Consider the following 141,032-nt stretch of genomic DNA (forward strand, 5'->3'; position numbering starts at 1 on the left):
ACCCTTCTTTCTTCCCCATGGTGGAAAACATTTATGGAAACTGTGGACTGCATCTGCAGCGGTGTTGTGGCAGCTCGTTATGAAAAACATTTGGATTTTGGACTGCTGCGGCAGAGAGTAGAAGAAAAGTGGAGACACATGGTAAGCAGAGCAAGTTAACTGTGTTAAATCTGAGCAACTTCACGGCATGGAAGAAGTCCGTAATGAGCTAGCTTGTGGAAAAAGAGAACCGAAAATGACAAAGAAGGCTGTCGAAGAAAAGATTTCCTGATTAATTCAATCAAAAAAAGCTAAATTGGGTCATCTAACTGGCCAGGCTAATGTGATCTAACGGCTAATGGAAGAAGATGCTAACGTAAACACAGTGAAGCAGAAGTTACACTGAGAGTGTGTCTCAAACCGCACACTTACATGAGTGCACTGGAAGGTAGTGTGTAGTTCGTACTAAGCAGGGTGCGAACCACAGGGGAGCTGGGGGAGCTATAGCTCCCCTTAATGAAACATGAGCTCCCCTAGAAACAGGATTTATGAAATGTTGGGGGAGCTATATAATACTGACAATAAAATGTATGCTGATTGCTCACAAATTCACTGTAGCCTAAAGTATGACTATGGATGCTATAATTATTGTGACCACTGAAGCGTGGCGGTGCTCCAAGTTAAACTTCCTGTAGATCTACATTAAATACAAAATAAAAGAAGTAAATGTGTAAAAGGTAAGGTAAGACCTGCTTTAACTATTTACAATATGGGAAACTATCATTGCTCATTATATTGTGTATGGCAAGCATCGCTGTGTAGGTGTGTGATATGTGGGGAATATTAACTATGTAAGTTGATCTTCGCAAAAAGAGTGGTAAAATTTTTTTTTGCAAGGGACATTTGCACCTGTTGTGTATTATTGTTGCACAAGAGTTGTTAACCATTATGTATTGGTACGCCTATGTTCTGTGGGGCAAGCTGTAATATCAGCTGGCATCATGTTCTTACTTGCCGAAAAAAGATAGGAAATGCAAAAAAGCGACTCCCCCTAAGCCCACGGTATGGTTCGCACTCTGATACTAAGCTCTACCTTCTGTAGTGACACAGAATGAATTTCCAACTCTTGATTTTACTTTGTTTACTCCTTACTTAACCGCACCTGTAAACTTTGTCGCATCCAACGCAGGATCCTCCTCGGGCTGAACATGAATTAGAACGTATGCTTATTTATTTTAAGGTCTATGACCCTCCTACATGCTGCCTAATAGCAGCGCCGCTCCGTTAATATACTTTTTTTTAGGACAATCCGTCCAAGTTCTTCCAAAATCCAAAATCACGTTAACATACGTGTTTGCATGTCATCTTTTATGCTATTAAATGTCTTTTAAAAGGCCTCATTAGTGAAACAAAGAACCATGGCCTCCAATGTATTAATCTATCTCAGTAGATAACAATAGAAACCATCAGCACACGTTCATGTGTCTTTGCATGTCTCCCCCATACCTGTTAGTATAAAGTGCAATTTAAAACACTAATAAAACAGCTTTTAAATAAGCAAAATATCTTCACTGAATTAAAGTATGTCACATTATACATGTGTTTTATTGGTGTTTACACTGATACGTTCACGTCTGCAACAGGAAACTGATTATACTAGAAACCATCATTTAAAATATGAAATGCAGTAATGAAGACGCTAAAACAGGGATGCAGAAAACATTTTATTTAAAATTTTTATTAAAACATTTCTCTCTTGCCGCCTCTTCTTCTCCACAGCAGCGTCCTGGCCCGCTGGTGGTAAATGCTTTAGTGCCACTGCTGGCTCGGTGGTTTGATGCCACAGCGACCTACGGTGAACACACAATGGCAGTTTATATAAAAGCAAACATTAATATATATATATGTACTTTATGGGTACTTTGCAGACGCTTATCTAAAGTGATGTACAGTCAGCTACGGCTTAGTCAGCGGTACCATGGAAACGAGCCGGTTCTCTAACCAGCGGTGTTTCCTAATCAGTTTTCAGATCAAGGACCATTTCGTTTACGCCAGAGACCAGCTGAACACACAGCTCCAACTACCACAACACTGGCCTGTCTCTTCTGTAAAGGCGAGAATATCTTAGAGACTAGTAACAAACTTAAAAGTAAATCACACAAAAAGAAACTGGAGTTCTTGAGGAGCAAGGGACTTTTAAAGTGAACTGTGAGGTGTGTACTTTAACACATCCTACACTTCTGCACATTAAGATAAAGGGCTTAGTTGCAGATGCAGAAACATGGGCAGAGAACAGTGATGGTCAATGTGATGGTTTTGAGCGCGTTTGTTTGTGCTCAGTCTGACGAGCATGAGCTGACTGGGGCCGGGGAGGCAGACTGCATGCTTGCCATAGTTCCGGTCCAAGTCAAATCCAACAAGGGAAGTGTGATAGTGCAGACACATGCCTTTCTTGACCCAGGCAGCTCTGCTACATTTTGTACAGAGGCACTAATGAATGAGTTGAAGGTTAATGGACGAAAGACTGAAATGATGCTGAGAACCATGAATGAAGAGAAACCTGTCAATACTTATGTGGTGTCTGGCCTGGAGATCAGCAGTCTGTCAGGTGATGAGTTTATTGATCTCCCAGATGCCTTCATTCATAAGACAATACCTATAGGAAAAGAAAATATACTACAACAGAAGGATCTTCAAAGGTGGCCTTACCTTAAAAACATAAAACTGCCTCAGATTGAAGCTAACATCGGACTGCTCATTGGAGCAAAGGTGCCAAAGGCCATGGAGCCATGGGAGGTTGTGAGCAGTGTCGGTAATGGACCATACGCTGTCAGAACCAAGCTCGGCTGGACAGTAAATGGGCCTTTGAGGGAAATATCCAGCTGCAGCAACAAGAGCAAACTTGTTAAGACCATGGTGAACCGTATTTCAGCTGTTAGTCTGGAGGATTTGTGGCTTCAACAGTTTAGGGTGGATTTCCCAAACATGATGAGGTGGGAATGTCAAAAGAAGACCACCAGTTCATGGACATGATCATAGAATCTGCTAAACTGGTTGAAGGTCACTACGTTGTATGTTTGCCTGTGAAGAACCGAATGGTCAGCATGCCAAATAATGGAACAATGGCTGAGCAGAGAGCACAGAATTTGAAACGGTGGTTCATCAGGATTGGCTTCTTTTGTAAGGAATACAAGGACTTCATGGACAATATTCTTCAGAAAGGTAATGCAGTGCAGTTGTCCATTGACGAGCTGACACACAAGGAAGGTAAAGTGTGGTACATACCACGTAGTCCTGTATATCATCCGGTGAAACAGAAACTGAGAGTTGTGTTTGATTGTGCAGCTTCCTTTCAGGAAACATCGTTAAAGGATCAGCTCTCGCAAGGCCCTGATTTAACTAGCAGTCTTCTTGGTGTTGTCATTAGATCCAGAGAAGAACATGTGGCGGACGTGGAAGCAATGTTCCACCAGGTTAAAGTTCCTGACGATGACTCCAACCTACGGAGGTTTCTGTGTAGGGCTGCACAATTAATCGGATTTTTATCGTGATCACGATTTTGGTGGCTTACTGTCAGATATTAATGTTTATCAATAAAGAGTGTGGACATAAGCATTTAAAAAAGTTAAAAGTATTTTGACATGTTGCAGACTCCTAATTAAAAAAACATTAACTTAATAAAATTAAACTTAAAAAACAAAGAAAATATTGACTGAAGGTTTTTTTTTGCTTTTCAAAACATTTTTAGGTTGTCTTTTCTTCAGTTTTTGCCTTTCTCACAACATCCCTCTCCACTGTAGCATCCATTACAACTATGCTAGTGATGGGATGTTCGGCTCTTTTCAGAGAGCCGGCTCTTTTGGCTCCCAAACGGCTCTTGATTTAGCATCTTTTGTAGCCCCATAATTTAGATTAACTTCTCAAAAATGAATGGTAAATGTATTTGTTGCATTATTTATCATCTATTCTAATTTAAAGTTTAATTTTTCACAAAAAATTGTTGCCACATAGTTTGTTTATAATTGGTGCAATAAAAATACATGTTTTTCCAAACACGGTGAATAATCATGATTAATAATCGTGATTACAATATTGATCAAAATAATCGTGATCATTATTTTGGTCATAATCATGCAGCCCTATTTCTGTGGTGGCCAGGTGGAGATTCCACTCAACCACTGGTGGAACACAAGATGACTGTGTATCTGTTTGGAGCCACATCCTCACCCAGCTGTGTCAGCTTTGCCCTGAGAAAGTGTGCTGAAGATCAGAGTAAACAAAACAGAACTGAGGTTGTAAAGAGTCCTACAGAATTTTTATGTGGACGACTGCCTTAAGTCTGTGGCCACGGAAGAGGAGGCCACATCGATGTGCCATGATTTTATGAAAATATGTGGCTACACTCTAAAAGATAATACACTGACTTAACTTTAAAAAATTGAGGTAACAATTTGCATGCACCTTACTTGCAACTTTTTAAGTATATATACAGAGACTTTCATAGTTCTACTAACTCAATTTGATTAGCATGGACAACATGATTTGAACTGGTCTCAAAAAAGCTTAATTGTGCTGATTTAAATTAATTTTCCTTCTAAAATTTAGGTGATTTTGAGTTATCAAATCACTTATTTAAGTTATTGTCACTGCAAATTGTTACCTCGGTTTTCTTTAGTACTATGAACTTATTTAAAACAAGTTTATTCTTTTGCTCACTTCATTATAAAGTCACAGTGACAATTAATTTAAACTGTTTTACCCCATGTGCACAAACAAAGAAAATATCAAAACACAAAAACAAAAAGAAAACATTTTGAATATAATCACAAAAGAAATCTTACTGTGCTGAGGAGCTCCAAAAGATAAGAATCCAGGTAAATCCTCTTAACATACAGTATTCAAATGAATTATCTGGATATTGGTGGGACAGTTGTCTGCACTAAATCCAGTCCTCTCAGAAATAAATTTAAAAAAATAGCGCATGTGAACACAAATACATAAAAACTTTTGCTGAAATGCCCAAAAACATTTGGCATTTCCTCCCTGAAGAACATGGAGTAAATTTTTCAGATACTGAGTAGAGATCTGGTTCAACTTCCTGATAAACCTTTAAACAGTATGAAACATAAGACTAATTTTAACAACATTCAAACTGGAAATATAACCGCATGAACAATAAAACCTGTAAAGTTTCCTGCTGAATCTGATCTTCTACATTTTATTGCAGCAGTTTGTTTTTTAGAAAATTGACCTTTGGGCTAGCTTTCAGACCATCCAGCCCAAGGAATACCGTCTGAAACACTTCAAAGGTACAGACGTACCATTACTCTTTAAAGCTAATGTAATTGGATTGCATTCACATAGGTCTGTCATCATCTCTGAGATCATCAAATCATGCACTTCACAATTATGCTTCTTAAAGCATGACTGTAAGATCTCCTTAAAGATTGAAATTGAAGCTGATGAGGAAATGAAGTGTAGTTCTTCTACCAACTCATCAATACACCTTTGTGGTACATTGAATTTGCTTTCCAATTTTAGTAGCAAATGGGACAGATTTTTCTAAATGAAGTTAGGCAGTTCTGCAACTGTTTCATGCTCCACATCATCATTCACTGCTCCCTGAGTATGTTCTTCAAATTCAGGACTGTCACCTGCCAGGAAATGTTTGACAGACCTCTGCAGAAACTCAGACTTGAAGTCATCCAGTGAGTGAGGAGTGTGCTTCCATGAGTGTTTGTTTTGAAAGCACAGTTTTCAAAAACACAACAAACAGTTTCTTGTTTTCTTAAATGACATCCAACATGCTCAAAGTATTTTCTTTCTGTGGATAAGAGCAGCATGGACATTTAAAAGACAAGACTCCTGTGTGTGTCATTGATGTACGGGTTGAATGGTTTGCAGGCTGCTCCATGTTTTGAATGAGCAGGAACACTCCCAATGAAGACGTGGGAGATATTCTCCACCATGGCCATGTTTGAGGCTGTAATGTTTGAAAAGATCAGTCTTTCGTGGCGTTTCAAATTTGCAAATTTTACAGGTCCAATTCATTTTTAAAAGGAGGCAATGATTTGTTTAGACTTGGTAAAGTTAATTACCTAAATGGTTAATATTTTAATATTAACATAAAAAAACAAGAAAGCTATGCACTGTATCAGATTTTGGTTTTGTTTTATTTACTTTTTTATAAGGGCAAGGTATGCTTAAACAAAAGATCAAAAACTAATATTTTTAAAAGTTTTTATCTCTGTTATTAAGTAACAGCTCTCAATAATAAAAAACAAACAAACAAAAAAAAAAAGAAACTAGCCTCTTCAAGTGGTATTTCAATGTGATGGCTTCCCAAGCTGCTTTCACTGACTTCAACACGTAGTTCTTTTTCAGAGATGAAATGAAACACTTTTCATATTTTCCAAAACACGGGGGTATCACCCAGTGTCGACTCACAACGTCCAGATATGTTTAGTGAGCTATATCTAACCAACGCGCTGCAAGTTTTAATTCAAATCTTTTTAACGTTCCTACAGATTTGTCTCGATAATCCGCTCCGAAACAGGTCGAAGCTGACAATGGGGAATATTGAACATGTTCAATATTTCAGAGCTGATTTCTGAGGAACACTCGTACATTCTGACTCCGTGGATGGTGACGTGGTACAGAATGTAGCCAATCAGAGAGCGAGCTGGCTGGGGAACAAGGAAGTAAATAAAGTCTGTGTTTAAGCCGTCTCCAGTCTGTTTTTTTTTTTTCAGTTCTGGCATTTTCTGTTAACAACAGTCCCAAGACCTCCATCATTCTCTCGTCCTTCATATCCCCTTCCATGCTGAGTGTTTTCCGATTGTTACTATGTTTCTTCTTCTTTTGCCGGTTGCTGCTATGGTTCTTCTTCTTTTGCCGGTTGTTGCTATGTTTCTTCTTCTTTTGCCAGTTGTTGCTATGGTTCTTCTTCTTTTGCCGGTTGTTGCTATGGTTCTTCTTCTTTTGCCGGTTGCTGCTATGGTTCTTCTTCTTTTGCTGGTTGTTGCTATGGTTCTTCTTCTTTTGCTGGTTTTTGCTATGGTTCTTCTTCTTTTGCCGGTTGTTGCTATGGTTCTTCTTCTACGTTTAGATTGTAGATGAGTTGCGGGACAGCATTATCATGTGTGTGTTGTTCTGTGATTAGATTATAGGCACACACCACACACATGATCAAAACTGTTTAATGCCAGATTTTGTATCTTTACATGTGAGGTCTCGAACAGATAAAAAAAAAAACCATAAGATTAAAATAATCGTTATGTGTGTACCAGGCTTAACTATCTGACCTCATGCTTCTCTCTCGTTTTGGTGGCATAATGTTATTCATTACACACACTCCTGGAGCTGTCTTGTCCTGCAGTGTCCCAAGGCCTAGAAGCTGCACTTAACTATATATTTAAGTGCATTTTGCTTTATGACACTGTGTTAAACACCAGCAAATGGATATCAACACATTAGTTGTTTTTGGATGTGCATCATGGCTGATTCAGAAAAGAAAGCAAGATGGAATTATTGGAAGGAAAGAAAGAAAGAAAGAAAGAAAGAAAGAAAGAAAGAAAGAAAGAAAGAAAGAAAGAAAGAAAGAAAGAAAGAAAGAAAGAAAAAGAAAGAAAAAGGAAGACACGTGTGAACAGGCTTTCAGGACAGAGCTCAGAGAAGAGACAGGATGCAAGACGGATCACAGATTAGCCTTCGTTAGCAGGAGCAAAGTGGGAAAATCTCCCAAAGTTCACTGGTGTTGCTTTAACTCCCATCTCTGAAAGAGAAATCCAGCGAACAAAAGATACATAAGCTAGATGTCATGCTGTATTTTACTGTCATGTCGGCAACCAGCAGGCATGAAATTACAATGTAAATAGTTGACTTTCTTTTTTTCCTGTGACTGAATGAGAATGTGTCCACCTCTTTTCTCTGTACAAACCATTCATGAAATGAGTTTTCTGGCTTTCTAATTTACTGCTATAAAGCCTTAAGGAGGTTTATTCTACATCTCATACAGATCCTATACAGTAGTTATCCACTGCGCTTTTGTTGATGGCTTCTTAGTTGTTCTTTCTAACCACAAGAATTTCTACAATGTATTTGCCCATAACAGTTACATCAGTTGGCAAAGTAACAAAATACATAATATCAAAGCTGTAATTTAGTTCTGTGCCAGTTTTGACAATATTGATCTTAGCTTTTTCCTTCGACTATCAGAATACAAAAAAAAAGCTTTTTTTTTATTACTGTAGGTCATGTTTGGAAATTTCTTCTTTATCATGTTTTATTTCTTCATCAGAACAGAATGCTTTCACAAACTGCATGGCATTAAAAATGCACACAACTCAACAGAAGCAAGCCCATGTGAAGATTAATCAATGCAAACTTCACTTAAATTTCCAAAAAGATTTCTTTGTCTCTGGGATAGAAGAGAAATTCTAAATGTCTGGTCAGACTTTTAGGAGATCAACTCTCTGTACAAATCCTGAAATTAAATGTTCACAAGTCACTATGAGAGTGAGACTTGTGCAGTTTATGGAGATAAAAAAACAAGATGTTACATTCTGTAAATAACCAGGTTCGTCATTTAAAAGCAGACAAATTTTTACAAGAAGAGTCTGAGCCAGAATTTTAGCGCCCACATTTGAATTCACTATCCATCATGTGCATATGAACAATAATCTAAAATCTAAAATATTATTTTCATGTGTCTGTATACAGATGTGAGGATAGTGGACCCTCTAGGCAGAGGCCTACACAGAGAGGGCGTGGGAGGAGCAGTCAAGCGAGGTCCAGATCTCCACAGCCACACCATCGCTTGGAGCCCTGGAGAACTGGACAGCACCCTGACGCTGCCCCAGAAATCAGCAGATTCATGCCGCAGAGACCACCAGGAGCCCAGGTGGACAGCCATGCAGTCTTTTCACCGCTGGACCTATTTCAGCTAATTTTTCCCCCCACCACTATGCACACACTGTGTGCTAACACAAACAAAAAAGCAGCACACAGTAAAGAGATGGGGAAAAAATATAGATGGGCTGATGTCGACAATGAGGAGCTCTATAAGTTCCCCGGGCCTCCTCATCTACACATCCCTGGTGTCACTGCCCAGCATCAGGGATTACTGGAAACAGGATGCTATCACATCTGTGCCGTTTCCAGCCACCATAATGGCGAGGGACCACTTCAGGGCTCTGCTGTCAAACAGCTACCCCAGTGACCCGGAAGAGGATAAAAAAAATGATGACAGGAAGGGAACCTGGAGCCTGTGGTACATGGACAACAGGAGAGGGTGCCCAGGAAAGAGAGACAATGCTCTCTCAAAAACATCAGAGAGGTTAAGTACGGTGGATCAGGGAGGGCTCCCTGGTTTTTGTAAAGTGGATGGACACAAGGGAGGTGTCAGTGTGCTCCACAATTCATCCAGCATTTTCTTGGGAGACGGTCAAGAGGACGGTGAAGGGCAAGGATGGACGCTGGACAGAAAAACAGATCTCCAGCCCTACCCCAATCATCGCTTACAACAAGCACATGGGTGGTGTTGACCTGTCCGACCAGCTGCTGCAGTACTATTCCACCCACCGCAAATCTGCACGCTGGTACCGCACCCTCTTCTTACACCTCGTGGACATTGCCACCACCAATGCCTACCTTCTCCACTGTGACATCAAAACTGCAAACCAGGAGAAGCCCATGTCACACAAGGACTTCCAAACTGAGCTGGTGGCCCAGCTGTGTGAGGTGGACAGGAGCGGCAGACCAGCCAAGAGAAGCGCAGACCACATTCCTGTTCCCATTGCTGTGGTAACAGACACCAGCCAAAAAACCACACAAGGACGTAGGAGTTGCCAACGCTGCCACCAAGTGGACAAAAAGAGAAACCTAATCCCTTGGAAATGCAAAGCTTGTGATGTGGCTCTCTGTGTTATTGTGGATAGAAATAGCTTTGCAGAGTGGCATGTGTAAATAAAAAAAAAACTACAGCCCATTGTATGTAGTGTAAAATATGTGTATATAGTTTGATTACATCTCAATTGTTTCTCAGTGTTACATTTGCACTATTACTTTACAGTTGACTGCACTATTATTTTACAATTTGTTTGTTTTTTGAAGAGTTGCAGCTGAAGTTTGTCTGTTTGTTTTGAAGAGTTTCAGCTAAAAACGCCTATGAATATACATGTTTTTCTTGTAAATATTTGTATATAGTATTACTTTATTTCAATTTTACTCTTAGATATTCATATTAGAAACCTATATTTAGTTTTTCCAAGTTCCAAAACAGTTGAGTGAGCAAGTTTGTGGTTTTTATTGTAATAAATACCACTTTTTTTCAATTAGAATTTAATGATTTTTGTGTATTTTTTGGTCCAATATGTTGATGAAGTAGGTTGTAGTGAAATAATAACTATCTCTTTATATAGATGAAGTTGTGCTGAAAAAAAAGATACCAAGCATGGGCATGTGAAACATTTTTTATGTGGTATATAGAGACAAAATCAAAAGTATTAAAAAACAGCCAAAATAGGCTCAGGATTCAAAGGGTTAAAGAAGTGAGACACTAAAGGACATGACAAGAATCCTTACTTGTTGCTTTTACTCTTTTAATCTTCAGATATCGGTGTTGTTCTGAACATCCTGTCAGTCCTTATAGTGCTGGCCGATATGTTGGATCATATTAAAGTTGTCAATCTCAACTCCCATGCCTCCTGACTAACTCGGCCTCTTTAAATTATTAACCTGCTGAGAATTTGTGTATGGTGCTGTTACCCCCAGCAGAGAAGAAGTTACTTAGGAAACCCTTGGTTGTCCACTGTATCTTAGTCAGGCTTCTTTTGTTCTCATTTTTTTTTTCTCAATCTGGTCAAACACTGGTGATGGAGCTTTTTGGTCTGTGTATGCAGACATTCCTTTCCTGTCTGAAGACAAGCTTTGTTTGAGGTTTGAATGACAAGACAGAGGATGGGAGGGAGACAAAGGCTCTGCATGTGTAGGTTTGAAGCACAGTGAGGCTCTCACATTGGCTTCGACTCTTAAGACCAGAACTGGTTGCAGCATTTTTTCACTAATTCTGTTCAGATACTGAACTGAAGACCCTAAATTTGGATGATATAATTTCAGATTTCAGGAGATTTTAAAAGGGGTTCAGACCGTGAGGACATCAGATCCAGATTATTATCATGGATGCTTTGAGAAACAACAAGACCCTGTGGAGGCTTTATGAAAAGGAGGTGCCGCACAGCAGGTTTTTGTGAGTTTTATTACAAAATTAACAGTTTCTCTCTCTATGTTTCTTAAAGCTCAGCAGACATGTAAGGGCAGTAATTCAAAGACAATTTTTAAATGATTATCATTATTAGTTTAGAGTTGATGCTGAGTGGATGTGTGGTATCATCTTATCTCAAATTTTCTTCCATCAGTTCCCATTAAGTAAAAAAAAAAGTTCATTCTGTCTATCTATTCCTATATCTAAAAAAGGTATTCAGAAACCTCTAGAAGTCTTCCAAGTCAAAGAGAATTAAACTACATTTATCGTATAATTAACATTACATGCATCATGAAGTGTACATCAGCATTTTTTGATTAACCTTTCAAATGTACATATTATCTCCATTTAAAAACTTTCTCCTTTACCTCACACAAACTTTTTCAGATGCAACCACCTCTTAAAATTCCCTATTGAGCAAACTAATTTCCATTTATCACTTAATTACTTTATGGCTCCTCTGGCTGATTGTGAGAAATGATGTAAAGGACTTCTCATGCATGTCCTGAAAGACCAGGGAAAACGAACTCATCACTGCCGAGACATGTGACTTATTGTTCATGTCTGTAGTTTCCCTGAGCAACAGGCCCACACAGAGACCGCTGTTGCTGGTGGCGAGAAACAACACTTTCATTTTCCTCAGCACATCCCCCAATCCTGTCTTAATCCTTCATTACTAATTCCTTTCATTGACAAAAAAAAAAAAAAAAATCATACTTTTGTCATTTAGGTCAGAAGTGTATTGTGGCTGTGCTGCCACAAGGGAGTGCTACATTCATTCAACAGTCTTTTAACACACATCAGATACTTGGAGGCCTTAATGAATAAAAGAATAAAACTAAAACAGGTGATGCTTAAACAATAAAGTGTCACTAATTATGATGACATATGTTGGCAAACTATTCCATTTATGCTATTACATTTTCTTTTAAATACTGCGCTGCTGTCAGTGATCCAGCTTATGGTGCCAGTCCTGCTGAGAAACTCACCCCAGAGCACCTGCATCTCCTTAGAAAAGCATTCATCTGCCAAAAAGCCGGAAAAATGGCCCAGACAAACAAGAAAGGAAGAAATGAAGAGATTGGAATAAAGTTTGAAGAATTTCGAGAAGTACTAAGGACTGTTATCAGTCCAAGTATTGATGACTCATGGGTCGAGAGATTCTTCAGTGAGGTAAAGAGAAATGGAGCTTCGTCTTTAAAAGTGTCAAACAAGCAACTTAAATGACATATAATACATAGATAATAATACAGATTCCTATTAGTTTAATGGTGTGAAAATAATGGCATGAAAATAAGATGAAGTGTTTCTATGACTATTTTCTTACACAGGTAGATATTGGCTGCACAGGACAAGTAAAGTGGCAACAGCTGTGTTCCTACTTGCTTCTGGAGTACACTGAAAGACAGCGTGCCTCCGTTCCCACCGCTGCTCTGCTGGACAGTCATCCTCAGTTCAGACACTGCTCACACAACAAGGTAAATATTATTTAGTAAAACTTACTATCGTTGTGGTGCTTAAAAAATTTCACAGAATTTTTACCCTATTGTGGGTCTAAATTGGGGCCAAATAATACAAACTAAATGTAACTAAATGTAAGAGGCAAAGAAGAAGAAATTATTATAAAATCTTAGATAAAAATGTAATCTTTTAAACAAAATTAGGTCTAGATTTAAGGATATTAAAAAACTGATTATTGGAGCTAAAGTAGTCATCTGATGTAAAAGGTAAAACCAAATCTGTAAAGCACACAGCCAGTGATATACACATTTGTTTAAATCAACAATTGCTTATTTAGGATGACCCTTCTCTGTATGGGTTGAATCAGTGTTGAACTAACAAAACTTCATTGACAAAACTTGCTTTGAGTTAAATAACAAGCTCATTAGTGTTTTTCAGCATTATTTGCTATTTAACTTTGCACAGTTGTCACATTTGGTTATTTTATTACTTTTATATCCCTTTCATAAAATATAACCGAATTGAACAGACAAATATCAAGCACGTAGGCAGTTTGTGTGATGATTTTGCTGCATTAGGATCAAGATCATGGTAGTATTGATGTGGAACAGAGATACACTACATTCATTTTCACTTGGATATGGAGGTTCAGGTAAAGGTCAGTTTAGACTGAATATTTGTTAGAATTTGATTGTCTTTTCTTGGGGTGACACCTGGGGGGTTAGTCAGATTTTAGGGGTGATCTGTGCCTCCCACAGACCTCACTCTTGTGACCCTAATTAAGTTATCCGGTGAATAAAATCCTACATTAGCAAGTAAAAAATAACATAGATCTCAAACTCTGATAAAGACCACCAAAGCTAAGAAATTAACATGAATGTTGGATTAACATTTGATATTTTACCTGCCATGAAGTTATATGATTAAATCATCATATAACTTGTTTGTTAAAGGGATTTATTCATGTTAGCCAGGTCAGTAGCTTTTAGCATGTTAGCTTAGCTTAAAGAATTCCTCTGTGGTTGTTAACAAGAAGTTATCTTTTGATTGTGTGTGGTCATTATGACAAATCAAACATTCTGATTGGTTATAGAAAAGATAAAACTAAAACTAATAGCATTGATGATGTAAGGGCCCAGTAATTCATTATCAAACAACTCAGCTGTCCATTGCTCTTAGTCTGAAAGGCCATGTGGGTGCACTGGTTTAGGGGCAATAGAAAGGGCTTGTTTGAGAATCTGTGGCCCTAGGACTTGTCATTTTTTCACAGATTCCACATGGGCTTATCATTACATGTTTGATAGAAGAAACTCAGCGCTAAGAAAAGCGAACACATCTCTGATGCTATATTAAAGAAAGATGAATCATCTTTGCTCTAATTACCTCAAAGACTGCAAAATCCTGAGGGGAGTAACACAAATACATAAATTATTTTCTTTAAAAAAAACTTTTTAAAAGAAATAATCTTGTATTTGTTGGTCTGCAGCGGGAGCCAACAGTTCGTGTGGTCGCTGTTTTCCATCCTCCTCCACTCCGTTATATTAGTGTCAGTAAGGGTGGTCAGATCACTGTGTGGAGTAGCAACCTACACATCCTCAAAACTTTAATGGTGAGTAGCATCATGTTGCTATTTTTACATTCGCAAAAGCATCCCAACACACTCACACTTTTCTGTTTAAATCAGCTTGCTGGAGACCCAACGGACGAAGTTGCCAACACCAGGAGGTTCAGAGGCTGGACCACTGATGCTGTGTATATGAGCAACGTCCACAGGGTTGCAATTGCAACTGACTGCAGAGATTTACACTTTGTCAACATCTCTCTGAGCAACATATCTGAGGATGTCCATCTCTTTGGTAGTTTGCTAATAATCCTTAATTAAAAGCAGCATGTTCACAAATGATAGTGTCACAATAAAAATGTACTTTATGCTTTGTTCAGGATTTCGTAATATCCCAACTGCTCTTTGTTACTGGCATGATGTACAGGTAGGACTATTACTTGTGAAATTTTAAACTGGTTTAGTTTGATAAGCAAACAATTCAGTCTAAGTGTTTTTCCCTTGAAGTGTCCAGATCGACCTCCACTGCTGCTCCTGGGAGATGATAAAGGAGGAGTCCACCTGTTGTGGTTTCTGAACACGTCAAAGGGGCTTTTTAAGAATCCACCCAAAAATAAAAATGGCCCACAAAGGATCTTTTTCCCAGTAGGCTTTACCTCCAGTATTCACCAAACCCAGTTATTGGTTGTTGTGTGGGTGGATGTATTTTGTGAGTCATTGTATAAGGAATAATGGAAGAATATTTGGGATGCAGCTTCTGATTACGCTAATGGAACACGTATCCAACACATTAATTTATCTTTTCATCTGTGCTTTTGAAAGGACCTTGATGAACATGGCAATATGGTCTCTTACCATTACATTCCCAAAATCCACCAGGGACCAATCAACAGAGTGATGTTTGATCCTGGTACTAACGTCATCATGACTTCATCAGAGAGCGACACCACATCTGTGGTCTTCATCAATGTGTCACTAAAACAGGAACCTCATGTGTGGAAATTTAAGCAGGTAACTTCCACTTTATTGTAACTAACAGACCCATAGCTTATCTTTTGGGTAACTTTTGTCTTTTGTTTTGGTGGTTGTAAATGTTGCATTTTTAGAAACACATAAAACCTGAAAACCTTGACATGGCACACCTTCTTTTTGACACTTTGTTGTCTAAAAATCTCAGCTTTTATCAGAGTGCACTGAACTGAATTCTGGTCACACGGAGGTGAATGCGGTCTGGGTGACACTGACCTAAAAAGGGCACGCAAAGTTACACAATTTAAATCTGTTGTTGTAGAAAATTATTTATATGGCCTTGAATTGGCTTGCGTGTTAATACTATTTTATACAACACATCCAGTTTATCAATAAGAATAATTGGTATGAAGTTAATTATTTATAGTTTTAATGGTTTTCAGTTTGCAGTGGCAGCTAGAGTCACTGTTGAGAAGTGATTAAAGCTGATCCACAAGACATTATTAAAGTGGGTGGGCAGCCTAAATAATCCCAACACAGTTTATTTTCCAGTTTACTGTCTGAACATTTTAACACTGTAGCCACTCATAAAAATTCCCTCACTGAAAACTTGTAAGACTGGTTAAGTTGACTGGTACTGTAAAAGACCAGACCTATTAAACACAATTTTGTGCACAACTATCAACACAAAGCATCATCTTCTCTATTTTGGTCTTTTTGTCTCATTTCAGGGAGCTAAGTGTTTTGATTACAGTCCATCTTTACAGTTGTTAGTCACAGGAGGCTGTGACCAGACAGTCAGACTGTGGACACGGTATGTGACCTCAAGTCCTGTAGCTACACTGCTAGGTCACCATGCCACTGTGTTAGATGTTGCAATCTACCAACCTGTCAGGCAGATCTTCAGCTACTCCAGAGATTCTGTGAGTCTTTACATTTGTAAGAAAAAGCTGGCACAACTGTCAGGCTAAAACAAGCCTTGGACTTATATGGTAGCTAATCTATCTGTTGTGCATTTTCTTATCAGGAGCTGCGAATTTGGGACATTTCTACACATCTCTGCTTGAAAACTGTCCACTTACAGTTTCCCTGCTTGCAGCCAGGTCGCATCCCAGAGCATGGCAACTTCCCATTCCTGTTGCTGAGCTCGTCTCTTCCTGAGGAGACACAGCCTCATTTATTGGTGGGCTGCAAAGACTACCTGGCATACCTCAATCTGGCTGAAACAAGAAGAGGAGGAGAAGGTGGTTGGTTAACAGATGAAAGAAGGGAATTAGAAATTCAGTGCATCCCATCAGTCTCCTGTGCTCTGTTCAATCCCACCCTGCAACAGGTGGTGACTGGACATGTTGACTCATCTGTGTCTCTGTGGGACGTGGAGACAGGAAAGAAAAATCTCCATATTTTAAATGCACATGGAGAGGAGGCACTCACCTGCATGGAGCTGGACTCCTCTCACAGACGGCTGATCACTGGGGCTCGTAATGGCACTATTAAGGTTTAAATACATCTACAGGAATATTGTGTATTGTTACATCAGTTGGGGCAGCAAAATATTTGCTTCACATGTGTGAAATGGATCAAATCTGTATTAAATATGTTCGTAATTTGTGTTGACTGCTTTCAAGCAGGTATGGAATTTACTGAATGGCCTAAATTTGCACAAGTTGGAACCTGTCACCAACTCGGAGGTTACTGGGTTGGCCTGTCTCCATGACAACCAGCTTCTTGCTGTAGGGTGGAGCCAACAGGTCATTCAGTACAACATTGCAGAAGCCAAGGTATTTAAAGGATGTTTTGAAAAATAAACCCTGCTCTTTCACATAGATTTTTCTTTTTAAATAAAAGCATAATGGAACAGAGATGGCTGAAAGATATGTCTGCTTAACCTCGAGTCATTATCCTGAGAAAATTAACTTTGTTATGCAAGTTAAACGTGAAGTGGTAAAAACGTTTTAATTATGAAGGTACTTGCGTTTTTTTCATACATCAGTGACAGCCTCTTGTTTGGAAAATGAAAAGACTACTGTTTCAATTTAAAAAAAGAGCAAATGAAAGTTTTATTGTTGAGCAATTGAATAAAGTTTGCTGTCCAGAAAATTAGAATTAAGTCCAGTGGTTAGACTTTGATGCTTAACATAGTCTGGAAGGAGAATGACGGCAGAAGAGAAATTAAAGATTAGCTGAGAAACAGGACGATCATTAAACCAGAGCTGCAGAGTCATAGAAAGAAGTGGCAGGGAAACCTCAAGTAACAGGAAAGAAAATGAGAGAGGACCATAAGACCTGCATTTGCTTAAACTTAAACAAAGAAGGAGCCTAAATGCTTTACTGAGGGTCACAAAGGAATTCCCATTGACCAAAACCGATTGTACAGCTTAAAATACACTACAGAAGCTTTTTAATGATTGATGGATTATTGGACAGAAATTTATATCAATGCCATATTTTCTTAATACCACAATTATTGTCAGTACTGGTATAACACTATACTCTTAGTCAAGAGGTTAAAATAACTCTCCAACCAAAAGTCTACACATATTTACTATTTTAAAAGTTCCACACAAACAGCTGCCCCCACAGTGACAAATCCAGAACAGACTTGAAACAGTGTTTTCTAAAGAATGCTAACAACAATTTAAACCTATAAAAAGATTCACACTTTTTTAGTATTTCCATTTACTCTTAAAACACCCGTCTTCTCAGTGCATGGGCAGAAACATGTTACTGTATTTTTACTGGCACATCATAAAATATAAAAGTCAGGAAGTGCTGTCTACATTTTCACAGCTCAGATTATTGTGTTTCCTTGTTTTAACACTTAAACTGTAACAACAATCTGCTCTGTGGTTGTATTCATTCCTCGAAGAGGACAGTAGAAACATTCAGTATTTCATGCTTCTCCACCACAGTCATAGTGTGGTTCTTTTTTCCTTTTAAAAAAATCTAGAGGAATGACTTCACATCAGCAAATGGTATAAATTAAAGATTTTATACGTGTACCTGGTGAGATCAAAGACATGTGCAACAGTATTTTTAATGTCCACCTGCTGAGCTTCCAGATGGTCCATCATAAAGAGCTCACCACAGCATGGGAGCCCAGAGGTGTAAACAAAATCAGCACTCTGGGGGAGGAAACAGAGCTGCTTTCCACAAGGCAACACAAACAATTCCTTTTTATTTCAGAACCACACGCGTTTCATAACACAAGTTTATGCTAGCACTAAACTGCTACAACTGATGACACCTAAATACAAAGTTTTGTTTTTGTTTTGCATTAATTTTTTATCTAAATTAATTAATCTGTGTGCATGCTGTGCCCCTAGGACTTGAAAGTGAGAGCAGACATGTCTTGGAAATCCAGTGGTGTTCACAAATCAGACATCTTGGCCTTGCGTCAGTGCTCCTCTTTGGGAGTTGTCGCCACAGCAAGTTATGATGGAGAGGTCATTATCTGGAGACTGGAGACAAAGGGAACATTTCTGCACCTTCGGAAGGAGATACAGGAACAGTAAGAAGATGCCATCAGGTTTAAATACATCGTTTCTTTATAAAACAACAGTAAAATTGTATCTTCACATCCGGTTTTTCTTTAATCATAGATAACAAAGACCAGATTTGATGAACTCAGTATATCTCATAAGAATTTGCATGATTATACTGGCATGTATCAATAACTTGCATGTGATTAACTCATCCTGTGTGATTCTGACACCTCTGATTAGATTTGGTTGAACAGAGGAACATCTTAGTAAAACATCATGTCACAAACTATTTCTGTATGCACTGCACTTTACTAGTGTTGGCTGATCATGGCAATAAAGTGAAAGCATTACTTTATCTTATTCCAGTGATCAGTACAAAGTACAAAAGCTTATCATACAGTATTACTGCATCCTACTCACTGCATTCATGCCTTCAAGACATTTTAAAGATACCACAAATTAGACTTTATTTTAGCATTGATGATATTCATGTCAGGTTTTTTTTAGTTATTAATTATAATGAAACTAAAAATGAAAATTCTAATAATTTCTAAAAGTTTCCAGCAAAAAGTTATAATAAGACAAAAAAAAAAAAAACGAACATGCTTGAGCACCTGCAAGAAATTCAAATTCATTTTAATAAAGGTGATAATCAGTGAGAGAAGGTTTGCTCTGCTTATTCCACATTGGAGAATGCACGTTTTCATAACTGTGTGTGTGTGTGTGTGTGTGTGTGTGTGTGTGTGTGTGTGTGTGTGTGTGTGTTTCAGTGAGATTATGCAAAACTATCAATCACAATTCAAAGAACTGCAGTGTAGTGGTAAGGTTTGGAGAGAAAAAGCTGTGCACATCTGAAGAACCATCATTAAAAACTGTGAAAAAGGTATACGAGCCTTGGTGGAGGATGTTGTTTAAAAAAACATACTGGACCTCAAGCAATCAGACAAACAATGCAAACAAAGCCAACATAGAAAATATGATTAGCAGGTGTCAAGCAAAGCATCAGTTTTTGTGAGGTGTGAAACTAAGCACCATTTTCTGTAGAGTTGCTCTTTTTCTGGCATCACAGAACCTAAAAGTTAGATAACCATTTTTTATTTAATTTTCCAATTCTAGCAGAAATTTGGTGGTTACCTATTTTGTCAGGACTAAATCTTTAGTGGGTAGACACCCATTCATACTTTTTCCTTCTCTTTCTGCTTGTGTGAATCTAGGGTGGCACTCCCTGTGGACAGCCTCCTGTTCCTTCAGTATCGAGCTGGAAACAAAAAGTTAAGAAACAGGGGTGTCCTGGTGTCATCACAGGCTGGCTGTCTGTGCTTTTGGAGCATCACTGGAAACAAACATAACTATGGTGAGTTGGACACTAAGGACAAGGAGCTTTATGTAAATTAGTTAAAAAGAATAGTTGCAGCAGGGAAATCGATTTGGAATAATATTCGTACTGTGAAACCAGTTGACAAGCAGCTGTCCGCTTTAATGATCCTTCTCCTATAAGATGGATTATCATACAGCACAAGCACAAGCAGCTAGGCTGAACTGTTGTCTTGGCCTCCTGCCGGTACCATTCCTGGCAGGCCACAACTATGTCTCTTTCCAGATCACATCTGTGTTTAGTGGTGTGGGATTTGAGCACTGTGACCGCTGCATATGTGTACGAGCTTGCATGGGTGTGTTTGTGCATGTGTATGTGAACCACTGCAACAATGTGTGTCTATATAGGTCTGTATAGTTGTTCAGCAGATAGGAATTCCAGATCCTGATTGAACAAGAAGACAGGTGATATAACAAAAAGTGGTAAAGTCTGGAAGTTTAGTTTCATATCTGTAATTTCAGGATTCTTGAAATAGTCACAAAAACTGAGCAGACTTGCTTTCGTGCAACTTAAAGTAAACAAGTTACTGTTTGTACAAATATACTAGTCCTTCACAACCGAACTTCTTCTAGATTGTACTTTAGAGAAAATCTTAAAGCAATCACATGAGTACAGTTTGGTTTCTGTGCCCGTTTTCCAGGTCAGTTCTATGCCCCAGACCAGCCAGGAGAATGTGTGCTTACCATGAACTCAGATCAGACTAAAAACAACATCCTGGTTTCAGGGGACACAACAGGCTGCCTTCAGATCTGGGACATTTCTTCCTATGCAGTGGACATCCAACATGAAGTAAGCTGGAAAATAAAACTATACTGTATATTCTACCACATCCCCAAATACTTCATGTGTTCTGTTTCCATCAGTCAACTTGTGAACGGCCTCCCCTGCTGCAGTGTTGGAGAGCTCATAAAAGGCCGCTGGTATGTGTAGAAGTCCTGGAGGTATCTGGCAGACTTTTCATCCTCGCAGCATCAGCTGATGGTTCTACTGGACTGTGGTCAAAGAATGGCAGTCCCGTGGGTTTTTTTGGACAGGAGGTGATGTGGAACATTACTGATCCAGCTACTTTCTGCAGGTGAGGGAAATTGGCCGGTTTCCTTCATAGGACATCTTAGCAGTTTACTTCAAAGGGTAGGAAAAGGGAATAAAAGGTCATTGTGGATGGAGCTTAGAATTAGCCATCTAACATGCATTCATAACATAATAATGGTTGAATTCATGAGGCAGAATTTTTTTTGGGGGGGGGGATAAGACTACAAAATAAGTAGTAGATTATACCATCCATGCATGCATTTTCTATTCCCCCTTGATTAAATCCAACCTGGATGGATAAAATTATACCTGGTACTATAAGCAATGGTGTTATAAAACTATAGACTACTAATTCTTAAAAAAGAATAATAGATTACAGAATCTAGATCTTTCTTCAAGACAAGACAGAAAGAGAAAGGGGGAAGGGAGCGAAATATCTCATTTTCCCACTAACTTTGCAGTCTGGATAGAAATTCGTACATTTTTGCTTTGCCCAAATCATTATTGTATACTTAATAGTTATCTGTTGCACGATGAACCATAAAGAGGAAATCTGTCAGGAATAGTTTTTAAGGAGGTGAAAAATGCATTTTAAATAAAAGGAAACTCACTGGGTAGCAAAAATTTAACCTTCCAAAGTAGGCTTTTGTGGTCTGTAAATTAGGGGCATACTAAAAGATTTATCCAATTAAAATTCATGTGATTGCTCATGGACAGTGTAACCTTGAAGTCTGAATGCTTTAAGAAAAGGCTGGCAACTAAATACATGCAGATTTGTTTCCTTTCTGTCAGTTAAATAGCTCCCCAGTCTACCATCACTGCCTGTGTGATTTCTAATTGAAGCAAAAACATGCCAACTTTTCCTAGCTCTGCACTTTGCTTTTGTCCCTGCTGTATCTCTTAGTAAAGTAAACTTACTGGCTGCCTCAAAATGCTGTTAACATGTTTGTGTCTGTCTGTCTGGCTAGTCTATGCAATGCCCACTTTTTAAGCAAGTCATAAATATTGTCCGCCATAAATTTTTATAATGCAGAAGCAAACATCCCAAATTTATATAAGAGTTCAATATAAACCCAACTGCTATAGCAGAGATTAAGCCAAACATTCTCTTTTAAGCTTTCATTTTACCCCCCAATCTCTTAAAATAGTCAACATGTCAACAGCTTGTCTGTCTTGAAATCCTCTACAGGCTTTTATGAAATTTTTATGTGACTGTCTCATGTTGAAACAATCATGGCTGGTTGAATTTAATCGCTAAAACTCCCCTGTGTGTACTAATAATACCTACAAACACAAATAGCACACACATTTTTAAACAGAGCAAGTTACACCACAACGATGCAATAAACAGTTCTGCTGGGATAAAAAAAAACATGCAACAGTTTAGTTTCAGAGATTTAACATAAGCAAAGTTTGGGAAACTTGTTTTCTTAAAAGTATAGCTTTGTGCTTGCTTGAAAAGATTACGATCATTTGGTCTGATGCCCTCAGGAAGGAGCAGAACAGCCTCAGAAAGGCCACAGTGGAGAGGGCTGTATGTGACAAACTGGATTCCTTTGATGCCAAAAGTCAAGTATCTGACCCCACCAGCCAGGGTCAGACTTCACTGCAGGAATGCTGTTCTGAAGGTAACCATTCAATGCAAACAATTGTTTTTATGTGCTGAAGACTCTGAAGAAAATATAGTCACTATGACCCATTCCTGTGCACATCACATGGATGTTCAATGGGAATGTCCCTTCCAATAACTACCACTTTCATCAGAACCTCCCTGCATTCAGATATGGGTGTGTAGCTGCTGCTGAGAAAATTCATTTAAAGGAGGGTTAAATGCTGCAGGTCAAAATTGCCTTCCAAGGTAATCAAACCTGATACTCTCATTCAATCATGACCAATTTCACCACTTTATGAAGAGAGCAGTCAGGGCATTCCTCACATTCTTCTTTTCTGAAGTTTGAAGCTCGGCTCTGGAACATTTGGGCATCGTTCTGCCCTAGAGGCGCAGCTCAAATTTTTTAAAGTGCATAAACACTGAAGGTTTATGTGTGAGTGTATATGCAAGACATTTCCTACACTTTCCTCCTACTGTCTGCCTGTTAATCAGAATATGCCAAGCTAAACAATTAGCTGTGCTTTCCTGCAACCACACCTCGGCAGACACAGACATACGTACATTTATTCACTTGTTTTTGTCTCCTTTTATCCACTTCAGCTTCATCCTCCAGCTCTGTAGAAAATGTTAATGAGCAACCACAGCAACCCATGGTAACCTGCAAAACACACAGTCAACATTTGTTGAATGTTAGAGCTGTGATTTGTTGTTTTCACCTCTGTACATCCATCTTTGTGTATCAGTATCTGTGCGAGGATGTTTGCGAGACAGCAGTCATGCATCATGAGAAGAGACGCCTTTTCAACGTGAACCACGGCGATCTATGTTGATTGACTGTTTTCAACTCATCAGTGTCTCCTACTGGTAAATTTCTTATTGATTACGGGTACTCTTTCATTTCCACCTGGCATTATGAATACATGATTTGTATTGTCATATATATATATATATATATATATATATATATATATATATATATATATAGTTCTTTTGTTGCCTTGGACTGGGCAGCTTGCTCCTATTGATCATTTTAAAATGTTGAAGGCAGTGTTAGGCCAGCTTTTTGAAAGCTGAAACTTAACAGAGAATGGACCTTTCAACAGGATGATGATGATCAGCACACTAACAAATCCACTGAAGAATGGCTCAGAAGGGGGAAATAGAGGGCTGGAATGGCCAAGCCAAGGCACACATCCTGTTTAAATCTCTGGTGGTGGGGGATTGAAATCGTGTGGACATCCAGGAAAAGTGCCTCAACGTGGTGGGTAACTCAGGCTAACTTTGAATAGAAATTATTTTGTATCTGACATTTGTATGTTAGTAGTTTTCTCTACTAGTATAATGCATTTTTTTGACCACTTCTATGTCAGCATATCATTATCCTGTTATTGTGAAGTGGATGCCGATCTGGTTTTTGCTGCACTAGTTTTTGTTCCTCCCTCTGATTTTCAAATAAACACTTTTTTTTCTCTTCCTGGTAAACTGACTACTTAATCTAGATTTGTGCACATCCAATAGTAGCTAGCATAGAAATACTGGCAAGCAAATACTGGACCAAATAAAGCTCAATCAATCCTGTAGGAATGCAACAGAGCAGTTTCACTTCGTCAGTTCCAGAGCTGTGGCTGCAGCACTATACAGTTGGACCAAAGTTATCCAGAAAATATGATTGATGGGAAGGGATAATGAGAGAGAGATGAACAGGGAAAGAAACAAATCTTTATTTATTTAAGAAACATCTGATGAGAAAGTGTGCAGAGGGTGCTGTTTTTGGAATCAACCTTTCCTGTAGCTGTGAGTCCATATGGACTGACCACTTGGAGGATAAATTGACATTGACTGATTCACTGGCAAAAGTCTGTTTCTTTTTCATGTTTCTTCCTTTAAGTAAATGAGTTCATTCTCCAAAAGGATTTATCCAGAATCCACTGGGTGTTGTTATCAGAATATGACTGGCAGCATGAAGCTCAGCACATAGCATTTGGAAGGAAAAGTGAGTTTCCACTTGGATATAAACGAAGATTCTCACATGAACTTGTCACAAAATTGTAAATTGAAAATGTCTGTTTGTGTATGAGATATTGATATCGTGCTGAGTTCATTTTTACTTCACATGAGAATGTAATACATTGTCACAGCATGTATTGTAAATATATTTTTTTCCTGCTTTCAGCCTCTTTTTTTTTCATAACAAAACTGAAAAGGTGGATTTGTGGGTAGCCTAGTTTCGTAAAAAAAAAAAACAACAAAAAAAAAACATACATTTTAAATATGACACCATGTGGCTTTGCACATGTGAAATACAAACGAAACATATGTAGAACACATGTGAAACATGTATTTTGCACTTGCATATGTAAATTCCCATGTGAAACCTGTATAATGACAGATGAAACTCGTGTAAATTTTAATGTGAAACCCACATGTGAAATCTGTGGGATTACACATGAAATGGTCACATTTTAACATGTAAACTCAACTATACAAAATCACATTGGTTCCACATGTAAATCAGGAGATTCAGCAAAGTTCTCTGGATCTCATGCTGACAAAATGCAGTCTCTGTACAGCTCTGCCACTGAGTAAAATAGTTCCAAAAATAAAAAACAAGAAAGTAAAAATGGTATTTTCAGTACTTCACCCCATGTGTGTTGTTGTTTCATGCAGACTGTAAGTGTGACAACTCTGTGGATCTATTACTCTAAAAGAAAAACACATTATATTGTTACCTGTCATCTTATTAACTCACATGTATCCCAGTTAGTGGTTTTATGAAACATTCATGTAGATTCATGCACCAGCAATGCCAACACTGGAGGGAAAGAGGGTGCAGTGTCACAATGACAGATTTACTGAGGGAGTGAGATTCGAACCACCTACTGCTGCCCCAGTAGTGCCACATTTGTGAAGAAAATGCATTTGTGAAAAGAGCACCAGACAAAATCTGTCAAGTTTTTCATCTAGCAACTCTGCTGCTCATCCCACAAATGCATTTTCTTTACAAATGTGGCACCATTTAAAAGGTAAACAGGTTTTCCTACAGAATAAGATTTATTTCTGAGTGGCATTGTTACAACAAAGAAATCATCAAAAAGACTTTTTTACCCCTTTGCACCCCTTGGTTTGTTGGCCACTATGCTTATTTTCAAAAATGTCTTTTTCAAACTGAAATAAAAGAAACTGATCTGTTAAAGTTTGTTTGTTAGAGTATGACTTGACTTTTCCTGTCAACACAGCCATTCTTACCTGTCTAAGCAAAAATCAGTCTGTACTTATTGTGGTACTAAACTCCACAGACTGTTGATGCAGGACTCAGTGCCCTACTTTTATATGTTGTCTTTAGATATTTGATTTTTGAAACTCTTTTTTCTCATGTGCTTTCTCATCCTTAAAAAACTGGGTTATTCTCTAAGTGCTGATTTGGATGTTTAAGTGGGGGAGGAAGCAGACACCGAGCTTTTTCTCTTTGGTTTGTTTCTCAGGAATAAATGCAAACGGACAGAGCTGAAACAAACAGAGTTAATCATCCAGGCAGCTTCTTGGCCCCTCAAGGATCATCAAGTCAACAGTACATTACTAAATTCCATCAAATATATTTTTTGTCAGGCTTATCTTGTGAAAAAAGTATGTTTTTTGTAGATTAAATACAAAATAAAGGCTCATATAACACCTTTAGCTCTGTACTTTTTTTTTTTTTTTTTTTGTAAGGAGCCATAACCAGTAGAAACTTAAAATGGGAAACTGATCTGGATGTTATTGTTTTTATAGTTGTAGTTTAAAGAGAATTAAAAAATAAATAGATGGCAGTCAACCACTTCGCCTGTGGACATGTAGACAAGCCAGAGGCTCTGATAATGCTGAATAAATGAGAGGTTAAAGCTCCCGTTCACTAATTTCCATCATCAGCGATGTCTTCTCTGAGCCTGTTTTCTCATCAGAGATGGTAAAACAACCCTCAGCTACTCCCATTGACACGTAATTCTGCCAGAGCTCCAAACACACACACTCACGCATACCCAAGGAGACGACAGATGTTCCAAAACACCACAATAACAACAGATGCAGGCTATGAAATACTCTGTGAGGATTTTATTGCTTCGCTATAGAGCTGCGAGAGAAGACATGGACAATAATTACCATGTGTTTTTGCAGGTATCAGGTAGGGACATACTTAAGAAAAAGTGGTCTGTAAAACTATGTGAAATGCTATTTTTGGCTGTTTCCCCATCCGAAGTTGTGCAAGAACTATGTTTTTTTTGTTCCGCCACAGCCTTTCCTCAATTTGTGCTTCTCTGTATATCAGCGTGACAGGGAGAAAAGCGAGGGATTCATGTGTGGGAAATGCAGCAGGAAGGAAAGTGCAGCTGGGAATTTTTTGCCTGGAGCAAGACAGACTGGTGATCTGTGGAAAAAGTAAGTGAGTCAACAGAGAAAGAGAGGGGTAGAAAAGATGGGAATAGAGCAAAGAGGATGAAAGTTTCATGCAGGGATGATAAGAAGCATGCGATGGCAGCACAGGAAAAGAAGATTTGATGAAGTCGAAGGAGAAGTGAAAGTGGACTAAAGAAGGAGAAGCAGGGAGGAGGCAAGAAGATGACACAAGGAAGAGAATCCTGGGGGAAACAGTAGGAACATCAAGGCAATTTATGCACTCTTGCCAGTTTAAGAAGTTTCTACAAAAACCTGTAAATCTGCATATGCATACTTGCAATCTTTCTGCTAGAGAAAACAAGAGGAAGGCAGCCAACCTCTGCACATGATAATGAAACTGGGCTTGATCACACACACATTGCATCAGAGTGGACTCACTAACGGACAAAGTTTCATTCAGATTTGCTGTGATAAGAAGAGCATTGTGTTCACCTCTTCCTCCTGCTTTTAAGGGCTTTGTTACCTCTCTGTGAGTGGTCTCTTCACCCTGATTGCACTCACTGTCTCAATCTGCTAACCTGTGTACACACACATTGTGGGTGTGTACATACTTTGATGTACACACCCACAATGTACACTAGATAAATACACACTCGCTCCTCCTCAGTGAAGCAGGTCCCTGAAAGCAGCCAAACTGTCAGTGACTGCTGCTAACACATGTTCACTCTCAGCTCAGCTCGTTCTTTAGTTGCAGCTAGAGGAAGAGGAGGAGGAGGAGGAGGAGGAGGAGAAAAATTGAGGCTGGAAGGAACAGACTAAAACAGAGAGAATAAAAAAATTGAGAGACTTGGACAAACCTGTTATTGCTTGGATCTGCCTAGCTGGCTGAGAGGATACCTACAAGTGATGCCTCACATTCTGGAGCAGCACATAGTTTAACTTTTCTCATCTTCTTGTTTTTTTTCCTTTCCTTTTCTGTAAGCCTTTTCTGATTCAATGATGAGACGAGACCGTTTCCTCTTAGTTGCAACTCTTACAGCAATCTTCTCTGCTGACCTCTACTTTATCCTCCTGCCAAAACTGCGGAGCTTGAGACAAACATCAGGACAAACTTGCACATGTGCTTCCAGCAACCTCAGCTTGCCCATTCTGGAAGGCATCGCAACACCGCAGCTCTCCAACTGGACTTATGCCTCGCTGCAGGATGGCACTACTATATCTGGAAATGTTGATATAGGCTCAAAGCTGGAGAAGCTGTTTGCTCACCCTCTGTACAACATCCAGACACCAGCACTTGGGCCAGAGGAGAAGCTGCTGCAGGTGGAGCAGCTGATCGAGTATTATAAGAAGAAGGTGTCACGCTGGGAAAGGTCAGCATCTGTTTCTTTTATCTTTTTCCTTTTTTTCATTTTGCATTTTCTTTGCAGCATCTGTTTATTTGAGAGCATGCTCACAGTGACTGAAAGCTCCCACTCTGAGAGCACGTGCTGAGGCTTGCTGTGGTCAAGAGGCAGGGTCAGTGACACAATGGTCAAACCCCTCCAAGGCGAACAAGAAACACATGAACATAACTGCACTTTGTCCATGGTTAGAGATATACACCCACAGGCAGACAGGGATGTGTAGAAGAGTGTGTCCATCATAAAACTGAAATGTCAAATGAGCTGGGGCGGAAAAACCCTCCCAAACATGTCTTTCTGACAGCTTGCATCTGGAACTCTCTTTTAGGTGAACAAGGGCTTAAAACTCCTAAAGCCCATCTTAATCTTTGGGAGCTGTTGCTGTTTTGGCTTGCGAGGCTGTCTGTCTGTCCCAACACTCCCTCAGAGATACGCAGAGATTTTGGGATCTTTCTGTGGAAAATAAGAATATAAGTAATTGATCTTCCTTCTCTGCTGCCTTCATAATTTGCACAAAAATAATTGCTAGCTCAAAGGCCTATTGTTGCAAAATATTGCAGCATTCAACAGTGCAATAAACACACCTTTTGACAGAGGCTGCAGAAACAAACAGTTAAAGTCACGTTTTGTTTTTTAAATATATCCTGCCACTGCTTGTATTGTATTTTTGCTCCACAGTATCTGTTTGTTTTCAAGCCTGCTGTGATAGAGTTTGCTTCACTGTCCCTCTCAGTCAGCTTGGTCAGCAGGGACCATGTGCTGCCCCTCTTGGTCCAGGCTTTTGCCTGGTATCAGATCACTCTTGTCTCGTGTCAAATTTATTAAAGTTGCATTAAAAGAAAAACAAAAACCCCAATTTAAAAGTGGGTGACAAAACGAGTTGTAAATCACTGAATAAAAATCACATTCAATAAAAGTTTATATGCTATCCCTAAAATATGCTAAGTGGAAAACCAAGGGATTTGGGGCGTTTTGTTGTTTTTTTTTAAGTAGGGTTGTGTTGTCAGTTTCTTTTTATACAGCGGCCAGATGCTATTAGTTTGTAGTATCATGCTGGGATCATGAAGAATGGCTAAGCTTACAGCTGGGGTACAGATAGTTTCACTTTGTAAACTAGCTCAAACCTCACTGTCTGATTTTTGCATCAGTTCTCTCTCTTTTGTTCTTGTTTTTTTTTTCAGTTGAAAAACATTTGTGTTGCTCTTAGCCTTCCATGTTGTTTGCAATTAATCCTCCACAACTCACAGTTCTACTGGTCCAAATCCAGTTTGAATTGTTTAAGATGGGAAAAATTAATTCTTCTCTGGGTTCCTTCTGATTAGCTGTTAGCTTAGCTCCCCCATCAAGATTTCCCATAAATTCCCCAAACTAACAGCATGGACAGCCGATTTCTAAAGGTATCACATATTACACATATTGATGAACAAAAAAGAAATCATCATTAACTTGCTGCTGTTCCACTTTGTAATGCACATGTGCTAAAAAGAGGAAGCTCTGCTCCCCATCACAGCAGTGTTGCAGAATCATCTGAGTGATGATGACATCAACACTGGTAAGAGTGGCGAGTTTGATGTTCAAACGCTCATGAGACAGGCCTGTTTGCCTCTGCTACTACCTATCTTTTCAGATCAGAGGTCTATCAGCAGCAAATCATCTTTGACCCCCCCTTCCACCTCTGAAATATAAAATGAGGGTTTAGTCAGGATCAGGACAAAAAGGAAAGTTTGTGGTTTTGGAAATTTAAATCAGGAAATTTAACATGACCAGCAGGAAAATCACTTCTCAGAAGACTGTTGTGAGATAAAATGATTCTTTTATTAAAGTATGGTTTCATAATTGAAGTGGTTTTCTTCTTACATCATCGTTGAGATGAAAATTAACTGTTTAATAAGTTGGCTTCTAAATTAATTATAGTTGGATGGTATAACAGACACAAGACCCTGAATAGGATTAAAGCATGTATAGAATATGGATGTATGGGTGGGTGGATGGCATTACAGGAAAACACAGTACTTAAATGTGTCAACTTCTTTCTTATAGTTCTGATGTTGAAATGGAAAGATAATTTTGAATCCTTGCATTCAGCTCGACTTCTGCTCTTCATCTTACTCCTCAGACATATGAAACTCTACAATGAAGCAGCAGCTTTGGCCAATGTTACTGTGAAAGAGCAAGAAATTATCTATGACCCTGACGCCAGCTGGCTAAAGTTCCATTTGGGAATAAACCGCTATGCTCTGTACTCCCGGGATGACCCAGCCATCCTCCAGCTCCTGAAGGAGATGCAGAACATGACAGTTGTCAGTGCAGGTGATGGGATTACAAGCTAATCACTTAAGAAAAGCTTTGCATTTTGATAAATAAGTGCTAAATTATGAGTTTATTCTCTTACAGATTACACCCAGGATGAGAAAGCCCTAAAAGGAGCATGTGATTGCACTCAAGGTTTGATGAACTCCCATTTAATTATCATGTAACACTTTCAGGGAGTTTCAGCTTTTATCTCATGTTATGCAGTTTTTCATACATGTTGTAGTATCCAGAGTTTGATTTCTGACAAGCCTCGTTGTTTCTCTCTTTGTCTCCCTTCCCCTCCCCCTTTGCTGCTTGGCAGTACCATCAGAGACAAACACACTACAGCCTTTGTGATAGTTCAGATTTTGTTTTTCATTTGGCACAGGAATCCTGATTTGTTTTATTGTGTAAGACACTTGCTCTGGGGGCATAAATGCCAGGCAGAGCTCTTAATTAAACGCTTGATATCTGCTTGCTCCAAGGGAAGCTTTCACACACCATCCACCACCTACGCTGTCATCTCCTACTTTGACTCCAAGCAGCACACAAGCTAAAGATGCAAATGTACACACAAAAAAAACATTTTAATTAAGCTGCTGGATGGAGTTTTGTTGCAGTACATGTTACAATGCATGTGAAGGCTGCAATGTGCTGTTTGGCTTAACTTATGATAATTAAAAAAGGAAAATAGCTTCCTTTTTTGTATGTTTTGTGTTTGTTGACCTGTATGTGCCTCACCAGCATCGCTGCACAGTGTAGTGGGTGACCACATAAACATGACTCACTGCCAAGAGGAAACAAGCACCAAAACAACCTGTTTATATTTAACCTTAGAAGACTTTCTTATTATTCCAGTTTCAAACAGCAACACTATTCACAACAAATGTTTGTAGCAGCACAGTTTCCTTTGATATGTTTTACTGTAAACCATATATGATTGTTAACTATTAATACACTGAAGTTTCAGGGGACACAGCAGGGGCAGGCTAGCTTGTGGTTAGCTTGACTTACAGCTGACATAATTTACAACCAAACAGATGCTGAGAGAACACAAGCTGTGCAACCAACACCCAGTTACTTTATCGCAGGGATCAGGCAGACCAAGAGTGCATATTTTAAATAAACCTCAAAACACTCAAGCAAAAAGCTGAATTACTGACTAAGCAACCTGTTAATTCTTTTACTTTTGCATTTTTTAAAACTATATCAACAGTGGCGTATCCAGGAACATTGTAATAGGGTGGTCAACATAAGACAGAAGTGAGTGTGTGGGGGCCAGTAGATATTTCTAATTAAAGTCCAGAGGGATCGTTGTTAACTTGGGTTAGAATCTGAATCTGAATCAGGGATTAAAACAGCTTTAAGCTCTTTTCAGTGTAAACTCTGTTTACATATTTTAAATAATGTTATACAAGATGTGAACTTTAAAAAGAACTGATGTGTATTACAAGCACAAAAAGTCCTTTATCTTGCAGAGGAAAATGGCTTTAAACATTACTCATATGACAGAGTAAACACACAAATAGACCAAAGATCAACCAAATGTTCAGCTGCTTTTGTAACTGCAAAAATCTTCCAGCTAAGGTCTGTTTTAAGGGTTAACATAGAAAAACCAACCAAAGCCTTGAATCCCACTCATACTGTCTGCCCATATTTCAAACACTGGGTCAGCCACATACATAACTTTGACTCTACCGAGCAAATATATCTATAAAATTTGTTGTGACCTCTTGTCAATAATTTAAAAAACACAATTATATTGTATGTGTTTCTTATATATAATATATGTAGCACTTTATCAAATGTCTTAGAGCAACCCAAAGTGCTGTACAAATCACAAAAGAACATGAAAAGACACAATGATTAAACAACTGCAATAAAACAATTAAAAATAAAAATGTGAAAAATTTATACTTATAAGAGTAAGTTGCAAATAACAAAAAAAAATAATATAGATGTCATAAAAGCAAAGGATAGGCATTTACCATGGTTTTGATGTTAATGAACTTGACATGCTAACAATTAAAACTGGGGTGGCCAGAGAGCTGGTCCTGGCCACCCCACCCTCTAAAATTGCCATTGAATCTCACATCTTCTGTCCGTCTCTCCTGCAGTGGTAAAACCTAGTGGCCATCACTTGAAGCTGGCTCTGAAGCTGCGCAACTTTGCAAAAGTCATGTTTAAACCAATGAGGTGAGAAGTGAATCGTCATTTGATGAGTGATTTCCCACATTGAGTTGGTGCCCATAATTTCCAGCTTAAAATGACACTCAGGTTACCATTAGCAACTTATTAAATTGAAGACTGAATTTCATGTCAAACTCCATTGTGATATGTCTGATTAATGGTAATATGTTTGAATAAGGTGTGAAAATTACAGAAAATGTGGAAGGCATTGCAGCCTCACAGCAAGAAGGTCACTGGTTCGAGCCTCAGCTGGGGGAGAGGTTTGAACAGTGGCCTTTCTGCGTGGAGTTTGCTTGTTCTCCCCGTGTATGTCTAGTTGATCATAAGGTACATATAAGAATAAGTGACATTTTTCATCAGTGTGTGTGTATGTGTGTCTCAGGCAGCAGAGAGACGAGGAGACTCCAGAAGACTTCTTCTATTTTGTTGACTTCCAGAGACATAATGCAGAGATCGCTGCTTTTCACCTGGACAGGTACTGCTCATCTTCCCTTCACTGCTTCTGCTGACTGACGAGTGTCTTAATGTCTGTTTAGTGGAGTGGTATGATGCTGGTTCTTGAGGGTTAAATTACACCTGTTATTTAATTATTGACACTTATGTTTAGAGGTGTACTCATGTATATGGAGCTTCTAAAAAAGTTTTGATGTTGAGGGGTAACTGTGTCCAGCCGCATACTACTAGCCAGCACCTTTTTCCCACTATAATTTAATGCTCTGAGCTCATTCTTTACCTTTCCTTCATCTTTCCTCCAAGTTTCATGACATCCAGCCTGGTAGTTTTTGGTTGATTTTGCTACCAGCAACCCTGCCAGCTCTTAAAATTCTCCACTTCATGGGAGGGATCAGCATCATAAGCATGTCAGCCTGCTGATGTTTGCTATTAAGCACCGCTGAGACTAAGCACTGCCTCAACATGCTGTTTCTTTGGCAGCTGAGTAAGACTGCAGGAGTGTTTGGCCCCATTTTAGGCCCCAGTTCTCTGATGAATTGAAAAACCTGTGTTGACTGCATTCTTCCAAATTGTGTTCTCATCATTTAGTTTATTATTGCTCCATGTAGAATAGTGTCACAAAGGTAACAGCAAGTTGCTCTTCAACAGCCTCCGATCTGTTCAAGTCTGCTTCCTTATCAGATCACATGATGTGGTGGATTCTTTCTTGACTGCTCTTTGTAATGTTTTTTTTTATTATTTCTAATCTTGCTGTGTGCACATGAAATTAGAGAGAGGATTATATAATAAATTTTATCATGCTTATCAAAACTCAAATCAGATCAAAACTTCTATAGTCACATGTGCACAAATGGAAAGAAAAAAGCCATCAAAATCAAAATCCTAGAAATCCCAACTGGTGTTTAGAATATAGGTTAGAAAAAAGCAAATCCTCCTTCTGGCAATAAAAGTTTCAGCTTTCAGAAAGGTTGCAACATTTTTGCACAGCCCAGGATTTCCCAACACCCCAATCAGTACAAACCACAGTGTTTGGACACAAGCTTGACACACACACATCTTTATGCAACTTCACTATAAGCCGAGGTGAGGTGATTCATTCTGAAATACAATCATCTGAGTTAGACAGTATCATTAAAAAGCCACACACAATGATAAGTCATCACTTCACCACGCAGACAGACAGCAAACAACAGGGGTGTCTTGTCATAAATGGTAACAATTGCAAGAAGTGTCCCAGATCTGCTCCAATATAGATCTTTTAGCCTTTTAGATATAATGCTTTCCAGCTTCTGTTTTCCCTTCTGTTTTAATTGTCATGTTTTCCACTTGAAGCAGTGTGTCATCTCTCTCTGCTGCATCTGACTTAGCTACCAGAAGCCTTTATCATGATTGTTTGCAATCAGCAGTTGGGAATGCCAGCAATTTTAGAAACGGCAATTCAGCATCTTACATTGATTGTTTGATTACTGTTTGTGAGACACGACTGAAATATGGTCCTTGGGGACGTATAAGCTCTTGATAGTGCATCTGAGCACAGCTAGCTGTGTTACAGTGTGGACGCTGTCATAAGGCTGCATTTATGTGTCAAACTAAAGCTTAGAGGAAAGCTAGTAAAGAGGTAAAAATGTGAGGTTCATGCTGGTATGAAGTTTAAAAATTTTTCTTATTCTGGAATAAAACAATATTTTCTCGTAGGAGTTTTTTTCTAAATCTAATCATCCTTTTCGTTAGGATCCTTGACTTCCGGAGGGTTCCACCAGTGGCAGGGAGGCGAGTGAATGCCGCAGGAGAAGTTCTCCAAGTAACCCACAATGAAGACCTACGAGCTGTGTTCTTCACCTCACCAGGTACCATCAAGGACCTTTAAATAACCCATACATATCTTTGTTGTGGTGGTATACAAAAAAGAAAACAAAATGTTTTGCATGCTTTAAATGAGAGGAAAATTCTGTATGTGTATATCACTCCCATGCACCCACTGCTGCAACATCTCTTGCCACTTTCTCCCAAAAAGCTTGTCCAGCTCTAGTTTGGTAGCTGGTGATTAAAACATGTAGGATATCATAATGTTAAGACAGAAAAGTGGACTCAAAAACATGATTCAGGAGCAGTGCTTTCTCTGTAGGAAAGAATAAAGCCTGCCTACTCTCAGAACAATGAGAACCAGAATTTAGCTCCATACTGTCTACTTTTTACTAAATCTCTAAATACAAGCCAAATCCTGCTTTCTTATTTGGGACATTAGCAAAGCCCCAGTTGGAATTTAAAAAAATCAGAAGTCCAGGAGGAAAATTATGGCTGCTGCTTTTTCAGCGGACCTAATGCAGACCTCTGCTCGGCATACGAGGCTCATTTCAGGATGAGATTCGTCACACAGGTGGACCACCGCTTCTCCTGATGAACAGAACCACTTAATGTTCCTCATTTATGATGCATGAGCTTTTTCTTCACCCCAAGTTCAGGTGACAGAGTGAGATAAAAAATTCAGTCAAATAGAGAACCTGATATTCGTTTAGATTTATCTTCTAACTTGATTATATTTCAGTATACACACATGATTACACGCTAAATTCCCTGATTTGTATGTTTCACTTCTTGAAAGTGGCCTATAGAAACATTAGAAAGTTCATAGAGGCGAGATATGAGTCTTTCTAGTTAGAGTGGAGAAGCAAATCACAATGTTCATGCATAGTGTGCAACACTTTGCAATGTCATCAAGCTTTATTCAGATGATGTGTGAATATACCAAGACAAAGAGGTCAAAGTCACAGATATATTTGCAGGTCACAACCCATTCATTGAGCACAAAACCAACTTTGCATCCTTATGGTTGTGCAATCGTTTGTAAAGTGAAGCTGCAAAGCTATGCACATCAACACTTTTTGTAATGAATGTGTGTAATTGCTGTGGGCGGAAGCCTGAGTGATGCTTTGAACTATCTGGATAAATGCAGACACACAGACGTGTTGAGCAGACTTGATGTCTGCTGCATGTTCATGCAAGAGGCTCTCTCCTCAGGAGGTTTGATGCAGGCCATGGGTGACTGTGATTATGATGGTGGAGAAGAAGTCACATTCATTGTTGCAAAGGATAGCGCAGATACAGTTATCCACGGATGATGTTGCTGTGAGTGAGAGACAAGAGGAGAGCCTACAGAGTACGCCAAGCATAAAATCACTAGCCCTCACCAGAGTTTCTTGTGCTTGATCAACATCAACATGTTGCTGACATCAAGGTTGCAGAACTGACCCAAGTTGGAGCTTGGCTGTTGATGAGCTGATGGCTTTCATTTCTGTTTTGTTTACCAGAGCAGCAACATCCAAAGTGAGAGTGGTGAGTGATGCTTGGTCGGAGCACTTCCTTGTGCCAGCCATAAATGAAACAGTGCTTTGAAACAGATTTAAAGCAGTCATGAAACAAAGACACCCGTGAGGAGAGTGAAAAAGGACAAGTTTGCTGCTATCTGACATCTGGCAATGTTTCATCAGAAACTGCGTGTTGTCTTACAACCCAGGACGACACATTACCGTCGATGAGCAGCTTTTCCCAACAAAGCTACGCTGTCCTTTTATCCAATACATTGCATCCAAGCCTGAGAAATTTGGAATCAAATTTTGGATTGCAGCAGATTTGGGGACCAAATTTATGTGCAATACCATTGCAAAGTTAGGAAAAGACCCCTCTCGTCCCACAGGAGAGCGACTGTCAGAGAACGTGGTCATGAAACTAATGGAGCCATTTATGAATGTGGGCAGGACATTTTTTTTTTACATCGCTGTCACTGTCTAACAGGCTCCTGCAAAGAAACGAAATCTTTCTTGGCACCATGATCAAGATAAGACGGGAAGTTCCACCCCCAGCTAAGGATGCTTCACGATGCAAGGAATTCCCCACGCAGGTGTTCACATCTGACAGTGCTTTGCTGATGGTGTTTGCACCCAATAAGAAAAAATCTGTCTGTATTCTCAGCACCATGCACCAGAAAGTGGAGATTGAAGAAACATGCAAAAAAAAAAAAACAGTGTGGTGTGATGTGAAGTGTGGTGTTGACGTTGGACCAGAAAGCACGGGCAGGAACATGCACGATCTGGCAGCAATGAACGCGCATGTGTTGTACCTACAAAGCATGAACAGTGTCCACTGAATAAAAAGGCAACTTTTTCTTGGTTCACCTTGCAGAGGAATTATGAAAGAGGTTTTTGCAAGAGAAGGCCCTGAAGTTGAAAAAAGTTGCAGCTTCAACAAACCCCAGGACATTTCCTCAGAAAAAAGCAGAGTCAGGTGCTGAAGAAAACAACCGGAACCACAGTGTTGAAAAGTGTTCACAATGTGGTAAATACACATGCAGCAAATGTAGGAAAGATAAACGTGGGTTTGTGTAGACTGCTGAAGTGGACCATTTTAACTGAGTAGATGAACGTGGCAGTGCTGTAGGGAATGTCTTTTTTATTCTGCCTGCTACTGATTCCAACGTTTTATTCAGATATATTTCAGTGCATTGAGCTGAAAAAAATATATATATATATATATATATATATATATATATATATATATATACATATATATAAATTAAAATGGCAAAGTAACTTCTATGCATCTTTACAGTTATTGTAAAAGTGGCATTAAAACAGATATAGGTAGATAGATATATACTTTATTAATCCAGAGGGAAATTTAAGTGTGCAGCAGCTACATAAATACAAAAACTAAAAAGCATGTTAGAATAAAAACCTCACAAAAACAAGTCATAATGGCACAAACCTGCATGGTATAGTGCAGTAAAAAAAAAAAAAAAGATCTAATATAAACAGAAAAAATTCTATCATCTCTACGGATCTAAACTGAAGGGAAAGTTAGGTGCATCTTGCACTTGTTATCTAGGTGGGGGAACAACATGCAGACTACCTAATTTGAAAATAGAGGGAGGAGGGACTGCAGGAGAAACTGAAAATCCTGGTAATTTTAGTGAAGCACATCAAAATTAGAGGTTTTATTACAGATAGTTCAGACAAAGTGTCCAAACTGGCCACTTTGGCTCAGTTTGGTGCAGTTTGACACCATTTCAACTAATAAGAGACCTGAAGTTTAAAAGGTTAATGATAATTATCATCCACAAATCTGATCATGACTGATAATATTCTATAAACAATAAAGAAATGACAACATTGTGAAGCAGAGCAGTGGAGCTGTCCATCTTTTAGCATGTTGTATAGGCTTTGATCTTAGCTGTAATTTGATTGGCTTATTTTAAATGGTGGCCCCTATTATATAAATTACTTCTATTGTATTGTAACTATATTTCTGGACTCTGCTCTCTACTTGCACTAGAAAAATATTTGCAACCATTTTTGGTGTGAAAAGGCCTTAACACCTTTTGGCGTAGACTTCAAGATTTGTAACTGCAGACCTTTTACATGCATAACAAAATTCATAACACGCCAATGTGTTAGAATATTAATAAATAATAATATAAAGAAACCCCAAATATTATATGCTCTTTAATGTATCACATGTGAAAACTGCTGAGAACATTGATACTACTCACATCTGTATAAAATGTGAGAACTCAATAAACTATAAACACAGTAAATATCTATTGTGGCTAAAATAAAAAACTATTTGCATCATATGTCGTGTAGCTTGTGTTAGGTAATGTTTTTGAGAAGCATTAAAGGTCTTAACAAATTTAAATATGCAATGAAGCAGTTCCTTTCTCATTTCATTTTATTATTAGGCAATAATTAAGTGGTATTTTATTACTGGCATGGCTGACACCACATTAAGAGGAGATTTAGCTCAGAGTGACATGCTTATTCTGAGTTTTGAAAGCACGTAGTACCAATTACCTTGTTTGCAATTTGCTTTTCATCTTGGAAACAAGCATACATGTTTGTGCCTTGTCTTTTCTCTTGAGTTATTTAGCTTGGGGACCAACTGTTTCTCTTGCTGTTGGTAGAGGCATTCAGTTAGAAGGAAAGGCAGAGTAGATAAAAAAAAAAAAAGCATATAATTTCATGTGACCAGCAAACTCATTTTACATTCCAGATTTTTGCTCTGTTTTTTCCAAACAGCGAACAACACGTGTTTCTTTGCCAAGTGCTTGTATGTGTGTAAGACGGAGTATGCAGTGTGCGGGAACCCTGACTTGCTGGAGGGCTCACTTTCCGCCTACCTGCCAGGCCTCAGCATTGCTCCACGCCTCTCCATCCCCAACCCCTGGAAACGTTCCTACACCTTCACCGGACATGAAGAGTAAGAACACCCGCACACTTTAGCTCCATTTTTGTGTACTATACTGTTATAGTGTGGCTCAGTGGGAAGATCAGATGGCATTAATACAGGCAGGATAATAATTTTAGTTAACAATGCAGCCACCTACAGGGGTGTTTTAAATTCATGGAGCCTTTGAACTTTTCTAGAATTTTGCATAAATATTTTCGAAAAAAATCATATGATTTTACAGAATTTCATTAAAAAAGATAAATAACTTAGTTATTCAATAATAATAATAATAATGATTTTATTTATAGAACACTTCTATATACATGTTACAAAGGGCTTTACAGGGTGACAAACAAACAATAGACCAATCAAATGGGACAAATATAATACACTTGGTTATTTGTAAATTGAGGAAGGACATTTGGGAGAAACAGTTAATATGAAGATGAATTACAGTAAAATAATCACTAAGTATCAAGTGTGGAAATTATTTATTTACTCTGAAACTGTAGAATATACACAGAACTTTATACCACATGGTGCAAAACATTTTGAGAGGACACTAGCCAACAAATACACACTCACCAGCTACTTTATTTAGTACACCTTGCTAGGACTGGGTTGGACTCTCTTGTTTGCCTTTTAAAACCACCATATTTCTATTCAAATAGGTGTTGGAGACATTCCTCATTGATTTAGTTCCACATTTACATGATAGCATCATACAGTTGCTGCAGATTTGTCAGCTGCACATCCATCAGAATCTCTTGTTCCACCACATCCCAAAGCTGCTCTGTTGGATTGAGATCTAATGAATGTAGAGTCCAGTGAACTAACTGTCATGTTCAAGAAACCAGTCAATGATCTGAGCTTTGTGACATGGTCCATTATCCTGCTGGAAGTAACCATCAGAAGATGCTACACTGTCACATAAAGGGATGGACATGTCAGCATCATACTTTTTTAAGCCTTAGACATGGTTGTGCATGAAAATCCCTGTAGATCAACACTTTCTGAAACACTCCAACAACCACACCTCACCCAGTCACCTAAATCCCCTTCACTCCTCACTGTGATCTTGATGGTCATGTTGACCGTGTCTTCATGCCTAAAAGAGATGCTGACTAGCTATTTGTGCTAAAAGCAACTGAGCAAGTGTATCCAGTAAAGTACACATTGGGTGTAGATTCTGCTTTCTGGCTAATAAAGATCTCCATAAATCTTTTTTTTATTTCTCTTATATATGTTTTCTTTAAAGGTGGGAAGTGAATCCATTCTACTGTGATGCAATAAAGGAGCTGCATCCATATAACTCAGGCAACAGACTGCTCAACATCATAGACATGTCTATCTTTGACTTTCTTATAGGTACGGCTTGCCACTATATTTCATGTTATCATACAGATTATATTACATTTACTAAACTTCTTAAAGTATCATTATTTTTCAGGTAACATGGACAGACACCACTTTGAGATTTTCACCAAATTTGGGGATGAGGGATTTCTTCTTCACTTGGACAATGCCAGAGGGTGAGACAGTTAAATTTGTGTTTAAATGTGCACTTTGTTTAAATTTCTGTAAATCATTTGACTCAAGGTCCTGTGCTCAGGTTTGGGAAGCACGCTAGAGATGAGATGTCCATCCTGGCTCCACTATCTCAGTGTTGCCTGTAAGTTCAGCTCAGATTGTTGTGGATGTATATTTTACCTCTTTCCTGAAATTTGTTTCTCTTTAACTCACAGTTGTGTAATTTCAAACTGTTTCTAACCAAAAAATTCATAATGTACTCATCAACCCCCCCCTTTTTTTCCCCCAGTATAAAGCACTCCACGCTGCTGAGACTGCAGCTCCTGGCCCGATCAGAGTTCAGGCTGAGTGATGTGATGAAGGAGTCCCTCAAAAGAGATCCTTTATGGCCGATCCTGACCGAGCCCCACATCTTAGCGCTGGACCGCAGGTTACAGAAGGTTCTGCGAGTGGTCCAGCGCTGCATCCGGAGGCTAGGGGAGAATGAGGTGATCACAAAAGACTTTGTAAAATCAACAGCAGGAACACAGACTGCCATAAGGAAGAAAAAGGCCAGGTAACAGAGGAAGAGTCGCTTGACTTCAGAGCTGCTTTTGAAGACTTTGTGATGAAGTGCGATCCCCTTATGTGCCAAGACAGCTCAGGTTTCAGGTTGAAGAGTCCTTAATAGTTTATCTTAATAGGAATCTCCAGAGGGGCTCATCAGAGCGAGAGGAATGTCATTGTTGAGGTTGAGAACATGAACTACTATGGGGCCTAACAGCAGAGAGAGCTGTACCTTTAAATTCCCAACATGCCAAGATCCTTACTTTTAATGAACAAAAAGGTCAAAAGTTTTACATTTCATTAAAGACCTCTGAGTGAACAAATTAGCCAAAATTGCATCGTGCAAAGTAAACACTGACATAAAGAAAGACAAGAAACTTATAGATACACAAAACCCCTGTCATACACATGGACGCATGCAGTGACGTTGTAGGAGAAAACAGTCATGCACTGGATCAGTTTGTCAAATTTATCCTGATGTACGTTCTCACTGTGGAAAGAAAGATCTTTTACAATTCTTAAATAAAGATACTTTATGAGGACAAGTTCTAAAGAGAATTTATAACCTAAGAATAACAAAAGTGTATGTGTGTGTGTGTGTGCGCAGAATCAAGAGCTGGGAAAAGTGATACCTATTAAACAGCCACTTTGCTTCACTCCACCCTGTTTTCCAGACTTATAATCCTTTTTAATCAGTGTTTAAACAGCTTTACAACATATCTGTCAACTGAAGGCTGAGACAGAGCAACAGCAAATCTGTAGCGGTTACCAGTCATCTAAGAAATGTAAACTTACTTTCTTGTTATTTTAGGAAACCCGAGTGGGTTTCCACTGAGCAACTAAGAGCTTTGGTCCTTTTTTTCTGACAAAATGGATATAATCCATCACTCTTGTGTAATGAAAAGCAAAGTAAGTAAGCATGAATATTTAAGAGAAACAAAAGTTGCTATATCATTTTAAGTAAAGCAGATCGGGTGGCTTTAAGTGCAAAAGTCTTTCTCTGAAGCACAGGCTCAACACTGATATGCTGGTTTTTGGTAAAGTGAGTGAGTAAACAACCTGAAAACCTGCCTGAAATGCAAGATTACATACTATTAAAGGAAAAAATCTCCATCATTATCCAAGAATGAAATAATCTATGACCGAGACTGAACTTGTTTTTCCTGCAGAGAAGCTCAATGTCCCCCCCTGATGTGCAGATGTGGTACAGCACCCTTTCAGACATGCAAGGTCAGAAGGTACTCATTGAAAACTATTGGTGCGATTAGTTAAAATTAATGGATAGAGGAGCATTTCAAACTGTTTAAAAGCCACGCTACTGCATTTAAGAAAACCATGCTGCAGCCTTTCAGTCGAGAATTTGTTCATTTTCAGTCCTTTATAACAACAGTTCTGATTGTGTAACTGGTGGTTGGACAGTATGGTGATCTTCAGAGCTCTATGATTAAAATAATCACTGGTTACAGCTTCAGGTGGACTGTGCTAACCGATACAACCAGAGGTCTAGTGTTAGAGGCAAACTGCAGAGAAGGACTGCAGATGTAAACATTTTCAAGTAAAAGAATGAAGTCTGAGACAAAGTTGGATGATTTTTACTTCTTTTTATTGCTTAAACTGCCATCTGGAACAATCTATACCAAAAGGATAAACATCTTTGCACATACAGAAGGTCAAACTAAATACAGGGTGGAATAGAAAAAGAATGGTCCTCTGATGGCTTGCAGCTTCCTGTGCCGCACGCCCGAACAAACTCACTGAAGGTTGGGCTAGCAGGAGTGACTGACTACTACTGTAAGCCCAGGTTAGGTAAGCTAAGGCAAACCGGGACGATTGCAGTGTGGCTAAAAACGTTTTGACCCATGATGCAGCTATTTACAAGAATATGATTTGACAAAAGTGAATCCTTCACCGCTAACGGAGTCATCTCCTGTGGATCGGGATGAATAGGATGTGTTGTCAGAAGACATAAATCCATATATAACCACATCCACAAGGATAACCTGAAGTTTAGGGAGAACAGATGATCAGTTTAAGAACTCAAATCCCTTATCAAAGGCTCATCTCACCTACCTAACTCCTCTTCAGTCGGCACCAAAAATCAAACACGTCTTGATTTTAAGGGCATACAAGTGCTCTGAATGAGACAAAACAGACAACTGATTATAGGTCAATTCTGGTATAAGACGATGAGGCAGGAATGAAGAGTTAAGCCTATAATCCAGAAGTCAACATCGTGTCATTTGGTAAAGATCTTTGAAAATAAGGGAGAAAAAAAAAAAAAAAAAAAAAAAACATTTTATGCCATTTAAATAGTCTTAAAGCAGTTAAGCTAGCGAGTAACAAACCGAATATTTGACAAAAGTTCCTGCTCCTGCACAAAGCTGCAAGAAAGGTTTTTTTTTGTTTATTTTTTTAAATACACGCCTCCATTCACACCAGATCACTGGATGCCTAAAAACATCATACCAAGTAAGCATAGAGAACAAGTCACAAGCTACTCTGATGAAAAGACAGCCACCTTTTCAAACAGGCAATAAGCAATGACACTAGTTTTAAATAAATATCTGCTTGATCTGCCTGTCAGCTCACCTGGGTGAAGCTTTGATACATAAATACTTTAGATGTCCTGAAAATACGTTAACCCATAACCCCTTCCCCACCCAATTCTCCAAGACTTCACTTCAATAAAACTGTAATTAGCCTTTATTTTTAAAAAGTTTCCCATGACATTTTACACAATACAATTACATACTGTTAATGTCAGTTGACAAGAAGAAGCATTTATTTACTTTGTGGCACTGGACACCTAAAATAGAATTTATGGAAAAATAAGTGTTTACAAAAGACAGATAAACATATCTTTAAAGATCACCATCACTCCAAACCAGAAGTTTTATAATTTTGTCAATGACAATAATATAACTATGATTAATTTAACTATACTATGATAACATTTTCATTACAAACCATAGCAGAAGTGACCAAGTTTTTTGGTATATACTAAATAAACTGAATACTGACTTAATACGTTTTTTTTCTCTCTCTATTTTTGTATTTTCTTCTCATTATATTCAAGGCAGTTCTTGTATGGTCATTCTATGTATTACGAGGACGATAAGGGTGGTAACTACTTCCTGTTGGAGCTCCAGGCGACAGAACACGCACTGCATCTCGGCAGCTATGCATCTTTGCGCTGTGACAATAATCAAATTTGGCACTAGCCTGGTAGCTGCACAATTAAAAAGCTTAAGTTGTACAAGCTCTCTTAAACTAAGCCAAACCCACACATGGCTGTCTCATCACACATTAAAGAGAACCAAAGTATGACAAACTGAGCATTATATTACAGCTGAAACTCAAGAGGAAAAAAAGGCTGACGGTTTGATGCAATCATATTCTTCCTGTCTTCTATAGTTTTTAGGCCCTGCTTTGTACATCTAATCAAGCTAACTGATGTCAAAAAGGAACATGTTAAAGAGTGAATAAGCAGTTTTCACCTTAACCTGCAAGATAAATCTAACAAATTAACCAAAAGCGCCTTGTAAGGTCTGATTGTCTGTCTCATCAGTCTAAGACCCTAAAATCTTTCAGAATCTCCTGCTTTGAGTTTAAATCTAAAGACAAAGTGTAACCAGCAAATATATATTTATATATAAAAAACATAAGTAACATGTGATGTAACTGTGCCTACAAGGTAGCGTACAGCAGCTGGTACAAGCGCTGGTGAGTGGCTAAAAGTCACCGCTGCATGACAGCAAAATGATCTGTGTGTGTAACAAAGAGAGGAGAGAGGGGGTAAAAAGCTAAAGGAAATGAGAAAAATGTGACCAAAAAAAAAAAAGCAAATTGCATTGTGGACCCTGGGTCTGAAAGGAGAGAAGAAGGTGAAGGGGTGTGGACAGAAGAGAGGAAGAGGAGAGTCGCTCCTTCAGACAGAGAGCGACACGAAGCTGTTGTACTGTTGGATGTTGCGTTTCAGTATGTCCGAACAGGGGCCCAGGACACGCTCGAAGCGAGGCCGGTCCAGCTTGACGCACTTCAGGGGGCCGCGGGCGACCACGGTGGCAGCACGAGGACGGTTCATCAGCAGCGCAATCTCACCTGCAAAACAGAGACACAATGTCTGTTAATGATGATCATATTCAGTGTTTATAGAACTGGGCAGACATAAAAATCCCATACTGTCACATTTTGTGCCACCAGTAACAGAATAATAATAATGACTGAACTGCATGAAGTGAAACACTGACATGATTGTGCTTTAGGTCTTACCAAAGTAGTCAGATGGTCCTAATCTTCCCACTTCAACAAACTCTTCATTCTCTGAGCGACGCTGCAAAACAGCTGCAGAACCCTGGAAAACACACACATACACACACGCACCTACTTGAGCCTGTAGTACCAGAAAGATCTAATACATGTCTATGACAAACTATGAGTTTTACATCCTTAGATGTCATACCAGAATAGTCCAAGGGACTCAGTTTGATTGGGCAGGAAATGCTGAGAAGTGTCACACCTTCATGGGTTTGCTTTGCTTTTACACTGCACTTTACTCAAGCGGCCTACGTCATGCAGTTACAGCTGCTCGTGGGTGGCAGTATTGCCCGAAAAGGCCAATAACCAAGAAGAAAAAAAAGTAGGAGGAAGAGGGAAAACCCAGCTCTTCGATTGGCCGGGACCGAAAACTAAAATCGAGCCCCTTCAGCTGGCCCATTCACTACAAATAAACAGTGGAGAAATAGTTTCTGTAGTCTCTGGGTTACTGTATGTAGTTTAGGGTTCAAACTAATACACTTTTCACAAGAATCTGCCCAGTATGACAAGCAGCCAACACAACAAGTGTCCATTTGGGGTCACAGTGTAAGCAAACTGCTCGAGACTACTGTTAACCAGTGTTTGCTTGTTTGCTCCACAACAGTGTGTAAAATTATTCACACTATTCCGAAAGAACAATGCTATACATGGAAGTAGAACAGGGTTAATTTAAAGCCTCATTCACACTCCCAAGAGGCATGTCCATGTCAAATGTCACTGCCCTTGTACTCCCATGTGTACTTCACATGGCATCGTTGTTAGGCAATACACCCACTAGAGGGCAGTGCAGATTTTCGAGTTCACTTGTGATTTCCAACAGTCAGTTTCAGACAAACATGGCAAGTGTGGAGGAGATCATGATAATGCACAGTCTCAGAAAGAGACATAAAGAGAAGTAACATAGTAGACGGCTGTGGTCTGAGCAGCCATTAAACACATTGTGGCTTCTTCTTTGCTCCTATTGCTGGTTATACATCAACCAAACTGAAACATTACTGCTCTGTTTGCTCCATCTGGCTACACGTCTGCAGGCTCTCTGAAAACAGACTGAAATACATGTAAAGGATGCAGAAGACAGACAGAAGTCAGTCCATATGCATATTTAATGTTGAGCATAAATGAGGCCTAACGTGGTCCAAACTGTGCCAGTGCGAAAATCTATCTAAAAAAATAATTTTCAACTAGAAAAAACTACAATCACTATAAATTCACATAAAAATCAAAGCTCTTATAGACCATTCTAATAATTTAGATCTGATTAGACATTACTAAAACTATGACGGACACATCCAGAAACAATTTAAACTCTGAAGCAAATAAACTGATACAATGTGAAATTTTGCTCTCCACTGACCTATTTGAAGACAAGTGTGTGTGTGTGTGTGTATGAGTGCGTTTGTGTTTGCCTGTGAAAGAATAAAACTATTTCTCAAGTGGATACCTCTAAGATGATGAAGAATTCATCTCCAGGCTCTCCCTGCACAACGATCTTTTGTCCGTCCTCAAACTGGACGGGTTCCAAGGCATCAGCAACTGTCAGACGTTCCCATTTATCAAGAGACTCTGAGGACAGAACACAGGAAAGTTTTCAGTGACAAGAACAAAAACATTTCTTAAAGGGGTTGCAGCTGTCATTGTTGGGTTTTTTTTATAAGGAGAGATATTTTTAACATACACTTTCATGTTATTTTTATCTCCCTGCCATATATAATGTGTCTATTTTTACATTTTGAAATGGAGTTAATTTACACAAAAGCAACCTACCTAAAATGGATACTTTCCTGAGGAATTCTTCGTACATCTTCCTCTTTCTCAAAGTGCTCCCCTAAAGAATAGATGATTTGTTATTGTAACAACATTAAAACAAAAACAAAGTTAGGAATTTGTCAGGGGTCTTACTCAACCATGATTACACCACCTAAATTTACGACTGGCGGTCTTCTTTTCACAGTTTTTAAAACATGTTTCCTTACCATGAGTATTCTCCTGTAGCTGTCTCTGTCGATGCCCCACAGTTTCACGTTGGTCTTGGCTCTGACCGTAGCTGCCCTCGGGGTGCCGTAGATCAGAGCCAGCTCTCCAAAGCTGCCTCCTTCCCCAATGCTGGTCACCCACTCGTTGTTCACATACACCTGCCAGATTGAAAGGATTGGGACCAAATATTGTAACCAAAAAAAGGGGTCACTGTTTGTATAAATCAGTGATGATGAACAGATACTCACATCCATCTCCCCTTGGTCGATGACATAGAAATTGTCACCTTCATCACCTGAGGAGATAACACAGTGTCAGATGTGAACATGCTATTGCTTTGGAACAATCTACAGTGAAGATGTGTAATCCTACCTTGCAGAATAACCGTTTCCCCAGCAATATAGGTTACTGGAAACATTGCATCAAATATGTCACTGAAAGACAAAACGTTGGTGAGTTGATCTGCTGAACAGAGACGCCTCAACATCAAAATTCATTCGAGCATTGTGTGGGACAAATACCTCCTCTCATTGTCATCCAAGTGTGAGAAGAGCACGTTCTTTTCGATGGCTTTAGCCAAAGCAGCCATTGTTTTGTAGTCTTTTGGAATGACCTGTAATAACAGGAGTAAACGGCGTAGATCAAATACACTGCAACGCTGCTTGTGTCTTTTTTTTTTTTAATAAATTTCTGCTGTGTCCACCTTTCTGACGTATGAAGCTGCATCCTCCTCTGTGTAAACCTCCGCACTGAAGGCTCCTCTCCGCCGGCGTCCCTTTACCACCGGGTTCATGGGTGGGGACACCTCCTCATCACGCGAGTCTGAACGAGAACTGCTGGCCTTCTGCTGGTTCTGAATCTGCTTGGCCTCCTCCTGTGAAATAGAAAAGAAATGGAGCTGATGAGAAAGGACCACTGTCAGCCCACAAGATATTTTGCTTTAATGAAAAACAATGGATACATTTGCATACATGTTCATCACCAGTATAAATGTGTTTATATCACCGTATAAATAAAAATGTGGGGGGAAAAGAATGCCCCCCCCCCCAAAAAAAAAAACAACAATGAACAAAAAAAGAATTTAAAGTCCACAACTTGTATTTTGTCTCTGGCTTTATTCCAGCCAGTGAAAAAGCAGCTTGAGTGAACTGAGGTCAAGTGACTGACACGGCCAATTAGTTTTGATGCATTTGGCTGAGTCTGAGCAACATAAGACTCCCGGATACCTCTGCATCCCTCCTGTTGCTCCAGTCAGAACTGACATTGCTGGCTAATTCTATCCGTCAATGCTCCATCCTGGTCTTACCAGGGATTTGCATGTTGTGGAAAATAATTTGAGGTTCTGCTGAAAAACCAAAAGTGCATTTTTTTCATCACAGAAAACTTTATTCTTTTTCATACTGGTGTTTCTTAATCTGACCATTGTTCTGTAAATTTTTTGTCTGTATGCAGCTGGTGAAGCAGCTGTTACTGAACTCTCAGACTTCTGATTATTAAATTCTTTTGTGGTTCATTTGTTCTCCCTTATACGACAGAGCAAAACCACAATCAACATGGCAACTATCATTTTAAAAAATTTCTAAACCACAAGTGAGCAGTTTTGTGGGGGAAAAAAGCAGCACAGAAACTACTTAGATAAAGGAACGATTTCAGAGAGAAGTCTCAAGTTACTTTTAATCCTTTGCATAATAACCATGTTTTTAAACAGCTTTATTACACACACTTCTTTCAGTATTGATGCAAACTTAATGAAACTGAAGCTTAGAAATAAGTCAGTATTTGTTTTCATTTCAGATCGAATGTGTCAAGGTACAGAGCCAGAAGTCTCAAATAAGAATAATGAATAAAACAAAAAGGTGTAAACATCCAGACACTTTGGATCTGGACTGAAGCTGCACAAAAACTGGACAAACAATGAAAAAAGTCACTCAACTTTAAAAGAATAATAGGGAAACTTGCAGAGTTGTATGCATGTAACTCTGTAAGTTGAAATAAAAGTGGCTTTAGCTTGCTGGTTTGATGGGAGGTTAATCTATCTGTAATGCTACAGTTTAATTCTATTAGTATGTATTTCTTAACTAAAATGCTGTTTCAAGAAGACAAATAAATAAAAGTTAGAAAGTGACAGGAGACATCAACAAAAACTAATAAATGTATTTATAATTAAATACAAAATACTTCAGCTAAGAGATGACACTGAAAGTTCTCAATTGACTAAGTGATTTAATAGTTATTCTTAATTATATTAAGAGGTAATATTGTGTGCTGTTTAAACAACTTTAGCTGATATGTTATGGCTTATAAGAAACTGAAAGCGTGAGGCAATATAAGGCTGCTTGATGTTCAGCCTTCACACTGTAATTACTTCCTTTCTGTCCACTGACTCATAGAAACAACAAAAATGCACACAAACCTTCTCAAGCCTCTCGAAGTACTCCCTGAGAAAGGCCATAGGCCTGTCTGGCCTGGAGGTGCACAGCTGGACGATGCAGTCCTTCAGCAGCTGCTGAATGTTGTGTTTCTGCACGTACTGCTCACACTCCCTGAGGCTTCGCTCCTCTTCACTGCTCGTACTTCCAGATGCCATGACAACCAACCTGCTCTGTGACCTCTAACCTTTGTACGGGAGTGGAAGAAAGAACTTGATGTAAGATCATCAGTGCACAACATGAATTGACTGGGTTAACTAAGAGCGATACACTACAGATGTGTGTGCAAGTCAGGATGAGAAACTGGACGGGCATAAAACATGAGAATGTGAGAAAAATAGAGCCAAAGTGAGAAGACGCAGAGAAATGGGTCGCTGTTTTGTCGTTATGGAGCCTGAGCGCTCCTTAGGAGTGAAAAATAGTCATACGATCACAAATATCTGACTAAAGAAAGAATGTAAAACGAACGCACTGCCTGTCCTGAGTTTATTTACACTAAACTGTTATTTGCCTCATTGTAACCCTGTTACAGAAGCGCAACTGCCTATGTTTGAGGTCTTAACATGCACAAGGCCTTAATTTAGACAAATGATGAAGACACTGTGAAACAGACGCAAGCAAAAAAGTTAATGCACATGGCTGACTTTTCAACATTTCAAAACACAATACTACTTCAGAGAAATATAGCATGACAGATCCTAGATCGCCTGATAAGTTTCATTAGTTGGCTCTGAGCTTAATCAAGTGGTACAATCCAGAACAGGCATAACCCTAAAGCCAGGCTGTAATCAATGTGCATTTCGGGGGAGTAAATGAGTGAACAAGTCCTGTGAAACAAACAGAACAATCCATTTTGTGCCTACCAGTGTATCCTACATGTGCAATGAGCATAATAGGATTCGGATCATTTCTAATCTGACAAGGCCCAAGGGAGATTACTAGCCTTGTTATCAAAGATGAGTTTGGCATATCCTTTATGTAACTAACTACAGTCGAGGAGGAAACTTGGCAGGCTTACTTTAATCCAAACCTACCACAGGGGTACGTAAGTGGTTAGATGATACTGTTTTTGGATCAGCTGGTATAAATTAAGAGGCGATGGCTACATCTACCATCAGGACTTACATAATAAGTCTAATTTCGTTTAAAAGGTCTTGAGTGTTATAAGATGTTCTTTCTTCGATTCAGTTACTTCTACCTCTACTGTCCATCAAAACGAACGTCGATTACATATGGAAAAAAATATTACCACGCACAATGACCTTGCTAACGAGAAAATAGGAGAATATGTTGGAGTCGGGGGATAAATCAATAAATACGAGTCTTATTGACTGCAAGTTAAGGAATATAAGCGCCTTACGTTAAAGTATAAAGCAAATGCCCTGTCTGTAGCACCGTCTAGGTCAGGAAGGCTCTAACATGAGACAGGCGGCTGCAGTCAAGTAACTTCTCACGTAAAAAAATAATGCTTTAGTACAACGCATCTAAACATTTTACTAACTAAATAAGTACTATGATGAATAATAAAAATGGTTAGCCCAAGCTTAACCTTCTTTGGCAAACGTTGTGCGTCAAAAAGAGCGTCTGGTTTGACGCCTAGCTGGCTAGCTCTGTGCAAAGGCAAAGCTCTCCTCCAATGACGCCATCTTGAGTTCTATCATAAACAAACGAGAGACGGAGGAAACAAATTTCACCTATACAGAGGTCATACGTTCCACGAGCCGAAACAGCACAAATACTCACAATAAACTGTAAAAAATCTTCCGAGCCTTTCGACGGAGACTCGGGATGTATGATATTTCACAAAGCGCACCGTTACCAGATCCTCCTCCTCGTTTCGATTTTTTTCTCTAGCTCTGGACCGCTGCCCCACCGGATACGGCTGAGAACCAATCAACAACCTTCACTGACGTCAATTCTCCTCGTTCTGACATGTGAGCTCGTAACCCGTGGTAACCTTAAAGGAGACCGTACAGAAACCGTGACGTCAATGAAATTGTTAAGAAAAAAAAAAAAAAAAAAAAAAGTGTTTTAAAAAGTGAGAATAAAAATCTAGCGGAGCTGTCTTTAGTTTTTAATTGTTAAAAAGTTAAAGTTATATTCAGAGGTGGGCACGCCATCATCAAACTACTAAAATGGACTAATGCAGCTTTCACTTTTCAATGGAAAAATCTAAACTAAAACAAAAAGTTATGATTTACATAAAACGGAAAACTTTAACTTCTCAAAACTATTTTATATGAAGGCATAGGAGGACATAGGCTATTACTTCATCATGCTGAATTGACTTGCCACCAACAGGCGCCATACAAACACACTCAGAAAAATGCTTATAAGACAAGGTAAATGCTCACAAGATAAAATGCTCACAGTACTAATAGAAAAAGAGACAAAAGCTCACAAACGGTTTTAAATATTTATTTTTCAAAAAGAAAAAAAAGTCAGCTGAAAATTCTGTGTTACATATCACAGAGGCCTAAGCTTGTGAGAGAGATTACACTTCCTTGACAAATGCAATGGTGATCTTAATAAGATAATCATAAATGTGACTTACTACCTGTCAGTCCTGTGACCGTTATTTATGGACACAGGTCTTAGCAAATACTAGCAGATATGAGCAGTATACCAGAGCTGCTTAAAAGTACTCAACACAGAGTAAACAGAACTGCTCTCAGTTTGACTCAATAGGTGTTTTTATTCTGAGTAACTCACCTATAAAGTGACCAAAGTTCTCTAATTATATCATGGCAAAAGTCAAAACACTAGTTATAAATAAAGTGTTAAATGGGGTGTGACAGGTAAGACAAACCATAGAAGTAGTGTATACAAGCAGCATCTATAAAAGGGTCAAAGCCCTTTTAACTTTATATTACCATATTAAATTAAGTGTGACCTTAGGTGAGATAGAACTAAAAAATAAATAAATTTCATATAGATATTACACAAGTGCATTGGGTTTGAAAGTATTTGTACATATTTTCAGAATTTAATTAATATGTGAGCATATTTCATATTTGTATATCTGTGACCACAAATGATGCTGTGCTATTTTCTTCTTTTTGGTATTTTATCAGAAACTCTCTCTCCACCACTCAGTTTAGGCAGCCAGCCAGCTCTAGGAAGAACCCTAGTGGTTCCAAACTTCTTCCATTTATGGATGATGGAGACCACTGTGCTCATTGGGACCTTCAAGGCAGCAGATATTTTTTGTACCCTTCCCTTTCCAAATCATGTACATTCAACTGAATTATATATATATATATATATATATATATATATATATATATATATATATATATATATATATATATATATACACATACACACACAGTGTATGCACAGGCAAACACCATCGCATATAAAATTAGTTTCTGCTTTACTCAAGTTAAAGTGTCTTTTTTTAAAGCATATTGCACACCACTCTACACGACTTATCTGTGCTCGTTTGACTCATAAAGAATCTCGCATGCGGAAGTTACAAGTTGCGTCTGTACAAGGATGCTGTTAAAATAACGATAATAATACTACTTAAGTTTATCAGAGGGAGTGTCAGCCATATGTTTACGACTGGAATGAGCACACTCAAAGCACTTCTTAGAAACTTGATGTTTAAGTTTATGCAACGTCTGGATGTATCCACAAATATCATTGAAGCACTCTCAAATCCCTCTGAGAGTTGTTCCCGTTACTGAGGATGTACTGGCTGAAATGTCTGTATGTGATGATCTTGTTATCCTCTGTTATGTTTGTTTTTTTGTGGACCTGAGTCTGTTTAATGCATCCGAATTGAAAAAAAAGCGAAAGAGAGAGAGAGGAACAGAGAGAGAGAGAGAGAGCGAGAGCGAGAGAAAAGATAACATCTTTGTTAAGCAGCTGGCCCTCCCCTTCGGCCCTGTTGTTATGGCCTTCTTTACGTCCAATAAAATCATCAAAACAATTCCTCGTGATAAGACTGAAAGTATAACTAGCCAATCAACAGATTCTGTTTTTGAAATAGGCTGTTCTTTTTTGACGGATAGATATTTACTCAAATCATAAATGGGCTTTAAAAAGCTTAGCCAATAGAAATGTTAAAGAGGATGGTCTAAGGAGTTGCCATGAGCCAATCACAATTAACTTCAAAGTGACGCTTCCTCCCATCAGCTGTTTTTGTTGTGCTGTGGATTTATTGGAAGTTAATAACATAATAATAACAGTGAATGTGAGCTAAAGGGAAACAGCTCATTGAGGAAGTGTTGTCGCTTATTTTTGTATCCCGTTCTTATTTGGGATAGTACACTCGACGGATGATGTGTACCGTCTGATCCCGTCTACCCCGGACATTCCTCTCCCCGAAGAGTGCGAGCGTGGCGCTTGGAATCGGGGAGCAGAGGAGGGGAAGCGGGTTCCGGTGGGGATCGACCCGAGCCCAAGGCCTCCGACACCAGGCAGCTAGAGGAGAGGGAATTGGGCAGCTGGAATGGAGTCCCAGGACGCATCGGACGATCCTGGAGTGCACCGAGGCTTCATCTGCGCCTCGTTCAACCAGGACACCACGTAAGCGACCTGCGGGCCGGGCCCGGCTTGAACTCAATCTCCGTGATGCACCTGACTATTGCATAATTATTTTCAGCACTATTTACACACATTGGTGTAATTGCTTTTTACGTACGCGTGGCATTGTATTGAGTGGCATTTTGTATGAAAGCAACCAAAATGAAACCACAGGTTTTTATGTGTATTATCAAAATTTATTGGAGAGCTGGATGTAAATCAGGCCACCATGTTACTTTTCAAGGCCTGTTGCACGATAAAGTCAGTTTGCAACATAACCATACTTCTGGAGTTGTGTCATTAAACGCAGCTTAGAATAATGACAATTAAATATACTTGTTCCAGTGTCTTTCTTAACCCTCGCTTAGTTAACATACCTATAATATAACATCTTAAATATTAATATATTAATATTTAAGATTTTTACATATATGTAAAATAACGAAGACAAAAAAGTGGGTAGCGTATCTTTTTTGTTGTTGTTTGTTTTGTTTGTTTTTTTCTTGTTTCCTTGCTTAGTAAATGGTAAAGTGTTGAATTACCAGACCAATTCAGCAGATCTTTTGTATTGCTATGGCTACAGTTGTGCCACCTTCAACAAACATCTGCAAGTGCTCTGATTGTAAAACAAAGCAGGTGGCCAACAGGTCAATCTTATCTCTGTGACACCATGCTACTTTTTTTAAAAAAAATTTTTTTTATCTCCAGCCATGATAACAGCAGGGAGGATTCTTCAGGGAACCTGTGTTAGTTTTATTTAAACAGGCAAATGCCGCTTAAATAAATTATGTGCACTGTTTTGTTTACACTAATGGTTTTGAGTTTATAAAAATGTTTTAAAGAGCATTCTGTTTTATACATACATATACATATATAAACTGCGTTTGTCTTATTGCAGTTCTCTGTCTGTGGGCACTAAAACTGGCTACCGGCTCTTCTCTGTCACAGCTGTGGACAAACTGGACTGCATCCATGAAGGAGGTATGGGCAGAAGCGTTTGCTTGCAATCAGCTCACTATGAAACTACAGCTCCTGTGCAAAACCACTACCTCTGGGCAAATGTCCTCCGTACTTATATGTAAAAATCCAGTCATAAAAATAGAAAATATCATTTGAGCTGTGATCAAGTTCATCTATATGTGATCAGATATACTGCAACATAACTGCTATGCATTACAATAGGCAAAGACAGAACAATCAGTTTTGTAATCCTCAATTAGAGAAAATAAGTTTGGGAAAATTTGAACATGGTAATGTTGTTGCAGTCTGGAAAATGGATTTTTCTTCATGTGTCACATAGATGAAAGCAGTAATGCCATTCTGTTTGTACATAAATCAGTGTATAAGATATCTGCATTGTTAATTATAATTGTAAATAGACTGTAAATGCTATGTTGATATGAGTTTAGATCAAATTTCAATATCAAATTCTAATCCAAAGTTTTTCCTCTTACTCGCAGTGGAATGTCCAGACGTCTATATAGTGGAGCGACTGTTCTCCAGCAGTCTGGTCGTGGTGGTCAGCCTGTCCATGCCCCGGCGGATGAATGTCTACCACTTTAAAAAGGGTACAGAGATTTGTAACTACAGCTACTCTAACAACATCCTCTCCGTCAGGCTAAATAGACAGGTGAGAACAGGAACATATTTTTCTGTACCTGTAATCCCTTCTGCTTCAGTGTGATGTTGTGCTGATCTCCCTTTCTGTTGCTATCACATTGCATGTCAACATCAGCGTCTTGTGGTATGTCTGGAAGAGTCGATCTACATCCACAATATCAGAGACATGAAACTACTCAAGACCCTGCTCAACACACCCGTCAACCCTTCAGGTAAACTGAAGATGCTGGAAATGAGTGAAAAAATATGAATGAAAAAGTAATGAACAGATTTAGATGAAATTTGGAATAGGGAACAAGTGATTAGATTTTGGGGGTGGTCCCGATCTCCGCCTGGATCCAGGAATTGTTTTGAACACTAGAACATTTCAACACCCCTTAGAACCACCAGAGGGGATCATTTTGACACCATAGCTTAAAATTTTTTTTACAGGGGCTGCGTTGGTTTGTCTGTCTGTCTCAAAAAGTTATAGAAGGATTTTGATTAAATTTTAAGGAATAAACAAATAAAGAACAAGTTTTGGGGGTTGATCTGGATCATTGTATGGATCCAGGAATTGTTTAAAAACATTCTTTACTAATGGGATATAGGGATAATGTGCAAAATCACTGGCAAAAAATAAATAAAAAAAGATTACATCATGGTAGATGTTATAATCTGACATTGACTCAGATCATGTTGATATTCTGGATCTGGTGATCTAGAAGATTAGAAATATAGGGGGTACTGGGTCTTTTGGCTTTTTTCTCAGTGATCCCATGGCTTGGCGGAGGTCTGCGCACTCTTCTAGTTTTCTGCTGCTTTTCTAGGACTTTGTTTCTGGAAAAAAAAAAAAAATAAATAGTGCAGAGATCCCAACAACTCCTTCTCAGCAACCTCCTCCAGCTCTTCTAGAGGGTCACAGAGTCATTCCCAAGTCAGCCAACAGATGTACTTTCTTTAGCAAGCCTTGGGTCAACCCCACTACCTCCTCCATTTGAGACATGTCTGAAACTCGTATTTCCTTAGTGGCAACCTGACCAGACATCTAAATCACCTCAACTGGCTCTTTTTGTAGAGAAGGAGCAAGTCTATATGCAGCTCCTCCTGAATGTCCAACCCTGTCCCTAAGGGTGAAACAAAGCACCCTTTGGAAGAACCTCATTTTGGCTTACAATCTCATCCTTTCAGTAAGGGCTAGACCAACTGGTAAATGGATCATCTGGTAAATGGACTGGTGAATGGACTCAGCTGTCTCAGCACCATTATAGCCAGTACAGCTTCTGCACAATTGCAGATGCTTCTCCAATCCAACTGTCAATCTCCTCTTCTGTTCTACTTCCACGCTTGAACAAGAGCTCAAGACACATTAACTCCTTCACTTGAGTAAGCAATTCACTACCAATCCTTAAGCAGACAATCCACCTTGTAATGACTGAGGATTGTGGCTTTAAACTAAGAAGACATGCACTTGGCTGCAAACAACTTCTGTGCTTGCTGAAGGTCTCCACAAGATGAACTAAACAGGAACACACCGTCTGCTTAGAGATGCAGTTCTTAGCTGACTGAACTAGAAACCCTCAGGCCTTTGGCTGCACTTTGAAAGAAATATAGCATATCATACAAAAGTTTGTTCATCATGCATCCTATGTTTATTGTTCTAGTTTAGTGTCTTCTTCCTTTTACATAAACAACTGGTTTCATTACACAGTTATCACAAAAAATTGTGTTTCAATCAAGCATGACATTAAACTCAGTTATGAGGCAAATGATACGTTTAGTTTGAAGGGTGTGAGAAGAAAAAGGAAATAATCCCTAAGAAAAATCCATTCTCCTCCTTCATAGGTCTGTGCGCGCTCTCTGTCAATCATAGTAACTCCTACTTGGCGTACCCTGGCAGTGCCACCATCGGAGAGATCACGGTCTACGATGCCAACAACCTGGTAAGGCTGTGTGAACTCAGCATGGCAGCATGGGGAAAACTGTAGCAGCTGTCATGTGACTTGAAGCTCCATGGGAAAATGTATCCCAGTTTTGCTGCTGATCTCATTAGAAAGCGCATTGTTTTTTCCTTTTAGAGCACCTTGACACTGATCCAGGCCCACGACAGCCCCCTGGCGGCTCTAACATTCAACGCATCGGGCACAAAACTAGCCAGTGCATCAGAGAAGGTGGGGACTTGATTCTCTTTTAACTATCTGTTTTATTGCTCATCAGTCTGTCTGACAACTTTTTACCTCTTCAGGGCACCGTTATAAGAGTTTTCAGTGTTCCTGAAGGTCAGAGGCTGTTTGAATTTCGACGAGGGATGAAAAGGTAAGCGGGCAGATTTTCTTGTAGTTCAGTCATAAAGCATTAACAGGCAGTGTGGACAGATAAGATGATTCATGATGGACGTCAGAGGTTAAACAAAGTCACAGTGACAGGATGACTCCTAATTCTCATAAAATAAACCTCCTATTGCTCAACACTTGTGTGCCAGTGAGTAAAACACTTTACTCCCCTACTTCGTAGACGATGATGAATGGCTGTGAATGTGCTTTGGGGCTTCCAGTGTCAACAGCTAAGTATCAGTAATGTGAGTAGTGGAGGTGTGGAAACATTAGACTGCAAGTCAGTGAGCACGCTCCTGTAAACAGCATTTTACGATTAGTGACATGAAAGGACTATTTTGGCTTGCTATTTTCTTTTAAAAGGTTACCATATAGATATCTTGTTATTACATCATTGTGTTTGTATTTTGTTTGCATGTTTCAGATATGTTAGCATCAGTTCACTGTCCTTCAGTGCAGACGCTCAGTTCCTGTGTGCCTCCAGCAACACTGAGACTGTCCATATCTTTAAACTGGAGCAACACAGTCCCAAGTAAACACCCTTTGTTGCTTTTTCTTTTTTAAGTTACCGTCTGAGTGCATGAGTAATGGTTGTATCTGCATATTTATATAAGACAATATGTACTAAAATTGAAAAATCATGATTGTGCTGAGTCGTGTACTGCTGTTTCAGATCAAAGCAACATATTTTTTCCTTCGTAGTGTTACGAATATTTTTGAGCATGTAAAAAAAAAGTCTGTAAAGTCACATCGTCCATATTAAATGACACTTCTCCTGAACAGCTTAACATATTTGCATTATGTTTACCAAATTGATAGTATGGCTTGTCTTAAACAGAGAATGAATAGATATCTTACACACTGGCTACTATTTTCACCACAAACTATGTCAGTAGGTGTTACAGTAATGTGTAGTATGAGATGACTGATGTGTGCCCAAAATTAACTACAGTAGGGCCTACATGTACAAATAACCACAACAGAAACCTACAGCCTACAAGTTTATGCCGTTGAGAGTCTAGTTATTCCTGAATGTACACATTCTGTCCAACCCAAACTGGCTTGGACACTCTGTGCCTTCTCCATAGTTCTTACTTTGGGCTTGGATCTGAAGGTAACAGAAGAAGCTGGTATACAGATGAAGGCAAAGCAGGCTCAAACAGAGAAACCAAAAGAAATTGCATGCATCTCATTAAAAGAAAAAAAAAGAAAGAAAAAAATCAGTCAAGCATACAGGAAGTACAAAACATGCCAAATGAGTTCAATTCACTGCTTCATCTTATGCTATTTTGCAGTCAGATTAATTGCGTTTCACTTGTTTTGTTCTGTGACATCATAGGTCACCTGAAAAGCGTACATATCACCACCTGTTGATGTGATGTTGGACAGATTTCTGTTAACAAATCAATTCCCATCCTGTGTTTTTATACTGGGACAAGGGTTGTAGACCAATAAACCCACATGCACAGCTCAGCTTAAGAGTGCATATAGAAACATTTCATATGTCAATGTGACAAAAAAAACTTCATAGCTCTTTATTTTGTACGTTTTACCACTTAATTTATTAATTGATGCCTCATTACTCATGTTAAATGTTATCTTTGCCTCCTTAATCATGACTCAGTTTGTTTCCTTCAAGTCAAGAAGAGGAGTCTCCCACATGGTCTGCATATGTGGGCAAAATGTTCACTGCAGCTACTACCTACTTACCTGCCCACGTGTCCGACATGATGCACCAGGACCGAGCCTTTGCCACTGTACGACTCAACATGTTTGGCTTGAAAAACATCTGTGCCCTGGCAACGTAAGGAAGCACCAGAGATGAACTAGATAGGGGTGTTTCTTTCTTTTTAAGAAAAAGATTGCATTTATGCAGGTTCATTCACATCACGTGTGATTTTGTTTGTCAGGATTCAGAAGCTTCCTCGCCTGCTTGTGGCATCCTCAGACGGGTATCTTTACATTTATAATGTGGATCCACAGGATGGAGGCGAGTGTGTCCTTGTACAAAAACACAGGTTTGTGCATGAGTAAGGGGCAACATTTGCACTACAACAGCACCATGTTACAACTGTGCCTTTAAGCTGAAATGTCAGATTTGAGATTTAAAAACAGGCATCTTCACACAGCAGCAGTGTTTCACTACTGGCTAAATGTGGCATTTTATACAGCTTTAAAATGTCCTGAGTTTGTGTTTCAACACAGAAATGGTGGTTACCATGTCTTATTTTACATATCTGTCTTTTCTTTTAGACTCTTTGAATCCAGTGAGGAGCAGGAGGAACAGAAAGAAGAGGAGAATCCAGAAGATGTTCCTCCACAACCAGCCAGCCAATCATACGCTGCCACTGTGGCTCTCCCTTCAACCCCGCTCTCTTCCACCACTCTCATGGGTAATTATCCTTTAAACAAGCAGGCGTAAACTTGCTCTTAATGTAGTAATTATACCCTAAAGTCATTTTTTAGTTCTTAACTTACTATTATTATTATGTTATACCTTATATAGTTCTATTATTGTTTTTATTTAAAAAAAAAAAAACTAATACAACATTGTAATTTCCCTCTGCGATAAATATTAATATAATTTCATTATCTTGTTTGTATAATGTTTGCATGTTGGGCTAATAGCGCTACAGCTGGATGAAGTGGCTATAACTGTGGAAATCAAAAGCGGTTGGAACTAGTGTTAGCAGAAATACTTCCAAATTTCCATAAATTTCCTTTAAGAGCCACTGATTTCCCATGATTTCTGCAAGTGCTGCAACACAAAGCTCCATGCTAATTGTAAATGTAAAAGTTCACATCATAGTGCACATGTTGCACAGAAAATATAAATCAAACTATCCTTTACCAATGTTTTTCTTTTTTAACACACACGTGCTTTTGAATGTTAAATTCTTCACAATGTTTAATGCATTCTTCATTCATCCACTTCCAACAATAGTTAATAATAAACAAAACTAAACAAAGAGAAATAGCAAGTGCCTAAACTACAAAAGCACACAGATGTAGCAGTTTGTAGTCCATTGTTAAAACTAAAATCATACTAGTGCTTTTCTGGTATTATTTATATATTTATGTTCCACATTAAATTTTCTCATATGGGTTATATTGGTAATAACTGTTGTTACATTACTTCAGAATTATTACAATCTTTCATGAATATATCAAAACCTGTAATAATTATTTGGGAGTTTGACATAGAACTGATTTTTTTCTCTCAATGAAGCTTAAAAATAAAATATTTTTAATTATATTTTATATTATCTAAATTTAATCATTGCTGAAGATCCAACAAAGTAGGCTACAAATTTGAGCTGGAATTATTAAAGAAGGCTAACTAAAGTCCTCAAAATCTCCCTTCTTTTCCTTCCCAGGCTACTCTGAAGAAGGTGGAGCCCAAAGGGGTGAAGTCATCCCTGACCACGAGCTTGCTGAAGGCCCTGTTTGTCTGGATGATGAGAACGAGTTTCCTCCAGTCAGCAACCAGAGTAACTAACCACAACCACCTTCCCACGAACACCTCATGTCCCTGCTCAAAAGTCAAACTTACAGTACTTGTTTAAAGCAGGGACAATGGACAAGAATATCCCTAATATGTTGAAACATTGTGGTTCTTCCATCTTCCCACAAGTTTCCCTGCTGAGTTTGGGTCAAATCTTCCAAGAATATTACCACCTGGTGTTTCTTCGTCCTGCATCCTCCTCTCTTTGTGTTTTGCTAAGGAATATTGAAATAGAAGACACTAAAACAGAGTGGCGGATCTACTCAGTTAAAAAATGTAAAAACAACAACAAATACATAGAACATGCTTAGACTTAAAATCCACCTGAAGAGTCCTACTGTTAACTCTTACATAATGCCATTACCATCAGTGTTAGACATTTTTAAGAACTGGTGCACAACATTTACACTTTTGTGTATTTCTTGTTGGACAAGAAATACAGTGATGCTTAAAGGTTTGTGAACTCTTTCTGAGCTGCATGATATACATTTTTGCTTCTGTTTTTAGTGTGAGAAACAAAGAGGATATTAATCTTTTAAATTTTAATGTCCAGCCTCAGTTAAAATTAAATACTTAAACTTTATCTTGCTCTTTAGTATGTATTTACAAACTAAAACATCTTTAGGTTTTAAAGAGGTAATGATCCAATATTACATACATATCTGAGCTGAAAGGTGTTTGAACCTTTTCAGTCAGTATCTTTTATAGCTCCCCTTGTCTGTCACTAACTATAACTAAAGTAACTAAAGTTAACATGGAGCATCCTAAAGGAATTTTAGCCCCTTCATCTGCATAAAAGCTTTAACTCTGGAATATTGATGGGTTTCTTCACCTAAACTGCTAGTTGTCTTTGTTGCATAAGACACTTCCTGCTAGATTTATTTTAATGACATATTTTCCTTTACAATTTGAAAAAATAATCCTTGATTCACTAATGATGACAAGTCATCCATTCACAGATGTTAAATTTTTTTTTTTTCCATCAGCCTTCTGGCCTGTCCATATAAATTATAGCCAGTTTTATTTTGAGAGATTTTTCATGAGGTGCCATGAACATCAATGAGTATATTTACAACAATTTTCTGATAATAATCAGAATCAGACGCTGCCATGTTAAGACCCTTTTTTAATTGCATCAACCTGAAAAAATGTCCTATATTGAGTGAGCAGTAATCTAATTAAGCTGTGGAGTATCCCAAACTTAGTCGCGTTGTGAATACATGTTTACACTTTAATAGTACTATTATAGTTTCTGATGCATCCCATGACAAATATTGCAGCTTCATAATGGATTTTTTTTCAACTGGGCTGTCTTTATGTTCTTTTAAGACAATCTTATATTTATAAAAAAAAACTTTAAGGGTTCACAAACTTTTAAATCAAAATGATCTCTTTAAAAAAAGAACATAAGATCATGGTAGCAACTGAATGATCAAGTGGTCTTATATAAGCAAAGTGACTACATTTAAGTAGTAGTGGGGACAGAAGATGGACCTGGCTCACTGTTTTGGTTTGATTCACATAAAAAGCTCTTATGACGTGTGCTGAAAACTGACCTGAGATTTCATTATCCCCCTTTCATGAGGTCAAATGCAATGTGATAATTCTCTAATGAAGTTGGTCAAAATCTGAAGCACAACTCCTGTTTAAACAGCCAAAGGTGGTTCATTTGATCCTTTTTGTGCATCAGACTCAAGAACTTTTGGAGCTTATCGATGGGCATTAAATGTGTCATTATACCTCGAGAGAGAGAAGTTCACATAACAAATAATAGACATTGTGTAGGACACTATTTAAATCATGACACATGCCATATGTATCATATGACTCACAGATGCAGCATTGATACTAATTATGGTAGCAATAAATGCGACTAAAAACCTGCAGAGTCACAAACGTAACCTAAAGATGTGTTTGGAAGAGTCGACTGTGTGTCAAGAGAAGTCAGAAACTAAATGTGAAAGACTCAGTGACAAGCTGCAGACAGCAAAGTTACATGCCCTTGAATTTCAGTGATTCTGGAGACCTTTTTATTTACTACATGATGCTGAATATGTTAACATGAAATTCAGTTATTTTTACATTGATGTATTAAATATTCTTTTTGCAAAATATTTGAAGTATTACGCATCAACACATAGACTTACCATGGGTAAATATGTATTGAGGATTTTTACTGTATGTATAATGTGTATATACATATAAATATATAAAACATTTCTATATAGTACTGGTGTAAAACATAACCTAGTAATACCATGCAGTTTGCCAAAAGATGGCGCTGTTAGGACCCCTTTAAGCTGCATTGAGACATTCAGTACTGGACATTTACACCATAGACACATTAAAGCAGAAAACTGGTTTAACCTTTGCAATGTGTGGCTTTTATTTTGAAAATCACTAAACACTGATACACAACTGTGCACCTGAAGCTCAGGGGGAAGAGCAGCCATCCACTGGTTGGAATGTTAACAAGCAAATGAGACGAATTTATTTACGTTTATCAAAATAACCATAAAGCTCCATTTTTATGTTTGCAAGAAGCAAACTTTACACCTATTTACACTGCAAGTGATTCATATAATACTGCATGTCAGATGGTTTGATGTTATTTCCCTCAAAATATTTACCTCACAGAAGATCAGCTACTTCTCAAATAACCAAAGTTCAACTACTCGCTTCACTTTGTCCTTTCCTCTTGTTTGCACATCTGCTGGATCTGGACATCGATCCTTCCAAACAAAGAATGCTGTGCATATTCGGAGAAGATATTTGCTTCAACATCTGTGTGCTCCAATTAGTCTTCTGTTCAAGTGTCTGCGTGTGTGTTTTTCCATACTCAAACCAGCGTGCAACATCGACAAACAGCCTGTCTTTGATTGCAGCACGGTGCGGCTGATTTGTCCATGCTGTAGTCTGCTGTGGACACTGACTTGTCAGTGGCGATGTCCCATAAAACCTGCTCCCTACCACGAGCGATCTTCTGCACAGCAGCCTGGTATTCAGGTGTCTCGACCTGCAGGGGCGTTTCCTCAGCCTCCTCACGCTCCAGATCAAATATGAGCGGTGGGTCATGGAGTTGCTGCTGCCCTGTTCCACCACCACATGCCTCTGCTGCACCTGCAAGAAAATAAGCATATGTGCCACTTTTTTAATTTCACAGTTTTTGATGTGAAAATAAAAAATATTATGAATGATGGGTGTTGCAAAATAAATAAATAAAATTAAGAACGAAACTTTCATGTATAAAAAATAAAAAGTAGGTCAGAGAATAGAATAAGAACATCCACCATGCTGACATTATGCATACAATCCAAGATAGTGGTAAGGCATAACAAGCAGCCATGCAGACATTGATTAAGTAAAAAACCATCTCATCAGGGCTGGAAAGCTTTGGTAGCAGTTAAATGCAACATGTCAAACCAGCATGCCATTGCCTGTGCACTCTGGGTCCATATCACTTGCATTTGCCAGCACCTGTAATGTAGAAAGCTTTGTGTTTCCCAGCTCGCACAGTCTGCAGGTCCCCGAACTTTCCTGCAGCACCACTGTTGGGGTGGAACAGAAACTACGAGAAAGAACAAACAACTTTATAATCTCCCCAATGACATAATTAAAATGTACATCTACATTTACTATTACAATAGTCTTTTTTTTACCTCATGACCAGTATGTTTATGATTCAGGAGGATATTTGTGGCATCAATGCCATCATAACGTCTGTCTGAGGGCAGTGTTACACCTGCCAGGGACAGAAGAGTTGGGAAGATGTCCATACCACTGCATGATATGAAAGGTGGGGAAATAGTGTTTATTTTGAGGTTCATCTTTCATCTGACATCTGTTTAAAAGTATGTGAAGTAGCCTATTCATATTAGTAAAGTATGTGTGCCTGAGCAGGGCTGAGCTGCTGGTGTTTGCATGGATCCTCCCAGGCCAATACACCACTGTGGGAACTCTATGACCTCCCTCCCAGGTGGTTCGCTTAGCTGAACCGCCACCTAACACAAAGCAATAACATAAAGAAATTCCAGCCACTGTCACATAAATAAACCCATAAATCTCATTTGGAGTTTGCAGCTGAGCTAGTTTTAACTTAAAAAAAAACCTAATACCTTTGTTGGTCTGCCATTTTCCTTTGAAAGGTCCAACACTTCCAGCATACTGGCACTTCTGTTCCCAAGGACCGTTGTCACCTAAACATTCACACATGGAGAACTATGATCATCACTCACAGCGTTCTGTGAGAGCAGACACAACTCATCTAGCTCACTAACCAGTGAACCATATCAGAGTATTGTCTTTATCTGTATCATCGGAGGCGGACTTCACTGCCCCAACCAGACCATCCATCTCTCGCAGACTGAAAGCATATACGTCCTCACTGGGGAAGTGGGCAGCATTCGGGAGATCTGAAGAGAGCGGAGGGGCCAATGGGACGTGCATGTGAGCCAGTGCTATGTAAAGCAGATATGGTTGTCCTTGTGCTCTGAAAAGATATGATGACCTTGTGTCAAAACCACAAAAAAGCTGGAAGTTGCTGCTCTGAAATATCATTTGCTCACAAGCAGGTTTGTGTGAAAGCAATATGACTTGACTTGCTGTTTATTGACAGAATTACAAACACGTGGCATCACCGTATAGCAGTGTTTGATTTTTGTCAACATTTGGATGTGTTACAACAGCACAAAATATAATATAAACGATTATTACATTAATGCGGAGAGACACACCTACATGAAAAGTTGCTATTATGTGTGCTACATATTAGTTATAAAAACACTTTTTCTGTTAATGGAGTAAGTTATTTACTCACAGCTACAAATACAATAAATAGCTGCCACTTGTTCATTTATTATGTAGAAACAGCATATGTGTCGATCACAAAAGCATGTCATGTGGTTACAATCACACAGGATCAGACAGCTCTATGTGGCAGTCATGTTTCCTACTTTAAAGATCATTGATCTTTTCCCTTTTGTTCAGAGGAATGTTGATTTTCCAGATGGAACACTGCGTCATTCACTTCAGCTTTTTTCGCCGAATTAAATCCTGCATATTGTTTAGTGTTGATAGAACATAACCGATAGCTCCTGCACTCGTTCACATGACCTCGTCATAAAGCTCTAGGACATGTTGCCTTTTACACACAGCTGCAAACAGCAGGGTTCACCGACCTTCTCCTGCACCTCAAGCACACCCATAAACACACCAAGACTTTCTGTTCAGTGCAACTACAGTACAAATACTCTCATCTGGAATGTGTAAATATAATAGTTGTAGTGAATGTGGCTGAGTGTGTCTAAGTAGGTATAAAATGTTTTCTAGCAAAGTTAATCCCACAAAATACAGCACATTAAATCAGCTTTTATTCACTCAAAAGAAAACTTTTACAAAGGCAGTATTGTGGATATGGGACTGGACTGTTTTATGCTATATTGACAGGTTATAGTGTAACAAATACAATTTCATGAAACTACAATGCAAACAAGCTTATGACAGTTGAGTCAGGGATTCCTACATGTCTACATGCTACAGAATATTACTATTTCACTCTAAAAACATTAAAGAAACATCTATGAGCACACAGCTTGGGGATAAAACTTATGTAACTACTGTATTGCTGGTATCACGTGACATCACATCTGTCTCATGAGACGTGTGTAACATGAAGTGGTGGTCAACATAGTTCATTCTAGTTATTTTAGGATTCTTAGTGAAGTCATAAAAAAGGGAGAATTGTCCATTGATTTTATGAGCAAGCCACTTTTCTCAACACATTGAGAAAAGCCCATGGCTCATTCACAGGTTTGTGCAGAAGCTGAGAACAACGTGTTTAGAGACTGCTTCATTTAAATTGGGTGCGTTGAAGCAGGGAAACCACTAAAACCTGCAGGGCAGTGGTCCTCAAGGACTGAAGCTGAAGAACCCTGATCTATCTATGCTCAATTTTTTCAGGGTATTTAGCGCGTGAACTCAGATTTAAACTGTTAAAACAGTTAAACATCTCCCATCTTTCTTGCTCAACATTAGTTATTTTGGTTTGTTTGACCACAACCTCATCTGCAGGCATTACATGTGCCTGCAAAAGTCATCAGACTAAATACCAACAGTATGCCTTTGTGTGTATTACAGCACTTGTTCATTACCCATCCTGTAGTTGTGTTCATGCCTTTGAAAAGCAATGAACTGTAGATGATTACAAATGTTAGCACCTGTTGCTGATTTACTCATTCTGTCTTCTCATGTTTGAGGGCTTAGTAAAAGTATGTCCTCAGGTAATAATCTCATGATGAAATTCGGTTCAGATGTGTCAAATGATAACCGCTCCACACTGACAAAAACAAAGTATTATTTCAAACTTAAGTGATCTGAATGCTTAGACTCACTGAAATTACTATTCTCACTTATGAAATAATGAACTATGTATATTTCTAATTTCAGTCTCATCTTTCATCTTCATTACAATGTAGAGAGACACACTTACCAAACCTCATCTTACTGGCTTCTGAGACAATGGCCAAAGTATTGTCACGAAAGAGGCTCAAACCAGAACCTCAAGTGTCACTTGAGTCCAACTAGTGTGACTTGAGGACATGCATTTGGCTCCAACAGGCAGGTTACGCAATCATGCTCAGCACAAGTTATACTGTCATCCTGACCAATACATTCACTGCATATCTGCCTGTCAGTATCTTACATCTTCAGTTAAAATCATTAACATATACTGAAGAGGTCGTTCTTGTCTTATCAAGACACTAATTGCTACAGTCTTGTGTTTCCCAATGCCTTTAGCCTGAGCATCAATCATATGTCACAGCCAAACACTGTATTGAAGAAGTTATACACATCTATCCAATCCAACCTTATTTTTAAATCACTTTAAATACAACCACGGCACGACCAAAAAACAAACATTATTTTAAAGTTCATTCTAAAATGTACAGGGAGCCAACGGAGAAATGCTAAAATAGAAGTAATGTGACTGTATTTACAAGTGCCAGTTAAAGGATGTGCTGCTGCATTCTGTATCGCTTGGAGGGGATTTATAGAGGATGCATTGACCTCAAACTACAAAGCATTGAATTGCCTGGATTTTTAAGTTGCCACAGAGTCGATGGGAGCTGTGAAACCATAAGCTAAACTAATCAGGATCTTTAGACTCTGGAATGACACAACTTTGATAAAAAAAAAGGAAAAAAAACTGTTGAAATATTAGCAGCAGTTAAAGGGTTAAATGTGTGACAATGCCGGGCAGCAGCGCGAGTTTTGACTGAGTTACAGGTGAGATTTACCTCAAATATAACAAGGTTAAGGTCAGAGAACACAGCTTCCCCTAGCTTTAAGTTCTAAATAGTTAGACAAAATGATAGCACAAGGTCCAATGTGTGTCTTTGTTCTTGGATGTGACCACTTACAATACCGACTCTCTCCTCATTTTCATTTCCAAACTCAAAACTCATCTTTTCAGAACAGCATACTCTCTGTAACATTATTTTCAATCACATCCTCGCCACTCTGCCCTTTATGTTTAGATTTTTAGATTGTGTTGTATATGTCTGCCTCTCCTGTACTTTTAATGTTTTATTATTTGTTTGTACAGCGTCCTTGGGTGCCCTGAAAGGCGCTTTAAATAAAATGTATTATTATTATTATTATTATTACAGTCTGTGTGAGATTAAAAGAGTCAACAAGGTCTAAGAAATCCTTAGCCATCGGCTTGTCAGGAGAACAAGCATGGATGTTAAAATCCTTAATAATTAAAACTCTGTGATGTTTAGGCATTACAATAGCCAGAAATTCTGAAAAGTCACGTACAAAATCCTTATTGTACTTTGGTGGGTGGAAATTACAGCCCGCAGGTGGAGGAGAGTGGTCCATTTAAATAAGCTCAGTTCAAAGTTTGAGAATGTTGCCAGCAATGTGAATTTTTTACAGTTGATATCTATCAAATTTTGTTCTTGTTATTGGACAGATAAACAGGCTATTACACTTTGTGTGGCATTACAACCATACTATACCTTGCATTGTGTATAATCCTAAGTGCAGCAGATTTGTATAGTTCTGTTAGTGTCCACAGGTCAAGTGGCTGCTCCACAATGCTGCTGTTTTCAATCAGAGGGAGGCCTAGCTCTGAATAACAACCTTCATGCACACTCCTCCTCAGCCTGCTGCGTGAGAACAAAAGACCACAATAACATAATAAATGGTACAAGCAAACACTGAGTTGGGGCAGTGTTTTTAGATTGGGACCATAAGGAAGCTGACAAGATCAGAAATGATTACCAGTTAAAACTAATTATAAAAGACATGTGTATGTGTTGCTAAATAACCTGATCACTTGAGGTCCAGATGAACTACAAGGGAGGCAATGGGGCAGATTATATCCTGGTCTGTCAGTACACCCCATGTCATTACTGTAGGGAATACCTAGGTAGTAGTCAAAACCTGTTCAAGGAACAAAGAAAATGTGGCAAGCATCTGTTGTTTTAAGGTACAACAAAGTGATCATACATGTGTTAAAATCAATTTAAGACGCCCCCTAAAGCTGCACTGCAGTGCAGTGGCAAAGAGGTCCACATGCTTCAGCAGAACTTTTGAGTTCCTGTTGCACTTGCCCTCTAACTTGGAGCTAGTGGACAAGGTCTCTGGTGCTTTTTGCACTGCACCACCAGCACATCTCTGGCAGGGGTAGGGCTAGTGGGGGTGAGTCATTAGTCAGCTGAGGCAAAAGTGTCAATGGCAACTGTTTTGCCTAACAAGACTGAGCTGGAAGGATGCTGTAATAGGTGAGACCGACGGACCTGATAAGGAACTCAATAGCAATGGAGAGGTTTGGAAAGTCTGACAAGCAAGTCCTGAAGTGGAAAGATGCAGGGTTGTTTAATTAAAGTGTGTTTGCTCACAATTTACTCAACCCCTATAATGCCGACCTTCTGCATCACTTTAAGGTAAAAACTTTGTTCAAAACCTCTTGTACCCAATCTGATACCAGGAGCCAGGAGACTATACTACAATAATTTTAACATATCACATGGTAATAAATGGTAAATATACAAAAATAAAAATTTCTATTTTTTTTTACATTTTGTTAAAGGACCAAATGAAGTTTAAAAAAAAGCTTTTCTCCATTTCCTCCCCACGAGTTAATGTGCTAAAACAACTGTACTATACCCTAATAATTAAAATCCTTCAACTTACCTCTGTTAGTTGGACTGTATGGTCCATTGTGTCCAAGATGCCATTTCCCAATCATGGCTGTGTAATAACCCGACCTCTGCAGAAGCTGGGGTAAGGTGATTTCAGACAGAGGCAGACCAGCAACAGAATTCACTGCAAAGTTATGAGTCACCCCGTTTCTCAGACCATAACGGCCTGTCAGGATAGCAGCACGGGATGGGGAGCATGTTGACGCAGGTGAGTGGAAGTCTGTCAGTCTATTAGAAGATTATTATTAACATGGAGAAGTGACACAAGCATATATATATATATATATATATATTTTTTTTTTTTTTTTTTTCAGTATCATTTCAAAATAAGTCATGGAAGACCAACATCTGTCATCAAAATTAAAGAACATTAAAAGGACTTTTGTGACACAAATCTATCAAACAATAAAGTTTTCTACCTTAGTCCTTGCTGGGCCATCAGGTTGAGGTAAGGAGTGTTGTTTGCCTTCCCCTCAGGTTGGTTAACATCTAGGTCTCCCCAGCCTATATCATCAGCCAGTATGATGATGAAATTCAGCTTCTTTTTTAATTTAACCCCAGCTTCTTGTTGGGACAGTGCATGAAACAGCAGGCCACATATCAGCATCCCAGGCAGGAGCAACATAGTTAAGACGTCTGCCATCTTGGGCTAAAATCTACAAGGGGGTGATACAGGTTTAACTAAAGAAACTTTTCTGCAACATACTATTATTATAGAGTGAACACTACAATGAATGCAAAAGCTACCATTTTCAAAGCTATATGAGAACTTCAAAGAATAACAATGGCTGAGGAGTGGAAAATTAACTATGGCACAAAAATAACTAGGGATGTGAGAATGCTGCAAGAGAGCAGGATTATATTTGTGATTTGCTAAAGTCAGCACAAATATTTATCAGTCAAGTATTATTAAGGATGGTAGCTAAGGTTGATAGAGATATATTAGGTAGCTCTCTGTGAGATATTCTAAGCTCAGGAAGTTATGCACTGATTGTAGCACCTATATAATACCTTGAAACTACTGTTCATCCACAGACACAAAGTAGGTTCACCACCCAAACTCCAGTAACAGGATGTGGAAGTTTTCTTACATAAACTCAATAACAGATGGCAGCTGTGTTCTTAATTTAAACACAAAATGAAGTGAGATGATATCAGATCCTGACAATATGAATATGGCATTGCCATGAAAAAGGATGGCTGTTTGTAAAAACAGTTTTTAGTCAGTGACTGTGTCATGCTAAACAACCCAAACTGTGTTGGATAAATGCTAAAAAAAAAAATAAATAAATAAACTCCTATTCTAATATAACCCTATTGAAACCCTTCAGTTATCTAATTTTTAGAAGAAATGTAGGTTGTTTAGTCACAGATTATGATTAAAACTGTTCTATTCCTAATTATTTTCTACAAACTTGGTCTCTACAGACATATTGGTGAAAGCAGTGTAACACAAAGCAGCTCAGGATTGACTTTTGTTACTCATCACACCGGTACATCCCGATAAACTGGTGTTTCTGCATAGTCATGGAAATGTGTAGACTTCTGATATTACTTCTGACAGATTGATCTGCCACACAGATCAACAGGTCTAAAAGTCCAGGTAATGTCAGCATTTATGGTTGATTATTAAACAACACATCAACAGAACAAGTTTATATTTTATAGGTAATGACAGGTTTTTTATGTAAGGGGCTGGTGAATCAGGGTGAGGAGCAAACATCTCTGACATGTAATCACTCCACACTCAGCATTATTTAATATATTCTCTCATAAAATGTCAAGCAAAACAGGTGGAACTTATTGTACAGTCACGTGACTGGTGTAATGATAGAACTTTAAAATACGAACTGATTTTGGTAGCTAAAAAAAGGCAAGGTTGTGTGGTTCTTTCCTTAGTTACATGTGTGCTGCTAATATGACAGATTTTAATATTTGTAAGTCTCATCCTACAACACTAGGGGAGGAGAGTGTTTAAGGGCATCCACGGCGCCACACCGGGGCTAGGGGGTGCTACAGCCCCGTGATAAATCTGTGTAGCCCCATTAAGCCCCCCCAAGAAATTAGATTATAAAAAATATAATTATGAATTTATATATAATATTATAATAAAGGAATGTATTAGTTTAAAAACAGTTTGCGGAGATTCTCCGCTTGCATGTTTCTTCTGTGCACTGATTAAGAGGGGACAGAGGGCGGGCGGAAACTTTTTGTTGAAACTCACGCTAGGCTGAGGTGGTCCGAATCATTAGATACAAATTGTTTGCACTTCTCGTTGCGCCTGCACTGTGTAGTATGTTAAATTTATCTCGCAATCAGTTTAATTTCTTAAGTTATGTTGTGATCCGAGGCAATAAAAGCAATGCATAGTTGATTTCATTAATTATGCATGTAGAATAAATGCGTTTGTTGCATTCTGTATGTGTTGCTTGTTTATCACATGGTCGCTGTCTGGTGCTGAATCTTGCACCTTTCCACGTGAAAACATTTTTGCCGTTGCTTTGTGGCTCGTTGTAGGCCTGGTTATTTTGCTGAATGTTCTTTGGCTAATTCAGTTAAATTGCTGTGTATCTTAGCCACTTTTATTGAAAAAATCGATAACCTATGTATAAAGTTACCTAAGTCATGGAAATCTGTTATTTTCTTAGCACCCCCACGTATTGGTCAAGTCCCTCATTAGCACCAGGAGAAAAAAAAATCCTGGCGCCGTGCCTGTTTAAGGGTGGGGGTGGGTTATAGGGATCTGGTTGCAACCAGATCTCACCCTCATGCCTGCCTCCTAGATATGTGCTTGTGTCACAGAGAGCATGTCTGTGCAAATGCTAACGCGCATACTTTGTGTTCACGCGTCCATGTAAATTGTGAACTGCCAGTGAGAATATGTAACTCACATACAGTAGAGTTTAGCCGTTTATTGGCGCGGCGCGCGCCCAAATCGTAGGATTTAACAGCAGCGCTGTTTCCGCGAAGAAAGGACTATTTCCGTCTGAAATTAGCTACTTTAAGGTGAGACAGAAAACTAAATACATTAAATTTCTTAAACTAGTATGTTTAGTTTTATATATGATAAATTCTTTGATAGAACATGTAGTCCCGAAAAGATTACGTATGAATACTTACAACGTGTATATATATATATATATATATATATGTGTGAGCAGTTAGTCAAAGTGCCCACAGACTGCACGAGCCGCCGTCGCTTCCGGACTCCGGGCGTTACGTCAGCCGCACGAGGACGGACTGTACAGCTCCTTCAAGTCAACAGTACCCTTCCCTCCCTCTTTGTTCAATTAAAATCACAAGCACTAGTTTTCGGTTGTTTAAATAGTTCATTGTTTAAAAAATGTTTACCAAGAGAGCTAAGACAACAGAATCAAAGAAAATTAGAAAATAAAATTAAGTGAAATACTTGTGTGTGTGTGTATCTGTGTGTGTGTGTGTGCAGTCCGCAGGTTGTGATTTTTCATTTGTTTATTTTACAGCTATCCACACAAATATGATTTCATATATAGGCCTATAGCTAATTGTTTTTACTGAAATGTTTACACTTTTGTTATTATGATAAATAACTATAGTTGTAAGAATTCAGACGAAATTCAGAAAGAGGAAAAGCAGGAACATCTGCAACTGCAAAATTACGAATTAAGTGCATTTTCCTCACATCTTAAACTGTTGCAGTCTAAAAAGGACATGATTGTTTCTTGTTTTGACCACTGTTCCTCTTTACTGATGCATTGAACTGTGTTTTAAATTCAAGAGTTATTCTGTTACAGGTAATAGGCAATTAAAAACTCAACTTTATATGTTAAGCATATTTAGATGGCTAATACTCAATAGTTTCATAAAAAAAATCAGTAAAGCTAAGTATTTCAATGGACATTTTGAGATAAAAAAACAATACTTTTTCAAAACTACAGTGGAGATATTTAAAGCTAATTGGATTTTACTTATTTTGTGGCTGCCTAGTGTTTAGTTGATATAAATGGGAGCTTCTCTGCAATGAAGAGTACAGTACCAGTTCTGATAACCACTCCATTCATGGGCATTCACCCTCAGCTATTCTCTGTGTGGATGCAATAACAAAAGTTAGCATGATAACAGATGTGTATTCTGGTTTGCACCTCCTTTTACTGTACACGTAATGTTCATCTGCTTCTCATAATAAAGTATTCAATGACAAAATATCTTACAGAGTTATTGTGTTCATTTACAGTAAATGTAAAGACAAATGGTACCTTGCTGTTTTTCCCAAACACATTTAATTTGATAAAGGCAGTTGTTAGAAAGTTGGATTTACACCACAATATTCTTAACATACCAGTACAGCTTATGAAAGCCGCCTCCTGTTGTGAAATTGAACAAAACCAGGGAGCTGGGGAAGGGTTGCAAAACAAGTTTCTAACGCTGGAGAACTATGAAGTCAAACAAAATGAGCTGCGGATTGTGAAACCAAACTCTAGGTAGGCTGAGTTACCTGTAATGTCAGAGGAAATCATCTGTGTAAAGTAACAAGTGATAATACATTAACCCCAAATAACACTGCAGAAAAAGTGCAATCTATGAAAAATATCTCTTATCATGCCTAGTTTGCACAACAGGTACTGTGATCGCCACCATGACCCAGATGTATTCATTATCATAGGGTAAGGTACAGGTTTTGCATGATAACAGCATGCATTATAGCATTATAACAAGACATGTATGTTGGCAGCCCTCCAATAATTGATTAGACCCAACATTTTGCTGAAGGAGGCTGAACTCGCTCCTGGTGTATTTTTCCTCCTTGCCATGGGTACAGCACCGAGTGTTTGTACATTAAATAGTAGCGGCTAAGGACGTACAGAAACTTCATTTAAAACCCAAACACCTAAATAAAGAGGGGGTTAGGAATCAGCACAGTCTCTACAACATAACTGGCAAGGTGGGAATTAACAAGTAATTTAATTTCAGCATGTTTATTTTTAAACTAACCTGACAGTGGTGAGAAGGGGATCAGCTCCAAACATTCTCGGGCGTAGTGACTTTTCTTTACAGCTTGTAAAACTAGTGGGATGAAACTATAGAGGCTGACCAGTGTGCCGGTGTTGTTACGACCCCCGTGCATAAATCCAACCCCGTTTCACGCAGCGCAGACAACTTTGATCCTAACAGCACACCGTAGACGTTTTGAAGGGGTACGATTCAGCAGGTGGTGAGAACTCGGCATCGCACTTCAAGTCCAAACGGGGATATAGCCGCGTGTTTTTAAGCCAAATAATACTTTTTACTTTGAACGCATCGCTGTTTAAAAATACTGTTCATTTATTAAGATGATTAATGCACCCATGCTCTTCTTCACGGGAGCTGCAATTTGTTTGTTAACATGATACGGAGCTGTTTTGACCTGAGCGCGTCCTCTTTGGAGGCACTTAGGGGTGCGCGTTCACGTCAATTGTAAACTAGTACCCAGCAGAGGATCTTTAGCCATATTTTATTATCTACTCAAAATATGCACAGTTGGATGTTTTGGAAATTTCTTTTACTATTTGATGATTATTTTTTCATTAAAGCTGTTGTCTTTTTTTCACAGGGTATGGCACGGTGCAGGGCTAAGATATCACAATTCCTGGGGCCCAACGTGTACTCAGGGGCCCCTGATGGAGGCTGGGGATGGGTGGTTGCCTTGGCCTTTTTCCTAGTGGAAGTTTTTACATATGGCACAATCAAGATTTTTGGCATCTTCCTTCAGGACCTAATGAATGAGTTTGAGGAGAGCAACAGTCGGGTCTCCTGGATTGTTTCCATCTGTATCTTTGTCATGACCTTTAATGGTAAATAGATCTCTTTTTTTTAGCTCTACAGATTGCAATATTCATTTACAATTTACAACAAATTGGTCAATATGGATGTGCAGGTCCTCTCTCCTCGATGATGACAAACCAATTTGGCTTTCAAGTTGTTGTTATGATTGGAGGATTACTTATTTCCACCGGTACCATTGCCACCAGCTTCTGTAGCTCCATCAATCAAATATACATCACTTATGGATTAGTTGCAGGTATGTATTTTGGTTACTCCTCTTTTCTAAATATTTACACTTAAATTTATGTTATCTTTTGAGTGTCTTCAAATAAACTACTGTGTGTGCATATTTTGAACTGTGTAGGCATGGGATACTGTCTGACTTTCCTGCCCACTGTGACCATCCTGTCACAGTACTTTAACCGTCGGCGATCTCTGGTCATAGCTGTTGCTTCTACTGGAGAGTCGTTGTCAATGTTTGCCCTGGCACCAGGTATAAACAAAACTTTCTACTGAAGCTTCATCTCAACATATTTAAGAAAGCCATGTGAAGAATCCCACTCACTGAATATCTCTCCTTCCCTTTTAGCATTTTCCGCATTGAAAGAAAATATTGGCTGGCGACATACTGTGGCATTGCTTGGAGCTTTGCAAAGCGTCATTATTGTGTGTGGTGTGCTGCTTCGGCCAATCATTATCAAACCTGGATCATCCTCAAAAGAGTTGGAGGCCCTCAGGACACTAGAGAATTCAGATGGTACAAACCCAGAGGATTCTGTGACTAAAGACAATGAACCAACAGGGGGCTCTGTGAGCACTGGAGACTCAGGTATCCAGTCTCTAAAGGACAGCAGCAACCTTGAGGAAAATAATTTCCAGCACAAAGAAGCAAAGTTAGAGACAGAGCCTATATCAGCAGGTATCAGTAAGGCGGAAATGAGTGAATCCGAAACAGAGAAAACAGACAGAGATGCAGAGAAGCAAGAGCTACATGATAAAGAAGCTAAACCAGATACTGAACAGCTACCCGTAAAACTCTTAGACTTCTCCATCCTCAGAGAGTGCAGTTTTATTTTGTATTCCCTGTTTGGACTTTTTGCCACTCTTGGCTTCTTTGCCCCTCCACTCTACATCATCGACCTGAGCGTAAGTCGCGGTGTAGAGCGGGAACATGCTGCATACATGCTCTCCACTATGGCTGTAGCTGAAATCTTGGGTCGGTTCTCCATTGGCTGGATCCTCACATGGAAGCACTTCAGTAAAAGGAAGCTTCAGGTGCTCCTGGCATGTGTAATCACAATGACCGTCGACCTGGTGGGATTTACTTTGGTCACAGAGCTTTATGGCCTGGCTGTTTGCTGTGCTTTCTACGGTTTCTTCATGGGAACCCTGGCATGCACCCACATCCCCATGCTGGCTGAGGATGATGTGGTGGGCATAGAGAGGATGTCTTCATCTGCCGGTGTCTATGTGTTCATCCACAGCTTTGCAGGGCTGGCTGGACCACCACTTGGAGGTAAGAGGGGTGTTTTTGATGTAAAACAACAGAAATAATGATACTTCATTGACTGTGCAGTAACAGCAGAGATACTGAAGATTAAAATCTTAAACTATGATGTCAAAGTAATAAAGTATCACAAATTACGATATTAAAATACACACCTGCAAGTTAACTGACCTTTGCATGGTCAATTCAACACCGGCAAATAAAAATGAGCACCCCCGAAGGTTTTAATAAACACACATATTCACCAAGTCCAGACCTTCAATTTCTAGTTCAGTCTGGAAATAAAAACTCTGTACCATCCAAACACAAGCCTGTATTACTTTGAGGGATTCTGGGAGCTCAATTTCTTTCTTTTTTGTTATTGTTAATCTAATTAAATATTAGATGTCTGTTGGCTGCCATATTTAGTTTATTTCTTGTACACTTGTACATAAAAATAATGTCATAATTTTCAATGTATTCAGTGAACAAAGTGGGGGTAAAACTAATGGCTGTAACTCAGTTTACATTATCGCTTTTCTACAAACAATAATTTCTTCTCAATAGATTTACAATTCACTAACCTGAGAGGACAGAAAAGCTGGTTTCATTAGATCAAAAAGAAAAAAAATCGCACTCAAATTTCCTTGTTCAAAAACTTAAAATTCTGCATCTCAGTCAAATGTGGCAAAAGATAATCATAAAAGTACTTTCACATTACTTGATTGCACTCCTCTAGATAAGTAACATACTTGAATGCATTTGTTAAATTCCCTCCTCTACCTACAGGCGTGTTGGTGGATGTGACAAACAATTATGGAGCAGCTTTCTACTCCTGTGCGGTGGGCATGGGGCTGAGTGCTGTTTTCCTTGTTTTGGTACGACCAGCTAAGAGAGGATTTCCCTGTTGGAGGAGAGGCTGCAAGAAACAGAGTGGAGGACAGAAACCAGATGAAAGAACTAACAGCACCAGCAACTGCTCCAAGTCGGATTGCATACTGGATGTCAGTCAGACCGGAGCCCAGACAGATGTTGACGAGGGTACAGCTTAACCTTAAACTGAGAAAACATAAGTGCAATAAAAAGGTAAAGCCATAAAAGGTGTAAAGGCTGCTGAGGCAAACAGCTATAGATAAAGTGCATCTGCCATTATAGATCTGGCAACTACAATATGCATGTAGCAGGTATGCCTTAACTACAGGATAGACCAAACAGTGTTTTTACTTTATTGCAAAGATTGTCTTGCTTTAATGGACAATGGCATGAAAGGTTGTAGGAAGGTATGCTCAAAATGAGCCATGATGATGCAGTGTGATATTTAGATATTTAACATTTTAGATATCAAAGAGGTCTAACGCTGAAGCTTTATTATCTACTTGCTGAAAATCAACACAACAAGAACAGCTGGAAAAACAACAAAGCTGCACAGATTCTGTAAAACTAGTTCTAACCAAATCAAAACCTCAGGAGTGTGTGACTGAAATTTTTTATTTAATCAAACTGTTATCAAACTGTAAATGCACTATTACATATAGGTCAGACCACTGTTTTACAGTTTTCGTAAGAAGAATGTGTTCAGTCATAATAAAGTAATGCTGGGATTTGAAATTTTCTATTATGTGTTTGTGTTTTAAATCACATTCAAATATATGCCACATTACCAATTATAAAATACTGAAAACAACCTTAGAATTTATTGAAATCTGAAAGCTAACTCAGACTAAATTAGTGTTTAAACTAAGAGTAGTTACCTGTGGCTTGTTTTATTAACATTAAAAAATGACAGAGAAAAAAATATTCAGTGATGTAGAAGATTAACCATCAACCAGTGAGGTTGCAGTTAACATATCTGTCAAGACTTATTATATTGTGAATGGGTGGCACCCAGGATTGCTGCATCAAATCATTAGACAAATTGTGAAATATGTTAAATATCTTTTTAAGAAATCTTCCCTTTTCTAAGGTGCAGCATTAAATAATGTTCAGAGAAGTGTTTTCTTTCAACTTTAAGATAAAGATTACTTTTGCTATTATGTATATAAAAATTCTGCACACATCTTGTAACATTATTGCCAAGCCCTTTAATCAAGAGTTAATTTGTCTTTAGAGCTTTGTTCAGAGTTATCATAAGGAAAGGCCAATTAATGCAATTATACAAGTTTCAAGAGTACCGTGAATCCTTACAGTCATCAGCAATGGGCTCCTCAAAGCAGTTGCCTTCTTCTGGCCACTAAAGATAATTGATGACCACAAAGGAAAAAGCAATAAGGAGCACTGATAAACGGAAGAATGGACACATTTAAATAGCAGCAAATGCCACATGTCAGAAATAAAGCTGAAAATGAGACAGATGACCTTTATAACTAGATCATTTTAAACACCTCAAAAATAAAAAATAGGCAACCTCAAGAGGTGCAGACTCAAGGTTTTGAGATCGCCCAGAAAACATTAAAAGATCCTAGTGTGTACAAAACAGAAAATCTTAAAAGAAAAACTGAATTATGGACAAAAAGGGGGATTCTGACATCTTAATTTGTTCCACTCTCCAGATTTGTGGGCGGCTCATATAGTTAATTATTTTCTAGTATTTCCAAACACCTACGAAGCCACAGTTTGGACGAATGAAAGGCCTCGGTGGGTTTTGAAAACTGGAAGGTAGTATGACAGGCAGATGATACCCCTCCAGGTCGTGACGTCTGACTCTGATCTTCCTCCATCCAGTTCAGTAAAGCCTTTCAAACACAGATACACAATGAGAAACAAAAGACCAAAACATCTGAATGTGTTGGTGAATTGATCTTTTGGTATGAAATTAACTTTTAACATTACTGTTAAGTACAAACAAAATCCAAAGAGAAAAGATGTTCATGTATCTTATCTACAATTACAAATATCACAACATACAGAGCATATTTATGCCATGAGAAATTGTTAAATGCAATTTCAAACACTCTAAAATAGGACATAGCATGCTGTAATTGTTCAATGAAATCAAAGCACTCGCCGCATCATCCAACAATGGCTGAATGAGGTGCTTCACAGCTACAAGACAGACTAGGAAAAGGCAGAAATGGCTGGAGCTCACTGACAAATTTACAGCTTAACTGTGCAAACTTCATGCAGACTAACGTTTTGACACCACCTTTGTCTTTGTCAACGTCACAAGTGAACACAGCAGCTTTGCAGGTAATTGTAGACAACCTGGAACAGGTGTACAGAGTTCATTAGGAGTACAGTAAAGCCACGCCACAAGCCCTTTGGTCAAAACAGAGAAAAGCTTACCTACTGTTAACAACTCCCATACACTCCCAACAGCTTTCATACAATTAAAAAGAGCATATCATGTCATAAACAATAAACAGAAGAACATATACAACCAATCGGGCTTGTGGCGTGGCTTGACTGTGCTTTTAATGAACTCTGCACACCTGTTCCAGATCGTCTATAATTACCTGTCCAGATGCTGTGTTCACCTGCGACTCTGATGAAGACACAGTATTGAAACATTAGTCTCCATGAAGCTGTAAATTTATCCGTGGCCTCCAGGTCATTCTGCTTTTTGCACGTTTTAATTGTTATTCTTATAGCAGCAGCTCAGCTCAGATTTTTTCATCACGTGTGAAGGCATGTTGCCTCTTTGGATACAATTCAAGCCATCACTGAGAAATTTGTTTTAGTATCTACCAGCTCAGCACACTGAGATTAAGATTCAGTCTGCGTTGAGGACTCCCTATGAACTCAGGCATATCAAAGAGCTGAAAACATCTCCTGTGCAGAGTACAGATGTTACTAGAATAAAGACATAATGATATTTGGCATGAATCCATGAGCTAGTACTGGGTCAGCCATGACGAGATTAGTGCTTTCATTAAATCTCCTTTACAATCAAGGAGAATCTTTGAAGTTTGACCCTCTAATGGTGCTCTGCTGACCTTTTTCTAATCCATTTCTTGATAGGATTGTCTAAATTGCATATAGACCTATATCACATAAACATTTTGAAATGTCTAAACGGAAAAAGGACTGGCATAATTTAAAACATAGCAGTGAGGGGTGTATTCTGTTGGGGTGACCAAGGTCCTGGTTTTAGTCCTGTTTGCTAAAATAAGAGACTTAGCATACCTAATGGACAAAAGCAGTTGTTAAAGTAGTGCTTTTCCAAATATGATGAGTCAGGATTACTGACTGCCTGAGAACTGTAAACTGGTTTCTACTGTAAAAGAAGTTTAGTCCACTGTAGCAAAAAAAAACATGAACATGCAGCTATGTTTCCTAAAAATGCTTTTTACCTTGTATCTTTCAGCGATTTTGAAACTAAATGAAGTGTGAAGTTTGTGAAGGCAGACAGGACAGAAATCCAAGGGTCTACGATCAGACTCTTCCAGGTGGTTAGAGCCCTGCATGACACAGCTCATCCACTGACAGTGCCTTATTCCAAACATATGGCCAATCTCATGGGTCATGGTCTGCAACAAGAAGTTTCATATCAGAGTGCATACACAAAACAAAAATGGACATAGAGTGTTTTATTTAGCAATCTTTAAAGAGTCTTTGAATCTTTAAATCAACAACACTAATATAAGGTTTGCAGCACCAAAACTGAATGAAGAAGTTTCTTAATAACCTTGCAGGATCTAAGTAGCAGAGTGCTAGTAACAGGTGGACTGTAGTATCCCTCAAACACAGAGTAGTCTCCCTGCCTTGGATGAATCCGTTTCTTTAGTCTGCCAGCGTAATTTCTAGTGTAGAAGTTGTCATCATACCTAGCAAAGCTGAAAACACCCATTCCTGTGCACATTCAACATGAAACCGAGGGGAAAATAAGGACAAAGTTAGTACTGGACTGTGATTTTTTTTCTTTTTACCACCATCTAGTGGCCAACTAGTGACATTACATCATGAGAAGCAGATTTATTGACAAAACATTCCTCCACTTTACTTAAAATTAAACTTTAAAACTGACTTTATGTAGGTGTAAAGGTTTGTGTGTTTACTTTTCTCCTATTCACTAACCACAGAGCAAGTTGTGTGTTCACATTATTATTTCACCTTGTTTCTGTAAAACCTCACCCATACTGAGAGATGCCTGTCCAAAGACAAAGTTCCAGGAGTCTTTGGGGTAGAGGTCTATCATTGTTATTCCAACAATGCAGAAAGTATCTTTTGGTTTTCTCTTCCCCAGAAATCGCAACAAGTCACCTTAATTTTGAGAGAAAATAAGAAGGACAAAGCAAATATTCAAATTTAAATTAAAAGGGTGTCTACAAGGAAAATATAAAAACTGGGACAGTACAATGGGGAAGAGACATAAATGAAAGACCAAAAATGACAGATTTCCTGTGTTACCTGTGAGGATCTGAAGATTGTGTGAGTCACTGTTAACCCTGAAAGAGCATCCTGTTTCAGACACAGAAACTGGTGGCAGCAGCTTGACCGAAAGCCCGTAGAAAAAGGCCTGGCAGTAGTCTCTGAGCCACTCAACATACTGGCCTGTCTGAGGCCCCACTTCTCCAAATGAACCTGCAACAAAGATATTGTGTAAGATTAAAGCCAAGCATCACTGTAGTACTTGGGAGTCTACAGACAATTATACAACATAGTGGACATGATTCAACCATCTGTGGAGATCACAATGCTAACTGAATATATCTAGTATTTTTATGTCTTGCTCATTAAGGTCTGGTTTAGTTTTACAGTCTGAGAACTGAGGATAACATAAACTTGAGACACACTGGGCAGAAACACTCACCAATAGTTTGAATGTAAATAGTGTTGCAGGTTGCATTTGGTGTCTTGCGATAAGGGTCTTGATAGAAGCTCTCAAAGTCTTGGGGCTTCTCAGGATGAGCGAGGATCCAGTCTGAGTGTGAGTGTACAGCGATGGGCTGGAAAAGGGAACCTGGTTTCCCTGGATACAATCCTTCTTCCAGAAGACCCCTTTCTTCTTTTGTGTATTTACTGTAAATTGTAGCCACATCCTTTGAATTAGAGACCAACGCTGTGTGAAGCTTCTCTGCCGAGTGCTGAATCACTTCCATCTGCAGCAAAGACAGAGTATATGCTGCTAACATCATGACATCAACTTTGATGCAACATAATTTTTCTATCTTTTAGTTCCTTGATACATTTTAGCTGCAATTCAAATGCCAGTGTAAATGAGAAACTTTAAAATGTGAATAAAAATAAAATGTAACTATACATAAATTATTTAAATAATTTGTTGAATTGAAAAGTAAGAAATACATCACTCAGGCATATACATCATATCAAATTGGAACTTGCTTTCTAAACTTACAGGATTTCACAGACCCAACAGCTTTCTTTTATTTATTATTTTTTTTATGTGCATAAATGTGGACTGGCAATGCTTTGCTGAAATAAGTAAGATCTTCTCTCTTTTGAGTTATGGTGTCCATGGAGGAATTTCCACTAGAGAAACAAATATGTTTTTAATTCAGTGCCCCACAAGGCGCAGTACATAATAATAAATCAATCAGAGAAATCACATCAAATTGGAAGTTGGGAATAGGCCATGTTTTCCAACAACACTAAAGTCTGGGAACTGATTAGGTCAATTGCTGCAGGTTTAAAAACCTTTTTACTTTCTAAACTGGCTGGATGTGACACACCCAACAGCTTTCTTTAGCAGGTGTTTTTGTATAATTATTACTCTTAAAATGCTTTCAGTGGGTGACAGAGGGTAGATAGGAAGGGCCTGAGCCCAGACTTTTTTGTTAATAAACACAGGGTCAGTCCTTATTTTAAAAGAGCAAAAACATTATAAATACTAAAAGCCCTCAGAGAGCACATATATCCACCAAGACATTGTATTATTATGTTTTTTGTTTGGTTGGTTGGTTTTTGCCAATGATTGTGGGTATTATTTTTAGTTAGAAGCTCTAATGGCAAAATAATCCCTATCGCCCCAAAAGAATCATGTTAAAAATTCCTTGATACAGGCGGTATCTGGATCACCCCCCAAATCTAATCGCTTGTTTCTTATTCCATTTCTGACATTTCCTAAAAATGTTATCAAGATTCGTCCATAATGTTTTTAGTTATGTTCTTGACAGACAGTCAGACCGATTGACCAACGCCATCGAATGTATGACCTCCGCCAAACAGTCAGTAGATATTTTGTATGGTTAGCTTAATGCTAAAATGTTACTACGACGCTGAAGTTCGCTTCCCATTCGTTGCTCCTGATTCGCCATATAAGGCGATACCACAGAAGTTTTGGCATCTAGACCACATTAGACCAAGTCCTTATCAAGAACTACTGTACTTAGACTTTTCATATCTGGACTAAAATATCCTAAAGACCTAGATCTAGACTGTTTTAAGACATATTTTTAAAATTCAAAATAAATCAACCCATTGGATTAAATCAGATGTGATTTAATCCACATTATTAAATTAATTTAAAATTAATTAAAACACGGTTTCTGATTAGTGAAACCTTTCTTCTATGTGAAAATGCAAATTAGGCTGATTTCATGGTGTTTTTGGCATCTAGACTACATTAGACCAGGTCCTGCAAAAATCACAATAATTAGACTCTTCAAATTTGGACTGAAATATCCTAAACAGCATCTAGCTTCTTTGTTTCTTTCTGCCCATTGTTAAAGTGCCAGTTTTGTTGTATCCCCAGTCTGTGGAACACCACAATATGGTTTGCAGAACCCAGGTGATAAGTGGTTACAGTTCAACCAGAAACAAAGTTGGACCAAACAGGATCATTTTATTGTCCACATGGCAACTACAGGTAACCCCTTTCATAACCATTAGAGGGCAACAACACATGTATAGGTAAAACAGCTCAAAGCATCCAATTTATACATGCACATGTATATAAAAGAAAAAGTGAAAAGAGTCCGGTCAGAACACAGATGGAAGGTCAGGAAAGAACAGGGAAGACAGAGCAGAATCTAAATGGCACAGATTAATGGAAAAATAAGTCAGATGACAGAAAAAACTTTCTAATAGGCAAATGAGGATGAAGTACGAAGAAAACATCTCTATATAAAAATACTTTATCCAGTCTAGAATAAGGAATCTGAATTGAAATATGTCTTGTCTAATACAGGCAACACTACAAGCTCTTGATGAGAAAAAGACTGAGGCTGTGGCAGAGACTGACCAGGGGCAGATGAAGAAGAAAAATAGTTACTATTTATAGAAAGATAAACATAAAAACAAGATAAGACATTCATGAATTTATAATTCTTTGACCAATCTTTTTTGTTTTAAAGTGAGAAACAGGAGCTCAACATACAAAAAAGGCTTAGACTTGGCCTTCCCTAAACATTGTTTTAAAAAATAAAAAGAATGAAAGAAAACGTAAGGTTTCACAGGTAACATATTTATTTCTTTTTTAAAAAAAAAAAAAAAACGTTGTATGTGTGTAGCATGATGCAGTTCAGACATAACAATCTATCCATTAGCTATACTGCTTGATAATGAAGGGTCACGGGGCAGCTGGAGCCCCAGGTGAGAGGCAGGGTACACCTCTGGACAGGTCACCAGTCCATCGCAGCTGACATAACCAGTGTATTTTTTGTTGTATGTGGAAAATTGTGTCTATTTTAGTCTGAAGTGTTATCATATGGTTTTCTTTCTTTTCTAGATCAAAGGCAATGAGAAAAGCAAAATGCCTGAAATGGGTAAATTGGCATTTTCACAAATAGAATAAGAGTTTTACTAATCAGAATCTGTCCTTTAATAAATCTAGATGTTATTTATAGTATTTCAGTCCAGATATTAAGATTCAATGTATAGAATTTTTATTTTATTTTATTTATTTATTTTTATCAAGACCTGGTCAAATGTGGTCTAGACGCCAAAAATTCAGTGGAATCGCCCTTTAGAAATATGGCGAATCGGAAGCAACGAGTCGGAAGCTAACTTCAGCGTCGTAAACGTTGATCCACTTTGACTTTTGGGTAAAAGCATAAATATATGACTTCGGCAACCTGCAAAAATCCATAGTTTGCAAATATATATATATACACAGATTATTAAATCGATTGAAATATTTTTTAAAGTTAGCATATTCGTGTGAAAATGTAAAAGTTATCAGCTACTCCTCTCACCATTAGACACCGGATGTCCTTTCTGATGACGTCTTGTAAACACGGGGGCGGAGCTTTAAAGCAAAGACAAGCTCGCTGTTACGAGTCACCTAATCATTTCTGATTAGTAGATAACTTACATCGGACAACGTTTAAAGATGTTTCCACTGTAACTAGTCTATTTAGTTTCTTTCATCAAACTAACGTAAAATATAGACAACAACTTAACAAGATTAACAGCAAGTGGGCGGAATACGAAAGCGGAAGAACTTCTTGTTAGCTTTGCTAACCCAGTTAGCTTGATAAGCGGCTGTTAGAACGGTAGTAGCTAGCAGGCTAGTTTGCTTCCTCAAGCTGTCATGCCTGGAGTTTCTTGAGATTACACTGCGTGAACGAGAATACTCCGCTTGTTGTCTGTTAGCTTTCAAACGTCCCGTAACGGTTTTTTTCTCCGCAAAGACGTTGACTTGAAACATTATTCTTGGAGCATAACAGGACTGAAGTAATCCACAGCAGAGGTTGGTGCTGTACTGCGACAAGCTGTGCCTCAGCCGGCTGGAAATAGCACACACATAACGCCAGACTCTTCTATAGATGAGGGGGATTTTGCCATACTGAGTTTCTGCGAAATGGTCGGGGAGCCGAGCTACTGCCAAGGCTTTTAAAGGAGACATCTCAGCTTGACTTCGAAGAACTGTCACCCATTTCCTTGCCAAAAATTTCTGAAATGCTGACTGAAAACAGGTAGCGAGTGAAGCCTTTTTCTGCGTGATCATTGCATATCAGATTTTACCGAGTTGTTATATCGCTGCAACTTAACATTGCGGCTTAATCACCTAATAAAATCCCAGACAGACTTCTATGTGTAACAATTCAGTATTGTAAGTTCTCTGTATAACCTGTTAAAAGTATGTTAATTAGTGTGCTTTTATTATGGGATTGCCACCAGTCTGACCGTGTAACTGCCTGAGTGTATGCGTCTATTTTTAGTTCCTCTTCATGTTCTCTCTTTCTGATACTCTACCTCCCTCCAACACATCTATCTCCCCTTCCCTGCATTGCTTCTGTCACACCATCTCTCCATTCCTTTAATTTCTGTTTTGTACAGGAAACGACACCGTAGCTGTGACAGTGAGGACGACCAGCAGCTGAGACCTCAGGCCAAGAGGTCAGGAAGGGGTCCTTGCCTGCTTGTGTCAGATCTGGACTCGGAGGTGAGCCCGATGTCTTCATTATGCTTCTCTCTAAACCCTCACAATGATATAAGTTTGCTCAGTTTTGAAGTTGAATGAGTGATCTGTCTTTCACCCAAAGATGTATTTTCTCATTCTTTGAGTGTATAATGTAAATGAGTAAGCATATACAACATGCATGCGACTGCTTTGGACTGACAGTGCATCACTCTCAGGGAAAGCTCAGAATGTTTTATTTACAGCCTCTGCATCCATCTGTGAAACCTTTCTCTGCTGTTTTTGCAGTCTTCCAGCAGCGATAGCAGTAATGGGATCAGTAGTCCAGAGAGAGCAATAGAGGCCAGCACCAGGCCATGCATACATAGCCAGAGCAATTGCACCCGCCCAAAACCTGAAGATTCTGCCAGCTCCTTGCAGCACGGTCTCCATGGCGACAGGCAAAGCGACTCCTATGACCACATCAACAGAGTCCTGAGGGAGGCACACTTCAGCAGTCTGCAAACAAGAGGGCGTCCAGGCTCAACATGACCACGAACTGTGAGCCCGCTCCTGATCGTTTTGTCCATCATCCATCAGTGCCGATAATACCGGAATGATCAATTCTCCCTGAAAGCCTCAAGGCACACCATCAGGGTCAGGTGTAAGGGGGGGTGATGATGATCTGTGGGGAGGTTTACAGATTTTGGCCACTACGGCTCATCCCCACCTCAGTGTGTACCATTTGTTGAGACCATAAGCACATCCTCCTTTCCATGGCCCAGCCACTGTGGTTTTTCTGTGCAGTATTGATGTGTGTGGGTGTGTGTGCACGCACTCTGTGCACTTTATTAAGAGGTATCATTCTCTTTAAATGCGTGCTTTGGTGTGTGGACATTTTCATTGGTGCTAATGACAAAAGTGTGATGATGATCCAAAGTGCTTGCAGATTTAAATAAAGTTAAGCACTTTACACAATAATTCCTTCGGGACTGCGGCAGTCAATCATTTTTATCTGTAAAGTGGGAGCTGTTGTGAGCCCTTTCAAAAAATGTCATTATTGTCTAATTAGTATTGATTCAATCACTTATTTGTTATTATCTAACCAAAGTTTTATGGGTAACTCTTACTTTGCAGTTATTTCCTCTAGTAAAATAAGTGGGTTCATTATGATGGAGCGCAAATTGTTCACGAGCCTTTCAAAATCCAACCTTAGATTAGACTTGTTAATTATAGACCTGTGGGCAGGCTGTGGAGACAGAAGCATGTCCAGCACAGTACCACCAAAAAAAAACAATCTCTCAGAAAGGCTCTAAAGTATTCCAGATCCCAGTGTTTTTACATCTTTTATATTTTACACATTGTGTATCAGGTGTGCCATAAGCCTGTCAGCCATACTTGTTTATGGATGGTTGGTATGACCACTACACTGTGTTGCAAATCAGGATGTGAAAGTAATTCATGTTATGCAATCTTCCAAATCATTTGGCTTTTAAATAAAGTGTTGCTTAAGCTGTCATCCCACAACAACACATCGAGTATGAGTACAATATATAAAGACTTGTAGCAGTGAGTGCTGTAACAAAAATACAGCGTGTTTTATTGTACTTGAGCAGATTCATCATCATAGGCTCATGTTTTCTGAAATGAAGTACAGCAGTGGTGTTACAGTATTAATGTTTTAGCATGTAGTTATACTACCCTTTTATAGTAGTAAACACTGCAGTCTGGTAAGTAACTAAAAACTGCTGGAAGAGTGAGCAATATACTTTGATGACGTTGCAGACGTTTTATCAAATGATTCCAGCCATTAATTATCCACACAGAATATTTCCATAAATAATTTCTCCTTTAATCTGCCACAGTTCTGAATCATGCACTCTATAATCTCTCACGAGTACATCAGTTAACGTCACACATAAATAATTTGTAAACTAACATAAAAATCACACCAACATAATAACTTAGTACCAAAACATGGAAGACGACTGACTTGTATGTTTAAGTTCATCCAGGAACTGTAGTGCAAATTACAAATGGAGAGATTCACCCTCAAAGGTTCAGGATGTGTTGCAAAGGTGCAAGTTGAAAAAAAGGAAACCTGAGATAAAGAAACCATCAGTACTGCCCCACAAAGCCAAGACACAGCAACAAATTTCCATTTTTCTTTTGCTCTTATCTCTCACTTCATGGGTTTGCATTATCTGTGAGAAAGGAAAAGGGCCTCGCTTAAAGGCAGAAGCTACTTCTGACTAGTTCTGAAATTCCTGTGACTTTGAACCTCCATGAAAAAAGTTATTCTGTTTGTAAATCATTGTTTCTTAGCCCTCTTTAGTTTATAAGAGTATTATACATCTTTGACGAGATTTAAAAAGCCATTATTAATAATCTGCCTTTTATCTGCAGCATGCAACCTTAGAAGAACACTGTGTCACACTAAAGCTGCAGAATCTCATCTCAGATAAAAATAAAAAGGAAACATAACTAACAGCCCTTAAAGCAGCTCATAGACCTGTACATTAAGGGGGTAAAAAGTACCAGACTGTCCCCCCAACAGAAAATAAACCTGGGACTACAACACAAACTAGGAATGTCTGTCTTCTGAGGTAAGAACACATAAGACCAGTCTACAGTATCTTCAAACACCCAAATACTTATTTGCTGCTCCGTTTCTGTTGAAAATGTTGCATAACAAAACTAACAGTTTTTTTCTTTTTCTCAGTTTCACCGTTTCCGTACTTACTGCTCTCAGACTTTGTAAGGCAGCTCGATATACTCTGATTATAAACAACCACACTGCAGTTGACAGCTGATTGCACTCAGATGTAGTTTAAATGACTACACTTAAGAGTCCTAAGTCTCTGGCTTTTGACCCAGTTTTCTGCTTAATAACTTCTGAAGAGGCACACAAATAGAAAAAATAGAAACCTAAATAAATAAAAAAAAAGCAATCTACAGACTCAACCAAACCAATCAAACGAGTCAGATTTTGGTTTGAAAAAATCAAATATTCTTTAGGAAGGATGTACATGATGACATCATTGTTAGAAGTATCATAGTTCCAGTTAAGAAAAAAGTGATCAAGAATCAAAAGTTAAGAAAGGAGAACGCTGATACTGATTGGCTTCTATGAGAGTCAATAGGACTGCACCCAGATGGAGAGTCCTCACCAGGTTTAATGCCAATCCTAGATGAGTTCACTGGACAGTCAGAGTAATTCACTGTTTCTGTCTCACTTTTGCTGCTGTCTGTTTTATCCAACTCCACATGGGACGTTTCCTTTTCACAAAGAGACATCCCTCTGGTCACCAGCTCCATACCACTGAATAGAGACAGTTTGTTTGAATGGACCAGCATACTCTGGGGTTCAGGTGAAGGTGTGCTCCTGTCTCTGATAAGCTCTGGGCCTTCATCAGATGGTTTTATTTCAGAACTCCTTACCGACTCTTGCAGAATCGGGGTGAGTTTCTCCTCCTCACTATGGTTCATAAGCTTCTCTGTTGAGCATTTTTGTGTCAGGTCCAGACTTGAAGGGGTTGATGAGCAATTTGGTGTGTGGGGGACATCGGCAGATGTGAGGTCAGGCTGACTTAATTTGAGGTCATTACTTTTAGCTAAATATTTTGGTAGCAAACCATCACAGTATCTAGACGTGTGTAGCTGATTTGCTGTTGTCTCATGGCTGCTGTTAAGTGGATCCTGCTTAGCAGCATGTAGAGATCCGCCCATCAGAGCCTCAAACTGTCGTAGGATCTGGTAGGAAGAGATAAGCTTAAAAATTAATCCAACTTTAAGCAGTTTTGTCTCATCACTCCTCCCAGTGTGTAGCTCTCTCTCACTCTCTGTGTCTCCTACCTTGGTAGCTTTGTTTGCGACAGGTCCTGAAGGCCCTTCGCTCAGCTGGCAAAGTCTTCGCTGAGTAACTCCAAACATTTGCTCCAGAGAGAGCAAGTCAGAGGTCATGAGGCACGCAATAGCACACAGAGCCCGCTGCAGGATTCGAGACAGACAACATTACACCTGGGATAATTCATAATATCATACAGGAAGCTCAGCAGTGAGGCATTATCGTTACCATCTTAACAGTGTATGAGGGATCTTGTAGCTTGCTTGAAAGTAACTCCACCACAACCTCACAGTTAAGAATGAAGCACCTGACAAATTAAGTGAGACAGAAATCAGGCTACAACCGGCCAAGTACAAATACAAATGAGCCACTTTAAATAAAGAGAAAATAGACGGACTCTTTGATGAAGTGTTGACTCTCCTCTCTACTCAGAAACACTTTTGAACCTTCTGTCAGTCTGTTGATAAGTGCCATCTCCTGGCCACAGTCCCCCAACTGCAAGGCTTCTACCCTGGAAACCACACAAAGGATGTTGCACTTGAGCTCATAATGTTAGAGAAATAGCAATAATGTGGACTGCAACCAAGACATTCACAGATAAATCTGCCACAATGATTAGAAAACTACTGGTTAAAGAGTTTATCTTTATTACCGTTCTGATAGGTCCCCGCTGCTCTCTCTGCTGGCTCCCGACTGGCTCCCTGTACCACCTGACTTGCTGTCCACAGACATCCTGCTGTTGGTGGCAATTTCCTGAGAAGAGTTGTGAGAGGAGCTGTTGCCGCTGTCAGTCTCTTCCCAGCCTCCTCCTACTTGCCCTGGGCACCGTCGGGTCACTGTTATGGTGTAGACACATCACAGACAGAGGTGTCATTTTAAAAAGGCTTTATATTATCAACATCTATTTGTTGAAGGGGTTGTATCAACTTCTTTTAGCTTATAAATAAATAAAAAAAAACATTAAATATTGCACAAAATTTACTTTCAGCTGCATGTCTAAGACTCAGTACTCCAATCTAGAATCTCACATTGCCATCACATCAATCATATCCGACCTTTTGGTCTGCTAGCTGGTAGGTTATAGGCACACGCTGGCACAGCCACCTCTATGGGTGTGGATGGCGCCACTACTGCACGATAATGGTTGTCATGGAGACGAATGCCCTGGTGCTCAGTTGGGGGAAGGACAGCACTGGCCACTACTTCAGCAGCTTTCTGGATCTTATCCAGCAGTGAGTCGCTGGCTGCTGAAAGGCACAGGTGAAGATGCAACTGTGCAGAAATTTACACCCAGAATAACTGGACTTGTGTCTGTTGTTTAGCAAGGGTCACTCACCTGTCCCATGTTTCCCTGGATTATATCCAAAACCCTGCAATCCTGACCGGTGGGAAGTTGCTGATCCCATACCTGAGTAAGAGGAACAAAGCCCATCATACAAAATGTAAACTGACAATGTCACTCAGACCTTCTGACAAAACAGTGTATGACAATATTTTAATGATGACTCCTGAATATGTGCATCCTAAATGAGTTGTCTGCTACCACTCACCCATTGTTGCTGGGGCTATGCTGTGTGGATGGATGCTGCTTTTGGTGGAAATTGCATCTGTGAAAAGTAATCGAGCCACTTCCTGTAAATGAAGTTTAAAAAAAAATATAGATAAATTTCAATTTAGATATTTAGACTATAATCACTTTCACTCTGTCTTACTTGGGCTGTATTCCTCACTTTCTGGTACAACGCTGTGCCATGAATGGGATCAGGGGGGCCACTGTAAACTTAAGAGAACAAAATACACAGCAGCAAACCATATCAATATTCAGCTTATCATTTAGCTGCAGAGAAATAAGAGTCACATGGAGTGGAAAGAATAGTTTCTTACCTGATGCTTGCTGGATGAAGGTGGAGTTCCTTCTGAGTTCAGTGAGGAAGTGATTTGATCCATGACCACAAAGATGGACGAAGATCTTCAGCACCTGACAAACCAGAGGTAAGAAAAAAAAGTTAGTTACTCACGCACAGGAATGAAAGCTGAAATGTGTTGGTGTTTTCCAAAAACTAAGATGCCCATTAGTTGCACTCACCTTAAGTTTAACATGACAGGACTCCACTTGCAGCCTCTCTAGAAGGTATTCTAATAAACACTGGCCACAACCCAATGACTCATGGGAGATTTCTATAGGGTCATGATGGTTAAAGGTATTTTACGTCATTATGCAACTGAATCAGCCAATATATCTTAAATAGGCTAAATTATTTAGGCCAACTAACACCATTAGGACATTTTAAAGCATTTGTCACAGAAGGCAAAGTACTACTTTCTTTATTCAGAAGTGGATTTTACCAATAAAGCTTAAAGTATTAAGAATATTTAAGCTTTGAATCTGCATAAATGCCTCCCACCTTTAATAGAAATCAACCAAAATTTAAGTCATATGACCTCATACAATGTTGACAGCATTCAGAAGTTGGAGAGGCAGTGGGGACAGTACTATTAACAAAGGATACTTCCAATTTCCTGGAAAAGGTACCCAGGACAGGGGTTTTCATCATCTGCTGTAGCCTTCATCAGGGTGGGAACCTTGAATTGGTGGAAGAAATTATGGACAGCCTGTATCGCCCAGGTTAACACCCTTCTGTCAAGTCTTACGACTCATTAACTACATAACCCACACCAATAAGTTTGACCAACAATGAAGTAATATAAGGGGCAATGGGATTATTTATCAACCAAATCGTAAAACACTTAACATGACCATTTAAACATTAAAGCAATTATCCATGTTGTTGGCGCTAAGCTAGCAAGCTAGAATAACAAGCTGTGGTTCGCTCAGCGTGACAGTTTTTAAAAAGAGACGTCAACATTATGTCGAACTTGCCATATTTCTTTCGGCTGTTAATTGTTAGGCCATGAAGCATTGACTGTTAACTTCACTTACTTTCTGAAGAAAGGCTAATCGTTCCATAAATGTTGCCATGATTTTGCAGTCCTGCCTGCGGGTTACTCATCTTACTGCTAAGGCTAACATGAGAAGGCGGGACTTAAGATGACAGCTAGCCAATTAGAACACTTCAAGGGGTGTCCTCTTAAGTCTATTGGAGTTCTCGTAACTCCGAACGCCGAATAATAGCCAATCATGGTTACAATAATTTCAGTGACAGATAAAAGAGCGAATCATACTGTATAGTATTATACCGGATGCTTTCTTAGTGTCAGGGTCATCAATATGGCGCTGTCCATGGTTTATATGACTGTCCCGACTTCTAGTTCTTATACATTTGTCTTATGAAGGTGTTTTTTTTTAATGCATTTAACGAACTAAATAACAGATTTTTAGTTGAAATGACTTTTTCTTTTTTATAGTTTGGCCTTTCAATTGCCCAAAGGACATTTGTTAGTGCCTGGGTAGCACCATGTCTGGATCAAATGTGTGGAGTCGCAGCCGGGAGAAAATAAGACTTTTTCCCGAAATTTTTGCACAGTGTGCGAGTGAGGTAAGCACCAGCAGAGGGAAAATTACGGGATGCTGTCACGTCTTAGGGAGGTCATTGTGCTGTGGACATCCTTCCAGTAATTGTCTATCCACTCTCTGATCCAGGCAGCAGCATATGGAAAATGTGTAGCAGCTACAACAACAGGCGGCCAGGAGCTAAAGAAGGACCTCTGTGCCAAAGAGTTTGAAGCGTTGAAGACTTGCTTTACAAATGCAGTAAGGGATTAAATCTATGCTTCTTGTATTAGTTTTAATGGGGAAACTTGTGATTGATAATTTATTCTGTGGTATTTTACAGGCCAAGAAAAGAGCCAAATGAAGAGCAACTGATGCCCTGCTGCTATCTCCTACTGAAACTGTGTAATTCTGTAACAGTGAACAAAATAAAGTTATATCCGTTTATAGCAAACAAAAAAACGTCAATATTGTAGTAGATCTTATTTATTCTTATCACCAAGATGTACAGAAATACATTGCACATAGAAAAAAACATTTGTAGAAAGCAAAGGTCCAAGATGTTCAGCTGGTAACGGATTAATTTGAAGAGATTGGCTACTAAGAAACGAAAAACAAAATCAGGTTTTTGTTCCACCATCCTTACATGTTATTACCACAACTGATTAAAACAAGGGATATTTTGGAACACAAATACACCACAAAGTACTGCAGCATAAGGATTAAAAGGCACCTATGAACCAACAACAAAAAAGCTGATGCTGGAATGATTATTCTAGTCATTAAATCACAGAAGCTGCTTCACTGTCCAGTTCGCCTCCTAGCTCCAGCATGAAGTTAAATTCAGTTACCTTCAACTGAAATTAGGATTTAACAACAGTAATTGAGGTATATTCACCCACGTTACATTGGATACGTTATCAGTTTAGATTCTAATAAAGCCCAGCTCATATACATATTAACAATATCTACACCAAAGTAACACACACGCAAACCTAACACCAGAAAATGAAAAGGTAAATTATATATTTAAGAGGCAGACTTCATTAGGTGCTCAATGAAATATTTAAGTAATACAAATACAAATATTAAACAGCATTTGCCCAGTCAATAAACCCCACAGACACAATTTGCATAGATATCTTTACACTTCAACAATGACCTCATAATTCAATAATTCTCTCATTTAATTATAAAAATAAGTTAATATTTACATACATTCTTTCTCTTTACTAAACACTTTGGGTTATTTTTAGAGTACACCGTCTTAACAAACAAGAAAATGTTTTGGTCTGTAACATTTCAGAAGGCAAGAGAGAATGTAAGGCAGCCAAATAAATCATGGTCCACAGTAAAGAAGGTTCTGCATGTGTACAGCTTGTGCTGTCAAGCCATTATATAGGAATGTGTGTGTACGAAGTGTGTTATTTCGCTCCATCATCCTCTGAGGCCTGTTTAATCTGCCGTGAGTGCACCATTGCCCCAGCCAGCAACTGCTGCTCCAAGGCGGCATGCAAGTCCGAGCCCCCCAGTTCCAGTAGGGGCTCCAGCCCAGGAACCCCCCTGGACATCTCTGAGTCCTCCAGGGGAGCTGGAGCTGCTCTGGGTCCCAGCGCTCTACGCCTCCGCTTTAAATCCGGGTCTCCCTGGTCCCTCACCTTCTCATGGGAGCCCTGCAGGCGAGGCAAGGCTTTGATGGAAACGTCTACGACCTCTTCTCTGGAGTCTGCCTGAGCCGCAGCGTTTACTTTGAGGTCCCTACCTCCTTTCTTCAAAGACTCACCAGCTGCTTCCTCACCCCCATGTGCAGCTTTTTCAGCAGATTTGGCTTCTATGACTTGCTGCTGCTGGGCAAGCCTCTCCTGGGCTTCCTCCGCCTGCTGCTCTTTCTTCACCTTCTCAACTACTTCACTTTCTGCTTTCTGTGGCTCCTGCTGGACTTTCTCCTGAGCAGCTTTCTCCTGTGCAAGTTTCTCCTCTAGCACTTGTTCTCTGACCAGCTTCTCTCTTGCTTCTCTTTCCAGTCGTTCTTTTTCCACCCTCGCTTGAACTTCTTTTTCTATCCTTTCCTTCTCAGCTCTCTCCTCTAATTGCTGTTGTATTGCGAGCTTCTCCTGTCTATCCTTTTCCAGCTGCTCTTTTTCCAGTCTTGCCTGCACTTCTTTCTCTATCATTTCTTTCTCAAGTCTTTCCTTCTCCAACTCCTTTTCTTTAGCCATTCTTTCTTTTATAATCTTCTCAAGCTCTTCCTTCTCCAGTTTTGCCTTAATTTCATGCTCCAGTCTTTCTTTTTGAAGATTTTCCAATGTCTTCTTTTCTCTATCAAGGCTTTTTTTATCATCTTTCAGGTTTGCTGCCTGATCATTTTGAACCATAAGCTGATGGTCATCAGATCCTTGCTTTCCTAGTGGCACACCCCTCGCGCCCAGCTCACTTTGCTGATGGGAGTCTCTTACAGGTGCAGCTTTGTCATCCTCCTTGTAAGCTGCTGCAACAGCTACTTTATCAGCTCTCACATGGGCACCACTATCACCAGCTGGTGCCTGATTTTGGGCGACAGCAGGAGCCTCACCTCCTCCAGGCTGTTGAACTCCAGCTTCTGCTACCTTCTGGTCTGATGCCAGGCCAGACTCCTTGAGTTTTGCTGCTCCACCTTCCACCACGTCCAAATGTGCCTGGAGGTTTCCTTTCTCCATATCACCATCAGCAGCAGCTCCTTTAAGTTATAAATATATATATAAATTAACACCTGCACATTATATGCTCAACTATTAGGGTACTTTTATAGTATTTTTAGGTAGCATTATTACCCAGGATAGAAAATAGACAAGTCTCTTAAAAAATAAACAAGTGAGATGAGACCACTGAATGATCATCAAATGCTATATTTTATTTTAAATAAAAAACAAGAACAAAAACTCAGGTGAAATGGTTAAATTAACTACCTGCTGGACCTTTTCAGGGTCCATTTATAAACCTGCTGCCAGTTAGTGCAACATACTTTCTTCTAACAGTGGAACAAGGGTAGGTCTGCAGCACTTACAAAGACCACAATCTTTATGTAATGCAGTGCTTCATCACATGCATCCAAGAACTCCATTGACTGTCTGAGAACCAAGAGCCTCAAAGGTGACTGAAAAATTACTTGGCCTCTTACTTCACAGGACCTATATCCTTCTACTGTGAACCTTCTAAAACCAGATGTTTACAGTAAGGAAAGATAACATACTGAATATTGAAAAGCATTTAGTGGTTATAGACGCTGCTTCAGAGACGGTTGATCTAGAAAGCGACAGATTCCCTGAATGGAAGGAAGTTTTTAAAAAGAAGGGCAGCTGTGTAGGTCACACAATATTCTTGAGCTTAAGGCCTAAACTATTATTTGTCATTATATGATACTCATTTTGAAATAATTCAGAGCATTGTATGTGTTTGGCGAGGGCATTGATGAGGAAAACAATTTGCCTAATGACTAATGCTGTGTATATACACACCAGCAGGTTGTTTCTGGTGGATTTCCTTGTGTTGTTCTTCTATGACGGCCAATAATTTTTCCTGCTGGTCAAGAAGTCTCTTCTGTTGCTCTTGTTGCTCTTTGATCACCTGCAGCAGCACAGCATGGTCAAGCTGGCCCTCTGCATGGAGACAAGAACATTCAATTAAAGCCATTGAAATAAATAACCTGTTTAGAAGACAATGCAGTGACTAGGAGGGTTCTGGGTGAGAGGTGAAAGAAAAGTAACACACATCTCTAAACAGTAGCCATAAAATTAAATTGGTATAGGCAGCTGTGAACATACACAAACTATATTAAGAAACAAAATGAAAAGGGTATTTTTACACTGGGAAGTTATTAGGTAATAAATAAATTAGTAATATGACTATATTACTGCATGTGCAGGAATTTTTCTATAATAATGGGCTGCTACATAAAATATTGAAATGTTTTTAGAAAGTAATTATGATAAAGAACAGAAAAGGCAAGATGGAATTCATACCTGCAACCAGCTTTTTTATCACTGTGATTCGAGTCCAGCAGAGACAGAGAAGAAAATAACAAAGGAGGGAAGATGGAGAAGACAGAAAGGGCAAAAGTAAACAACACAGTATGGAAGTCAACAAGCCAAACAAGACTGCTTAGTGCATCGGGAGTCGGGGAGTAGTAGTCTTTAAAAAAAAAGCCTTAATAAGGAAGAACAGATCACTGAGATGAGATAAAGATAAAACAAGCAAAGTGAGATGAGGGAAAGAAGTGGCCTTAAAAGTTACAAAGCAAACCATAGTCACACACCCTTTATAAACTGCCATAATAAGCCCAATTAATAGTTAAAAAAAGCTTCTGAATAATAATAATTGACACTATTGAAATTTGATTAGGTTATTCTAAATTAAATACTGAAATCTAATCATTCTTGGAATTTTTTCCACAACTTGTTTGAATCTTTGTATTTAAATTCCTACTATAAGAAGTACTTTTTAATACAGCTGCAGAAAGATGGAAATAGAGGGCAGTATTCCAGATAAAGCAAGCTAAACAGAAAATGTGTTTGCTGGTATTAAATATACATGAAGGTATAAGCTGAACAAAAATAAAAATTTCCAAAGATTAATATCTGCTAATTTTTAAGCATGGATATGATTAGTTTTCCATAGCAAGTTACAGGATTTGATTGCTATCACATCAGTGACTTGAAGCTTTTTAATAATCGACTTAAATGATTGGTTTCCAAGCCACTTACCGTCCATCTTCTCATCGGCTGCATCTTTGCTGTCTGCAGCTGGAACGTCGACTGCCACGGGATGACGCTCTCCTTCAGGAAGTGGAGCTGAAATATCACCAGATATCACTAGCTCAGTGTTGCACTTTTCTAAAGGTGTCATCATCCACAATGTTGCTTTAAACAAGTTTTAAACATTCACCTTTCCCTGCAGCATCCTTAGGTTTGCCCACGTTATCAATTTGTGCAACCACAGCTTGATTGGCCACTACTGCTGCATTCCCTGCAAGATGATCCTTAACAGGATTGAGCTTGTCCTTGTCCTTCAGTAGAGCTTCATCCTGCTTTTGGCCTTCTTCTGCAACAGGCTTCTCTAGCACCTCATTTGACAAGCCCTTTCCACCCTGGTCCACTTCCTCCTTCCTCACAGCAACTTCTGCATGTTTCTCATCCCCCTTGTCATCTTTTCGAGCATCTACATTTGGAGCGGGACCTTGCTCCTCAGCTATTTTGGGCTTTTCTTGGACACCTCCTGCAGGAAGGATGGCCTGCTTCTTGTCATTCTCCAGCTCTGCCTTGTTCTTTCTTGAGTCTACTTTGACTTCATCGTGAGGTACAGGAGGTTCATGGCGATGGGCTTCTCCCTCTGGCACTGCAACACCTGGGTGATCAGAAAACATTGAATCGACACAGCTCACGATCACTTCACTGTTATGATTTAGTTTCCTTACCGGCGTCAGGACGGTCCAACTGCACCACTTCCTCCTTCTTCCTTTCAGGTATTTCAACCGGTACTTTGATCTGGGGTGGCTCAGCCTGGTTTGCCACCACAGGGGGAAGATTTGGCTTTTGTATCTCCGCTGGGTTCTTGACTGGGGATTTGTCTGCATATCAACAAAACACAATCTTCAAAAAAAAAAAAAAAAAAATGTTTTTTTTGCCTAGCTATGATTACACATTTTCCATTTTCTAATTTGGATTCCTTTTTATAGAACTAATTTAGTCAATCTTGGTTTATCACTTGGATATGTTTTACTCATGTTAAGTACTGTTGCTGATTAATATTATTACATCATTACAGTAACAGTCAAAAAGACATGACACATTATGTCACCTAAGTTACCAAGATATAAATGTTCTGCCTCATTTCTTACAACTTCTATTCCTCGTGTGGGGAGAGTGACGTTACTTTACATTGGTTTTGCATAATATTCATAGTTAGCCCTGAAATGCACAGTTTTTTTTCACACATGAGCTGCTTGCATTAAAAGAAATTCACTACAACTGCACGCTGACCAGCTTTGTTTTTTTTCAGGCTTTTGATTTCTGATGAAAAAGATCCACTAGGTGGCAGCAAATGCCATTAGTGACAGGATTAGTAATACTACAGTTAAAAAGAGGAGAAAGGAAGATAAATTAAAACTAAAACAGAAGAACAGGAAACAGGTGCAGAGTTTGGCCCATCTGGAGCAATAATGGTAAGAAAAAAATTCAGAAGCACGAAAGCTGGAGTTTCCTGATGTCAGTGTGCAGAAAGAAAAAGAAACCTTGGTTTAAGAAGAGGAAAAGACAGCGAAAGGAGAGAATGAACTGTCAGCTGCATACATTTCGTGTTTCATAAAAAAAAAGACTGTGAACATTAACTCTAAAGATTTCCTCCAAGTCCCATCTCCATTTGTTTAAATTTTCCCCAAACTCATCTCTCCCTACTCCTTTATATAGCCACAGCTTGTAGACATTTTATAGCTGCCACTGGAGATACAAGCGGGAGAAGAGGATGAAGACAATGTATTTTAAGGGGGAGGAGGGGGTGGCAGGAGAAATGAACAGAGGCAAAAGGGTAGAGAGAAATTGCTGGAGTTTGAAGGACATCAATCTTGCCTCATCAATGTCAAGCACACAGCACTGCTTTCAGATATTATCAAGAGGTTATCTCCTCACCCTGCCTGTCTGTCTATCAGTCACTCTGTCTGTCTCCATCTTTTCTTCTGAGAGAGATAACAGTAACCCTTTCTTCTGCTGTGGCTTTGTGCTTTTGTTTTAGCCTCACTGGCCCTTTGCTTCAGGTTCTCTTTCTCTTTACACTGCTTGTTTAGGGTGCCGTGACAGTCTGTGACTTTGAAAATAAAACAAGAAATAAACATGTCTCTTGTATCGCTGATGCATTTTACATGAAATGATTATATGCAGCACTGCTGTCCAATCTCACACACTACAGACAACCTCGGCTGAGGTATATGTTTCCATGGCTCATTAGTAAACCACTTTCATTTACAGTCCATCAACTGGGTAAGTGTCTGCCAGCCATTAGAGGAAGTCATGATCTTTACCATGCAGTTCACCGAGGTCTTGTAGCATCGGGTTGTTTCTGCCTGGTGCTGGGGGAGGAGGAGCAACTTGGACCTTGTAGCTGGGGCCACTGGCCGAGATTGAGAGGGTGGTAAAGGTGCTGATCAGCAGGATTCCCAGGCCAACAAAAAGCACCAGCTACAGTACACAGACACATACAACAGCTCAGAAATGGTGACGAAACACATTTACTTAAAAATAAGGACAGTGGTAGTCTTCATCACCTGAGAGATGATCTCATTCTTCTGGATCTTTCTATATATGAGAGCAGGGCATATGAAGCATATGAGGCTGCCCATGGTGGCTCCAGTCAGACCCAAGATAGTCTCCACTGATGAGAGAAAGCACAGTGACTCCAGACTAGAGGTACATTTACTCCAGCACGTGTCATGGTATATTTGTAGGAATAAATAAACTGTTTAAGCAATGATCAAACAAGATTAGATATGTAGATGAAAAAGCTAGTAAAAGAGGGTTAGTTTAAGGCTAAATTGTGCAAAAACAGTTTAAATAGTTGACTAAAACTAACGAAGAAACCGCTGCAAACGGGAGTTAAGGGATATAAACGTAAAGGTTAATTAGTGAAAAAGTAAATCCAGGTTCTGCCTCTCCAGTTATTGTAACATGACGCAGACTTGACTAAACAGATCTAAACATTAAGCCAGCTGAGTTAAAAAAAATCCAGATCTAAGCTTTTTATTGCTCGTTACATTCATTCCAGTCTCTGCCATTCACAGCCAGCTCCATTCGTGGCACACCACTCCTGGCAGTGAATCCTGGCCCCACCCATCCCTCTGTGGACAGGCCTGCTGGGCATCGGGCCCGGAAACCCATCGTTCATCCAGAGGACGGACAACATATTGTTCCTCTCAGATTTAATGTCCTTTCTCCCTGGGGTGCTCACTTCCTTTCTCTACAGTCTATTAGTCTGATTAGATACACAAAGACCCAACCAAACCCACTTTATATGTGTGCATGCATGTGTGTGTGTGTGTGTGTGTGTGTGTGCTTGTGTTCACCCAGTCAAACATTTAACAAATGACAACAGACTAAGAAGAATTAATAAAACATAAACTAATGTTAACCTTTACATCTCCACAATTTTGGAGCAGTTTGTGAGAAGGATGCCAACTTAAAGAACCTGACAATGAGCCAATAATGGTGTGTGCTCAGACTTGTGTTGGCGTGAACGATGTGTGTGTGTGTGTGAGAGAGAGGGAAAGAGAGAGAGAGTGAGTCTGGGTGAATAATAGCCCTATCTACCTGTCAGCCCATCTAAAAGGAGATAAAAGTTAGGGGCCTGATTTAAGGACTGTGTTAGAGTGTGACAGTCACTGACTCGTAAAGTCACATTCACACACATTGTAAAGCTCCCCAGCCACCACACCCACATAAAGGAACACATGCACTTTAAAGACCGTGTGTGTGCAGCTCCAGTAAGCTACACACATTGGCACACATATAAAATTTTAGTCCATTCAGTCTGTGCCCAGTCATTCTCACACACACTCACACAGGATGTACCATTGGGGATGAGAATGCCTCCCAGCATGGTGCCAAAAACAATGCAGAGGGTGATCATCTTGAAGCGCAGAGGAGGCATGTAACCTCCAGCAGCAAATGTCCCATCTTTCTGCTGTAAGGCAGAAGCAGGGAGAGGGATGTGAGAAAAGACAAAGAAAGAAAGAAATTCCACTGTTGAGTTAAACTAATTTGAAGACTTGTGTTGTGACAGGACCAATTCTAATTTAACATTCAATAGATAAGTCAACTTTAGGCAGGACAGCATGTGTTTTCAAGGCTGTTTAAACAGAATATGAATCTGTTTTTATAACTGTTACACTGGAACGCAGGCTTGGATGGATACTGACATCCTGTATTTACATGGAGGATCAATAAGCTCCAACAAAACAGACTACTGTATGTATCTAATGTTGTTACATTTTGGTAATCTTGGTTCACTTACTGAGCATATACAGCATATAGCCTACACACAGGTTTAAGAAGCATTAGTGAAGCATGAGATTATTATAAAAAATAATATTGAAACAGACCATTATTTGAACTTCTACTTAGAGATTTAGCTTCAAAGTGCAAAGAGGAGGGAGAACAAAATGATCACAAGGGTGTAAGCAAACTTTGGTTTGCTTCATTTCACCTTTTCTCTAACTCAGTGTTTGTATTTGGCAGATGGAGAAGAAGCACTTGTAACATTTCTCTTAAATAAAACTATTAATACAATATAGTAAAACAGGGTTAAAAGAAAAGGGGCTGCTTTGAAAGAATGAAAGCAGCACTTCTGATTAATAATACACTTCTCTCACTACAAGAGTGCCTGTTACTATAACAATAACAACAACAGGTACTTTTAAATAAAAATTTAACAAAAAAAATTGCTTTATTAATCCCTGAAGAAAAATTAAATAAAATAAATTAGGATTTGGATGTAATTTGTTATTACAGGAAAAGTTTGTGTCTGTCATCATACTGTCGTCGCTCTTCTATCAGCATGATTTGGATACAGGAACTACAGTATTTACAATTCTGTTTCTGACCATATAAACAAACATAAAGACTTCTCTAATGCAAATAAGTAAACAGTCCTAGCACTGTATGCACACCAAACTCAGGAAATGTTTTAGCTGTTTTGAGCTAACCTGTTGCTCAAAAAGCAAGGTGTTGATAGCCTGGCGGCAGGGCAAAATCATCATAGGAAAACCGACAGCCACAGACATCATAAAGCCCACTCGGATCATTTCTGTCACCAGGTTGGATGGAAAGTTCATTAGCACGTTGCCTGCAATGTTTTCTGTGAAGCTGACATAGCCAAAGAAGCCCACCTAGTTAACAGAGAGAGAGAGAGAGAGAGAGAGAATACACTACGTTGTGAAAAAAGCCAAAAAGAGAGGACTGAATATAATGATGGTATGTTTTTTCTTAAATTAAATGGCTCACAACATCTGATGAAAAATAATCAATGCCACACGAAAACACCAGTTTTGTCACGGATGCTATAAAGCAACAACATTCAATTTCTCCACTCTTTAGGTTTTATCTGAGAAAACTTGTTGAAAAATATAAGCACAAGCAAACTCAGTGTCAAGTCTAATGTTGCGTACAGCGTGGTATGTGTGTGTTTGTCTGTGTGTAGACGTGCAGCTCCACTCACAGTGATATAGAAGATGGTGACCACATTGAGAGCTGAGGTGAAGATGGTGCTCATGCGTTTCACTGACGGCTCATCGAGGCTGTCGTAAGTCGGCAGCACCTGCCTGTATGAGACGTGCAGTCCAAAGAATAAAATAAATAAATACACAAGGCATGCTGCATGTCAGAAAACTAAACTAGTACAGTTATGTGCTTCTGTTCTCACAAACAGCTACAAAACACTTTCACTAGTCCCCTTTAGTCAGTCGGTTAATACCAAACTGAAAATGCTGATTTCTTATTCTTCCTTTAAAATTTTAACATTGTGCTGCCATCATAAAGAAAAAAAAAAAACCCGTTACAATGTCTATCATCTACTGTAGCCTGTTTGACTCATCATCAACTCTAAGGATACCTATCTGCTGTTCTCTAACAACTTTGGCAAATAGGAAATTTGAAAACTAGTCAGTAACTTGGTGCCTAAGATCATCTACATTTCATTATTTTTATATTTGAAGGGGAAATATAACCTTGTCTTCACGATGCTCTACTTTAGAGTCTACGTTATCACTTCACTGTCTCTTTCACTTATTAACATATCGATAGCTTTGATCAGAGGTTTTCAACATGGGATGTAGAGTACCTCAGGAGGCTGCAAATAGTTTGAAAGAATCATCAATGTGAAGAAACATGTCTGTGTTTTGGCTGAAGAGACTAAGATGTACATGTTTCTTGAGAGAGATTTTTGCAGTTTTGCCATCCTCCCCCCCAGATATACACATTCTCCCATTAGATTTAAAGGGTAGGTGCATTCAAACTTTTGACTGGTAGTGTATAACTAATGAATGTATTATTAGACTTTTTCTTCCTGAAGGAAGCCCCACTGTCTGGCATTTTGAAAACCCCTAATTTTATATTATAGATTGCAAAAATAAGTTCCCTAAAACTGTAGATCGAGGCTTATTGTAGTTTAAATTCAAATAAAACATATAGCAAATTTGTGTGTGTGACAGCATTTGCATGAAATGTAACGGCAGTGGGGGTGATGTGTGTGTGAAACATTACCAGTGTGTGGGCTTATAGTACACGTGTGACACAGAAAGGGTGGCAGTAGTGAAGGCTGGCTGAGGCTTAACTTGCGATTACCTGTCTGCCTGCTAGGCCAGGTGTCTGTCTCCCACCATCATTTCCTGTTCTGAGCTGCAAGAGAGTGGGCGTGCGGAGGGGTCTATCGGCACATTAACCAGCAAATTTACAGCCCTTATATATAACAATGTGCGCCTGACAGGTTTTAGAGCATTATAAACTTTCTTGGCAGACTCTTTTTGCTCACCTCCTTTCTTTCATACAAAGGGGGAGCCACAGAGCAGAAATGAGGGGGGGAGCAAGGAGCAATAACTTTCTCTGGCACTTGTTCTCTCTCTACCTGTCTCACGTTCACACACTGGTTTTATTAGCAAGAGCTGTCCCATGATGCTATTCCTTGATGCTTGTTTAATCCACAAACCAGTAAATCTTATAGCCAAGGTTAAATAAAACTATATATTGTTAGTGCAGCGCTAAAGCTTATAATGGTCACTCAATAGTCCCGACTCTGAGGCTAATGTCCTCTGTACTTAAACAGAGGAAATATTATGGGGAAAGTCTCCAAAGTGAAAGTAGGGAAACGTGTATGGGTGGGCTGAAATATATTGCAGATTGATTGCGGTGGCAAGTAAAACTCTGCATCTCTATTTCTTTTCTACCAATAGCCACATGTGTAAAAGATGGCTTGATGTCCAGGTATGGCTTAAAGAGGACATTTCTTTGTATCAGCCATGTCTTTTAAATGCTTGTTGCAGCTGGATAAATTCTTTCAGTTGTTTGAAGGATTTTCTTCTGCACTTCCTTGCAAAAGGCTTCTAGTGCTGTTCAATTCTAGGCTGAATTGCATGCACGAGGGACATGTTGCTTGTGCTACTTACTGCAACAAAAGCCATCCTTAACAGGTAGAGATGTTTTTCTAAAATCCATCAGGATTGTTAGAAGGTTGTGTTGTGAGGTACTATTCTCTCATCGCTCTTCAATTTAGGTCAAATCTGTGCAAAACAGTGCATCAACCCACCAGAGTTTTCCAAATAATTCTTTAGATATTTTGATTTTTCTTTTCAGGAATCTTTCAATAATATTCTAAGACAGTGTTCTTGATCTTCCAGAACTCAAATCTTTACCTCCTCCTCTCTTGATTAAAACCATTTTATAACTCCACAACTAAATGATGACGAATTTATCTGAAAATGCTTTGCTTTACTCTAACAGACTACATGCACTGTGGACAGTTGCTTTATTTCTTCTTAGAGAGCAACTACTTACAGACGATACATTTTGGGACAAAGTTTAAAATCCACATTTCTTACTGTATCAAGCCTTACGTGGCTTTCTGGCAAATAGGCAAATAGGATCCATCCTTTTATACCAAATTAAGCTCTGACACTTTAGCAGAAGTTCCTACTTTTCAACATTTTATTATTATTTCTTTAAATATTTATACAACAAAAAAGCTTAATCTTTGATCTCTGTGTCTTCTAGAAATCAGTACCCCTCTACTTTAGTTGTGATGCAGTAGCATCACAGAAGAGCCTTTCCCCTCTCCCACCGTGACTTTACTACGTTTGTCTGTAATGTGAAGGGCCAGCTCTCATTCCATCATAATGGTGATGTTAGGCAATGTTTTAAATGAAAGTAAACACATTTCATGAATGTAATAAAAATCCAATGTGTTGAGAGCTGTTTAATCAGCCTGTGAATACATCAGTGTGTCTGTAAGATGGCGGCATTCCAATGTGTTGATTAGTGGTTTGGCTTAAGCTGCCTGCCGCCTAATAGAGTGCTTGTCTTACTCAGCCCGACCACAGGCCAAGAAATTACCCTGCCAAACATCACTTAGCACAACTAGTGAGGACAGACGTACAAAACACACATATTCAAGCACAACAAGCGTGTACTTTCTTCATTTTAGGTAACATGATTTTTTTGATTTTGAGTACTTATTACAAGTTGAGTTTACCTCACCCACACTCTTACAAAACAATACACCGACCACCACCCAAACATCTGGTCCCTAACGCTCACTTTGTAACACACCTTTCATCCTTCACAGGCACTGCATTTAAATAAAAATAAAAACTTCACCCACCAAGATCCCAATTGACACTACATGTTGCCTAAAACACACTCAACCCAGAGCAAACTCAGAGCAAGCACTAAATCATAGAAGACAGGACAAAAAAGGCAGTGATCGAGCATGCAGAGGGGTGAAAGTGAAGGAATGAATAGATGAAGTGACTCAGAAAAGCTGTGATTTCTGCACTCACTGTGGTAAAACTCAACCAGGTACAAAGATAGTATTTGATCTATAGGTCCACATTTAAGTAGCAAGTATTTAGCAACTTTTAATACTTGAGCTTGAGTTTTTTTTTTTTTAACATCCCTTCATCTTAATAGCTAGGTTATGTTTCATTGTCAGCACTGCAGAAAAAACAAGGGTTTGAGCAAATAAAAAGGAGTTTAAGTCTCAGGTTAATACTAGAATAGCAGAGGTGGATGGAAAACACATGAGCATAAGAGGCAGTTTCCCTTAGCAACAAGGCATGCCTTACCATCCCATCTCCTCATCAAATCAGAGTCTCTTTACCTGACAAACTCCAATCCCAAACTGTTCACTGGCTTAAAGGAATGCTGTAAGTATACATGTACTTATTGTGAAGTTTGCTCCATTTCTACATGCAGTAATGAAATATATTCATAATGTCTCTTTGTGGAAAGGTTCATGAATTACTCAACACATACTTTAAGAAGTACAGTCAGATTTTCTAAACCTAAATTAGCCTTCAGCTTTAGCCTATTTTCATGACATGATCCGGGGCGGGTGGAAGGGCATGAAGAGTACTTACGACTGACAGGCGAAGGCCATCCCACAGATGGGGAGACAGCGAAACACACCCTCCCAGCGCACCACATTGACCTGCCCTAGCCACCAGGCGCTGAGCAGACCATGTTTGAACGAGGACAGCACCATCTGAGGGGAAGGAGTCGGGGAGGGGTCGGGGTTACAGCCCAAACCAAATGAAGATAAGTGAGGGGAGAACATGAAGAGGGGAGTGTACCTGCTCCCATACTTCCGGCTCACAGACAGGAAATGAAAGTAATGAGTGAGAGAAAAATCAGAGAAAACAAAAAGCGGGAAATGACAAGAAACCCCATACTGGACAAAAAACCTGTTTAGCTGGAAAAATAAAAAACTGAGCAATAAAGGTGAAAAAAAAATGGATAAAAGTAAAATTGTAAATCTGACAAAAGATACGAGGTTTAGGAGTTATTTAGACAACCTCACAGGTTTTTCACCAGCATGTGTTTCCTATGTCTTGCTCCTTTTGCTGCGTGAAAAATCTACAACACTCCAGCCTGCCACACACAGACCCAGGCTGCCCACTTTGGGTGTGGAGCACTGGTTGGAGGACAGCAAAGATTAAACTTTCATTTCACTATGTTATACCCCTCTGCCTTATACTACTGCCACCAAAGACACACACAGCCACAGAGCTCAAACAGCTCAAACCAAACCAGAGATAAATGTGAAAAATGGGGATCAGTGGGAGAGGAGTTGGCAGACGATTCAGGTAAGTTGGAAGAGGTTTGTAGGGAGCATAGTTGCAGGGAGACACTGGGCTTCTTTCTTCGCAACCCCTCCCCCACTGCCTTTACAGTGCTGCAATTTTGGGGGGTTGGTTTCCATGGTTTACTTACGGGTGACAGCAGAAGGTTGTGGCGATAATGGGCAGGCACTGAATGATGCCTTTGAAGCGCCACAGGTGAACCCGCTCTACCCAGGAGCCTGAGATTATGCCGTAGCGCAGAGATGACAACACTATCTACAGCATCGGAAGCAGAAATGTGGCGGGGAGGGAGGAAGGGAGGTGAACACACGTAGGGTGCAGGGGGTGAGAAAGGGTGGCAAAGGAGAGTGAAAAGGGCAGAAGAACAAGAGAGGAAAAAGAACAAGAAAAGTTACAATGATGAGAAAGGAGAGAGGGGATCAATTAAGGTAAGGATGAAAGGAGGGAGGGAAGGAGATATATCACTGTTAGAGGGTTAGCTGGTTTGGGCTGGGCCAGGCCAGACCTGGATCTAAAGCTGGACACACCACACCACTGCTCTAGGTTATCAGCATGCTACACAACTACATATTATATGAAACAGACAGGATAAAAACAGCGGTTGAAGACTGTGGAAGCAGCACTGCCACTCTGTAAAAACAGAGCTAAACACACAAATTCTGTGTGCACACTCAAAGAGTAAATAAGCTAAATCAAATGAGGCAGAAAAATGCTGCTCAGCCCTCTCAGGATTTGAACTTTTGAGTATGTTGCATCAGTTGTGACTAGAAACTACAATAGAGACAAAAATTATACCCCCCAGAACTGACTTATGACTCACATTTAACATGGGCTGTATTGTGGAATCTATACTCTAATTTAATCCATGCTATGGTTATAAAAGTATATAAAACAAAAACTGTTAGTATGATCTTGCTCATATAAAACCAGAATTCTAATTGGGGTCTTTGTCACCTTAATTTTGCTGAAAAATCTATCTTTCAAATACCAGACTTATATTGGGTTTCAGGCTTTCTCACAATACCAAAGCGTTACACATGAATATCAGGAAAATCGATTTCTAAGCAGATGTGAATGACTGTACTCCACAAATTCCTTGGTAGGTCACAAAGATCTATGTTGAGACTGTCAGATTATATTAATTTATTATACCCCCATGTCAGGACTAGTGGCAGGAGCCATTATATATGTTTGTCATGTGGGGGACACACCCGCTATAAACAGACACATATACATATATATAAAAACCACAGATAATGACATGTTTTAATCAGATATACCACTATTTATCTGCTTTTTTTAAGAACAACTAAGTAAAAAGATTCTCCCTCCTTTTTTTTCTTAATTGGAACTGACAGTCTGAACTTAAAGCTTAATTTACTTGGCACTTACAGCAATTAAAATGTCTCTAGTGGCCATTTCCAATTGGTGTTTTCACAGAAATAAACCTGTTTTAGTCCATCAGGAGCAGCGTAGCAGCTGTTTTCTGTCCAAAATGATTTAGTGTGAATTTGCTCTTTTAAAAAGGAACAAGACAATGTGTTACTAAGGAAACATAGTTTAGTACCACAAACAACTAAGTAAGAATTAACACATAACCCACACATAAAAAAATACTTGTCCAAACAAGACGTTAACAGATGCCAATGCTGTCCTGCAGGTTATACATTAATCTGTTACATATAGCACTAGCCAAATGTTTGGGCTATTAAATTTGAACATGTAGGTGTGTCCACACTTTTGATGGGTATTGTATGTCTAAACTCCAAACACATAACTTACAAGTAAAATAAAAATGCTTTAAAAAGAACGTCAACAAGAAGTGGAAATTGAACATATTCAACATTAAATATGCTGATAGTGTAGCTGTGCAAAAACAATTTCATTAAATTTCCACAAAATCTGTTTGAAGGTTGCACCTTCAAAGATGAATTTAAACTGGTTTAAAATTATTAAAACGTAAATTAAAACCTCTGTTTAGTTTGTATTCTGTATTAAACTAAACTACCTCAAGATTAACCTTGAGAAAGTGTGTCTCCTGCCTTTGTAAACTGGCATTAGCTAAATAATCAACTTTTTCTAAGAAATTTACAGAACAGACTCCTTTCTCTGTATGAGGGGCAGAAAGCTAAACTTTTAAGCGAAATAGACTGTGTTCGTCTTTACCAAGGAAATTAGAGTGATTCTAGACAGTTGTTGTATATTTGACTGTGAACAGGGAAAAGTTTTCACCGGTTTCCTGTGAAGAAACACCAGCTAGCAGCCTGGATTTGTATAGTCATCTGGGCAGACTGGACCAGGTATGCAGCAGAGACACACTTTGTCTCCAGTTGACTGTCTGATGACAGCAAAGACATGGACTATTGTCTGTCTGTGGACATGAAGAGGGAGTTGAGGGGGCATTAGTCAATTACTATGGCATTGTCAAGGTACGCACCAGCGCCCACAATGTTTACTGCATTTCAGTGGAAACATCACTGACCTACTATTTTAATAAATACATTTACTCTACATTTAAACGAAGTAATCATTAGCTACGTTTACATGGACAAATATGTCATATATCTGATTCATTCAATTGTAGACCTAATGAATTATTGAATAAGTAGGTCAGTGATGTTTTCACTGAAATGCAGGGAACACTGTGGGCATCAGTGCCAAGCTTTACAATTTAATGGCAATGAACTTTCTGCCGCTGTCTTTCAGCTTCCCCTTCATGTCCATAGACGGGTAACAGTTGACGTCTTTGGTGTCATCACACAGCCAACTGGACACAAAGTTAGCTCTGCATACCCGGTGCCAGGGCATCACCTTCCATTTTGTGTGAGCGATCTCACAAATCCAGGATGCTCATTGGTAATTCTTCATGGGTTTGGGTGACTTCTCGGCTTGTCGATTGGAACAGTCAAATAGACAACAATTGTCTGGCATCACTTTAACTTACTCACTAAAGACCGCTCAATAAACATCCTGCTTTCTGCCCTTCATCGCAGTTATGCATGATAGCTCCAATATTATGCATCTCCTTGTAAGCTTGTGTCTGGCGAGGGTGGATAGGGGCCTGGTTTGCCCAAAAACCTGGTTCCTAAGCAGCCAACAGATGATATATTAGAACAAATCTCAGATTAAATTCATCTTTGCTGGTGCATGCCAGAACTTTGATATTCCAGCTTTACTGTTTTTTCTGTATAATTATATAGACAATATGATATATAAATTTTATATTTTTGGTAATATTAGAGTAGTAGAAATCTCTCTCACAGCCTACTCAGATGCATTGTGCAGAGTGTTGCGGTCTGTGTGACGGGGGCTTACTGTGAACATGAAGAGGGTGTAGAAGATGAGAGCCATGGCTGAGAAAGACTGGAGAGAAGACATCATGTTCCTCTGCAGGCTTAGAGGGAGTACGATGAACAGAGACACGGCGATCAGCAACAGCACACGAAAACTGCCTGTCACCTTCACAGAACACAACAAGTTGTTACATCCACTTCTCATAATAGTGCTATAGTTCAGAGACTCTAGCAGTTTGATACTTGCTACAGGGTTTAGCTATTTTTTATAATGTATGAGCAAAATCAAATAAAACAGGAGAAGTAAAAACATATCTTGATAACAATACTGTTAGCAAATGTGCTGTTTTAGAAATGTAAAACAAATATTGATCACAAACCTGTAAACCCAACAGCTGTGCAAAGAAGTTTGAGCCCAAATCAGCAATGACAACATAGAAGGCAATACAGGTCCCCAACATCAAACCAATCATGCTGCAAAGACAGAGACACACAGCTATCACCTGTGTTTAACAGATATGTCCCTAAAACCATAACGTTTTTCTTTTAACCGACATCTTTCTATCTACAAAGGAGACCAAAAGAAAGAAAAAGCCTTTAAATGTTCCAGTGTTTATATATCTGGACTCCTTCTTTGCAGAAAATATTGAGCATGTAGTCAGTAGAGACCATAAGGTGTGTTGTGAATGACTGATTAAAACCTACCTTGTCTCAACCAGTGTTTTTCCTGGTTTCCCGTAAGCATGAAAGGCTGCAGAGAGGAAAGTAAAATCAGTAACCAGTCACACACCAGTGACCTAAAAATAGTCTGTTTTGATAACAGCTAGGATCAAACTTATATAAATATGCACCTCTTATTTCAATAGCAATTCGTGATTCACTGTGTGGACACCAATGTAATAGCTACAGCTAAACATCAGACAGATTCATGATTATTATTTTAATTACAGGTTGCATTTGGTAAAAATAAAGTGCAGGTCTGTGTAGTTACTGCCATTTCATCTGTCTGTTTGATCACAGTGCAAACTTCTTTCTAAAACAGGAAGTCAGTGTTGCCAAAAATTACACTCTGCATTACATTTTCACTTCCGACAAATAAAATAAGAAGCCATTTATTTATACCGAGTCCAGCATAGGTCCTTCGTTTGGTGTTGCTGGCTGTGTGGACCAGGAACAAGCAAGACTTGTGGGTCATCCACGAACAGAAAAACAGCAACAGAGTTCCCAGGACAATACCACACTGTGAGGGGAGCAGGAGAGCCAACATTCATCACACCATGTCCAGATATGATGCTAAAATATGTTAATAGTATGAAAACGAAAAAGTCAACATATTAAAAAAAAACAAAGCCATTTAATGAATTTATTTTTAAAGGAATAACTAGTGCTGTTGAAGTTGGCACACTTAAAAAAACAACATTTAAATTCAAACATCCTTCATTTTTAAATATTTTTAACAGATGACAAAATTATATGAATTTACAGTTAATTATGTCTAATTATACAATCACTGATTAACTGCAATACATATGTGAATCACAATCAGTTGCATGTGAGTACTAGTAATGACCAACCGACAGATTTTATGAATCCCCAAAGGGGAATAATAAATTTGGTTGTCGAGCAGCTCATTTTAAAAAGTTAATTTTAACCCCCTAGTTCATATTGCCTTCACAGCAAACACAGAATGTTGTAGGAAATGTTTAAAAAAATGCTTAATGGAGCTTATGAAAACATACTGAGATGGCAAAAATCTGAACTCTGTACCATTCTCTGTCTTTAAATACAGAGAGATATTACAGTATTTTGGCAAAAGATATTTAAAACTTCTTTTGTCCACAATGAAAATTCAAAAGGCCTCATAAAAAAAAGACTGACTTTCACTAAAGGTATTTTCATATATATATATATATATATATATATATATATATATATATATATATATATATATATATATATATTATTTTAAAAAATCTAATAATAATTCACTGATGTTATGAGGAAGTTGCCAAAAACGAAGTATCACTTCCATCCAAAAATTGGTCTTGATATCCTTCTTTAGCTGAGTATACAAAATACACAAGGGTCCAATGAAAGACTGATCAGTAACCAGCTCCAGGCTGTAATGGAAAGATGCTGTAGTTGACATTATTATGTTGTTTAATAATGAGTAATAATTAGTCATTTTAAAAGCAATTGTACAAAACCAAAACTATAAAAACTCTAACATCTTAAGAAAGCATCTTTATAATTAAACACACTTATATAAATTGTTTTTTAAAGGGTTTGAAAAGCTACCTATGCAGTGCCTAATTAAAAGATGTATAAATATTACAAAAGTAAAGAAGACTTAAGTAGAATAAAAAAGTAAGGGAATTTGTGTTTCTTTGTTACAACGATGCATCTTGGCAGTAAATTATTATACTATTGAAAAGTCTATTTAATTCCCTTTTAAATGGTGCCACATTTGAAGGGTAAATGTACGTGTGGGATGAGCAACAGAGTTTAATATGAGAGTTGCACTCATGTAAAAATTTGCCATATCTTCTCTGCCAATGCAAAACAGCTGATTTTGCAACTTACTCACATTTGGTGTTGTTTATTGGATTTGATGATTGACGTCTGAAGAATCATGACATATTGGCAATTTAACAATTTATGAACTTAACAGAGGCCTCAGTACCATGTGGCAGAACCATACACAGCCACACCAGAATGGCACCTCTTCCTCTTGCTGGTCACACACTGCTGCAGGAAAGCATCTCATACTTCAACCAGTGTGGTTACCTTGGTCACTCTGACATGTCCAGCATGCCCATGTTGATCCCACAAATGTTCAATGGGAGTGAGGTCAGGACTGCAGGTATGCCATTCCACCCTCTGTAGTCTCAAACTCTGGAGGAAGTCTCTGATTAATCCCACATTGACAGAGAAGATATGGCAACATTTTGTGCACAGCCCAAATACCAAACTCTGCTGCTCACCCCACACGTGCATTTTCCCTACAAATGTGACACCACTTAAAACAAAGTAAATAAACAGGCTTCCCAGCAGTAAAAGATTTATTGGCATGAAGTTTTATTACAAAAAAGGAAGAAAAAAAAAATCGATCGACCACCATTTTCTTTGCTTTTGTGCTGCAATTTAAAGCACAAAAAGTATATTACTGTACTGATGCAAGCTTAGCTAATTTCCAAACTAACATTTTTCCTAACTAAAAGTCCCAATAATGCCAAGCTATTAAACTGATCAACATCTAGACAAACACGTTAGTAGTTGTGGGGAGATTTTTGCCGTTGCCCCTCGTGTGCCCACCTGTTTGAAGCAGAAAGGCATGGTGAGCACACTGACTCCAACGATGCTGTTCACCACGTTCATGATTAGGCCCCAATTGGACGATGTCATTTTGAACCACTAAGTAACGCCTCTCCCTTAGGTTGAAATAAATAAATAGTCAAACCAGATGGAGATCGCGGCACTTCAGATGTGTAACAGTAATCTCTGGTTCCCAGCAGGAACTCGGTGGGTTTTTCTGACTCCGTCTATCAATGACGTGGCGCTCTGTGAAGAAACAGACAACCAGATCTGACATATTATCGCCTGACGTTTCTTTCTTTCTACAAGATGCCTAATGACAAACAATTACTTAACGTAAATGTGAAAATGACCAACAAACAGATAATAAAGATCCCAGTTATTAGCTAGAAAGCTAACAGCGTTTACCTGTTGATAGTTTCAAAAACCTACCTTACTCTCCGCCCTCAACCTCGCTTTCCTGTTTACGTTATCATCGATATTTTCGAGGAGACCTTAATCATTACACGTTGAAAAGTATATTCTTCCTATATTTATAACCTTCAGGTAAATTAAAACTCTGTAAAATAGTAACAATAACAAATCCAAGCTGTCTTTTTTGTCCTGAACGCGTATCCAGGAAGAAGAAATTACAGTCGAGGAGACGAGCGAAGACAACACAGACTGCTGTTGTCATGACAGGTGAAATACTTTAGCGCCCACTAGTGGTCACATAGTAGATTTATATTTGGTGCGTTTGTCGGCTGGAAGGTAAAATAGTCCCCCCACCCCCCAAACTACATTGTCGTTGCAATTTTCTGTTTCATTTATGCAAATCGTTGTACTGGGAAGTAAATGTAATGGTATGGCAAATGAACCTGTAGCAGTTTGAAAAATGAATATAATTTTTTAGGTGCACTCAAGGCAACTAGTTCTTTACATTATAGTCTCCCTCTTCTTAATTGTTAACTTTTAAATGATTACTTCCCATTTAAACTTTTCAGGTGATTTGATTTCACTGCATATTTTATTTTCCAGTCATTAAAAAAGATAAAGTTGAGAAAAAATATACATTACAATGCTTGTAACATAGGTCTTATATCATATTGCATGTATCTTGTCATAACCCCTGGAGGAATGATGAAAATAACAGGCCCACAACAAGGCTTGTAAAAGCCCCCTTAACTTATCACACACTCACAACTACAAAAGCATGTAGAATTTTTTCCTCCCTCACTTTGTGTCTCTGTTCCCTTTGCATCATAGTTTACTCATTTTGTGTCGATCTAGACAATCTGTGCTTGCAACTATTTTTCATCTAATTTTTTTTTTTTTTTTATTTCGATTTTTTTTTATTCTCTGACTGATCATATGGTTTCTGATATGGGTAATTTTACATGTCTAAATTAGCTTACTTCTGCTCTCATATTACTAATATAGTTTCCATTTGTGTCATATGTGATTTCTTTATGGTTGTCTTACATCTCTTTGATGTTGTCTAGAGTCACGCTTTCTGTCTTTGCTTCTTTATTAATGTGTCTCTTGGGTTATGATGCATGTCTGTGGTTTTTACGTTACATGTTTTTATTGCCTATCTGTGGTGGTTTTGTTTTGGATTTTGATCTTTTTATGTTTGCGTAGACACAGTATGACTCTGCTTTCATTTTGTATGTTTCACTAGTTTTGTATCATTCTGTCAATTTTACACTTATTTATGGTCATTCAGTGTCTCATTTATATGCACACACACACACACACACACACACACACATATATATATATATATATATATATATATATTTATATGTTTGTCTGTGTAGCATTACATTATATAATATATTTAATATAATATATTTAATCGATCCCGTTGGGACTTTTTTATCAGTGCTTTTTACTCTTGATACTTTGTGAACAATTTGTTGAGTGTTTATGTTCCTTTTCCCATGAGGGGCCTTTACTTGTAACTGAATTTTTTTCACATTGTTATATTTACTTTACTAAAGAACTAAATCCTGTTTTTCCAGAGGCCTCATATATTCTTTTCAGGAAAAGGAAACAAGCAACAAAAGACTTAAACATAGCAGAGCAAATGTGGATGACGTCAGAGAAAATATTCAGCCTTGCACCTGAAATGTTGCTGGCAGTGGCCCGGTTTTTTCCGTTAGCTAAAGTGCCTGCCTGGTGCCCTCTCTGATACATGGCTATTGTGTTGTTTGACCAGGAAAGAGAAAAAGGAGTCTGGGGTTCGACAGGGGGGTTGACCTGAGAGCTTTCCCCTAGCCCGGTGTGCTTTCCCCAGGGAGGAAAGATTTTCAGAAGCAGGGATGTGATGAAGCTTTGAGAAGCATAGAAGGGGAATTTTGAATTGCGAGAGGTATGCATGTGTTTGTTTGGACATGAGCAATTTTAATTATTTTAGTCTCTGCTTCAGCAGCTGCTGAAAACACTCTTACTTGAGTATGTGACTTATTCATGTTTAATCTTAGTTGTTATTTTTACAATAGTTTCCACAGAATTGTCTGTTTTAATGTTCTTTAAAGAAATTATTCATGCCCTTCCAAAAATCATTTTTACATCTCTGATTTCTATGATTTAAACATTTTTTTTTGTTGTTTTGTTTTAATTAAGTATGTGTATGTGTGGTTGTGTGCATATGTGTATGATCATAAAGGTTAGGACAGGAAAACCCTGGCTATTGTGCACCAGTGACCCCTCAAAATCAATGTGACAGACCGGTTGATTGGCTGGAGGGTCCTGTCTCTCTGCACATAATCCTTCAAGGTAGACCCTCAGCCAGGCCTGCTGCATTGAAAAGTGTGTGTGTGGGTGTGTGTGCACATGTATGTATATGGTTGTATTTGTGCCTGTATGTGTGTGTCTGCACTTAATCCCTCAAGAGTGACCAATGGCCACAGGATGGGGTATTAGTGCAGTTACAGGGGGTCAGGCTTGCTTTTTTTGTGTGTGCATGTGTTTGTGTGTGTGCGTGTGTGTGTGTGTGTGTGTGTGTGTGTGTGTGTGTGTGTGTGTGTGTGTGTGTGTGTGTGTGTGTGTGTGTGTGTGTGTAAAATAGAGGGTGGTAGAAGGCTTAAACATGAGCACTACTTCACAGTAGAACAGTAGTCCAATTAGACTTTAGAGTGGCCATGTATTTCTATCAGACTCTGTAATGTATAGAGTAGAAGTAGTTTTTTTTTTGGGGGGGGGGGGGTTGGACCAGATTTGGATGAAAAACCCAGTATGGGTGAAATTAGATGGAGGCATCTGGATTTGACCTCAGGCCCTCAGCATGACCCTGGGTCACTTAGGGGTCACGGGGCACAAAGCGGAGCACTGACCCTGCACAGGTCAAGCATGCAGGCGGCTGAAAGGACGCCTTTGTGGGGCCTGGCATGCTCAATATTTCCCATGAGCACTAGGGGACTGTGTCTGCCCAGGAAACTGAACCGAAGAGAGGGCCAGACAAGGTGTATGTGTGTGTTTACTGTGTGTGTGTGTGTGTGGACGGAATGGATGGAAACCATAATTAATTTTTGTTTATATTATTCCCCCCCCCCCCCCCCCCCCCCATATTATCACAGAATGAAGGTTTTTCCTGATTTATTATTTATTTTCTTAAATTAAAGCATTGCAACTCCAATTCATCTAGTAAGTTCCAGTTGAGGGGTCATTTGCAGGGGGAAAAGGACACCTAGCCTCTGGCTTCTTCCCTTCACAATCCAATTAAATTTTTTTTCTTTCTTTCTTTGGCTGAATAGATGACATTTTAAAGATACATAATTTTTACTTCTATTTGTCTTTGTGTCATAAAAAGTGAGATGGCTCTGAATTTTTGGGTATGCCTGTGGTTGTTGCTTGTGTACATCTGTTAGCGCCTCCTTAATGAGCACATGCACGCTGCCTCCAGTCCTGTGTGTGGCCCTCAGAGAGGGAGAACGGAGCCCTCTGCTCCAGTAATCACATTTAATTACGCAGCAGCATTAGACGGCCTATGAAAAGGGTTTTTAGGCAGGCCTCTCACACAGAAATTGGTTGCATCTAGCTGAACATTGCCCACCTTTGTCTTGCCCATCCCACTATATTCAATTAAGACTTTGTCATTTGACCATTATCAAAGCACTATGGTCTAGCACTAACAACTGCCGGACTAATGCTACACATTAAAAATGCGAAGGTAAAGGGAACAATAGGCATTTTCTTGGCTGAACGGCTAGCGTCTGCCCCATTAATGAAGCAAATGGACCACACATTAGACTCCATCCACAATTACATAGCTCCTAGAACCGTAGATAAAGGATGTATAGTCTCAAGAAAATCCTTCACATCGGCCTATCTGGAGATTGAAGCAAAAAAAGAAATCTGTGGGTGCTTCTTTCTGGGAGAAGATGTGGAATTTACTTTGTTAATTCCAAGGGGTGGGGGGGTTCTTGCACTGTGAAATCAATTTGGAAGCAGAGCATTTTTAAGGTGATAGGGGATTTTGTGTTGCAGAGAGGAAGATGCCAAGTCACCATCTGCACTGCTCAGCTCTACGTGTGTGTGTGGAAAGTGTGTTTACGTGTTAATATTGACATTGATCCCACTGTTTACACGCACCAAGGATTTTCAGACAACCTGGTTTCTTGTAAATTCATGTAAACATTACAACTCACATAGTTTACACCTGTAAACTAAACATGGGCAGGAAACTATTTTGGTGTTTTTTAAATCATCAGTACCTACCATCATGCATTAATAAAGTATTCTGAACACTTTTTGATTATCAGAGAATTGTTGTAATATTTATTTTTCCTTGTTAAATGATCCTATATCTCTTCTTGATTTGACATTTTCAAGTTTTCAGCTATAAAACAAATTTTTTTATTCAATATCCTATAAGACAGGAAAAGTTAAGGGGTTTATTAATTCATCTTTTAGAATAATTCTGCAGAAAAATCAGTGTGGATATAGGGCTGAAATGACATGTAACACTCTAAACCATCTTGTCGCTCTCAATGTTTGCGTTTAATTCACTTCTCTGGACAGCAAACAAGACCAGTTTTCTACTTGACACACACAGTGAGATAGTGCCCAAACTGACCATAAATCCACTAGTTTTTAAAAGGCCAGACTCATAAAGAGAAGAGGTGACAGAGCAGCACTGATGGGTCAATATGGCCCAATTCCATCACACACACACACATACACACTCAAAATATATTGTACATCCACATGCTGCCACAATTACATGAGAACACGCTCAGTCAGATTTATATATGTGTACTTTATACATCTGTAATCAGCATCACATACATAATGTGCAGCATGTATACGGTCTGGCATGTGTGTGTAGTAACACAAACAGAGCCAGAGTGTTGTGAATGGTGTATTTGACTGGAACAGAATGACTGTGGGGATTCATGCTGGGTTTCCTCTATTAAACCCTGCAATAAGGCTTACTGTGTATGAGAGCGCTGACGTCCCTGCCCACCTCCGATGATCTACAGCCTGTGTGTTCACGCTAAATTCTCTACCTGTTCCCAGTGATCTATAGCTCCAGGGGATTTTTTATATACCATATACGAACATTTGTGTGCATTTGTGTGTGTTTAAATCAATGTTTGTGAGGCAGCGTATCCATGTGGGCGTGCAGCTGCATTCTTCACAGACTCACTTCGCAAAGGTTTGGGGTTTGGCACACAGAGGGAGGGAATTCCTTCAGATTTGGTCTGAGACAGAGGAGGGTCTCACTGGTGACTCCAAACTACTGCAAACCTTAGGAGGGGTTGGAGTTATAATTTACAGTCCAAGTGGGCCACAACTGAAGGGGACTTAGTAAAGTGGTGGAAATGGGCCTGCCCGTATATCTCTCTGTAATTGACAGCATTTGAGTCCTGTGCAGATTTCAGAGCCAGCAGAAACAGAGTCATGCAGGTTCCTCCACTGCTCCTCTTTCTGGTAATTTGCGGCCACTCGCCCAGAAACAGAATTTTCTTGTGAGATGCTGCTTTATGTGGCTCTCTGGTGCCAGCAGCATCATTAAGACTTTAGAAGTGGTACTTAGCACATGAACAGCCAGGTCCTCACTCAGTGAATATTAGGATTATTCTTGTGTTTTTCCTCTTATTCTTTTTCTTTTTTCTTTTATATATATATATATATATATTACTTTGCTGATTTATTACACTGACTTTGACTAGGTTGTAGTAAGTGCTTCCTCAACAAATCCAGAGAAACAAACAAACAACAAAAAACAAAACATGGATGACACATGAAAAGAAGGCAAGACTTAAAGTATTGAACCTAAAATAATGAGCTGGAAGAAGCTGAGAAGGACCCGATCAAGTGTAATTTCTAAGTCATACAAAATAGTTTTCTCTACAATGGGGTGCAGAATATTGCAGGGGAATCAAACATAAGGATTTCTGAAATGTTCATAGTGATTTTTTTTTAAATTATGTCTCTCTATCTCAATTTAAAAAATGATACAGAAAAATTTAAATGAACATATCTCGTCACTTCTCACCCTTTCCCATAAACACAAGATAAAAACAACTTAAATTCATAATTTTAGAGATGCTGGAAGAAAGCAAAGATATCCAAACCATGGACAGTGATATGAACATAGATTATCTATGACCTATGTTTGCTTAAAAAAGATAAAATTCAGTCATCCTGACCACATTTAGCAGAAATCTCAAAGATATTTGACCAAATAAAACTAAAAACGAACCACTTCAATTTTTTTCCCTTAATTTAAGTGAACACATTGTACTGCAGTTCAGTACTTTTCTGATGTTGAGGCTTCAAGATAAAACACCTGAGCCAGGGTCATGGGACACACTGAGGGCCACAACTATGAATACATGTTAACATCCCAAAAACATAATGTCCGCATAGAAAAAAAGCTGAGATAAATCCAAACAGCTGCTTTTGTTTCTCCCGCCTGTCTCATGCTATTTTCTTGCATGTGTGTGTTTGGATGTGGACCCCTACCCCATAAACAGGAAATATCTCTTAAACCCCAGCAAATAAGACATAGGCACAGACGTCCAGTTGTCAGCACAAATTATGGGCTGTGTTTCACGGGATGTTATACCAATCCAACAAACACCTCACACACTTTTTTTCTGTTCTTTTTAAGCATTGTCGCCTCTTGCAGTTTTCCAAATATTTTTCCACATTCCTCCCATTTCTATTTTTCCTTGAAGGATATAGTATCCTTCTTCCCTCTCTCCCTTTTCACATGCCTTCCCCGCCTCTGCTTGTTCTCCCTTCCTCTTCCTTTTCTTCTGTTCTCATCGAAATTCAGCTGTGTAATTCCCTCTCCGAGGACACCATTGATCTCTCCCTTCCTGCATGTTTGAGAAACACAGGGCGGGCAAAGCTCAGATTTTAACGTTGGAGAAGAGCGGCAGGGAGACGGTGAGAGGAAGGACGAAGAGGGGAGGCATGGCAGAAGTGAACTAGAGAAGGGAAGGCTTAAAAGCAGGGAAAAGGGGGTAAAGCAGAAGAGGAAGGGGAGGCAGAAGAGGAGAGCCAAACCCCCCTCTATAGTTGCTGGAGAAGAAAAGACACGGGCTTTCCTCGTGATTGCATCTTCCGCCCCTCTTTTTGTAGCAAAGAGAGACAAGAGAGCAGCTATTTACTGGAGCCCACACATAATGGCCACTTTTATTTACTTTCATCCATTTAGCCTCTGCCAAGGACTCTCTAGTATGTGGGCCAAAAACAGAAACCCTAGGTGTTTTACAAAGTACCAAACTCTCGTCCTCCTCCTCATCTATGTGTGTGTGTGTGTGTGTGTGTGTGTGTGTGCTAAAGTGTAAGTTCTTTATATATTTGCAGAAATCTAAATCCCAACCTCCCATAAAACATATAAATCTAAACCTGAGGTTATCTGCCCCCTACTTAACATGTGGGCGCATTTAGATATGACCTGCCTTCAATTCTCCTTTAGGCCAGACCACATCTACTAACACACAAACACATACACACACACATGGACCCCTGATCTTACTTCAGAAAGGTCACCATACCGTCCAGGCAGTGACAGAGCTGACCTCGTGTCCCGAGGCGAGCCTGACGACCAGCCAGTTTTCAGCGCCTCTCCACCGACTTCACCGCTGACCTTTAAGGGAGTTTCATTGCTGCCAGACCTCAGACAGACTGCAGCTCATCAGGAAAATTACGCTGTCTGTACAAATCCTTACAAATCACATTTCCTCATATAATAAGTAAATGTCTTTTTTGTTTCTTTTTAACCAATTTCTATTTATTAAACAAAGAGCTTCAGAAAAACAAATTGAATCTTCCTGGAACATTAAAACACACTCTTTTTTAAAGCAGAGTTTATAAAATATGTTTTGTTTATACAACTAAAAAAAGGAAGTGTGTAAAATACAGACAGTACTTTTGTCTCTGCTAATTATGTTCAAGTTTTTCTTTGGATTTTTTGTTTAAGTGTAAGGTGTATTTTATGTTCAGACATCAGTTTGAAGTTATTTGAAGTTATGTAAAAAAAAAGACTGAAATTAACCACAAATACCACAAATCAGCAGTTTAATGCAACCCTGCCTTCTTTCCTTTTCTTCTTCTTTTTTAAGATAATTTGTATTTGAGGAATTTGACTGAAGAATAAAATAAACAAAATTTCTCAACACTCTAAACTTCTGGATAGTGTTTTACTACATAAATGGAGACAGTTAGGATTTTGTTGAGGGAAATTTACCACATAAAACTTCACCCTGCATTTATTTATACAAATAAAATTTTATATAAATGCAAGTCTGAAGGCAAAACATGTATTTTATTTTATTTTATTTTTCGCTACATCAAAAAACACCATATTGGTTTGGGTTTCAGATGTAAACATTTTAGCTGTAGTATTCATTTGGTCGGCATGTAGACTTTCACCTCATAACAGTTACAGAGTAACTTTAGTTTGAACAACGGTTCAATTTTAATCCTAATTTTGTTTGTGATACATTACAATACAATCCTGACACCCTCTGTCTTAGACATACAGTTCAAAGTCAAAGAAAAACAACACTTAAACCCGAGGAATTTAACAACATTCGCTTTAACCATCTTGATGTAATGTATGACCTCCTTCAGCTTCTGGAATCCTGGTTCAGAACTTCACCGTTTCCCCCTTCTTGACTAATCAGACTCCTCACCTTGTGAAACTGCATCTGCTGTGTGACTGAGAGAAGCCATTTTCTCGCAAATGAAGCTCACAAGGGGCCGATCACAAGACAGAGCAGCGTGTGTGTGTCGTGCTCTCTTCCCTTTCCTGTTTCGTTGTTCTGTGTGACAGTACAGTGACGGATGCCCCTCTTGCCCTGCGCTTGATGCCTTTAGTTAGGGGCCTCCTGCATTCAAAAACAAATAAGCTGCCATATAAAGATCATCCCTCATTTCTTCTCAAGTCACTCAGACACACATACCAAACTCCTTTCAAAAGAATGCTGTGCTCTATATTGTATTTGCTAGCCACGCACATATTGCACACACACACAGGCACGTACCAGAGGCTAACATCTGCAAGGGATTTGTACAGTGAGATGATAGCCAATAATAAATAATGTGAACATTTGAAACTCATTTTAGTCCCCCTCCTTGTGACCCAAAACCAGGTCAGAGGAAAGTGTGCATATGTGTGTGTTTTGTAGCAGAGAGGAAGAGCTTGCATGCACATTTACACTGCATCAGTGTATCATACATGGCTGCAATATGACGAATCCCACAGGTGTTCTGAATTCCCGCTTAGTGTGATGGCCTCACCTCAGTGTCCCTTCACTCACCCCTCACCATTTCCCCTCAAAGAATAAAGCCTACATTCAATCAAATCTCACCTGCTCATATAGATGCTTTAATTAGTTTAGTTAATAAGACTCGGTTGAAAACTCACTGTGGTTTGGTATGTGACCAGCAGGGGAGGCTGTGGCTCATTCTTCCAGTTGTGTTCCATTACACAAAACCAGCTGATGTTGCTGGTCAGAGGTCAACAGACAGCCTCTGAGAAGCTCCAGGCATTCCTGTTGAGCTGATTCAGAATTTAACTGACAAAAACCTGGAGAAGGTGTGTGTGTGTGAGCATGGGTGTGTGTGTGTATGAAGACAGTGGTCGAAGTTTACACTAACGGAGGATGTGGCTCCTCTTCTGTCCGCCTCCTCCTCTAGCCTCTGACCTCCAGATCCTCCTCCTCTTCTTCATTTTAAGGAGGGCCTGTTGCATATTTATCTGTTGTCATGGCAGCAAGGTTTGTTTGAGACCTTGACAAGATCATCTGTTATGTCACCTGACCTCACTCTGAACCCACTCATACAATTATGGTGTGATGTCATTCTAAACAAGACCACCTTTTAATGTGCTTGCAGTGGTAGTGTGTGCGTGCCACTCAATTTTGTGGGTGTGTGTTGAACTTATGTGTGATTTTTGTGCCCTATAGAGGAATGTAGAGAGTTAGAAAAGTGTGTGTGTATGTGTGTGTGTGTGTTTGTCCAGTTTCACGTAGGTGAGGTTGGGGGAAAGGAGAAGAGAGGCAAGCAGAGGTGGCATGTGACATGTATGTCAGCGAGAGGTGAAAGAAGAGGGGAATGAATCCGACCCTGTCACACACTTCCCCACCTTAACGCACTCACACACAAACACACTCTGGTAAATGCAAACACCTTCACATCTGGTTTGGTCATCGGTCCACCTCTCAATGGATGCGCCCCTCCTCCAACGGACACAAACTCACACACATTAATTCCCCCTGTAGGGCTGCCCCTCACCCCCTTTTCTCTATCACTGGCAGAGTAAACCCACCATGCGAGAATGATGAATGGGCCATTCTGCACCGGAAGCACACGTTAGAAACCTCCCCTGCCACCGTGGCCCTCTGTCACACACATACACACACCTGCACACACACATGCTTCCCTCCCTTGATTTCTCTCACCCTCTTCAGTCTGTTATCCACTCCCCTCTTATTCTCCCCTGCTGACCTCACAGGCCTCCTTCCTTCCTGGTCATCACGTCTACTCTCTCTGCACACACACACACACACACTTACGATTCTTACGATGTGTGTGTAAGAGAGAGAGTGACTACAGAGAGTGTCTTGTCGATAGCATTCAGTGCTGCACACACACCTGCAGGTCATGCTTGTGTTTATTGTGTTTAGATGACTTTAAATTCCCTATGTGTGCAAGTGTAAAAGGCAGTTGCCAAAGGATTATGTGTTCCTATTAAAGAAAAAGCCAAAACGTCTAATTATTTCCTTTTTAATTCTTTATTTATTTTTAATACAACAGAAAAGAACACGCAGTTCATGCAACATTCCATCAGTTCAGCATTGCAAATGAAATTTTTCATGTCTTTTCTTTTGCTACACACAACACGTGTAGCTGTTCTGTATGGGTCCCAAATCAACCAAAGGAAATGCTGAAGCTCCATGTGGCCCTCAACCAATTAAATAAAGCATCAATTTGCTACTTTTTTAAATGTGCCCCCCCCCCCCAAAAAAAAGTAGAAGAAAAAAAACAGACTAATGTTGGATGGGGGGAGGAGAAGAGAACGAAACAAGTTTTATTTGCTGTCGAAACATTTGTAGTGGAATTAAACATATGGATGCCACAGGCAAAGTGAAGACTGGAATATATTAGAGCCGTACAATGTTACACTAACCCTCCAGTATCTTACACCGCTCTAAGAGATTAATGGAATAAAGAGGGGCGAGAAAGGAGGAAAAGAGAAGTGTGTGAGTGTTTCTCTGTCTTTCTTGGGCCACTGAAAAAAATCAATATTTTGCCGGGATACGCAGCTCACACTTCTGGCCACAGATTTACTTTCAGATATACTCATCAAAAGCTAAACATTAGGTGTGCTGCACTGCAGTCTGACTTCAAAGTTAATCAGACATGTCTGTCTGAAATTGTAGTATTTGATTTGTTTATGAATTCATTCATTTGAGGCTTCCCACTTTTAATAATAAACCCAAACTGACATTATCTATAGAGCTTTACCACACACTCCTGCCATTTGTAAGTGAGTTGGCTTTCTACACTTTCTGCAGGATAGAACACTCCCATGTTCCAACATGTTTGGTCCAAAAATCCAAAAAACATGCCTGTATTTGTTTAAATAATAATTTTTAAAAGGAAACAAAATAAATAATTTTTAAAAAGAAGCCAAAAATGCTGGGGTAATTTTTCTGCTCTATAAAATTAATGTTTCAGCATGGCAAGGTAATTTCAATAAGACAAATAAGGGGGGAAGAGAAGGAATGTGCTAAAACATTCACAAATTAATAGTGGGCTTGTTGTTTTATGCCCTCAGTGAGGAGAGAATTGAACTATACATTGCATGTCTCAAGGGGAATAGAGCCTGATGGGAGGAGTAGCTCAGCCACGTCTTTATGTTTGCATGAATATGGATCAGCTCAAAAGAAGGGAGACTGCTTCTAGCAAAAAAAAAAAAAAAAAAAAAATAGAAAAGAAAAGAAAAAATGGCTATTGAGGTTACCAAAAATAAATCCGATTTTCAGAAGTTATGGTGGTTTCCACGTTCACTAAGAAGCATAGTGTGATATTTGTTATGAGTCATAAAAAAGTTTTGTGCTTTAATGCTTACTGTATTCTCTCTGTCACACACACACACACACACACACACACACACACACACACACCAGGTGAATCTGGCTAAAAATAATAATAATAATAATGTGTGTAATTTCATTATCTGCTGGCAAATTAAAATTCATATCGCTAGCATAAAAATATCAAACTTGATCTCGTTCTTTTGGCTTTGTTAGGGACAGAAAAGCTGTGAAGCCACAATTTTACCTTTTATCTGAGTGAAATTCATCGAGCTCAAAGTGTAATTTATACAACATTCAGACAAGGTTTTTAAGTGTACTTTAACCCATAATTCTAATTCTTGTTAAATGTTTTAGTTAGAAAAAGATGCATTGATTTTTTGGTTTTACCTGCTTCGACATGAAAAATGAATATATATATAAAAAATCTTACTTCTATTAATTTGCTCACAAGTCTCACTGGGGTTCAGCACTGACATCCACATTTTGTAAGATTTAAGTGTTGCTTGAAAGCTGCCAGTCATTAAACCCACCGCAAAACTTCCAATCCTCACCAATTTTATAGTATGCAGTATACTTTCTGTGACGTTTGGCTAAATATGCAACAAAAAAGTAGACAAAAACAGTTTGTTTTTGTAACACAAACTGACTTATTTTCAAACTCAACTTCGCGGTTCAAAAACATCCACATGCATAAGTACAAACCTTTTTCTACAGCAGGTAATAATGTCCTTTTCACCCCCCTTTCTTTTCTTTCTCTCTTTCTTCTCTTTTTGGGGGATTTGTAATTATTGTTTACCTTATTTACTGCTGAACCTTTTTTTTTTTTTTTACCATGTACTAATTTCACACCAGACAGGCACAAAATAATCCTGCATTGTCCCGATATGTGGAAATCGCAGACACATTTTTATTTTTCAGTGGTGAAAATAGCAAATCTAGCCGTTTGACCTGAAACACGCACTTTTAGAGACAAACCTGGTTATTTGAGCAGGAATTTCCTAACAAAGGCGCTGACAGTTGCCCCTCCTACATTAAATTTGGTAAATGTGCGTGTATGCATATTTTACATAACGATTCTGCCTATTATTGCAATTTCAGAGATCCAACAGTGTGAGAAAGACTGTCAATTTATCATTCATTGCCGTAAATCGCAGCGGAGACTGCATTTAATTGAGTCTGTATTGTATTTCGTCGCTGGGTGCCTTCTCGCTATATGGGTGGGGTGGTGGGTGTGTTGTCTCGGGCCATCCCAGTGCGGGGGGGGGGGGGGGGGGGGGGGGGGGAGCAAATCACCCCCTCCTCCTCTCAGCTCCGCCTACCATCAACTGGTAGAGAAAATGGGCATCTCTCATGTAAAGTGGTGCAACAACGGGCACATTATAAAAAAGAAAAAAATGTAAAACCATTTACTTGTCCGGTTTCAATGATCGTCATAAAGAAGGTAAACAATTAAAATGCATTGTGATGTAAATAAAGAAGCCCTGCAAAGTTACCTCATTGTATGCAATTATCCAAACAAACTGGGTTCTTATCATCAGCCACACGGCACAAACCTGCATACCCGCCTGCTGCAGACCTTCTCCACTTCATGCATCCCCTTTGTCCAAATTTGCGCCTTAATTGCCTGTGATGCAGTTGGAGATACGGATAGCCTGCATGGCGTCCATCAGAAGGGGTGCGCAGGCTGCTAAATCAACTCCTTAACACCCTGGTAAGTCTCTGGTTTGTGACCCGGAGTGGCTGCTAAAAGCCTCCATGAGCCAGTACAGCCCAGCATGCTCCGCTGCTGCGGCCCGACGCCGTCCTCTCCACCCCACTGACAGTGCGTTTAAAAATTAAACCTGCTTTGCAACACATTCAGTCAGCAGCAACGTTGTTATTCCAGGTTTGCATAGATTGCGCACACACACAGTCACACACACACACACAAAGCTGTGATGCTTGTCTTCCATTTGTTTTATATATATAATTCAGGCAGATTTTCAATAATAGCGAAAGCACGCAAACAAGACAAATGCACGAATCTATAACAGGCACAATTAAATAATAAAAAAAACGTTAGTTGTTTGAGTTGCATTTAGACACAAAGACACACACTCGATTGATTTGTAAGTGCGCTTTTATTAACTCAGACAGCCTACTTTGAAAAAAACAAAAATTAAAATGCAAAATGCAGCACTAAGACGATGGAAACTCAGCGACGATATCTATAAATTTACTCTATAGTAATTAAGCCTACTGACAATATTTTAGTTTATTCCATTACATCAATGAATTAATGAATGAGTAAATAAATAAATTTTATGTCAATGGTTGTAAAGCTAATTTAAGTGTACTATTTTAAATGTTATTGTTTAATACTTTAAAAAAATATTTAAATTTGTTTTTGTTAATCATTACTATTATTGTTGTTATTATTAGTAGTAATGGTAATACTATATATTAATTAAAATATTTTATATGATTATTTTAAGTTAATGTGCATTCATCAAATACAAGTTACAAAATAAATAAATAAAAAATAAATAAATAATAGTTACTTCCTACTGGTGGTTCTTTCGCCTGTATATGTTTTCGGTGAGTCTATCTTGTAAAAATGTTTTCGCTTCATCGTCTTGCTACAGAAGAACCGTCCGTCCCGCCGCAGTCACTTTGAATTAACTTCAATGACACGTAAACGCCTCATTCCCTCCAGCAGCCAACATCGCACCGACTACACCGTTTTGTTTTTGTCTGTGCAAATTCGCGTTTTTTCCGCTAAACAACGATGCTTGCTTAAAACAGTTTATGCTCCAAAAGGCTTTTTAACCAATATATATATATATATAAAAAAATCTAGTGACCAAAACTAAATTCAGCTTTTTGTCAAAAATGCGTAAACCGCACGACAAAAACTGCGAATAACATAATAAGAATAATATATTTGCATTTTAATGAGCAACTGTTATACATGCTGTGATGATGGGTAGAACTAAAAGCGTGTTCTCCAAAGTGAGCAGACTAGTCTTCTGTATATAATTATGTAAAGCAGCTCTGCTCCTGCAGCCAGCCTCTAATTTTCGATTGTTCTGAAAGCAGTTGACTTTAATAAAAGATACAGCGTGAGATCGCACAACAAAAACAAAAAACAAAATTCGCTCAAATAAAATATTTTCTACGTGGAAAAACACGCTTTTAAACACTGCTTTAAAAAATGTGAAAACACTGTTAGTGGTAGTTTATCTAGCGCGCGTGTGTGAGAATCATTTTCTATTGATCCAACACATTTTCAATAAAAAAAAATAAACATTCAAGATTTTATGGTATATATTATATTTATATTTGGGTTAGAAAAAAGAAAAAAAATTGCAAATTGATATTTGAACACACACACACACTCTCTCTCTCACACACACACACACACTTGCTCACAGACACACAAAGGATCTCAGGATAGCAAATGCAGGTTTTCGACCATAAAAATATTTTTTTCAATTTAATAGACTATATTTCAACTTATCTTATAATGTGTTAATTGCAGAGTAAAATTCTTATTTGTTTAGTTTAGAGAGTTAAACATATTTACAATTTATTTTACATGACATGGTTTAGCTACGCACTGTATTTTTATTATTATTTAATTGAAACACATAATTGTAAGAGATAATTTTGGAATAAGTTAATACTGTCTTTTTCATTATATTAAATTAAACATAATATACTTATTTATTTATACTATTTTCTAGGTTACTCAAACTTTTCATAGCCCAACTCATTGTTTAAACTAAAAAAAATCTTAAAATGTCTCACCTTTGCAACAAGTTCAAGAAAAAAACAAAACAAACAAACAAAAAAAAAAAATGTGCATGCCGACGTTTCCTTCCAGACTCCTTGTTTTCCTCAGTCCATGCTCCTCTTGGGCAGATACTTGTGTAACATGAGAAGGCAGGACTTGCAGCAGCCCTCCTGCAGCTAAATGCATCTCTAATTCAAAAAGGGCTTTTGAAAATGGCGCCCCAGTAAACGCCTCCCTGTCAGTGCGGAGCGGCAGGAAGAGGATGAGGACGAGGAAGAGGAGGAGAGGGCGTGCCGTGTGTGTCGTATTGCACGCAACTGGGCTGTAGCCTCTGCACCCGTGTCGATTGTAGTGTCAGGATATGAAACCGTCCCCGGTATTTTGCCGGCAGATCCTCAGTCTGAACATAAACCCATCACACTCCTGCTCTCATCGACAGCGCGTCGGTGCAGCCACCAGTAGAGAAGCACCGTGTTTACGTAGCGAACTGAAAAAAAAGAAAAGAAAAACTCGTAGGGCATCCGTTGGCTTCCCCATCCCCCAGCTCATTTATAAAAAAAAAACATGAAGCATTTTTCCTCGTTTGCTCCGTGATTTTCACCGGCAAAAATGAGTCCCGGCTGCGCACGCAGTCTCCTTCTCCTCGTCTATTTCTTCGTCTTTATAGTTTCGTGGTCGATTTAAAAGAGGAAAAAAAAACAACAACCAGAACCGTCCTCATGCGGCCGTCCCGGTGCGCAGGCAGGCAGGCTGCCCGTGTAAACCGCGCAGTCTAGCCAGCAGCTGAGGCTTCCAGGGGAGAGTTGTGAAGAGGGGATCTCTCTCTCTCTCTCCCTCCCTCTCTCTCTCTCTCTCCCTCTTTTCCCTCCTTCCCTCAACATTGAAGCGGCAGCGAGGGAGAAGAAAGGAGGAGGAGGGAAAAGGAGGGGGAAGCCCACGCTGATAGCTGGAGGGAGCCCCAGCGTGTTCGGCATGTGTATGCGTGAGTCTGTGTTTGTGTCGTGCACGCGCACGCATTATAGTCGTTGCTAGGAAATCCTTTCTGTGTGTGAGGGAGGACCCACAAGCAGGATGGGAAGGCAGCTGCAGTTTAAACATCCTCAGCAAAATTATATAAACTTTTAATCTTTTTCAAGTATAGATTTTTGTCTTTTTCTTTCTTATTTTAAATATAAGCCATGGATTTGTTGGGGGAGAGAGGTGGTGGATCTGTTAGTGCTGTTTTTGTGCACATGTGTTCATGTGGGCAGTTAGCCCCACACACGCTGGTGGAGTGAAATAAGCTGCTTCATCTATAGTATAGGAATTGATTCAGTATTATAAGTGTGTGTGTGTGTTTGTGGGGTATGGTGGTATTTTCAGATAAATCACTCCCGGCTTGCAGAACAGTCAGTCCTTACCTATGTAAACGCACCCCTGAGGGCAACAGATTTATCTGCAAGAAGAGGTTTCAACACACACACGCACATACACCTCCCCCTCTCCACTTCCCTCCCTCTGTAGCCCCCTTCCCCTCAGCATGGAGATGGATGGCCCACGTCCCTTTTGTCTAGATGCAAATGGACTTTAACCCCAAATTAATGGATAACTCCCCAGAAAGGCCTAATAATACTTCGCTCACATGATGAACACACACACACGCTTGCTGGCAGCCACAGACCTCTTTATGCACGTTGAGAATGTCTGTAAAACATTTGCACTATATGCATCAAGTTTATGAGCAGGAGCATGTGTCCCGGAAAAAGATAGAAAGAAAAAAAAAAAAGGAATTTGTTGCAGTTGTGAATTAACTACCATTAATTGGCAAACGGGTGTTTTTGTTATTATTTTTTTCCACACAGAGTACTTTTCTGATTTTAAAGCTTTGGAGAATTTCAGAAACCACACAACCACTGTGACCAAACACCTCTCCACAGCAGTGAAAGAAATCCTGTGAGCATGTCTGCTGACTGTTTTTCCCCCCAACCCTCCTTTATAACCTCCCTAACGCAGAAATATCACATTGTTGTAATTCTATTTTCATTTTATGTGCTGACATTTGAACTTTCAGGCCCGTTATATCCCGTGCCAAATGCACAAGATGATGACAGACGCTGGGGGTTTACCATGGAGCTGGGTTCTGGAATAGGGGGTGTAGATATGATCCCCCCCATTAGCGGCGGCGCCATGCTGCTCTGCAACATTACCAAGGCACTAAAAATTTATTTTAGTAGCCCACTTACTCAGGTTGATCAAGAAAAAGCGAGTGTGTGCTGTGTATTTAGGAATGAGCGCATGTGCAGGCAAACACTTGTTTCATATATATATATATATATATATATATATATATATATATATATATATATATATATATATATATATGTGCATATTTGCAAACAAGAAATCCACCTCCTCCATGTCAACCGTGAGCATAGTCAGTGAAACACGACCATTTGCTTCATGTCAGGAGCAGACTGGATTGCTACGGATGTGAAAATTCATCTGGGGAAAAGGCCACTTGTTGCTGGGAAATGATGATAGCTTGCTATGGAGAGAGAAGAGATGTAGTATAATTCCATCGATAATAATAAATATAATAATAATTTCCCTCAAGTAAGACAGATGTAATGCATCTACTGGTTCATGTAAAGTTTTCCACAACATGTCACATAAACAAGGTGGTGAAAAGTGTTTTTCAGAGATAGGTGGAGAAGGCTCTGAGTGTGTGTCTGCTGGTCTGCAGTAAACTACACAAGACTGAGCTCCAGAGGTTTATGTCTTTTGTATAAATAAACAAATTTAAACTGTTTATTATATATTAACAACAACAGAAAAAAGAAAGAAAATGATGACATAAAATACAGAGCATTTGGAAAAGTACCATATTAAGTTAGTTTCTTTCATTTTTGTTAATTATTTTAATTTATTTATTGGTCATGCCATTCACTACTTCTTCTCCCCGTTACAGAAAATATTGTGCTTTTTATTCACTTTATTCATCTAATAGTTTTTTTTACTTTACAAATTATGGTTTGCCCACTTAAAAACATCTTACAAGAATTTCTTTTCATTATTAAGTTAAGCAATAGATGATTAAAAAGACTTAATGTCCAGTTTTGTAATTAAGTAGTTATTGAAATGGAAAAATATGCTCAACACTAAGTTATTAACTGAAGTGGATTTTTTTTAGCTCCATAAGATTTAATGTATTATTAAAAAATAGTTTGATGATTTCATAGTACCTTTATTAATTTTTAGTCTTTGACTGTTGGTTAAGCTGTGAGCTCTTGATCATTTTGCAAAGGTATTCCTTACTATTTTTTAAGATTTATTTAAACAATCTACTGATTTTTATTTACAGAAATTGTCTGCAGATTTTATTTTGTTTTTGTGAAACAGTGAATAGTTCTAATTGATTATATGAAAGACCATTTTCCTCAAACAACAAAATTCTGTTGTTATATCATTGTGTGAATGATCATGATTTAATATAGAACAGTAAACAGACCGGAGCATCTTTATTCTTTCGTCTTTCTTCATTTCTAAATGCAGGCCTTGTTCTTCATTAAATTATCTAAGTTCGGCACACAGTTTTATTCAATAAAAGCAAACCATAATCACAATGTAGAAGCTACAAACCAAGACACAAACCATGACATAAATTAGACAATTCTTTCCGAATGGTACCCAATTTCTCCCTTCAAATCCAGTCTGGTCTCATGAAATAATGTATGAATAACGCATCAAGTCATGTGGTATGTTATTACTCAGCACACTCTTTTCTTTTTCTCTTTCTTCCTCATTGCATATCATTTTACACCCTTTACCGTCAGGGGATGATACCCGTAAGTGTTGTTCGTCATTTTAACCCTAACTCTAAGCATTTGCTGTGTTGTTTAACTATATCAAATAACATGTGAAAAGCGTTAAATTAGTAGAAATTACATGCAAAATTTGCCCTAAGTTGCATGCTATTTATGTACATTGGCCAGAAGTCACATTAGTAGTTAACTACTCTGAACTTTTCACTTATTTTTCTGCCTCTGGTATTGCCACACTCGCTAAGTCTCATGATCAACAGAGGGCTGGATAGACATGCTATTGTTTTTGATGAGGATGACTGCGGCAGATGAGGGAGCTTTGTCAGTGACCCACAATGTGCCCATACTTCCTGATACTACACCTGTAGGCAGCATCAGTTTACAGCTGCTTCTCAGTGCAGCAACTGCACCTGTGCCAAGCTGAACAACACTGAATGAGCTGGATGTTTGAGGTTTTTACTCCTGTTGTACTAAAATGGTGCATAAATTCTGCATTAACACACCAGATAAAAGAGTAAAATATGCAAATTTGCAAGAGTTTTACAATCTCCACAGTTGATTAAGTTTAAACTGAGATCTAAATTTGACAATTCTACCATCAGACCATTTGTGTCTTTATGATCATGAAAGCAAGCAAGTAGATTTGATTGAAACTGTACATCTGTTCAACCCCCCAAAAAATCCCAAAATGGGTTATGGAACAAAGTCCCATGTTGTATCAGATTTTTCTTGCCAAACTGTTATATCTTTTGCTAATTTCACACTTATAAAGCATGCCATTTTTGCTATTTTTGACATTTTACTAGTGAATCCACAGAATGAGGTGTCTGTTGCTTTAACAGTGAACATTTGGGTCAAATAAGAGGCCAAAACGCAAAGAAGAAAAGACTGATGGCATTAAAGATGGCAAGAAAGAAGGGAAACACGATAAAAGTTAGTCAGCCCTTGTGTTGCTTGAACTGATTGGATCAGCGTTGAGTTGACCTCTGACCTCCCAGCTGGACCAAAAATGGCTTTCGACACACACTTCCCTTTTTCTTCTCCGAGGCTACAGCCACTGTGGAGATCACATGACTCTCCGGGCCGGCCATGCCAGGCCGCGTGATGCTGCTGCAGATGTGAGGAGGGGGGGAGTTATAAAAGGAAGAAAAGAAGTTTTTAGTGAAAGATTGGAAGGGGAACAAGGGCTTGGGGATGACATGGAGAACAAGCAAACGCGTCAGCAGACAGTGAGGAGGGGGTAGAGGGTCACAAAGCTAGCTTTGTTTCTGTTCTGGCTGCTACATTAGCAGCTGCAATAAAAAAAAGCTTAGAGAGAAGAGGATGGATGGACGGTGGCATGGAAGGGTGAATGGCCTGGCATGACGTTTAAGAGATGTCTCTGTTTGTCACTTCAGCACACAGCGTTATAATGCTACTTCACAGAAAATGCATACAGGCCATAACTCATATAGAATAATGAAGACCTACATAGCAGATAGTAGATAAAGGCCCCACTATGAGTCCAGTGATGTAACATTCTTTTATGGCTAATATGCATTACAATATGAGAGCAAAGATGAAAGAATTTAGAGCTTTGGCACAAAGTCATATCCCAGAATTCTTCTGTCTTAGCTCACCCATCTGATGCTGTTTCAGTTATTCAGTCAGACTCACCTCTGGGGTCACTCATCCTCTATAAACTTATGGGCAGTGTGTGTTTTCCATGGAGCTTTGTGCATATGTGCTGTGCACCAACCTCCAGGGCAAAAACACCCTCCATTCTCTGAAAGCTGCATGTTAACTGTATGGAAACAGGCACCAACTTTAGGCCCAGTGGCACCTTGAAGTGTTTTTCAATTGCAAAAGACGAGTCACTGCAAATTGGAACCAGACACAGGTTTAACATCTCTTTTTTAACCTATCGCAGCTGTGTCTCACACACACACACACACACGCACAGACATCAGGGGTCACCACACGTGCAGGCGAGCTGTCTGTGAGCAGCCTTAAGAATGAGCAACTGTATTACACCACGGCAAATAAGACGCATCACATCTAGAGTGAATCTCAAACATTTGTCCACATTTATCAATTCCACCATATGTCTGAACACACACACCAAATGTTGTAAAGGGCAACCATTGTCTTTTCTGCAGCTGCTGTTTTTTCCCTCCTTTTTCCAATGAACATTACAGATGTTTCCTGTCTAAATGTGTTTACAACATAATGACATTTTCATAAATAACTTTAAGATGCAACTGTTCAAGAAACGGAGGCAGCGAGATGTCACAAGAAATAACTTTAAACCAACAGGTGTTACCGCTCCACATGTGAAGGAATCCATGAGTGAAAGCCACCTGACACCTCTGATTGTATCTTATGAGGTGTGTTTACCCAACACAAGCAGAGTGGGGGAGCAGAGCGAGGCCCCTGACTGGTCAGGAGTTTAGCTATGAACTGGCCTTGTTTGGGATTGTTCTAATTATGAGGTAACGTTTGCATTTTCGGCCGCAGGCGTTGGCTCAATTGGACAGATACTTCCCTGGCCAAAGTTAAGATGGATGGATGCAAATTTAACTGGCTGGTCTGAATGCAGCTTGATCATGCCCTTCTGTAACAGCTAAAACTAGGGCTGAAAGACAAAGACATTTGTTATTATAGCAGAGTGGAAGAACTGAGATGGATTCTAGATTAAGAAAGTTGTGTGAAAGAAAGTGCTTAAAAGTGTTGCAATGTGTGCAGTCCTTTGAGTTTTCCTCAGATATTCCACTAAAACTCACCAGGGTCATTGGCGGGATGCATTCTCATAAATAAAATAAATAAACTGAAAGCACTCAGACAGTGCAGACCTCTGTAATATTTTATTTTATTTTATTTTATTTTATTTTATTCTATTGCCAATAATTGCATGAATTATTTTTTAGTTAGAAGCTCTAATGGCAAAATATTCCCCCTCTCTGCATAGTGAAACATTCTTTAAAAAAATTCCTGGATCCAGGCAGTGA

The 141,032-nt window shown here is 39.0% G+C and overlaps 11 protein-coding genes across 25 annotated transcripts; 6 read left to right on the forward strand and 5 right to left on the reverse strand.

The window, feature by feature from the left end:
- The first annotated feature begins 11,137 nt into the window (after window positions 1-11,137).
- On the forward strand, window positions 11,138-22,701 carry LOC121631924 (WD repeat-containing protein 49). The gene is made up of 15 exons (XM_041973006.1): window positions 11,138-11,221; window positions 12,193-12,415; window positions 12,574-12,720; window positions 14,190-14,312; window positions 14,388-14,559; window positions 14,645-14,691; window positions 14,772-14,909; window positions 15,087-15,275; window positions 15,965-16,156; window positions 16,261-16,731; window positions 16,865-17,014; window positions 18,560-18,744; window positions 19,933-20,072; window positions 20,734-20,882; window positions 20,957-22,701. Exons 1-15 carry the CDS (start codon window positions 11,157-11,159, stop codon window positions 21,170-21,172), a joined length of 2,607 nt encoding a protein of 868 aa, XP_041828940.1. The 5' UTR covers window positions 11,138-11,156; the 3' UTR covers window positions 21,173-22,701.
- Window positions 22,702-27,028: 4,327 nt separating this feature from the next.
- Window positions 27,029-44,007, forward strand: fam20a (FAM20A golgi associated secretory pathway pseudokinase). Its single transcript, XM_041973004.1, has 11 exons — window positions 27,029-28,478; window positions 30,625-30,818; window positions 30,903-30,953; window positions 32,918-32,996; window positions 33,373-33,465; window positions 35,175-35,290; window positions 39,515-39,695; window positions 40,924-41,033; window positions 41,116-41,197; window positions 41,278-41,337; window positions 41,485-44,007. The coding sequence occupies exons 1-11, from the start codon at window positions 28,105-28,107 to the stop codon at window positions 41,753-41,755; spliced, it is 1,611 nt and encodes a 536-aa protein (XP_041828938.1). The 5' UTR covers window positions 27,029-28,104; the 3' UTR covers window positions 41,756-44,007.
- On the reverse strand, window positions 43,331-52,356 carry LOC121631923 (cAMP-dependent protein kinase type I-alpha regulatory subunit). The gene is made up of 11 exons (XM_041973005.1): window positions 52,205-52,356; window positions 50,446-50,648; window positions 48,736-48,906; window positions 48,554-48,645; window positions 48,405-48,466; window positions 48,281-48,327; window positions 48,032-48,190; window positions 47,823-47,883; window positions 47,500-47,621; window positions 46,014-46,095; window positions 43,331-45,842 (listed from the first exon to the last, which is right to left on the reverse strand). Exons 2-11 carry the CDS (start codon window positions 50,617-50,619, stop codon window positions 45,670-45,672), a joined length of 1,143 nt encoding a protein of 380 aa, XP_041828939.1. The 5' UTR covers window positions 50,620-50,648; window positions 52,205-52,356; the 3' UTR covers window positions 43,331-45,669.
- A 2,234-nt stretch (window positions 52,357-54,590) lies between these two features.
- LOC121632276 (WD repeat domain phosphoinositide-interacting protein 1-like) lies at window positions 54,591-64,797 on the forward strand. Of its 2 annotated transcripts, none has more exons than XM_041973598.1 (12): window positions 54,591-54,997; window positions 55,893-55,975; window positions 56,455-56,624; window positions 56,730-56,826; window positions 58,439-58,536; window positions 58,672-58,764; window positions 58,839-58,909; window positions 59,351-59,458; window positions 60,551-60,730; window positions 60,837-60,944; window positions 61,180-61,319; window positions 62,304-64,797. In XM_041973598.1, the coding sequence occupies exons 1-12, from the start codon at window positions 54,921-54,923 to the stop codon at window positions 62,423-62,425; spliced, it is 1,347 nt and encodes a 448-aa protein (XP_041829532.1). In that variant the 5' UTR covers window positions 54,591-54,920; the 3' UTR covers window positions 62,426-64,797. The 2 variants fall into 2 exon arrangements, with proteins under 2 accessions (XP_041829532.1, XP_041829533.1); XM_041973599.1 differs by having other exon boundaries at window positions 60,566-60,730.
- arsg (arylsulfatase G) lies at window positions 64,793-76,729 on the reverse strand. Of its 6 annotated transcripts, none has more exons than XM_041973593.1 (11): window positions 76,612-76,729; window positions 72,060-72,296; window positions 71,633-71,868; window positions 70,765-70,879; window positions 70,453-70,602; window positions 66,709-66,920; window positions 66,547-66,627; window positions 66,324-66,432; window positions 66,091-66,211; window positions 65,909-65,999; window positions 64,793-65,551 (listed from the first exon to the last, which is right to left on the reverse strand). In XM_041973593.1, exons 2-11 carry the CDS (start codon window positions 72,281-72,283, stop codon window positions 65,271-65,273), a joined length of 1,620 nt encoding a protein of 539 aa, XP_041829527.1. In that variant the 5' UTR covers window positions 72,284-72,296; window positions 76,612-76,729; the 3' UTR covers window positions 64,793-65,270. The 6 variants fall into 6 exon arrangements, with proteins under 6 accessions (XP_041829527.1, XP_041829528.1, XP_041829529.1 ...); XM_041973594.1 differs by lacking the exon at window positions 76,612-76,729 and adding an exon at window positions 74,761-74,917; XM_041973595.1 differs by lacking the exon at window positions 76,612-76,729 and having other exon boundaries at window positions 70,453-70,599; window positions 72,060-72,858.
- LOC121632274 (monocarboxylate transporter 7-like) lies at window positions 74,355-80,515 on the forward strand. Of its 4 annotated transcripts, none has more exons than XM_041973587.1 (6): window positions 74,355-74,646; window positions 77,210-77,450; window positions 77,534-77,677; window positions 77,786-77,914; window positions 78,011-78,937; window positions 79,697-80,515. In XM_041973587.1, the coding sequence occupies exons 2-6, from the start codon at window positions 77,213-77,215 to the stop codon at window positions 79,957-79,959; spliced, it is 1,701 nt and encodes a 566-aa protein (XP_041829521.1). In that variant the 5' UTR covers window positions 74,355-74,646; window positions 77,210-77,212; the 3' UTR covers window positions 79,960-80,515. The 4 variants fall into 4 exon arrangements, with proteins under 4 accessions (XP_041829521.1, XP_041829522.1, XP_041829523.1 ...); XM_041973588.1 differs by lacking the exon at window positions 74,355-74,646 and adding an exon at window positions 76,127-76,561; XM_041973589.1 differs by lacking the exon at window positions 74,355-74,646 and adding an exon at window positions 76,127-76,522.
- On the reverse strand, window positions 80,514-88,074 carry LOC121632277 (archaemetzincin-2). 2 transcript variants are annotated; one of them, XM_041973602.1, is made up of 8 exons: window positions 88,000-88,074; window positions 84,657-84,945; window positions 84,254-84,427; window positions 83,978-84,106; window positions 83,532-83,695; window positions 83,197-83,373; window positions 81,510-81,639; window positions 80,514-81,137 (listed from the first exon to the last, which is right to left on the reverse strand). In XM_041973602.1, the coding sequence occupies exons 1-8, from the start codon at window positions 88,000-88,002 to the stop codon at window positions 81,112-81,114; spliced, it is 1,092 nt and encodes a 363-aa protein (XP_041829536.1). In that variant the 5' UTR covers window positions 88,003-88,074; the 3' UTR covers window positions 80,514-81,111. The 2 variants fall into 2 exon arrangements, with proteins under 2 accessions (XP_041829536.1, XP_041829535.1); XM_041973601.1 differs by lacking the exon at window positions 80,514-81,137 and having other exon boundaries at window positions 81,397-81,639.
- A 9-nt stretch (window positions 88,075-88,083) lies between these two features.
- On the forward strand, window positions 88,084-90,639 carry si:dkey-21c1.1 (protein FAM104A-like). Its single transcript, XM_041973603.1, has 3 exons — window positions 88,084-88,722; window positions 89,087-89,192; window positions 89,457-90,639. Exons 1-3 carry the CDS (start codon window positions 88,706-88,708, stop codon window positions 89,697-89,699), a joined length of 366 nt encoding a protein of 121 aa, XP_041829537.1. The 5' UTR covers window positions 88,084-88,705; the 3' UTR covers window positions 89,700-90,639.
- A 75-nt stretch (window positions 90,640-90,714) lies between these two features.
- On the reverse strand, window positions 90,715-96,043 carry tepsin (TEPSIN adaptor related protein complex 4 accessory protein). Of its 2 annotated transcripts, none has more exons than XM_041973586.1 (13): window positions 95,936-96,043; window positions 95,505-95,577; window positions 95,081-95,172; window positions 94,879-94,972; window positions 94,707-94,774; window positions 94,545-94,626; window positions 94,331-94,402; window positions 94,050-94,238; window positions 93,647-93,830; window positions 93,392-93,505; window positions 93,223-93,301; window positions 93,003-93,137; window positions 90,715-92,900 (listed from the first exon to the last, which is right to left on the reverse strand). In XM_041973586.1, exons 1-13 carry the CDS (start codon window positions 95,972-95,974, stop codon window positions 92,235-92,237), a joined length of 1,887 nt encoding a protein of 628 aa, XP_041829520.1. In that variant the 5' UTR covers window positions 95,975-96,043; the 3' UTR covers window positions 90,715-92,234. The 2 variants fall into 2 exon arrangements, with proteins under 2 accessions (XP_041829520.1, XP_041829518.1); XM_041973584.1 differs by having other exon boundaries at window positions 94,050-94,241.
- Window positions 96,044-96,212: 169 nt separating this feature from the next.
- Window positions 96,213-97,194, forward strand: ndufaf8 (NADH:ubiquinone oxidoreductase complex assembly factor 8). 2 transcript variants are annotated; one of them, XM_041973605.1, is made up of 4 exons: window positions 96,213-96,288; window positions 96,361-96,491; window positions 96,596-96,706; window positions 96,789-97,194. In XM_041973605.1, the coding sequence occupies exons 2-4, from the start codon at window positions 96,411-96,413 to the stop codon at window positions 96,807-96,809; spliced, it is 213 nt and encodes a 70-aa protein (XP_041829539.1). In that variant the 5' UTR covers window positions 96,213-96,288; window positions 96,361-96,410; the 3' UTR covers window positions 96,810-97,194. The 2 variants fall into 2 exon arrangements, with proteins under 2 accessions (XP_041829539.1, XP_041829538.1); XM_041973604.1 differs by having other exon boundaries at window positions 96,217-96,491.
- On the reverse strand, window positions 96,916-118,577 carry slc38a10 (solute carrier family 38 member 10). 3 transcript variants are annotated; one of them, XM_041973582.1, is made up of 18 exons: window positions 118,355-118,577; window positions 117,923-118,168; window positions 115,730-115,847; window positions 115,313-115,358; window positions 114,988-115,081; window positions 114,630-114,773; window positions 110,592-110,716; window positions 106,682-106,784; window positions 106,170-106,352; window positions 105,037-105,148; window positions 103,737-103,843; window positions 103,494-103,650; window positions 101,895-102,047; window positions 101,366-101,824; window positions 101,185-101,271; window positions 100,444-100,464; window positions 99,940-100,080; window positions 96,916-99,161 (listed from the first exon to the last, which is right to left on the reverse strand). In XM_041973582.1, exons 2-18 carry the CDS (start codon window positions 118,010-118,012, stop codon window positions 97,870-97,872), a joined length of 3,432 nt encoding a protein of 1,143 aa, XP_041829516.1. In that variant the 5' UTR covers window positions 118,013-118,168; window positions 118,355-118,577; the 3' UTR covers window positions 96,916-97,869. The 3 variants fall into 3 exon arrangements, with proteins under 3 accessions (XP_041829516.1, XP_041829515.1, XP_041829517.1); XM_041973581.1 differs by lacking the exon at window positions 110,592-110,716 and adding an exon at window positions 111,445-111,569; XM_041973583.1 differs by lacking the exons at window positions 100,444-100,464; window positions 110,592-110,716 and adding an exon at window positions 111,445-111,569 and having other exon boundaries at window positions 118,355-118,576.
- Between the last annotated feature and the right edge of the window lie 22,455 nt (window positions 118,578-141,032).

Source organism: Melanotaenia boesemani, chromosome 21, assembly GCF_017639745.1.
Source record: "Melanotaenia boesemani isolate fMelBoe1 chromosome 21, fMelBoe1.pri, whole genome shotgun sequence".
Classification (NCBI taxonomy): Eukaryota; Metazoa; Chordata; class Actinopteri; order Atheriniformes; family Melanotaeniidae; genus Melanotaenia; species Melanotaenia boesemani.

Excerpts from the sequence above, each read along its gene's own strand:
- LOC121631924 (XM_041973006.1), top strand. The coding sequence starts at position 11,157 with ATGGATGCTTTGAGAAACAACAAGACCCTGTGGAGGCTTTATGAAAAG. Across the intron at positions 14,313-14,387 it reads ACATCCTCAAAACTTTAATG|CTTGCTGGAGACCCAACGGA; the intron begins GTGAGTAGCATC and ends TGTTTAAATCAG. Across the intron at positions 20,073-20,733 it reads TGGAAACAAACATAACTATG|GTCAGTTCTATGCCCCAGAC; the intron begins GTGAGTTGGACA and ends CCCGTTTTCCAG.
- fam20a (XM_041973004.1), top strand. The coding sequence starts at position 28,105 with ATGATGAGACGAGACCGTTTCCTCTTAGTTGCAACTCTTACAGCAATC. Across the intron at positions 32,997-33,372 it reads GTCATGTTTAAACCAATGAG|GCAGCAGAGAGACGAGGAGA; the intron begins GTGAGAAGTGAA and ends TGTGTGTCTCAG. Across the intron at positions 39,696-40,923 it reads ACCTTCACCGGACATGAAGA|GTGGGAAGTGAATCCATTCT; the intron begins GTAAGAACACCC and ends TTTTCTTTAAAG.
- LOC121631923 (XM_041973005.1), bottom strand. The coding sequence starts at position 50,619 with ATGGCATCTGGAAGTACGAGCAGTGAAGAGGAGCGAAGCCTCAGGGAG. Across the intron at positions 48,191-48,280 it reads TCGACCAAGGGGAGATGGAT|GTGTATGTGAACAACGAGTG; the intron begins GTGAGTATCTGT and ends TCAATCTGGCAG. Across the intron at positions 45,843-46,013 it reads AGGACCATCTGACTACTTTG|GTGAGATTGCGCTGCTGATG; the intron begins GTAAGACCTAAA and ends TCTGTTTTGCAG.
- LOC121632276 (XM_041973598.1), top strand. The coding sequence starts at position 54,921 with ATGGAGTCCCAGGACGCATCGGACGATCCTGGAGTGCACCGAGGCTTC. Across the intron at positions 58,910-59,350 it reads TTTCGACGAGGGATGAAAAG|ATATGTTAGCATCAGTTCAC; the intron begins GTAAGCGGGCAG and ends TGCATGTTTCAG. Across the intron at positions 59,459-60,550 it reads CTGGAGCAACACAGTCCCAA|TTTGTTTCCTTCAAGTCAAG; the intron begins GTAAACACCCTT and ends ATCATGACTCAG.
- arsg (XM_041973593.1), bottom strand. The coding sequence starts at position 72,283 with ATGGCAGACGTCTTAACTATGTTGCTCCTGCCTGGGATGCTGATATGT. Across the intron at positions 70,880-71,632 it reads ATACAGTCCAACTAACAGAG|GTTTTGACTACTACCTAGGT; the intron begins GTAAGTTGAAGG and ends TTCCTTGAACAG. Across the intron at positions 66,212-66,323 it reads AGCAGCTCAGCCCTGCTCAG|TGGTATGGACATCTTCCCAA; the intron begins GCACACATACTT and ends CATATCATGCAG.
- LOC121632274 (XM_041973587.1), top strand. The coding sequence starts at position 77,213 with ATGGCACGGTGCAGGGCTAAGATATCACAATTCCTGGGGCCCAACGTG. Across the intron at positions 77,915-78,010 it reads AATGTTTGCCCTGGCACCAG|CATTTTCCGCATTGAAAGAA; the intron begins GTATAAACAAAA and ends CTTCCCTTTTAG. Across the intron at positions 78,938-79,696 it reads GGCTGGACCACCACTTGGAG|GCGTGTTGGTGGATGTGACA; the intron begins GTAAGAGGGGTG and ends CTCTACCTACAG.
- LOC121632277 (XM_041973601.1), bottom strand. Across the intron at positions 84,428-84,656 it reads TATTTACATTCAAACTATTG|GTTCATTTGGAGAAGTGGGG; the intron begins GTGAGTGTTTCT and ends TCTTTGTTGCAG. Across the intron at positions 84,107-84,253 it reads CAATCTTCAGATCCTCACAG|GTGACTTGTTGCGATTTCTG; the intron begins GTAACACAGGAA and ends CTCAAAATTAAG.
- si:dkey-21c1.1 (XM_041973603.1), top strand. Across the intron at positions 89,193-89,456 it reads TGTCAGATCTGGACTCGGAG|TCTTCCAGCAGCGATAGCAG; the intron begins GTGAGCCCGATG and ends CTGTTTTTGCAG.
- tepsin (XM_041973584.1), bottom strand. The coding sequence starts at position 95,974 with ATGGCAACATTTATGGAACGATTAGCCTTTCTTCAGAAA. Across the intron at positions 94,242-94,330 it reads TCCAGGGAAACATGGGACAG|CAGCCAGCGACTCACTGCTG; the intron begins GTGAGTGACCCT and ends TGTGCCTTTCAG. Across the intron at positions 93,831-94,049 it reads ACCAGCTAGCAGACCAAAAG|TGACCCGACGGTGCCCAGGG; the intron begins GTCGGATATGAT and ends ACACCATAACAG.
- ndufaf8 (XM_041973605.1), top strand. The coding sequence starts at position 96,411 with ATGTCTGGATCAAATGTGTGGAGTCGCAGCCGGGAGAAAATAAGACTT. Across the intron at positions 96,492-96,595 it reads TTGCACAGTGTGCGAGTGAG|GCAGCAGCATATGGAAAATG; the intron begins GTAAGCACCAGC and ends TCTCTGATCCAG. Across the intron at positions 96,707-96,788 it reads AGACTTGCTTTACAAATGCA|GCCAAGAAAAGAGCCAAATG; the intron begins GTAAGGGATTAA and ends GGTATTTTACAG.
- slc38a10 (XM_041973582.1), bottom strand. The coding sequence starts at position 118,012 with ATGACATCGTCCAATTGGGGCCTAATCATGAACGTGGTGAACAGCATC. Across the intron at positions 115,082-115,312 it reads AAAACACTGGTTGAGACAAG|CATGATTGGTTTGATGTTGG; the intron begins GTAGGTTTTAAT and ends CTGTCTTTGCAG. Across the intron at positions 100,081-100,443 it reads GATAAAAAAGCTGGTTGCAG|AGGGCCAGCTTGACCATGCT; the intron begins GTATGAATTCCA and ends GTCTCCATGCAG.